At 43.3% G+C, this 133,375-nt stretch overlaps 1 long non-coding RNA gene across 1 annotated transcript; it reads right to left on the bottom strand.

Moving 5' to 3' along the window:
- Positions 1-11,910: 11,910 nt before the first annotated feature.
- LOC128351258 (uncharacterized) lies at positions 11,911-86,171 on the bottom strand. The gene is made up of 6 exons (XR_008319671.1): positions 86,056-86,171; positions 83,881-84,115; positions 49,684-49,810; positions 48,313-48,420; positions 12,718-12,827; positions 11,911-12,414 (listed from the first exon to the last, which is right to left on the bottom strand). It is a non-coding gene; the product is annotated as an uncharacterized LOC128351258 (long non-coding RNA).
- Between the last annotated feature and the right edge of the window lie 47,204 nt (positions 86,172-133,375).

Genomic DNA, 133,375 nt, shown 5'->3' with positions numbered 1-133,375 from the left:
TCCTGGGAGCAAAGCTTCTCTGGTCTGAGCCTTGTATTCAAGATCAGCAACCAAACTGACTCTCCTCAGGAATGCAACCCCTCCCACAAGCTGGAATGTCACTCACCTGGAATGAATCCCCCACTCAGGCTCCTCTGACAAACACACACTAAACAGTAAACATGCACTAAACACTAAACACCTCCCCCACTCTTTTCAATAGACCAAGTGATTGGCAAAATGTCTTGCACATGGGACACAATGAGGTGGGGGTAAAATAATCTATTTCCAGACTCTGGTGATCTCAGACATTAAGAGGCAACCTCGCTCCCTTCTTCAATCCAGGGTTCTCCTGTTTTTTGGCCACACTGATGTGCAACAGAAACTTGGTGGAAGAATGGGACAGAATGTTGGGAACTGGCTTTTATATAGAGAGAGATTTAGTGTTTTCTACCTTTTCTATCATGTAGTAAATGGTGAAGCATTAATGTGTCTCTGAAGAGCGATGAGAAAGCTATGCTGATGGAGATGCAACATGGCTATGCAGATGGCCCCTGGACCAGGCAGCTTGAGTAAAGTGCCTTTGCACTACCAATTAACTATCAAATGACTATGCTGATGGCTCTGCTGTATTGGAAGCCTTCTGTTCTCAAATGGGTTTATGAGTTGTTTATTCACAAACAATGCCTGGATATTTGGCTGGCCTCAAAACAACACTCAGCAAAGTAGAGGAGAAAAAGTATCTAAAATTAAGCAGAGCTTTGTCCTCCCTCCCTCATTTGTTAGATGTAACCCCCTTTTCAGGGTGGGTCTCCCAAGCAGCAGCAGAATCTTTTCAGGTCCACAATGGCATGACCAGAGACCAAACAGAACAAGAAAACTGGCAATGGAATATGAGTTTTGACAGCAGCATCTCTCTATCCTATTGACTATCAATAATAAAAGGCCTGAACCAAGTCTCTGAGTAACTGACATGACTTGGAAAGACCTTCCATGAAAATTAGGTGGGTTAGGTATGGATATCCTATGAAGCCTCCCGTAGAAATTCAAAAGGTGATCATCAGTAAAGAAATATCCCCATAGAGCAATCTTCCAATCCAACTGTAAAACCTATTCTCCGCTACCGATCAAATTGGACTTGAAAACCAGAGCTTCATGATTAATCTCACTGGTCAAGCATCACACCCATAGTGATATCCACATTTAGGCTATCCAGCATACCTGGGTTTTCCCTAGAAACAATAACTGGCCACTGGGAGGCACTGACACCGAGGTTACGATTCTAGAAGGTGGCTCAGACCTTTCAAGCTTGACCCCAGAATCTCAGTCTTTGGGATATTAAAAACCCTTCTTAAAAGTAATACTTTGTACAGTTCATGGATTCAGGATTTGTTGCTGCCCACCTCTCACTAACCCGACCATCCACCCCACTGAAACCCCAGAGAGGTTGAATGAGGCCTAGAGATTCCCAAGCCTGAGAATCTCTAAGCTGAAATCTCTATTTGAAATCACTATTTTGGGCCCCTCTGTTCCTTTCAAACCAAGAACCTAGCTGCCTGGAGCTTCCCCTTGCCAGGCAAATATTCACTTTCATCACTCCAGCAAAAAGCTAAGCTGCAAGACAGGAAGCTGTAGAACAGTTTCTCTCTCCCTCTTTCTTGCTCTCATTTCCTTGTGTCTGCAACTGTATGCTCTGTTCCACAGCGCTAACCTATAAATGTATATTAGGGGCAACTCTATGCCATTCTCAGAACATTAAACTCCCTAAGGGAAGATCATCACCTGCAAATATGCTGAAATACCACTGCCTTTCACTTGTATATCTTTGTTCTTTAACCCTCATTCGGATAATGTTTCTTTTATATACATGAGTAGAACTTCCTACTCCTGACTAGTCCCATTGGTTACATTTGGATGTGCGCCAACCTTTTCAGGCCACAAAACCCACAGTAATTTAACATTTCACTCCAGTGGAATGCAGTGGTGACCTCCACATTCCAAGCATGGTGCCCTGTGTGACTACATGACTCACTGAGAATGTGAGTTCTATGCTAAGAAAAAAGAAGAATTCAAACCACATACTTCAACAACTCAGTTCTCAGCATTTCAGCTGAAAGGACACACTGTGACTGACCTAAAGGCAATCTGGGAGCTCATCAAGTGCATTCTACAGGCCAGTCACACACAATCACACAAATCTCTCTCTCTCTCTCACACACACACACACACACACACACACTCGAAGAGAGAAAAAATCAACACATCTTTTCCTTGGTTTCTTGTCAGTTGTACTGGGCACACACAATACCCACATCTTCTGTCCATCCAAGCCAAACACAGTTGACAGTGCTTTCCTTTGTGAATGTGGTTGCATCTCTGGCTCGTTGTGCCTCATAGTGCTTACAAAGGTCAACCCTTACTCAGGAGAGCATCTGCCAGCTATATACTGGAGAAAAAGACCAGGAGAGCTGGTCTTGTGGTAGCAAGCATAACCTGTCCTATTAGCTAAGCAGGGTCTGCCCTAGTTGCATTTGAATGGGAGACTACCTGTGAGCACTGTAAGATATTCCCCTCAAGGGATGGAGCCGCTCTGGGAAGAGCATAAGGTTTCAAGTTCCCTCCCCGGCTTCTCCAAGATAGGGCTGAGAGAGGCTCCTGCCTGCAACCTGAAGAAGCCACTGCCAGTCTGTGTAGACAATACTGAGCTAGATAGACCAATGGTCTGACTCAGTCAGCTTCCTATATGCCATCTTCCTATGTTCCTATGTTATCCCTCACCACAGTTCTCTGAGGCCAGTTTCAGATGAACATTGCCCTGTACACATGAGAACATCAGGTCTGTGAACAAGGCTGAAGTTTCAAAAAAATCAAAAGAAGGGTTTGTTGAAGAGAGGGGTACAGAGGAAAGAAATGTGTGGTTAAAACAATTCTATTAAAGGTACGTTCAACTGCAAAGAGGCATTTTAGCTTAGAGTCCTAATAGTATGAATTCCTAGGTTGGCTAGAGAAAGAGGCTTGGAAAAGGAGGCAGCTGGATTTAAGAAAAATGAGCAGGGATAGGGAAGGGCCTCTGCGCATGCACAGTGGCCATTTGCGTGCTCAGCATGGTTGCTGAGCACATAAATGGCTACAATGCATGCATGGAGGCCAAGCGTATGCCAGTACTGCCAGAAGGCAGCTGGGGAGAGCACCACTGGCACGCTATGGTAGCTGGGGGTGGGGAGCGCACCACTTGAACAGGAAGCTGCAGTGAGTGATGGAGGAGCAGGTATGGACCTGCTCTCCTCCCCTTTGGGAGATATGGACCTGCTCCCTTTTAAAGGTGCTGGGGATGTGCTGTGAATCGCTCCTTGAATCACAACGCGTGCACATCCCTAACTTTCAAACCATACTTCTTTGGCTTGTTTGCATGTATTGCCAGAAGGAGCAGCATCCTGGAAACCTAACAATTGCTCATCACCTTCTGGTCAGACCCAGGAATATAGCTGTGCTGCAGCTTCTGTACAAACAAGGTCTAGAGATACCAGTAATGATTGCTAGCTTGGCAATCACCCTACTTTCCTGTCATGTGACTTTGTCATTGAATCGTAAATTACTTTCAAGCCATCTAAGCTGCATCATGGCACAGAAGTAGAAAGGCCCCCAACTGTACTGCCCACAGTCCTTGCAGCATTTCATGACTGTCATGGAACACACCAGCCAGGATTAGCAGGCCAAGATATGCTTTGAGTTCGGTTAGGTCAAGGTGCTTCCATCAGAACATAGGAATCTGTTGCCTACTGAGTCAGACAGTAGTCCATCTAGAGCAGCATTATCTACTCTGACTGGCAGTGACAGTCCAGCACTTCAGGCAGTATTTGGATTCCTCCTTCAGAGTTCATGATGGTCTCCTCTCTCTTTCTCAGATTGTAATGGAGGATGTTGTCTCCTCCTGCTGGACTAAGCTTCTCTTGGTCTGACCTCTCACTGGAGGACACAGACCCCTCCTCAGCACTGTGCAGTGGTAGAGTAATAGACTGGTTGTAGACCATCTTTTGCCATTTCTGCTTGTCATGTTACCCATTATATTGGTACCTTCACTGTAGGGGTGTGCACAAAACCACTTGGCCCAGTTCGGTTTGAGTTAGAACTGAACCCAAACCACACTGGGTCAGTTTGGTTTTGGCCCCCTTCAATTCCTCCCCCATTTGGTTCAGATCGGGTGGTGGGGTTTGTTGAGCATTGTTGGGATTTTGTGTTTTTTTCCCCAACTTACCACCTCCAGGGGACTTCTCCAAGGTGGCAGGGGGTCTTCAGAAGTTTCCCCTCCCCACCACCAGCCTTCCTTTTTGTAAAAATCACCTGGTTTGGGCATCTTTGGTCCTTTCTGGGCCTATTCCCCAGTGTAGTGGCAACTTTGGAGGCCACTGCACCTGCACAGTGGGACCCTGCGTGGCCTGGGTCATGAACCTGGAAGACCCCCAGAGGGGGTAAGTTAATTTTTTCCAAAAATGTTTGATGAGCACCCCAAACTGGAAGGGGGGTTTCAGTCTGAGGTCGAGCCAAACCAGGGGTGGTTCAGCTCAACCCCAAACCTTCAAAGTGAATCAGTTTGATATCAAACCAGTTCGGATTTGAATCTGTTTGTACACACCTACCTCACTGGCTGGTGAGGTTCAGCAGACGGCTCAGTGCCACACATTCCACCTCTACATCTTGTTTCTCTCTCCACCTGGAAGCAAACTCCAACACCTCCCACTCTGGGCTGTATCCCAGTAGGAGAAGACCAGAGATGTACTGCAGATGGTTGAATAACTGATGCCAGACTTACTGAAGCTCACATGTTGTGGAGGTTGCTGATGTTCTGATCCTTTTGGCTTTGTTCTGTGGGTTAAAATCCCTGCTCTGCAAAATCAGATGCTTCTGGATGCTTTACTTGTTCCAAACACTGCCATTGTGGGCGGGGCTGATTTCAACAGCCCTCTCTCAGTAGCACAGAACTATACAGTGCCTCATACTAGTTTTGAGATGTTATCAACATCTGGGGAAACAAAAATGAAGCTTCCAAAGAGAAACAGTGTGTCTTCCCTCATTCCAAAGAGCTTAAAATGGGCATGGGATAGATACCACCCCACTATAGAAAGCCCATTCATTTCTGGGATTGTTTTTTCCCCAATTGACTTATAATGGGAATGGGATAAAAACCACCACACCATAGAAAGCCCATTCTTTTTGGGATAGTTTTCCCATGTCATATTTTTTATTAATAACATAACTATCATAACTGGCGAGGGACCATACTTTTAGATATCTTGTGTACCAGAGTGGAGATAAGAGTTGGACAACAAGAACATAGCTGGAAGTGCAGTGGTTTACTTGTTTATGCACCTTTACACAGCTGGGGGTGGAAATCCACACCCAAATCTGGATGAGGGTTAATAAAACTGAGCTTTGTTTGTAAGAATCATGCCTGTACGCTACTGTGTCCTGAATACTCTAACCTGAGTGTGTCCTATCCATGGCCGGCTTTCCCTTCAATGTATAATTTGGCTGTATGCAGGTTTCCACTAAGTTGAGTTAAATTCCCCCACTTTAAGCCAAAGCATAGTCACTAAGGGTGCTAATTATCACAATTCAGAGCAAACCTGGTAATAGATTTACTGGTAGAGAATATGTGTGCAGCCATAAAACTGGTAACACATTAAAAGAGACTCTTGGGCCAGTGACATTGCTTGCTACTGGGAACGTGGACTTCCCCCCATTTCTCCATGACTTACACAGTACGGATGTAGAACAATACCATTAATAGCTAATGTCACCTCCTCTTTTTCCTTTTTGGACAGCTAGTGACTTACTTACCAGTTCATACATTCCTAAGAATAAAATGTTACTATCTTTCCTGGACAGATATTATTCTTTTAACCAGCAAAAACGATAGTGAGGCTCCTAATATTTATATTACGCCTGGTAAATCCAGTGGCTTCATTCTGCCAGGAACCAATGTATGATCTATTAACCTCTATTACTTCTGTGACAGAAGAAGATCACTGAGGTTTGTTTATGTATTTATTGTCAGATTTGTATATCACCTTTTAATGAAATGTCAGATTTGTATACCACCTTTCAACTTCCAACACACATAATCCATATTAACTAGCTAAGCTAGGATTTAGCCTCAAATCCTGAAATTAAAGCCATGTCTCCTGATTGAACGCTTCAATTCTTAGTCTCAAAATGGCTTGACTATCGGACTTTGCCATATCCTGAGAGTAATGTTGGGAAAGACAAGGCATTAATTCTTCCCCTCTTGCCTACTGGGGTAAGCAGGAATCTCATTTTGCCTTGCCTCAGGCAGGAGGGGAACTGGGCCAAGCGACTGAGGAACAGGATGTGAAAAGTTGTATTCTGGTTTGTGGCTGTGGAGTTGTTAAAGAGATAGGTAGGATTTCATGCTGTTGATGAACTTTGGGTAAAGCTTTCCCTTGAAAAAATCTGGCAGAAGTCCTATGTCTTTAGGCCTGTTCAGATAAACTAACTGATCTGGCACAGAACATCTGCGTCCCTAGTTCTCCCTGTCTCTCCCCCCGCCCAACTTCATTTCATCTTCAGCCCCAGTCCATTCTCCTCCTCCCAGTCCACTTTCTCTCACTGCCTGCCCGCTGTAGAACTGAGAAGAAAGAGTTGTGGTATGCAAGGACTTTATTTATTTATGTATTTATGCACTTATTTGATTTCTATACCGCCCTTCCAAAAATGGCTCAGAGCAGTTTGCACAGAGAATTCACAAATAAATAAGATGGACCCCTGTCCCCAAAGAGCTCACAATCTAAAAAGAAACATCAGATAGACACCAGCAACAGTCACTGGAGGTACTGTGCTGGGGGTGGATAGGGCCAGTTACTCTCCGCCTGCTAAATAAAGAGAATCACCACATTAGGAGGTGCCTCTTTGCCAAGTTAGCAGGGGTGGAGTTGAATCAGGAATATTAACGGTTTAATGAGACATATTATTTACAGAGAGGCAAATGCAGTCTGCCTTCAGTACTCTTGCTGCTGGCTCTTTGTTAGTTCCGCCTCTACTCCAGGACTAGAATAAACGTAACTAAAGCAGAATTCAAAAGCTGACCTGGATCAAGGAATGGATTAACCAAAAACATCACAAGCCCCACTGTGAATGCGCCCTCCGGTGATAGATAAGGTGAAGTCAAAATCTGAAGTCTGCAAATATTTTCTGGCAATAATTCAATACAGTTGGATTTCAGTGTTTTCTAATAAACTGCAGGTCTAGCTTCTTGCTAAATGAAGGTCTCTCCCAAGTTCATTGCACAGGTCTTTCAAGAAGCAAGGCATCCATGATCCTTGATCTGGACTTAAGGGGAAAATGGAGCCAATTAAGTGCCAGTATGCAAAGTAAATAAGAAAATCAAAATATACTAGCATAATAAGCATTGATTTGTCTACCAAAATATGTTCAGCATGCAAAAGGCAAATTATGGAAATAAAGCTCAATGCCCACTACTGTGCAAATAATTGTTGGAAATAGAATAGGCGGGTATATATTTAGAAACATTTGAATGATCCTGGGTAGATTGCCTTGAGGGGAACATTAAGGCAAATGCAGACATATGGCTTCTCATCCTTCATTTACAAGCATATATAGTATAAATGGCATTTTAAAAAGTAACCAGTATTATTATTAATAAGCCACATAGTTAGTTAGTTAGTTGTTTATTTATGATCTTAGATCAAACATAAGCCACATAGGTTTATGTAATGATCAAAGGAGATATCCCCATAATCTTCTGTGCTGTAAATGTAACATATGAGCAAATTTTTGGAAGGGGCTCGAGGTCCAGGCAGGTAAGCTGGAAAATGGGGTGTGTCCATATGTGAAAGAAGCAGGATTTCAAGGGCCATAAAACTGGTAGCTCCAGGTTAAAATTCAAAGCAGTCAGAAAATAAATAATAGACGCAACAGTTTTATTATTCAGCCAAAGTTTAGCACATGAAGTCTTATTCATTCCAGTGGCAGAGATTTAAACATGTGATTCAAGATTAGAGGAAAACCTGGGTAGAAGTGATTGTGTGGAAGTTAGGGAGGAGGGAAACCTGGGTAGCTCTTCCTCTTACCTTGCTTCCACACAATCACTTCTACCCAGGGTTTTCTCCTACTTTCCTTCCACACAACTAAAAATTGGGAGCACACACAGCTCCCAATCCTAGGAAGAACACTGCTTTTGATAGCGTGAATGACCTCACTGTCTCTACACCTTTCTTTGGATCATGCATATCTAGCATGCATGCAGGGATCATGCATGCTGAGCCCTGGAAACATGAATGAGTAGGTTCACTAAGCAACCAGGAATGAAGCAAAATATGTTCAGAATGCAAAAGACAAATTATATAAATGAAGCTCAAAGATCAGTGCTATGCAAATAATTGTTAGAAAAAAACAGATTGGCATCAAGGCTCAAGGACCAGCTGGATCAGGCTCAAGATCCATCTAGTCCAGCATCCTGTTTCACACAGGGGCCCACCAGATGCCTCCGAGAAGCCCACAGGCAGCAGGTGAGAGCTAGTCCCCTCTCCTGCCATTGTTTCCCTGCAACTGGTATTTAACAGCATCTTGCCTCTGAGGCTGGAAGTGGCCTATAGCCACCAAATTAGTAGCCATTGATAGACCTGTCCTCCATCTACTCCATCGGTCTTCCCCTAGCTCACAGTTCACTCTCTTTTACTAGTATACTATGCTACCTCAGAGAAAGGCATGCTTTTCTGGACAAGGAACAAGTATAGCATGACTCCCAAAGAGAGTTGTGGATTGGGCAAGTAATATCCCCAAACAGAAGGCAATAATGATAAAGGCCTGGTTTTTGTCTATGGGCATGACCAAACTCCACAACACTTTGATCAAGAAAGGAAAACCTACACATGTGGAACCCCATGGATGCATCTCCTGCAGTTGGGGATGTGTATTCCCATTGAGGCACACACCTCATGCAACAGAACATTGGGCCCAATGGCTAACCATATGGATATAAAAGGGTGGAATGTCCCAAACTGATGTTTTTGGCAATACTGATATTACTGATCCCTTTGTCCATTTAATGTGCTACAGATATTTATGATGGGTAAGGTATGTTTGGAGCAAGGGACTATAGATTTTAGAGACTCATAGAGGGCACACGTTTTCAATATACTGCAACAATATCTTTTCTTTATTTCTTCCCAGCAGAGAGAATGGCAGCCATTAATTTACACAGGAAAAAGTAAGCCATTCTTCCAGGACTGAACTTGCTCCCTGCCCTTGTTGAACCTAAAATCTGGCATCACAGGCCATTTTTGCCTCCTTCAACGGTGTTTCAGATGGCAGTCTGTTTATCCCCATAGCATTCAATGAAAGTCACTGAGAACATAGCCACGGCCACTCTTATGATGGTATCTTGTCCTTTTAAGATGAGAATGCTGGGAACTAGGTATTATACAGATAGCCATATAACTAGTTGGGGTGGCACCATCCCCACCCATGTGATTAGGAAGCAAATGTGCTGAGAGTGCGCCCATTGGAAGTTCTTCTACAGAAACCCTCACACCTTCCTAACATGTCTCTTTACCTCATGGTGGGCTTGTTCATCCAAATACCAAATCTTTGGACCAATACCAAATCCTTGGTTTGGAGTGTATGTAACTGAGACATTCAGATGAACAGGGTCCCCACGCAATAAAAGGACATGTGAATCAGAGGAGCTCTTGCCATGTCTCCTTCCTAATTGCATGGGTGGGGAGAATATCATCCAAACTGGCCCATTCTAGGTATGGCACCCTAGGTCATACCATCTGCAACCATATTTGGGCCTGAATAAATAGTTAGTAACAGATCAACAGGAATAATTACCTTGATTTCTCAGAGCAGAAACAGCCAAATAAAATATCTGAAGGGAGGGATGACAGTGAGATGGATAGCACTATTTAAAAATGTGAAAAAGCACTCTCTGCCTTCTATCGTCTTTGCAGAAATATTCAATAAGAAATACACATCCTGAATAAATGCAAAACATGAAGGATGAAGTCCAAAAAGAAAACAACCTTTCTGTTTAAAAGGGCTTAACCTCTTCTGCATTTCCATACAAATTTATGTATTGCACTCAAGGCTGCTAATGTCAAAACTCTAATTTTTAAACTCTAATTGATAGCAATGATTAAGGTTTCTGGGTTGGTTTTTGTTTTTTAAAAACACACATCTTAAATCCCTGTTTGTTAGTGGTGTTTTATTACACTGCATATATTATTTATACGAAGGATTAAAAAACCTATTAAAACTGAAATGGCTGCTTAATAGCTGTTGCCTTGTGAGCTCTCCCCTGCATTAGTGCAATCGATTTTCACATCATTTTCATGCACTTGCAGTAGGTCTGCCATACTTGAAATGCACAGATTCATGGTGAGGACAGAATAGTGTCTCCAGGCATGAGACAGCAAATAAATTTATGAGGACTCAGGTTCTGAAATTGGTTTTTAAAAGTGGCTGTTACTACTTGGAGTGAAGATTAAGATGAGGTGGTCTTGGGAAGGACTCAGTAAAATTTGTGGAGTGAAGGGGGTTCCCCAGGGCACCATGACTTCCCATCCTTAGCAATACCTTCAACCAAGATGGAACCACATTTCAAATCCGAGCTCAGTCACAGGTGCACACATAGTGGTTTTCTACAAGTTGCAGAAGATGACTCACACATTCTGATCTGGATACCATAGTAAGCTAACTAGCTCCTTTCTGTGACATGGAATGCTTTAAGAAAATAAGAACAGCTCTGATGAATCAGGCCCAAGGCCCATATAGTCCAGCATCCTGTTTCACACAGTGGCCCACCTAGACCAAACTCATATTTATGAATTTATTCATAAGTGATCTAGAAGTAGGGGTAAGCAGTAAGGTAGCCAAATTTGCAGATGATACCAAACTCTTTCAGGTAGTGAAATCCAAAACAGATTGTGAGGAGCTCCAAAAGGATCTCTCCAAATTAGGTGAGTGGGTGACAAAATGGCAAATGCAGTTCAATGTTGGTAAGTGTAAAGTGATGCAAATTGGGACGAAAAACCCCAATTTCAAGTATACGTTGATGGGATCTGAGCTGTCAGTGACTGGTCAGGAGAGGGATCTTTGGATCATGGTGGACAGCTTATTGAAAGTGTCGACTCAATGTGCGGCAGCTGTGAAAAAGGCCAATTCCATGCTAGGGATCATTAGGAAGGGGATTGAAAATAAAACTGCTAATATTATAATGCCCTTATACAAAACGATGGTGTGGCCACACCTGCAGTACTGCGTACCATTGTGGTCACCACATCAAAAAAGGACATTGTAGGACTGGAAAAAGAGGGCAACCAAGATGATCAGGGGCCTAGAGCACCTTTTTTTATGAGGCAAGGCTACAACACCTGGGGCTTTTTAGTTTAGAAAAAAAGACGACTGCGGGGAGACATGATAGAGGTCTATAAAATCCTGCATGGAGTGGAGAAAGTGGATAGAGAGAAATTCTCCCTCTCACATAACACTAGAACCAGGGGTCATCCCATGAAATTGATTGCCAGGAAACTTAGGACCAGCAAATGGAGGTACTTTTTCACACAACGCATAATCAACTTGTGGAATTCTCTGCCACAAGATGTGGTGACAGCGAACAACCTGGATGGCTTTAAGAGGGGTATAGATAACTTCATGGAGGAGAGGTCTACTAGTCAGCTACTAGTCAGAGGGTTAAAGGCCACCTTCAGCCTGAAAGGCCGCATGCCTCTGGGTGCCAGTTGCAGGGGAGTAAAAGCAGGAGAGAGGGCATGCCCTCAACTCCTGCCTGTAGGCTCCCAATGGCATCTTGTGGGCCAATGTGTGAAACAGGATGCTGGACTAGATAGGCCTTGAGCCTGATCCAGCAGCGCTGTTCTTATGTAGCTGATATTGAGAGGCATCATGCCTCTGAGGCTGGAGGTGGCCTGTAGCCACCAGACTAGTAGCCATGAATAGACCTGTCCATGAAATAGACCTGTCCTCCATGAAATGAGGACAGGTATATAAACACTGCCTTTAACTGGTGTTGCTGCTTTTATTTAAGTAAACTGAGTGTAACAGTTCCTATGATGCCCCTGCATATTATCCAGAAATATTTGATGGCAGACCTGCAAAACTAGTAGCTCATGGTGGCTTCCCAATCCCCAATTTTTGCTGTTCCAGGAAGGCAGTCCATAGAGCTTTAATGAGCCAGCCAACACACATGGCTGGTGGGCTGTAAGAGAGCTGTGATATGCTAGGTGGACAGACCAGTCCTATGAGTTGTTGACTTTTCATCTAGAGATGAGACTTCTCCCACAGTAACAATGCTGAGAGAAGAGAACACTGCTGAGATCCACACCTCACTGCTCTGCAGGTCACTTTTCCTGAGGTGGCAAGCAAGATTCTGCACAGCTGTGGGAGGAAAGAGAGGAGACTGGACAAAGAGTGGAAAAATGAACAACAAGGCAATAACTGCATCCTCTCTTTGTGGCCTTTTAGAGCAATGGTCAGCACCTCCAAACAAACACATGGCAATACCACCTATGCTATTTTCTTCTGTCTCCCAGTCAGACACACTCTCCCTCAAGTCCTAAATGTAGAAAGGGCGGTGAACAAAACTGACCATTATGAAATGGCAACTTATCAAGTATAACTTGATGGTCCCTAACTCAATGCCTTTAGGCATGATAGTAAAATGGATCTTCCATTCTATACCTTTAAAGGCAGTATGCCTTTAAGGACCAGGTTCTGGGGACAGATGGAGGTGGCTGGTGCCTTCAGATCCTGCCTGTGAGCTTCTCAGAGGCATCTTGATTCACCAGTTGCTGAAAAGAGAATGCAGGACTAGATTAGTCTTTTGGTCTAATTCAGCACAGATGGAGTATTATTTACATCATATTGTTTTATGTGTTTTGTTGTTGTGAACAGCCCTGAGCAGTAGTGCAGTGGAGGGGCGGGATAGAAATATCTTGAAAGAATGAACGAACATACGAGTGAATAAATAAAGTAGCAAACTAGTTGTGGTGAACCAGGGGAAGATTTCCTGCCCTGGACATCTTGCAAGGTCATTAAAATTTCTCAGTAGAGCTGCCACCAGTCTCCAATGAGACAAATAACCTTAAAAATCATTCCTGTTCTATGTAGAAACCCGGGTGAACTCAAAACATAGCAAAATGCCTCAAAAACCTCTTTAAGAGTGTGAAAGCCAGAGTGGGCACATAGGGAGACAGAACTGAGCAAGTTTCCAGCCCAGATCAAGTTTAAAACAATCAAAATCCAGTTTATTTAAGTAAATATAAAAAGCAGGACAGTTTACAGGCAAGGTAAAAAGATTAAAATGCACAAGCGAGGTACCTTACTTCCTGTCTAGTGTTAGACAGGAGGATCAGTAGATCCAGGTCTTAAGTTGCCGTTCACAAAGCAAAAGCTGGCATCATGGTGAACTCTGCACGCTTCTAGGAACCATGCAGCATGGACTCAGCTAACACAGAACATAACACTGTGGAATCAGCAACCTCAAAATCCCCTCTGATTACTACCTACACAAAAAAGTTGGTGGTTTTTTTTCCTTTATAGGGAAGAAGGTTGCAAATCTACTGTCTAGTACAGAAATAGGTACCACCCAGGTGTTAATTACAATCTTCTCCTTGGAGATAGGCAGACATCTTAGCAGAATGGGGGCGGAGGTACACCTAGGTAATTTTGGAGCCTAAAGGTCTTTGGAGGCCCCCCTCCCCTGCAAATTAAGTATCATCATGCTCCACTGGATGACCATACCACCTGGGACAGACTAAAGAGGATTTGGGGGCCCCAGATGATGTGGAGGCCCTGGACTTCGGCCTGCAAGTCCAAGGATAAGAGCACCTCTGAATGGGGGTTCAATTGCTCAAATGATTCAAAAGCTTAATGTTTCTCCCTGATCATGGTATGTTCTTAGACAATAAGAGCATCCAATTGGTATGAGGTCTAGGTACTTCACACTTTGAGTCTTTTCCTGCCATACAGAAATGCCACGGGGGCTATATGCCTCACAACGGGCAGTAGTAAATACAGAGAGAAAAAGCAAATCTTTTAGAACTGAGGGAAGTTCTGATATGAAACTTACATGAGTCTTTTGGGTTGGACAAAGGCCCATTCGGTTACTCAGTAGCTAGCAAGAGCAACATCTTGGATTCCACATACATGGTCTGGGGTTAAGGACGTTAGCCAGGCAGCAGCAAGGTAAGAAGCCATGCTGCAGCAGTCCCTCCCCTCCCCACCCATGAAGGTAACAACGGAAAGGGCCATTAGTAAATGACCATTCATATACATTGTAGGTCCCACAGTTTTATAAGAAATTTCCATCCTAGTAGTGTAACTGCTCAGCCAAAATGGGACAGAGAGATTGTTCATCAGACTATGAAATGCGTCCTCTGAATATAAAGTGATTTGGGGGTGATTTTTCTGGGGATTGTTCCAAAAGGGTTGAAAATTTTTCAAGTCTTATTATAGTGATCTCTGATTGGCTCAGATTGCAGATGTGACCAATAGAGGAAGCACCACCATCACTCTAGTGGGCTACATAGTGTTGTGATATCATAATGTTGCGATAGCATCACAGTCAGTACAATTCCTGACTGACATATTGTGCAATGTTATGCAGTGGAATGTAACATGTGCAAAGTTGCTGGTGCTGCACAAGCATGAACTTTGCACAGAGTTGCAGAACAGTGCAGCCATTATATAATATAAATGTTACATTCCACCACATGCGTAATGTTGCACAGTATGTCAGTCCCTGATTGGCTGGAGTGGAGTCACTCAAGGAAGATGAAATCGGAAAGTGGCTACCAAAGCAGCATGGGGCAGGGGGGTGGGGTGCAGTGGTTGTGAATAGCTGCACACACAAAAACAAATGCAAGATCAAGGGCTTTGGGGCAGTATTTCACACCCTCTCATCTCTAGTGTTGAGGTAAAGATTTAATCTTAAAACATTACATTCACCACAAGCCAGTGTGCTTTCAACCATACAACTATTCTCTTTCTGAATCTAAAATTCCTTTAATTTTGGGTGCAAGGACATTCATCTGGAATATGAAAGAATATTTGTTTTCTGAGCATTAGGCTTATTCATCACTCACAGAGAGTTCTGAGACTACTGACTGTACAAAATCATTTTTCCTATGTATTGGAGATGCTTTGCTTGTCACAGGGCCTTGAAACTCGTCAGTTTTCATCAACAGACCCTGACAACATGGGGGAAAAAAATGAGTCACCTGAAGGGAGCAGAGGGCATGGCATTTCAAGAGTGATCTCTGAAGACTGATTATGCCTTGTCCTTGACACCCTGCCAAGGGCTAGATACAAAGAACATTTGGGATGTAATGGAGCCTACAAATCACTGCTTGCCTAGAGTCCTGCTCAGACCACAAGAGGATGGCTTGCTTGACTTTAGCTCAGTTTTTATTACACGCTGTAAACTTCTGACTGTTCTGATATGCATTGTCATTGACTGGCGTCTGACAGGGTTGTCCAAACTGATTGCAGTCAAAAATGCTCCACTGAAGCTCACAGGAATGAATTAGAAACATGGCTATGGCGGGCCTTTATCAATCAAAAGCGGGATAGAAGTACGCCACATGGAACATGCTAGGAAACAGGACAACCATTCATGGCCTCAGTGCCCTATAAAAATTTTAAAAGCTGGTCCCACTTTAGGAGAATTGCCACAGTAATGAACTGCAAAATGGTTTGCAATAAAATATAAGCTACATGTTATGAAATTCACACTATAGCTGAGAAGAAAGAAATCCTACGACTCCCTGCTTGGAATGTAATTATTTTTGTAGCAACCAATTTAAATAATATTGTGACACAGAATGGAAATTAACAGAAGTCTAGCTATCAAACAAGAGATAAACTCAATCTCAGCTGCATGAATATTATAGATGTTCAGTTGATGGTATTCTTAAACTGGGATGCTTGATTTATATACCCCTATTTTAAAATTGTGTTGTTCATCTTGAGAACAGCAGTATAAATGAGAGAGAGAGAGAGAGAGTGCTGCTGGTGGGTGGGTGTGGGGGGAGAGCGAGAGTGAGAGCGAGAGAGAGATGTTGACTCAAAATCCTGGATGAATTGCTGGATTCTGACCATAATAAAAATTGACTGACTGATTGGTCCTGGATTAACTTTCTGATTTAACTTTCTCTCTAATAGATACTTTTCCTCTGAGAGAAATTGCAACACTGTGTTAGCCACACTAGATCCATGCTAAAATAGGAGAAAGCTAGTGGGGCTTTGCAATCTAACCAGTGATACTTTTATTCTATGCATATTTATCCTATGCATATCCTATGCAGGACTGGGGACCACGGGGGGTTACTTGGCAGTTTCCTGGACGCCATCTGCCGGAGCTTGCTGCTCAGAGCTATTTAGGGTGCTGCCAGTGGCCCACCAGAAGCCTGCAGGAGAGGCAAGAAGGAGGAACATCTGCCCTCAGGCAGACCACAGGGTGAGGGACTGGGTGCCTGCCTGTCTGCTTCTGCCCCCCCCCCCACTTACTATCTGCCCCTCCTGGACAGGCTGCTGGACTGTGGTGAGGCTTTGCAGGACTGGGGCCCACAGGGGGTGACTTGGCAAATTCCTGGACTCCATTTGCCAGAGCTTGCTGCTCAGAGCTATTTAGGGTGCTGCCAGTGGCAGTGGGTCCACCACTGGCGGGGTTGCCCCTTTGGGAGAGCCACTTCTGGGGACAGTGAGGGTGAGGGCCAGGCCTACTGGCCCAGGTATTTGTATGTGGGAGAGGGCATTTAATAGTGGGGCATTTAGTCCTGGGTGAGACTTCTTGTCTTTCATATCTTTCAATTTACTAGCATCCGATCTAATCCTGGCGATTTTATTTTCTAATCTAATCTTCCATTTAGGTGATGTACTACTTGCTTTTTTTACAGGTCCACTGATCTTATATCTGAGCTCTTGTTTTGTTTTTGTTGCTGCACTGTGCATTAGTTCATTTGTTTCTTGCAAATTATTGGTTGTTATTTCCGCAAGTGCAGCACTGACATCTTTTAATGCCTGAGCAAGTTGTTTTTTGGCAACTGTTTTTAGAGCTGGAAGTCGAACCCTGGTGGTTGTTTGGTTCATCTGCTCAGTTATTTTTTTGCTTTAGTTTTTGTTGCTTTTCTGTTAAATGGCATTCAGGTTTTTGAGGTGAAGGCAAAGGGGAGGTTGCCTGGTTTTGATTTTGAAACAGTTCAGCAACAGTGGCATCCTCTATTTCCAACACCTCCTCCACCTGCGCCTGAGCAGCTTCTTCAGTTGGTGGTAATTCTTCTTCCATATCTTGAGCATGTGTTGCTCTTTGCAATTCTTCCAGCTCAACTTCTGTGAATACTTTATTTCTTATTATGAATCTTCTCTGGTCTGCTAGTCTTTGTTCTGTTATTTCTATATTTGGATGCTTCTCTTTCAAAATTTGGTACATTCTTTTTAAATAACCTCTTCTAGTTGGACTAGACTTGTCATAGCAGATCATTATTTCCTTGTTGTCATTTTTCGTATATATATTTTCGGTTAAGCGACGTTTCTTCCAGTAACCCTGCAGTCTCCAGCCCTGGTTGCTCAACTGAAGATCCTGAGTCCTGTAGCCCACTTGCCACCAGATGTTCAGGGACTCCAGAACCTGGCATGGTCCTTTTTGACCCGGGCGACAACCGATCCGGTATAGATTTATTAAACTTACGTCTCACCTCATTGTTGATGGAGAGGCACTCTTCGTCTGGCTCCTCTGGTGAGACCTGTGCACTATGGTTGGGCCTCTGGCATAGCTCTCACCTTCCTCAGAGCATGCAAGCCCCACAACCACGCCAAGGTAGCGCCTCACTGGGGGATGATGATGATGATGGTGATCATTATCATTATTATTATTTTACATTTTATTTCCTGCTCTTCCTCCATGGAGCCCAGAGCGGTGTACTACATACTTAAGTTTCACCTCAGAACAACCCTGTGAAGTAGGTTAGGCTGAGAGAGAAGTGACTGGCCCAGAGTCACCCAGCAAGTATGGCCGAATGGGGAGTTGAACTCGGGTGTCCCTGGTCCTAGTCCAGCACTCTAACCACTACACCATGCTTTAAGCTTGGGGAGCAGTGCCGACCACCCTTTGAACCTCACCTTGCTCCTCTGTAATGCCAGCTCAGTCCAGAACAAATCAGAAACCATCCATCGTTTGATTCTGGATGAAGGCACCGACCTGGTATGTATTACAGAGACCTAGTTGGGGGAGGCTGGTGGCCCGGTCTGGTCCCAGCTTCTCCCTCCAGGATACTCTGTTGAGGAGTGGCTGAGGGACCATGGGCGGGGAGGTGGAGTGGCTATGATCTATATGAACAATATCTCCCTGACCAGGATCCCTGTTGAGGTGTCGGACCATATCAAATGTGTGTACTTAAGTTTGGGGACCAGGGATAGACTGGGACTTTCTGTTGGTGTACCGATCGCCCCACTGCTCAAACAAGTCCCTAACTGAGCTGATGGACTTGATGTCAGGATTGGTGTTGTGGTCCCCAAGGCTTGTGGTGCTGGGGGACTTCAATGTTCATTTTGGGACCAAATTGTCCGGGGCAGCCCAGGAGTTCAAAGTGGCCATGATGACTATAGGCTCTATGTCGTAATCTGTTGGATTCGAGTCGAGTCTTTCTCCACTTGCACTCCAGTCATCTACCTCGCTGCTTAAGCCCCTGTAGTTCTTCCGTATACCAAGGGGCCAATTTTGAAGTGGATCAGGGAGGATGCTTAGGAGTGATCTTGTCTACTTCTCTGGTGAGTTTGCTGTTCCAATTTTCCACCAGGGCATCGACAGGATCACCAGCAGAGCCAAATCCCTCCAAGACTTCTTGAAATCCTATTGGATCCAATAACCTTCTTGGGTGGACCATCCTAATAGGTCCCTCACCCCTGCAAAGGTGGGAAGTGACTGTAAGTCCAACCTTAACCAGATGGTGGTCCATCTATGACAATGGGGAAATCACAGGAGTCCCCATCCACAGTACACCACCCTGATCAGAGTGAAAGACCAAATCAAGCGTGTGACCTGCAATGTGCGTCGGTCCTGAGACCACTTGGGATAGGCCTATCCAAAGGTTCCAGATTCTATGTTACAGCATAGAGCACATTTGAAGATCTATGCTCAGGCGATACGTGTGGCAAAGAAGCAATTCTTTTCTGCCCATATTGCATCTGCAAGTTCACATCCAGCAGAGCTGTTTAGGATTGTGAGAGGGCAAGTATGTGCCCCTCCTCCATTGAATCAGAATTTGGAACCTTTGATTACCCACTGTGACGTGTTTAATGAATTCTTTGTGGGGGAAATATCTCGTATTCAGGCCAACTTATATTCCTTCTCCACAATTACTTCAGTGTCTGATGTGGAGGTGTCCAGCGACTCCTCTTATGTGGTTAAGTTGGATTAGTTCCACTTTGTGACTCCTGAGGATGTGGATGAGCTGATTGGAATGGTACAACCTACCACCTGTTCTCCTGACCCTTGCTCGACATGGCTTATACTATCTGGCAGGGGGGTTGCGGTAGAAGGCCTGGTAGAGATTATAAATGCATCTTTGAGGGAAGGCAGGATGCTTCCTTGTTTTAAGGAGGCAATTATTTTTATTTATTATTTCTCTGTGTAAACCGCCCTGAGCCATTTTTGGAAGGGCGGTATAGAAATCGAATAACTAACTAACTAACTATTAGAAATGCTTAAATGCCTGCTGAAATAAAAACCTCCTCATCTCTGACAACTTTTTAAAAGTCTTTAAAGACGCACCTATTCACCCAGGCTTTTAATTAAATATTGTTTTAACAGTTTTAGGGTTGTTTTAAAATGTTGTCTTAAAAATTTAAATTGTAATGTTTTAATTTTTGCTATGTCATTTATTTTGCTTTAACTACTGTTTTAAGTTTTTTGTTGTCATTTATTTTAACTAATGTTCTAGCTTTTTGTTTGTTTGTTGTAAACTGCCCAGAGATGTGAGTTTTGGGTGGTATAGAAGTGTGTTAAATAAAGTGAAATGAAATAAAATAAAATAAAATAAATAAATTTACCTGGAAGTTAACTTCCCCTGAGTTTCATAAGAACCAGTCCCAAATAAGTATGCATAGGAATATATATAAATCTTAGTAGAATGAGACATAGGCTGCAATCCCATATACACTTACTTTGAGTAAACCCCAATGAAATAAGAAATCATTACTTCTGAGTAAACATGCATATATGTGCATTTTGGGGCTATATTCAGGAAGGTACAATCTCAAATGGACATTAAAGATGTCTGGATGGATCTCTGAAAACTGAATGAATGGGCGACAACACAAAAGTGCCCTCTATAAGTGTAAAGTGATGTACTGTATCTGCACCTGCACCTGCACCTGCATCATCATCATCATCATCATCATCATCATCAAATCACAAATTTTCTGAGGGGATCTGAACTGGCTGTGACTATACCACACAAAACAAGAGATAGAGCAAAATCTGTCTCAAAATAGTATTGATTTATGACATTTTCTTTTCACATTTGCTTCAAGGAGCTCAGGGAGGCATCCATTGGTGCAGGAGATTTGGTGCAGTGGTGCAGAGTGTTATCAGTATGCTGATGACACCCAAATCTATATCTCATTGTCAACATCATCAGGTGAAGGCATAGCCTTCCTAAATGCCTGCCTGGAGGCAGTGATGGGCTGGATGAGGGATAACAAATTGAGAATGAATCCAAATAAGACAGAGGTACTTATTGTGCAGGGTCAGAATTCACAAGGGTCAGAATTCACAAGGGTCAGAATTCACAAGACAATTGTTATCTGCCAGTTCTGGATGGGGTCACACTTCCCCAGAAGGATAAGGTGCAGCGTCTGGGAGTGCTTCTGGATCCAAACCTATCCCTGGTATCTCAGGTTGAGGTGGTGACCAGAGGATCTGTCTGTCAGCTTCGGCTGATGCCCCAGCTGCATCTGTTTCTTGGGATAAATCACCTCAGAACAGGGGTACATATGCTGGTAACCGCCAGATTTGACTACTGCAATGCGCTCTATGTTGGGCTGCTTCTGTACATAGTCCAAAAACTGCAGTAGGTACAGAATGCAGCAACCAGGTCTCTTTTGTGTAGAGACCATATTACTCCTATACTAAAAAGAACTGCACTGGCTAACAATAGGTTTTTGGGCAAAATACAAGGTGCTGGTTATAACCAATAAGGTCTCAAACAGCTTAGGCCTTGAGTATTTAAGAGAACATATTCTTTACCCTGAGCCCCATCACCCATTGAGATAATCCAGAAAGGTTTGACTGAAATTGCCACCAGCTCATCTGGTGGTTACGCAGGAGTGGGCCTTCTCTGCTGCTGCCCCACAACTCTGGAATGGTCTCTCTGTAGAAATTTATTTATTTATTTGATTTGATTTGATTTGATTTGATTTTTATACCACCCTTCCAAAAGTGGCTCAGGGCAGTTTACACAGAGAAATAATAAATAAATAAGATAAGATGGATCCCTGTCCCCAAAGGGCTCACAATCTAAAAAGAAACATAAGATAGACACCAGCAACATTCACTGGAGGTACTGTGCTGGGTTGAGTAGGGCCAGTTACTCTCCCCCTCCTCCTCCTTTCAAAACCTTCCCTCCACATTGGAAACTAGCATGTTAGCAGTGACAGCCTCTATAGGCATGTGTAGAACCAGTTCGAATCAAACCCAGTTCAATTCGAACTAGCCCAATTTGACCAGTTAGACCTTGAACCAGAGAGGCCCTCCCCTAAAGGGGGGCCTATCTGAGTGCGTACTGGGCCCAGTTTGGATTGAACTGGTTTAGTCCTGCTTGTAAAGTGGGGTCCATTTCCACATTACAAGCAAAGAGGGATTCCCTGCCTAAAATGGTGTTCCTGGGATGGGCAGGGGTGGGTGGGTGAGAGGACACCTTACCAGCTGTGGCAGCGGCAGCAGCCCCTCTTGGCCCCACCAGCCCTTCACCCCGTACAACAGGTCGGTGTGCAGGGGCGGGGGTTGCGCTGGCAGGGCCTCCAGGGAGCTGTCCCCGTCACTGCTGCTAAAGTGCCCTCTTGCCCACCCCTGCCTATCCCTCGAATACCATTTCAGGTAGGGAATCCCTCTTGGCTTGTGAAGGGGAATCCTTACCAGATTCCCCTTTACAAGCAAGGCACCAATCGACCCAGGTTGACTCAGTTCAACAGCACAAACCCAACTGCTGGCCGGTTCTAACAAACTGGTTTGTAGACTGGCAGCTTGGTTTGAATTTGGTTCGAATTTGAACCCAATAGCTGCTGGTGGTTCCATGCACACCCCTAAGCCTTTGTGTACCTGGGAAAGGGCATCCAATATACCCTGCAAAGTACACACCCTCCCACCCCTCTTCCTCTATATTTATCAAGTGGATGCAGCAGCAATTGCTGCTTTTTGTGTGGAGGAATGTTCAGTCTTACAAACCTCCACCTGACTCTGAAGTGGCACAGCCCAAACACACGTCTGCCACCGAAGTGAGAAACAGGCCCTAATTTCCAAGCCATACTAATAAGTTCATGAGATTCAAGCTGTTGAGACTCACAAAGTCTTCTAAATCCAACCAATGGAATCAGCAGGGACTTAAATGCCGTTTCCCCTCTATATATTTAAAGTTAGAAGACCACCCCCACTCTCCCAAGTTCAAAGTTATTATTGTAAGACCTATAAAAATTGGGTATGCAACTTTTTTTATTTCAGGCTTTTGACAGCAGAACTAAAGCTCTTTCAACACATTCTATAACCTCTGTAACATCACTGCTATTAAGCCAAACTACCATTTAGGAGGAAACAGCCTGTTATTTATCTAAATAATGTTTACAAATCTTTGCAAGCAGCCCAATATTTATAGCTTTTTTACTGAACAGAGACAAGTACTTTGTTCTAGCACATAAGAAGGGAAGTAATATTTCACAGATTAAAATATAACCCTTTAAAAACTCAGATTTTTCTTGATGCCTTCTAAAACAGCTGATATTTTTAACGTCAGTTACTGATGTATGCTACTATAGTCAATTTGCCTTCCCCCACCCCCAGAGTGAAATTGTTTTCTATCACCCTCCCAAGCTTACAAAGAATAAAATACAAGAGAGCCAAATAATAGTCATGCTGCAATGAAATGAATAAATGAATAATTGGTCACCTGCTACAATCCTGGCAGCCATGTTGGAGTCATTCATGGGATGGATGCACAGGTTTTTATTCCAAATAAATGGATCAATTTTAAATAAAACTCTGTGCTCTGTGTTCTCACACCTCAACACAAATTAGAATTAGGATTTGATACTGAAAACTGCACTGAACCGCTCCACCAGTTCAAATTAACAAAACAGGTATTTACAACTTGTTATCCACCAAGTGAAACACAGACGATGAGACATTTACAGACATTTACATTTACAGTGGTCTGCCCGGCGTTCAACAGCAGCAACAATAACCACATCACCTTCCCATTTTTGTGGTCCTAACCTATGGTGCAAAAAAGGAAGGTTCATAGCCAAATAACGGTTGCCATGCATGGCTGGCATGTGGGCTGCCATGCAAGTCCTGTCTCTCAGGACATGATTAGCTTATCCCCAATAGGAAATGTGAATTGCAGCAGCAGCAGAATTCCATACCCCAGTGTGCCATGTGTTACCCACCATAATGCACTGTTCTACACAGCTGTTAAAGGTACAGAAGCCCTGGATTCCTTAGTTTGTGATCACTCTATTTACCATTACTGAACTACCTATGCTTGTTGTGTGTTATGTCAGCTTGGAAGCACACTCTTTCCCCCAGAGATTGGATTCCACTGGTAACTGGCTGGTCCACATGGACTCCTGATGCTAAATCTAGTGAAATTCTCTTTCTGCTTCTTACCTATTCTCATTCTTTAGGTTGCCTTGAGTAGCTGGAACTTTTATAACTGAAGCATGAAGAGAATATCCAGCTCCAGAATTTTTAACAGTCACCTCTCCCTACTCAGAAAGTTGAATCACACAGATAAAAGCTGCCCCCCCAGGGGGGAGGAAGATGAAAACAGAACATTATTTCTCCTCTCTTGAAAATTTGTTTTGATAAATTTGCTGGTCAATTACCGAATAAACTTATAACTAACTTTGTTTTGATAAATGCAAGCATATTCTAATATTTTCAGCGAACGTCTGTTGCAATGCTACTGAAATCTTCCTTGCTTCAGCATAAAGCCTTTTCATGAAGTGAGGCCAAACATTTCTTTTCAAAATATTTATTTGTGGACCCTTGGAATAACTAAAAAGAAAGGACATACAGACCGTCAAACAACTCAATTGCCCTGAGTAATATGGTTGTCTATAATACCCTTTTATGTGGTAAAGGAGGGTCATACACACACCACAGGTAGCAAATTCTGAGAGTTCTGTGCAAGAATATCCTACCACACATGTAGAGATTACGAGTGATAAAATTATTTTTTCTCAATAGATAACCAACCTTTCTCTAAGTAAGAAAATTCACCCCATGACAGTTATCTGTGTGAGCTCATAGAATCTAAGGTCAAATTCATAACGATATTCTAAACAGGTCTACATATAAAGAGGACCCAAACTGAGATGTATTGAACCAATGTGATTCAAGCCTTTTCATACTATTTTTCATTGGGCACAACCCAATGAAAAATTCCTCTGATAAAAAGATACAATCATGAGGCAGTTGTCACATGCAGCCTAACCCAGGCTAGGGAAGCCCAGCCTGGGTTAGGCTGTGTGTAAGAACTGCTGGGATTGGGCCTGATCCCAGCAGGGCAGCACAACCTAGCCTGGCTTTTTAGCCCGGCTATTGGCCAAAGTCAAGGGAGCTAGTGCTCCCTTAACCTGGGCTTACTGCTTCTGTACAAGCCATGCTGCTTCCAGCCTGGCCGCACACAGAGACGGGTGCCTAGAACCCTGCAATCGGTGCATTGTGTGATTCCTAGGGGCTGGGATATATTGTCCCGGCATGCGGAGCTCCCTGCCGCAGCACAAATTGTTTGGGAGAATGCTCCATGCTCCCAGAAACAACCAGCACTCATCTGGTGGGAAGGGGAATACAACCAGCGTTCCTCCCTGCCACCCTTGTTTGGCCACATGTGCGTCTCCATGGAATTTCACTCTCATGAGACAGTGGTCCTTGGGAGAAAGGCTATCATCGCCCATTATTAGCGATTCTGCCCCATCCCTGTGTACCCCAGGATGATTCTTCTCTTGAGAAGTGCATGGGTATCTTCATGGCCTTTCTCTCTCATGAGAGACAAGTCCTGGGAGAAGGGGCATCGTCACACATTATTGATCTTGCACCCAAGGAATTGGGGCTGGCCCTCCCTTCCCAAACTTCACTGTACAAAAAAATAGACATTTAAGAATTCCTGAGTGGGGATACCTTTTAAAGCCTTATTAACCCTTTTAAACCAGGCTTGCCTGGTTTGTGGTGCCACTGTGACTGCATGTGCTTGTGAACATACTGTTTTATCGATTTGTTTTTGGTGACCAACACACATACTTGCCCATCCTTCCATCCCTCCCCCTTTCTCTTCTGGTTTGCAGGGGGGAACAAGAGACCCAGTCGAAAGTGGGCATCCTCCAATGTCACTTTCCCCTTTGACAAGCTTACAAGCTGGGGATGAGACAAGACAGTGAGCCTGTTGCCAGGCAATGGCTTGAGGAGCACAGAGACAGGGAGTGGAGGAAGTGCTTGGAGAGGTGGCCAGTGAGAAGCACAGCAGGCATGGAGCGGGCACCTTCCTGGGTGGGTCTAGACTCCTCTCTCTATTATTTCGATTCCAGAAACAACACAAAACCGTGGTTATGGTGGCATCTGTGCTCGGACGTAATGCTGTCACCTTCAAACCTCGGGTTGGAGCAGTGAAACTCACTAAAAAACCAAAGGTTTAAATTGGAGTTTGAGGAGGGAAACCACAGGTCACTTTTACTGTGAATCCGTGGTTTCACGCATTCAGATGCACACAAATTCCAACCAATGCCCCATTCAAATGCAGTTTGGCATTACATGTGAATGGGGTCCCCCATGTCTCTCTCTCCATCAGGTCAGGCAGGCCCATGCCACCGCCACCAGTCTGCTCTCTGCTGCTGCAGTCTCTGATCCTTCCTCTTCTTCTGAAGTATCCTCTTCAAGGGCTATATAAACACGATAAAAACTATAAGGGCTCTCTTGCCTACCAGTCCATTTAAATACATTTTGAAACTCCCTCCATTAAGCTCCCCCTCCCTCCTCCTAGCCAGTGTGGGCACAGTTGCCTATGATAACACTTGATTTGTATGATAACAAGCCAACCAAGAAACAAGGAGATCGCAAGCCAATTGGAAGCCAGTTTCGAGTCAAAATGTTTTGATGTCAAAATATTTTGCACATCCCTAATAACAACATGCAGGAATTGGAGAATTTGAAATGTGCAAATTGTATCATCAGACTGAAGTCAAAAGTAAAAAACAGCACATGAAAAGTTGGGTAGAAATGAAAGACACCCTAGAAAATAATGTAAGTTCAGTGAGAATTTGAGAATCCAGCTAGCACATTTTAATTTGAAGTATCATGTTTTTAATAACTATTCAACGCTTTTCTTATTTTTGTCTTTGCACGCTCCGCTTCGTCACAGCACATTTTTCAGGGTGTTCTGCATTTATCACTAATATGGAAAGCAATAATGTTATGATCACACTCCTGCACTAGCGGAAAACAGACACTTGGAAACATTGCCCCTCCCTTTGGATTCCTTGCCTAGCCTGCCTGCTGAGCCTTACCATCAACAGGCTGGCTTAAAATTACATTTGCTTTGGTTGGGAAAGGTACGCAGTGCTGAGATCAGGTCTGTGTCTGAAGCCCAGAGCACCAGAGCAGCAAGGTATCACTGTGAAGTGATTGCAGATTAAATAAAGGACAGATTTGTAAACAGGCTGCTGTCCCAGCTTTTTATTCACCTGTGGTGAAAGAATTCCTTCTAACAAAAGCCAAGAAGGTAAATCAACCTGCCATGAGCATGCCAAGTTCTAATGAATATCCGCATCAAAAAAAAAAAAAGGGGGGGGGGAGAATTTGCTACACATCTGTGTTTAAAAAGAATTCAACTTCTGTTCTCCCCACCACCCGCCTGCCAGTGTCCTGTTGGGCAAAGTCACAAGTACTGAAGAGCTATTGTTAATATGAGGCCTTAAATAAACAGAATGTAGTTTAGAGGCTCATAAAGGTGACTCAGAATAAAAATACTATTTTGTTCAAGGGTGAACAGCTTTCCCAACCAATTGATAGTCAATTAAAAGTAATTAAAATGTGAAGTAATTGCAAAAACAAACAAACCACACAACACCCTCCAAACCCTGTCATTTATTACAAACCAGCTAAATGCCTGCCACTACAACAGCAGTGGTGCGTTTGGCGGGAAGGCCAATATTCTGGAAAGTCCTAGGGTGGGAGAAGGATTTGTATGTGACGCTGTGCATCCTACACAGATAAACACATTGCCTCCACACTGGGATTGGTGTAGGTTGGGCTGCCCACTGAGAGGAGTGGAGGATAGGTTTGAACCTGCTTCAGTATTGTCTGTCTGTCTGTGTAGTGTTTTTATTTCCCCAAGAAGTGAATGTGAACTCAGGGAATCAAACAGAATCTGAACCCGAACCCCCAAAATGGTTCAGAGATCATTTTTTTCCCCAATGACCACATTCACATGTAATACCAAACCAGAGGTCCCTTAACTGTATGTCTGAATGAGGGCAACCACAGCTACAGCTAAAAATGAACCCATGGTTTCCCTTCCCAAACTCACCAAACTCACCTTTGGTTATCTCTACGTTTTGTGGCCACCACCTCCAGTTTGACAGTGCCAGCATTATGTCCAAACGCTGGCACCACTGCTAGCCTTCTCTGAAGCTGGAGTTGAGGGAGGAAGCTCCTCCCTCGCTCCAGCCGATATCAGCTGTGTGGGCTGTCTTGCATGGGGAAAAAAAAGGAAGCCCGCACAGCCAGCTCCACCAATCTTGCTGACTGCAGAGAGGGCACTCTCCAGTATGTCCAAATGTGGATGGGAGAGTGGGGGAATGGTGGTGGGGGTGGGGGGCAGAACAGTTCCACGTTATGTCTGAAGGTGACCAGTGAGTCAATTAAGCCTGAACCTAAGATCACTTGGTTGCCTTCAAATGGGATCTGAATCAGAACCTCAAACACAAGAAGTGGTAACTTGCTTAAAATAAGTGGTCCAATAATCAAGCACTCTGCTTGACTGTATAATTTATGTTTGTTTTCCTGGGTGTTATTTTATTGCGGGGGGGGGGGGTTTTGCAGATTTTTTTTTAGAAAACATTAAAAAACATTTTCCCCCTCACATTAAATAATTATCACGGTATTCATTTCCCACAGTTCTGTTGCAAGCAGAAGAGTTTGATATTATTCTGCCTGAACTTCATTTAAACCAGTTCAAAGTGTCTAAACTGTTTACTGAACCACTTTTTAAAGATTTATGCCTGGCCTTTTAATCTAAAAGCTCCCAAAGACAGTTTAGAATTATACAATAAAGGAAAACTGGGAGAGCGAAGAGAGATGCTGTAACTAATGCTGCTGGCTGCTGTCCTGAGGGTCCTGTGCTGAGCTCAGAGGAAGGAGCCCCCTCCAGGAGTGAGCTGCCAAGTAGCATCAGATATAACTGTCATGCTGGCCTGAGGTCTTCTTAACACAGGCCAAGACGGAATGCAGCTCCTGGCTTGTCTTTGGTGCTGGGAGAGCTGAGAGATGCTGGGAGGCTGGGGACACAGTATTAAAGCCTTTTCCCTGCTCTCTTGATATTGCGGCCACCTCTAAGTGCTATCTTTCTAGGGCACAGGGCCAGCTGGCATGTCTGTGGTGGTGGGAAGGGCACAGGTCGATGGCATTTGTTTCCCTCTCCCTGCACTCAATGAATGAGGAGGGAGTAATGCCTCAAGAGAGCTAGAGTAATCTTTTTATCTTCACCCGTTTCTTGATGCATGGCTGAGGGGGGAAAAGAATAGTTCAGTAGCTACTCATCATAATACAAGGGGGGAAAGGTCCCATGGAAGAAAAGGATACACACGTAAACATTTTTTTTTAGAGTTAGTGTCTGAACCAAATCTGGACAGTTAACTATTTAACCAAGGGTTCAAGAACTCCCACCCCAACCCCCTGCCAGGCAGCACGACACTCTCCAGACACCAGCACCAGATGTATGAAGGCCCAGCTGGGGGGTGGGTAGCCAGCAAGTGTATCAGAGAGGTGGCTGTAGTCATTTGCCCCCTCACAGATTTAGACATCAATGCCTGAAAAGGGCTTCTAAGCTTGCATACCTAAGAAACTGACCTTAACGTTTAGCTGAAAGCTTACCAGTCACTCATGCTGAGAGTGCATATGTTTCTCCCCCATTACTTTTCTGTTAGCAGAATGAACCAGCAAAAAATGTGACTCTCAAAAGGACTTTTTGTTGTTGTTTCCTCATTCTTTTCAAGTAAGCTTTCTAACACAGATCAGTGTGATGAAGTCATCACCTGATCTATTTTGTGTACGTTGGGAGACATCACAAAATTTGCCAAGGCCCATTGTTCAACCTGGAAGTGCTCTGTGCTCATTAAGTGGCAGGTGAATTCACTTGGTGCTTGGAAAACATGAACTGGCCTCAGGCATATTCCTTCGACTAGTTGGTCAAACCATCCCTTCCCATATCCTTGAAGCAAAGACACAGTTAAGACCTGATTAAAAAGGCCACACCTGGCTTACTCCCTTCATGAAGCCCTCTTACACTTCTACATATGCACACAGAATCATCTGGGGTTATATAGGGCTGAGCCAAAAGATGTACATGGAATCCCTCCACCCAACCTCTTCCTTCTTTCCTTCCTTCCTCTTCTATCCAGCCAAATATTTCATGGCCTTGGGAGTAACCATGTTCCCAGAAGCCCCAGTGGTGCCATTTTTGTGCTGGGGTACAAAAAGTCCTGCTAATTCTGCAGTGGGTGCAAATATTCATGAAACTCCATTTCAGCTCTGTACTACAGTTACTGCTCTGCTGTGATGGTGCCTCTCCTTGTTTCCATAAAATTTTGTATGATTGTGACTCATAAGAGTCCCATTACAATCTGCGCCCAGTGCAAATGTTATCATCTTATGATCCACAGTCCATTCAAGATGAATAGAACCACTTCTTAATTTTTGTACAGCAAATAGTATAGGCTCTTTATCATCGACTTTTAATGCTTGGATTCTCTCATACATAGGTTGATATTGTTTTCTACAGCTGCATCCTTTATTATTAACTCTGCACACCCCTTTAATGTGATCTGCAAGACTACAATGGTGATCTTTTAAATCTGCAATCTCCCATTCAAATGCAAACCAGTGCAGACCCTGCTTAGCAAAGGTGAGCACTGTAAGATATTCCCCTTAGGGGATGGGGCTGCTCTGAGAAAAGCATCTGTACGCATCCATGCAGAGTGTTCCAAGTTCCCTCCCTGTCATCTCCAGATAGGGCTGAGAGAGACTCATGCCTGCAGCCTTGAAGAAGCTGCTGCCAGTCTGTGTAAACAATACTGAGCTAGATGGGCCAGTGGTCTGACTCAGTATAAGGCAGCTTCCTATGTCCCTATGTACCATTTCCTATTCAGGTAAAATGTTAGTATGTTTTCTCATGTCACCTGTGCACGATTTTTTTTCTTCCCCACTTTCCATTAACTGTGCCTGTACATCTTGTACATTTCTATCTGCTGATTCCATAGTCAGAGGCAGCCTGAAAGTGAAGCCAACAGTCATCTGCAGTTTACATAGTAGTCTCCCCTGCATTTTTCATCGTTCATTCCATATACTTGCCTGCCATTATTGGGGTAGTAAGCATGTGTTTAGGCTGTAGCGCTTGAGACTGCAGGTGAGGGCTCACATGACTGAATGCTCCTCTCTAAAAAAAGGGTTAGAACTAGGGTGAAATGTGGAGGGATTTTGTGTAAATGAAGGAGCATTCAATCATGTTCAAAGTGCATAGCTGAGATAAGTTTAGCTGCCCCAAGGGGAGAGCTAGACCAGAGCTGCATCACAAATACAATAGTGAGAAAGCTTCTTCACAAACTTTCCGACTGTCTCCCCAAATCACCTTAATCAAGAATTAACTTTAAATTGCTCTATTCTGCGAGGAGTTAAGTTAAAATAGTTCTTCCAGAGATTTACCAACTCCTCATTTGATCTACTGGCATGACTTACAGTGGCTAATAGGTATCTCATTGACTATAAGTGGAAGCTTACACACTTCTGAGTAGAACTGCTTTCTTTTTATCTCCATCTGTTACATGATTAGCAGTAAAGTAAGTTGATAAGGCTATTCACATGACTGGAGGTGGGGCGGGAGGGGGTCTGGACTGACCTTCCCCCCAGATGATCTCCTTGCCCTCCCAACTGCCTCCTGGACATGTGGCTGGGTGGTTCCTGAAGGACTGGCTTAACATCTGATCAGAGGGTAAAAAGATCTGACATGCAGCTGGTGTGTGGTCTAAGTTTTACCCACAAAGTGTGAATGGGACATGAACTCTCTCCCTCACTTTATCACCTCAGGCTCAATTGGGCAAAGAAGCTCAGCCTGAGGAGGTAAGGTGAGAGAGGGTTTCAGCACAGTTCTCATCCATGTGCAGTTTTAAAAATCAGACCCAACAACACCCCCTACCCCATACATGGATGTGGGAGACAGATGCATAGTAAGTAGTAAGTTTATTGTTATAACCACTGGTCGTAGCATAACGTAATATAAGAGAAGAACATTAAAACAAAAAACAGCGCACCATAAAGTTACTTTAGTGGTTATAGAATATTAGTAAAGCTAAAATCAAACCAAACCAAACCAAAACAAGGCATAGTAGAGGTAAATTTCTTTCGGTGTTTAAAAGAAAGCAAAGCAAAAGTGGCAACTTGATAACTGACACATGTAATCACATCCGCAAGAAGAAAGATCAAACATTCCACGTCTGAACCCTTGAATTGATCTATGAACGGCCTCAACATTCCCCGCCCCCCAATCACATCACAGAAGGGATAATATAAGATGTAGTGGATAATATCCTCCACTTGACCGGCACCACAAGGACAAAAGTGCTGTTCTACTTGAAGTTTGCAGAATCTCCCTTCAAGATATGCTGTGGGCATAGTTTGAAAGTGTAAAGTTGTAAAAGCCTTCCTGAGTGATACACAAATAAAATTTAACCTGGTACTGTGAGAAACTTCTACGTTTCTTATAATTGCAGTACCAAATTGAAATCCTTTAAAACTGTACCACAGCAGCATCTCTACAAGCATCCCATTCAAGGAGCCAATCTCTAATGTGTTCTCTGCTCCAGGATCTGTTCCCCCACTGAAGGCCAGGAGAATGTACAATATAAGCAGAAATGTAGTCCATTGATTCCCATCCATATAACAACAACAACAACATACATCCCTGCCCCTTTAGGTTGCTTAGTCATCATATCTTTGTATGACATATGTCATAACTTTATATGACATATAGAGTCATCACACTTTAGTGAGAGCTAAAGTGTGGGGTTCCACAAGGCTCCATACTGTCTCCAATGCCTTTTAATATCTACATGAAACCACTGGGAGAAATCATCAGGAAGTCTGGTCTGGGTTGCTTTCAATATGCTGATGACACCCAGATCTATTTTTCCATACCAACTTCATCAGGAACTGGCATGATCCCCCTAAGTGCCTGCCTGGAGGCGACATTGGGCTGGATGAGGAATAACAGGCTGAAGTTGAATCCATACAAGATGGAGGTACTGTCTGTAGGGAGTTGGGATCCAAGAGATGGTTTAGATCTGCTTGTTCTGGATGGGGTTACATCCCCCTTAAAAGATCAGGTTCATAGTCTGGAGTGATCCTGGATCCCCAACTCTTCCTGGTTTCTCAGGTTGAGGTGGTGGCCAGGAGTGCTTTTTATCAGCTTTGGCTGATATTTATTTATTTGTTTGTTTGTTTGTTTGGTTGGTTTATATACTGCCCTTCTAAAATGGCTCAGGGCGGTTTACAGCACGATAAAAACAATTAAAACAAGTTAACAGTTAAAATCAAACTATAAAATAAAATAAAACCAATTAAACAATTCAAACAGCTAAAAAACCCTGGAAATCAGGGCAGCAATTTAAAACAATTTAAAACAGTTTGTCAATCATTTAAAAACCCTGGAAGGCCAGGCCGAACAGATAGGTTTTAAGGGCTCTCCTGATATGACAGATACGTCCATTTCTGGAGACAAATGACCTTAAAACAGTGGTACATATGCTGGTAACCTCTAGGCTACTGTAATGCACTCTACATGGAGCTGCCTTTGTACATAGTTCGGAAACTACAATTGGTACGGAATGCGGCAGCCAGATTGGTCTCTGGGTTTGCCCAAAGGGACCATATATAACACCGATCTAAAAGAACTGCACTGGCTGCCGATATGTTTCTGAACAAAATACAAAGTGCTGGTTATTACCTATAAAGCCCTTAATGGCTTAAGCCCAGGGTACTTAAGAGAGCGCCTTCTCTGTCGTGAACCCTGTCGCCTATTAAGATCATCTGGAGAGGTCTTGTTACAGTTGCTGCCAACTCATTTGGTGGCAACTCAGGACTAGGCCTTCTCTGTGGCTGCCCCAGGGCTTTGGAACGTGTTCCCTGCTGAAATAAGAGCATATCCTTCTCTATTTTTAGGCGGTCCCTGAAGAGGTACCTATTACCCCAAGCTTTTAACTGAAATCTATTTTTTAAATTCTAATGTGTTTTTATCTATTATGACTTTTTTCTTTTTATGAATTTTAGATGTTTATATTTTGTATTATGTTTTTAATTCTGTACACTGCCTAGAGATTTTATATTAGGTGGTATATCTATTCAGTGATCGCAGTGGTGCATTCATGAATGAATGCACCACTGAGAGCACCTTAAAGGCCAAGTTGAAGACAGATCATCCTGGAGATAATCTATCTATGTGGACGCTAAGAGTCGACATCGACTTGATGGCACTTAATCAATCAATCAATCAATATCAAATGCCAACTTTGGCTAGTTTCAGCAACCTTTTAGGCAGAGGGTTGAGCCACTCCTCACTAGTCTTTTTACACAGAGGGCAGCTTGATGGCCCATCAGGGCCAGACTACATGATGATCCAGGGCAGTGATCTTCAGTTTTTTCAAATGGGGGACCACTTCAGCAGAAAAAGATTCAATGGGAGAGCTATTTCTTACAACACAAGCTTCAGCATGGTGCTACGCTTTTTCCTTAAGAGAAACAAAGCCATGCCGAGCCTCAGCACCCTCTTGGAAGGTGTGCACATCGTTCTGGGAAGTGTAGTTCTGGGAAGTTCTGGGAAGCCAACAACCTGGATGGCTCAAGAAGGGTTTGGATAACTTCATGGAGGAGAGGTCTATCAACGGCTACTAGTCAGAGGGCTAAAGGCCGCCTCCAGCCTCAAAGGCAGGATGCCTCTCAGTACCAGTTGCAGGGGACTAACAGCAGGAGAGAGGGCATGCCCTCAACTCCTGCCTGTGGCTTCCGGCGGCATCTGGTGGGCCACTGTGTGAAACAGGATGCTGGACTAGCTGGGCCTTGGGCCTGATCTAGCAGGGCTGTTCTTATGTAGCCTTTCGCAGTGTTTTTGCCATAGGGCTCTTTGGGGATAGTGCTGGGAAAGACTACACTACCTTTAAAGAAGGCTTCTGTTCCCCTTAGAGAAGTCCCACCCAGCACAGCACTACACGGTGGGAATGGTCGCCTCCATGCACTGCTGTAGATTTTGTAAGATTATTCAGCTTTGGCCAAAGATTCACACAGATCTAATAAACAATTTGTCAGGGAGCCTCATTTAGGGTTGATGGGAGCCAGCTCTGGCTCCCAGGCCTTGCAATGAAGAACACTGACCTAGGGAAAGAACAGTAATAATAATCTTGTTATAATCGTGAGGCAGGTCAGTACTATTATCTCTACATAACTGCAGGGGCGGGGGGCTGCAACTGAGAGAGAGTGGCTTGCTGATGGTCATCTTGAAAAGTTATAGTACAGGTAATCTGCAACTGAAGAAACCCAGATTCATTGCTCCATCTCTTAGTCACCATTTTACATTGGCTCAGATTATATGCAGAATCCAAGAGCATGTTTACAACAATACAAATTTTAACTAGTTCCCCCATCCACTTCACTCTTTTATGCTATATATACATTTCTGGTGCGGCAGAGGAAGACCTCCTGATTTCATTGAGCATCCATTCATATAGTAATAAGATAAGATCATCCTTGGCAAAGAGTTTCTTTTTAGTCTACCACATGGAAAACCAAAGCTTAATAGAAACTTCAAACAATAATGCCCTCACTGGGGGGCGGGGGGGGAAGCATAGTTCATGATCCAAGAGTTCTGTCCATGCATCTAAAAGCATTCCTATATGCACATGGGGATATCCCCTGCCCCGCCCCCCGCCCCCGACTGCAGCCACTTGCACTGATCCTGGAAGGTGCTCCAGAAGATTCCCTGATCCTCAGGAAAGCTTTTGCATGGGGAGGTGTGAACGGTTTGGGGTAAGTGTGTAGAGTCTTCATGTGCATGTAGACCCTATGGCAGAATTGGGTCCTAGCCAGAATTGAGTGCACTCTCCCTTAGTCCAGCTATGCATAGTACTGGGAAACACTTAGGGCTAGTTCACAGTTTTGTTCTCGCACATTCATGTGAGCGAGCGTAATGTGCAAGCACACACATCCAACATGTGCATGCATGCGGGGTACTTCCTGTCACTTCCAGTCCAACAAGGGAACGGGGTGGCAGGGAGGTACACTGCTGCCCCGCCAGACCCTTTTCAAGTGCAGCACCAGCTGGGGAAATGCGATGGAAGGGGTAAGAGCACCCTCCCCCAACCTTAAAGGTGTTCCCCCAGCCTTTGAACCAGCCAAGCTGCTGGTCATTTGAACCTGTTTGGAGGCCTGTAAAAGGGCCTCCAAACAGATGTGTGCACATCCCTAGTGTTGAGGCAACATCAGTTGTCATGAAACATCATGTAGTGTCAAATCCAAAATAGCTTATTCAAACAAGCATCTCCAAATAGTCATCAAGTCATTAACATGAATGTGTGAATCAGCTTTTTAGAAGTCTTCTTCTTAATGTATATTTTGCATTTCCAGTGACAACTCCACAGGCACACAAGTTACAAGAGGAAATATGGTTGCATTTGCTGTCAAATAGCACATTGAAGTGCCCACAGTGCACCAGTGTTTCTTTCTAAAGGCCCAAATTCTGAAACTGCTTACAATATAGACTTATAACATTGACTTTCAAGTCTAAGATTTAATTAGTTGTGAATATGGTCCTGTCAGCAGGCTGTGTGTTCTGGAACATTGTAGGCAGGCCAAAAGGTACTGGATGTTCAAGTTAAATAACAAATTTAAAGGAGGTCTCTTGAATGAAGCAGAAATATTATTAGTTATTGTCGTGATGAACTCATGGAATCCAGCAGACAAACTCACACATTTTGCTTTCACAGTTCAGCAGTCTTGCGGTATTTATTATTTCTACCGGCTGGCAAAAAGCATGTAATAAAAGAAAATGAGGAATAATGCTGCACCAGAACATTCCTTTGAATATAGAGAAAGCTTTGGTTTGAACCCAGAAAGATATAAAACTTTATTTTATTAATGCCTGTAAAGCAAACCACTACTATTGATGTAATAATGATACACAAAAGGCATTGCTTCCTACCAAGTTAATATCACATATACATTTTTTCTTAGTTTAAGATACCTTGAGAAAATGTTAGTAATAGTTCTTAACAATTCATGAGGGGATATTCTATAATAGAGTTGAACTAGTGAGTGTCAGCTTATTATAAGAAATGTTTAATCTCATACTTTTTTAAACATTTCTGATTACAAGTCCTCAATCCTAACCGGACAATATTTGTGAGGAAATGTGACAGCTTTGGGGGAGAGTGGCTTCTCACCAAATGAACAAAATTTAAGTATAAGTACCTACTCACAGATATCCTTTGTTACCAATGCCTTTGTCACCCCTGCTCTCCCTCTTCCCTTCTGCCCTGTTGATATTTAGGCATAAACTCAAAAACTGGAGGCATCACTGCCTACAGGCCAAACCAGACATAACTGCAGCAAATTCATGATTAGTTAGCTTACATTTTTTCATGAAATCAAATAGCTGTAAAGAGCAGGCTAATTGGATTAGGGCCAGGGTGCTGCAGGTGGGAGAGTTCACCCTTTCCCCAGTTGCTTCCTAAAACTGTCATTTGCACCACAAGGGCAAACTTACAAGTGTCATATGAGTACCTGTACTATTTTCCCCATGGAGGCAAGCAGATGCAAGTTGCAGGATGCAGATCAGAAAAATTGCACATGGGAAGGGTAGCATCCTCCCGACTCCAACAATGGGACCTCAATCCAATTCTGCCCCCACCCCCCAGACTGGCTACTTTGATCTCTTGGTGGTGGAGGGACCCTACATGGAATCTAATTTTGGACCTCCTGCCATTTTTTCTTAGTTTGGTCATCATATAGTACCAGGAGTTTGGGGGAACTAGCAGGCCCCCTCCCCCACAATGCTTTCTTGCAGGGTGGCAGCAGCTCCTCCTCCTTGTCTCCTCACTTATTCAGGGATTAAATGAATGTGAGCAAGACAGCATATGGTGGTGATGATAATAATAATGGAGGAGGAAGAGCAGCCTAGTCCAGAAGAAGACAGATGAGCAAGTGGTGGATGCTGTCCTCTGTGTCATTACTATTTGCTTATGAAAGTAGGCAGGTAAGTGGCAATAGTGGTGAAGGACAAGAAAGAAGTCAGAGGGCATGTGGTATCCATTCCAGCATTGGTCCAATTTCCAAGAGGGGCAATGTTGCAGCTCCAGCTCCAGATGACATCAACCTTTTGCACCAGTAACCCTAATGACCACTAGGGGCATTGGGAGTAGAGACAGATAAGGTCTCCTTCACTTTCCTGTCTATCTCGGCCTCTATGACCCCTCTATTGATAGAATGTACTCAGGAACTTTATGGGAGTGACCTCCTCCTCCTCCTCCTCCTCCTCCTTCTTCCCAGAATGCTTCTAGCTCTCTCTCTGAGCACCATGCTTCTATAGGTAGGTGCATGTCTGACCAACATGTAGCCAGAAGTTAGATATAGGTCTTCCTCTACCATCATGTACTTCTGAATAAAGTAGATTAGTTTAACCTGACATGAATCTCCATGCTTATCATTCGCAAGCTCTTGCCTCTGGGACCTTGTTAACTTCTGCTTTAATGTGAGTGAGTTAGCTCCTGAAATACTCTTGCTATATAAGTAATTACCCCAAACAGCTGGCACATGAAGGAGCAACAGAGGCTATTCTGATGATCAGCTGAAATCGGGCTAGGAGAGCCTAGCCCAATTTCAGCTGACCATGTGAGCTACCAGGCTCGCAGGCAGTTAACCCGCCTAAGTACCCCTCCCCTTAAACCGGGTTTGCGGAGCGAGCACTCCGCAAACCCGGTTTTTGAAATCGTGAGTAGCTGTGGTACAGCTCCATGGCATGGCTCCGCGGCGTGGCTTGTCATTCATTCATTCAAAGTTTATTACGGTCTATGAGGTGTGGCTTGTCATGAGGAGACCCCCAGAGGAGAGGTGAAAAGCCGCCTCCCGGCTCCGGGGGTCTCTCCAGCCCCCGACAGCTCCGTCACGGAGCTAGCAATCATATGGGTGGCCGATCTGTCCACCACCAGGGCTCCTGCCCTGCTCATCTGTGGAGAGAGCGGGCTTAGCCCCCTCTCCCTGCTTGCCTTTGCAAACCAGGTCTCACTGATCGTGAGACCCAGCAGACAGTGTGGGCTTCACCCACAACAAATGCAGCTAGTTAATTTTTGATTTGGTGGGCTGTTGTGGAAGAGCGTGTGCACTATGCATGGTTACTTGCATGCATAGGGTGTCCTAGTACATCTATCCATTATTCTTGTGCCTGTACTTGCTTTTAGATACCCCCTCCCCTTTTTTTCTCCAATGAAAAAGAAGTTAGTAATCCCAGTCATCGCTACCCCACTTCAGAGACTACATCTGCCAAATACTACCTGCATTAGCTTTATCTGGGACTTTTCAGACAGGAAATTGTTTCTCCTCAAGTGATGCTCTTAAGGTCTGGGGCTGAGAAAGAACAGAACTCATGGAAACTGCCCATAGGAGGCAAGGATTCTTATCACACAATCTGCAAATTCCCCTCAATCAATCACTTTATCATCTCCAGTATGAAAGAGGTACAGCAGTGAGAACAAAGTTATTGGTTAGCAGAATTACTGTACTCATTAACTCCACTCCACTCCTTAGAAAAAGGAGTTAGAAAAAAAGGATATCACAGAAAAGGGGGGGCAAAACGTTTTCTTAGTGCAGTGACTATTATAACACAAGACTCATGATGGCAAGCCTCCAATGCACCTCATACTTTTGATATTATCAAGTGCCCTGGCAAGGATTCGCACGGTAGCAGGTTCTATCCAATGACTGTTGGAAAGGAGTCTTAGACTGTAAACCCTTGCATGTGGACCTCAACAATAGACCTGCTGGATCAGACCCAAGGCCCATCTAGTCCAGCATCCTGTTTCACACAGTAGCCTACCAGATGCTTCCAAGAAGCCTGCAGGCAGAGGGTGAGGGCACAGGCAGGGGGTGAGGACTTCAAATATATATAACAAAACCCTAGATAGCTTTGTTTCTTGGATTACATTGCTCTGTGATGCTTATATTGATAATGCTATATACTACTTCAGCATCATCTGAGATTTTTTCTTTAGTATGTGTATGCAGCAATATGGGAGGAAACTTTAATATTTTCAGATGTAAAAGGAGAAGAAAGCCTATTGAGATTTCATTTACCCAACTAAAATGCTACCACCCTTCTCCTGCCAGCATGCTTACAATGGGAAACATTGCTCCCCAGTCATCTTCACATTTTTGTTCCCTTACCTGAGACAGTAGCAGATGGTGCTACATAGTCTCAGGTTAATCACTGTGTGAGAGACCTGGGCTGGATGCCAGCCCCTCTTCACAATCCACTGCGAGAACAAGAGAAGCTGAACCTTACATAAGATTCACAAGCAGTGTTTTTGCATTTTAAGCAGACATCTGTTAGGACATTGCAAATTTGCCTGTTATCAGAATTCGGACTAAGCTGCTCGCATGGCAGCGTGCCATGTTTCCCTCCTCTGGTGGGCCTATCAGTTTCCACAGAATTTAAACTTGCATGAGGAACACAACATCTCTAGTTGTAAAGCAATTGTTCTAATCCTGTACCAAGTCTTCAGAGGAACTGACTGATAGCTAATTCTTATTCTCCTTCTCTGCTGTGTTGCATTATCTTGGAAAGCTCTAAACACAAGCCCCAGGACAATTCAGCACTAAACATACATGTGTCTCTCTACCCTACCCTGTACAGCTGCTACACTGTGTTGGACTTGGACATGGAATTACATCCAAAGTCACCTGGAGAGCTTCATGGATTAGGAAGAAGTCAAAACTTCCACAGCCAAACTGAACATTCTACCTCAATACAGCTGCTCCTGGCGGACAGTTTAAAATGTTGTGGTGGTGCGACCTAATGGTGTGTGTGTGTGTGTGTGTGTGTGTGTGTGTGTGTGTGTGTGTGTGTGTATAGTGTGCATGCCACAAGGCAACAAGGAGCTGAATCAATTTAAATCCAGATGATCAAATCAGTTAAAATCAAAGGCAAATGTTAATAGGTTTTAATTTAATCTTAAGTAAGTTCCAAATGTTCAGGAATCTCAACATCCAGAAAAATAATGTAGACCAGGCAATTTTTAAAACACAAAATAGCAATAGAAGCCTGCAGATGTAGGAGACACTTTATGAAGAGGAATCAGGTAAAAGACATGGTGCATTTTGCGCATGGGCCTTTCATCAGGGGACAGAAAGCACTAACACGAATTATGATAGTTTCTTCCAATACTTGGTTCCAAAGTCTCCATTTGGAGCCAGATTTTGTGGGGGGATGGGACTATATTCTTACTCAGACATTTTGTTGTATGTACATATAGGTGTACCTGTGCATGTTTTTGTGTTAATGAATGCTATTGAATGCCATCTGATCTATGTTATCTTTCCATGAAATAAGAATTCTGTTATTACTGAGCTCAGGTAGTGTTGTCCACAAACAGGATAGGTGTATAATCCACCTGAGAAATTTCACTAGTCTTATAAAAACTCTTTTGGTTTTCTTCCAATATTTTGACTGAAGGAACAAATTCAAATTGTTTTGAATTTCTCTTTAGGAAAAATGGATAACTACCTAGGGAGTATGTAGAACCCTCTTATTAAATGTTGGTAGTCTCCTGAAACTAATTTGGCTTATCTAGAAAGAAGGTTTTCCTGAGGAGGAATGTCCAAATTCCCTTTTAATGTCATTTACATCGGAATTTTGGTGGTAGCTTGAATCCCAGGTAAAATGAAGGAAACCATCAAGCATAGTAATGAACAATTCACTGAATAAGAACATGCTAAAATAATCAATATTCTTTCTCTTCCTCAGTCTGAAAACTGAAAAGGCGGAGATGCCATAAAGCTATAATCAAATTAGAAGACTAAATGTGTAATGATTCACCAGAGTCCTTCTTTTATTGCCAGTAGGAGAAAGTTTACCATTACACCAGCTAATCACAGCTCAATGTAGCTTTAGCCTTTTGTATTGGCTCTTATTGCAGATACATATCACTATAACATAGTGCTTTCATTTAGAACCCATCATGGTGCTTTTAACAGTTCGCCAGCAACACACGTAAAATTAAAGAAAGGAAGAACTGCATAGAAGGTTTGTAGTTACAGCTTCTGCAACTTCAGCTTCAACATTTTTATCGTTTGCTTATGTTTTCATTGCATACCATAGGAGACTGAATTTCCAGTGCATGTATTGTTTTAGGTTGTCCCCAGAGTTCTGAAATGTGTTCTTTTCCCACCCCCACCCCAGTGTTTGGCATTTATCTTGCTCTCTTTATGGTAGTAATTCTAATGGAATTATTGACTTTACAGCAGTAAAACTCTATGGCCAATACTAGTTTTGCTACTGACTTCAGACAATATATTATTTCATCCCATGCTGGTACTTAGCAAATCAGAAAATACTGGAAGGGAGTGAAATGGGATTGGCTATGAAGTTTTATAACAGGAATTCATAAGAGCACATATTTTAACAATGTAAACACATCAGGAGTTCAAAGCATTTCAGAGTTACTTTATGTAGTTGATGTAGCCACCTAATGGCTCAGGGGGGAAATAACTTGCCTAGGCAGCAAGAGGTTGCCGGTTCGAATCCCTGCTGGTATGTTTCCCAGATGATTGGAAACACTTATATCGGGCAGCAACAATATAAGAAGATGGTGAAAGGCATCATCTCATACTGTGCAGGAGATGGGAATGGTAAACCGCTCCTGTATTCTACCAAAGAAAACCACAGGGCTCTGTGGTCGCCAGGAGTCAACACCGACTCAAGGACACAACTTTACAGTCCTCTTTACATTTAAATACTCCTTGGTGTCATTCTTTCTTCACACACTGAGGTTTCCTAAATTTGACTCTTAACTAAATGCATGTGTCCGCGGGACTGTACTACTTCAGAACACAGCTTATAAACTCCCTGTATGTGGAAGCCATATTAGAGAAGTTTCTAGTCTGTCCTGATTCCTGATATGCTGGTTATCATGTTCAGTCTTGGCCATCTAAAGGACAATGCATTTGGAAATGCATTGCCTTCTTCCAATGGTAAGTCACAGTCCTAGGAGAAATAGCAGCAGGCAATGCTATGTAAATGTCCCTTTCTTCTTTGGTCTCATTTGCAAGTACAGGAGAATCTCCAGATTCACAGACTCCATATCCACAGTTCCGCGTATCTGTGGTCGGGGAATTGGCACGTGGAATGACCGTGGTATACGTGGAGAAAACGGGCAACTAAGGGGTTAAATTTTGTGTATCTGTGGGTCGGGGGTGGCCGGAAACAACCCTGGAGGTCATTTCCAGCCACGATTTTGTGTTTGGGAGCCTCAAAATAGCTCTGTTTTTATAAAATAATAAACAAAACCCATGATTTTGGGCAAATTTTAGGCCATTTGGAGACACAGCTCAACTCAAGGGGACCAGTGAATAATGATAGGCAGCCCCCCAACCCCCGCGCATCTCTCCTCCAAAATTTGGCCGGTTTTTGATGATTTTCCTGACCTCCAGGAATCCCATTGCCCCAATGCCTTCAAATTCCTTCCGCAGGCTCCATATTCCCCAGGCTCACAGGAGATGAAAGAAGCATGCTGACCTGGCTGTGAGACTTGGACAATGACAGTGCCACTGTGGAGGAATAAGATGAAAAGGAGGTGATGGCGTTGGGGTTGTTGCTGCTGTCTGTACCTCTGCCTCCTTTTCACTCCCCTCTGTTTGCAGCACGCATCAGCTGGGTCACACCTTGCTCCAAACCAACAGACACCCCACCCCCGAGCCCACTCCCCCCCCCCGGCTGCCCATTGGCTCCACTAGCTGCTGCTCAGTAGCAAACTCCACCCCCTACTTCCTTCCTCAGCTCCCCGCCAACCCCAACTAACCGCAGCAACAGCTAGGAGAAAGGGTTGTCCTTAGAGGAGGGAACACGATGGGGCCCATAGTTCTCTGCACCCTTGAACAGTGCCACTTGGGCCACTGCCCTAAGCCAGTCTTGAGAACCAACAATTTTTGTGTCAGCTTGATGGAATGTCCATGAAGTAGGTCAGAAAAAACCTCTAAAACAGAAACTGTTCATGTGTACCTTACTCTCAAACCAAAACATGCTTGCTAAAAAAATTTCAGCTTCAGGGTTGCAGTGAAAAAGAGGCAATTTTAGTAATGCAGAAAATGCAGAATAATAGCAGTTACCTCAGGGCTGATATTTAGTTCTGCAAATTGCAAACTATATTATATCCTTATGCATCAGAAGTTAATGGTGGGCCTTCATATTCCCATGTCCATGTCTTGGCTACTTATTTGAGTTGACAATACTTTTTACTATTCATCTTTGAATTTAATTAGGCTAGGCTGTCTCATGCTTGACAAGCTGCCAGCACTTTCTTCCTCATTCTCTTCCCCACTCCTTTTTTCCCTTTTAAATAGCTAACACAATATGAAAGTCAGTAACAAAGAGATTTTCATGTCAAATTACAAGGAGGGAAATCTGATTTGCCTAATAGGATTTTAATTCTTTATCATCTTGGTGACTTTCTGTAAGTAGTAATAGTTCAAAAGAAAGGCTTAGCTGACGTTTTCTTCAAATACTCCTCACTCGCTGTACATTTTCTTACAACCTCTACCATGTCTATACAGATTTTACAAGACTGTGGCACTACAGTACTATGCACCTCATAAAAGTTCTTGGTTTTGCTGGATTTAGGACTGTTTCCTGTATCACATTCTAAGACCCAGAAATGTTCCTGCAAATCACTCCTGGGAAAACCTGATATAGAAAGAAAAATCTAAGATTGCTTGGGAAAGTGCATTATTTGTGTGCCATGAGAAGAGTTCAACAATGAAGCACTATGCTGGAACTGCAACTATCACTCTGTCTGTGTTGAAGGGAGGTCCTATAAAGCATTGATCCCCCTCCCTCGGCCAACATATGGGCAGTGACATCCCAAAGGATGCCCTGAGATTCCTCAATCTAGCCCACACTTCAGCTGATCAGTAGAGGGGAAACCCAGAAGTATCACAGTGGCCTAGAAACCACAATTGAATGCCTGAGCCCTGAGTGCCTAGGCAGGATGCCAGGAGGTAATATAGTATTAACGGGAAAATGCCAGAATTGCAAGGAAGATATCTGCCCTGGGAGGAGACAAAGTATAGGGGTATATTTTTAAATGAAAGAGTGAAGTGTGTCTTTAATCTAGGGAAAAAAGATCTTCCGTAAGTATCAACACCAGTGGTGCACCTAAGTAATTTTGGCGCCCAAACAGCACCCACCATGAGGCCCCCTCCCCCGACCGCCATGAGGCCCCCGCTGCTGCGACTGCCACCGTGAGGCCGAACCACTAATTTTTCAATAATTCTAGCTGCCAGGGTGGGTGGGGGGTGAGCTTAGCATGCCTCCCCGGCCTCCCCCCATGGTGGTGGCAGCGGTAGTGGGTGGAGCGGTAGCAGCTGCTGGGCTTGACCATCCAGCCTAGTGGACCCTGAGAACTGTGAGGCGCTCCAGCACGCCTTAACAGTTGGAATAGATCGTTGGGATGCTCTATTATAACTGTGCAGGTGCACTGGAGCACCTCGCAGTTCTCAGGGGCTGCTGGGCTGGATGGTCAGGCCCAGAGGCTGCTCCCACTCTACCCGCTGCTGCCGCCACCACGGGAGGAGGCAGGGGAGACCCGCTCGACTCATCTCCTGGCAGCTAGAGTTGGCGGTTCAGCCTCACGGTGGGGCAGTGGTGGTGGGTGCTGGGTGGTGGCAGGAGGCTCCCCCAAGCCTTTGGAGGCCCTCCCAGACCTTGGAGGCCATGGGCCAGGGCCCCATGGTCCGGGGGTAAGAGTGCCTCTGATCAACACTGTTGGAAACTCTTCTACTTATTTCCTAGCAAAATCATAAAAGAAGAGATAAGGCAGGAAATTTTTTCGTTCAGGCCAGGCCATCAACCATTAGCACCACATAAGAGTCCCCAAATTCATCACGTTGTTCTTCATGCGTATGAATGTCAACAATTTATTTTTATGCTAAAATACTATTGGGTAAATTTCCTCCGCTGGCAATCAAGGTTTCTCCTATTTGCAAAGCCACACCCCTTTCATTGTATAGCTCCGTCCTATGTTCTTTTTCTTGTTGATGTTAGGACTAGTTTGGGCAGTGAGAGTTATTGTCTTATTGTTTCTCTAGCTATAGGGACTAGACGCTTGCTTTTTAAACAAAATGAAAGCAAAGACTCCAAGAAACTGAATTCTGCATCCAGTTCTTTGCTGGTCAAATGACCGTAACAATAAAGATTTGAGATTTGCATCCAGTTCCATATTCTGTATTTGTTCTATGCTCTAATTAAAATCATGGCATACACACAACTTTGCTCTTTGGCCACTTGTTCTCGTACTTACTTTATGTTTTCTAATGCAGGAGTAAATCACAAGGGTATTCTTTGCATCATTAAATCATCAAGTGGCAGGTGGCCCTGAGCATCTCATCAAATACACCTACAAAACTTGTGCATGTAAACAACTATTCCTGTTTGATTCAGACTGAAAGCAATTTTTAGCACTTACTGTGGAGATATATAAATTTTGCCAGTCTTAGCTCTGAAGAGCAGGGATTGAAAGCAAGCACCATTTAATATATTTTTAAAGATGTTAATGAAATGGACTGATCCGTATCATGGGGGGGGGGAATTATGTAGAGTTGCCACCCCTTTGATGAATTTTTGATGAAAACTGAATTAATCCCTGCCCATATACCTCTCATCTAAATCAAATGTCTCATACAAATTCCCTCCCCACGGCGCTAGGTGGAGAGGATTTCATTTCTAGACTCAAAAAATGACAGAAACTTATGCAAGTTTCAGAATGATTATAGGAAACACAGACAATTCATAAACCGCAGGTAAAAGTTCTCCTTTGAAACACAAATAGTTATATATGTAATTTTTGATTTGGATGATGTGTGTGTGGAGTGCCTGGACTTAAACCCACCAAATGTTACACTTTTCAAAGTAAACCATGGAGCAAACTTTTCAGCAGTAGCATAATGAGAGTGAGGCATTAAGGGCACTTGCTCTGGGCACAACCTTGGCAGAGGAAGGCATAAAAGGTCATATAATGTACATTATATGTACATTAGAGATGTACATATAGGGCGGTATAGAAAATATGATAAATAAATAAATAATATAATATAATAGATTGACAGTTATATTACATGCTGCAAGGGTCCCCATCGCTCCCCCCACCCCGCTCCCCACACACCAGCTTGGAATAACCAGGTATGTTGTCATGGTGGAAGATCAAAAGCCCAATACTCGTTTGTTCAGAGGCTTTTAGTGAAAGCAGTGCAGCAGGCAGAATGGCACTGTGGCAGCTTTTTATTGGTTCTTTGATCACAGCCTAACACAGTAAAGCACATTCAGCCACTGAATAATGTTGGTGGGGAATGGTGGGGGGGGGGAGGAATCAGATTTGCAATTCTAGCCAACTGCTTCTGAGCTGAACCACCATATTTTTACCAATTGCTCACCACAGGGATCAGCCTAGGGGTAACTCAGCCGAACTTTCTGTTCCTTCCATATGACAGGTTTGAACAGCAGTGGCTAGGCCGCAGGCATTTTAGCAATAGCCCCCAACCTTTGAAACCTCTGTCCAGAAGGGATTAGGCAGAGATCAGCACAGTTGTCTTTTCAGAGAAAGCTGTAGAATCTTCCTGCCTTGCAAGGCTTTAAAGTTAGGATATACATTTTCTGTGCCAGCTTGGTCTTGTATATGATATTGTATTATAGTTCATGTTTTTCAATATAAACCACCTTGAACTTTATGGGAAAATTGTAAACATGCTTTAATAAACATAACAAACTTCTGTTGTATACTTTTTACTTCTTTACTCTGTGTGTGTGTGTGTGTGTGTGTGTGATATGAAAAATTAAATTTGTGGGGCAGTTGTCTTAGAGAGATGTAGCTGAGATCCTGCCCGTGGCACAGAAATGACTAATTACCATACCACTTAGGAGAAGCAGAAGACAATTTGGTATATCTCATTGATTCAGCCTTAGTTCCTGTGAAGCTCACCTGATCCAGAATGGAGATTGGGTCAGTTAGATTTACTGAATGCATCTCCCACTTCCCATAGGTCATCCCTGTGGCTTATTTGAAAGCAGTAGAAATGGCAGGTATGCCTTCATGTACTGCTAAAGCTTGCCTTTCAGCATATGTTGTTCTGTGTATTTGCCAAGCATGCTGAAAACTGAATCCTACATCTGGCAGCGGGTATATATTGCTACCTTGCCTACTAGCTGGAGGCCATAACACACAGGCTTTTCAAATAGTTACCATACTACAGTACTACTATAACAAATATTTATACTCACAGAACTGTTTTACACATTATATTCAGTAGTAGATTTTCCATCCCCTGGATATGCCATTCAGTGGAACTCACTGCATGTGTCAGGGCTCTCCTGTGGTGAGTGTTCCAACCCACAATACACATCAATAGCCCCCAACTAAATTAGTTTTCGACTCGATGATACAACTGGGGAGGGAGGAAAATCAGCACAGGGATGCCAGCTATCAAAATCATACCTCAGATGACTCCAAAGACAGACCTTTAATCAGCCATCTAATGTGTTCCTCCAAAAGTTCAGTTCACGGAAATCCCAGCAAGAAAGGTTTGGAAGAGTAAATGGTCAGCTGCATAAATCATTCAACAATAAATTAGTAATGTAGAATATACATGTGTTTTTCCAGTAATGCCAATATAAGAAAATGGACAGGAAACACTTCTCAGAGCTAGAACGCTTTATAAACTGCAAAGGGGAAAAGAACCAGCTGAACATATAGATTTTTTAAAAAATATATAATAATTGCCTATAGCATAATTTCCTTTTATTTAGTAGCCCTATTCCTGTTCATGGCTGTTAGAAATATCCAATCAATTATCTATTATTTTATTAATAAGAATAATGTTTCACACAAATAATTAGCTTGTGCAAACAAGCACTTGCTAACTTGGTAAAGAAGTACCTTTTAATGTGGCAATTCTCTTTCTTTAGCAGGGGGAGAGTAACTGGCACTTATCCACCCCAGCACAGCATCCCTCCAGTGACTGTTGCTGGTGTCTGTCTTATGTTTCTTTTTAGATTGTGAGCCCTTTGGGGACAGGGATCCATCTTATTTATTTATTTTGTCTCTGTGTAAACTGCCCTGAGCCATTTTTGGAAGGGCGGTATAGAAATGAATGAATGAATGAATGAATGAAGCACTTGTTATTGCTGCAATGGGTTTGTGCCGAAGAAATGACATGATTATACCATGCTGTGGCCGGCAAAGGGAGGCAAGCCAGTGGCAATGGCGGTGGTCTAATCTAAATGACATGTTTTTTCTCGTATGTCACTTTATTTTATGACCAGTGGTGATAACAATCAACTTATTACTTACTTACTAATCTAAATGACAGTGGCCCCCTCTGTTTTTAAACTTTGAAAAAGATATAGGAGACCTGACTGTGGCTCTTCCATGTCTCATCTAGTTTGGTCCTAAAAACAAGGCTTCTGTTTCCCAACAGCAGTTTATCCAGTGAAAGATTGTACCTGATCTAATTTTTATTCACAATAAAAGCAGGGAAACAGATATAATTGGGGGCGGGGACAATGTGTGAGATTGGAGAAAGGGAGAGAATCAGTATACTGATCTCAAAGGAAAAGTGAACTTATTTCAAAGGACTCTAATATATATTATTTCCTAAGATACAGAACTTCAAAGGATTCGCAAGAACATGCAGATAAATAGATTATGCTTCTGAGGCGATTCATCATTTCAACAATACTTATGGTGTGTTTTTTTGGACTTCCACCAGAAATTATTTGAGTTCTGCCTTCTGAAGGAGATGTTCCTTTTATCTCTGTTATTTTTATCTTCTCAAAGAAGAGAAAAAGATACTTCCTAATAACCTACCTACTGTACATTGTTTGATGTCATCTTTAGGCCACTCAGCAAATACAGCAAGATTATTATGGTTGATGAAACCCTGATGATAGTCCCTACAGTGCTTTATCCGTATCCAGAAGACAAAAACGGACAGCTGAATTAAAGGGAAAAGCTTTGTTATAGTCCCAGAATAACATTAGAGTTTATTTATCAGTACAGCTGAAAGCCTCTTCCAGTATAGCAAATAAATACGTAGGAACACTGTATATAGAGATTAGCCAAGGGTGTACTATTTTTTAGGGCTGCTTCACCGTTTACATTCGTTTTATGAAATCTCTTTCTTGTCCCACAGAGACTTCTGACTTGGTATGGTTTTTTGCTTTCTGGTCTTCTCCTGTGTCATGCTGGGTAACTTATTCCTTATAGAAATGGAGCCAAGGCTCTATTTTAGAGCTTCTCCTTATGGAAATGGAAGACAAAACTTCATTTTAAAGCTGCCTTGCCAGATGCCAGGCACCTGAAGAATTAGAAAGCACTGGGATATGAAGATGTTTGGCATAGTTGCTGGAAGTACTTGAGGCTGTTCTCACAAGCAGCCAGGACAGGGCTAAGGCAGTCAAACCCAGGCTTGGCTGTCCATGAGAACGGCCAAGAGCCTCACAGCTCCTGGTGGCGCCTCGGCTATGAAGCCCAACTGTTAAATGCAGTTAACCTTAAACCTGTTTAATTGACCATGTGTCAGCACCGGCTACTGTCAGCTTGTGCTGAGACCCTGAGGGGCACCCACCTGTTGCGGGCAGGGTGGAGATACTGTGGGAATTCATAGGACAAATCTGAATCAATTCGAATAGAATCTGGCGTGATTCGATTTGTACCCGAATCTAGCCAATGGATCACAGGGGCAATTTGTTCTTTCTCCAAACCATCCGAATCAACTAGATTTGGGTACAAATCATTTTGTACCAGAATTGATTTGCACATCTCTACTGTTAATAACTGTGGTGATATCTCTTTTATCTTAATCTTCTAGAGGTGCCATAAAGATGGCCTTACTTCGCAGGGACCTAGTGAGACAAAGTAAAATCCAAAGCTATTTCAAAAAGCACTGTGTGGAAATAAATTATGTCATAGTAATACTTTGTATTCATATGTATGTGGTGCAACCTTTCCTTGTGTGTAATGATTTTCTACATAAAGGAGATTTTTAATAATCTAGAATGTACTTTCTAAATTGCCTTATGATCCACAAAATCTTTCCAGTATACATATCTTTCTCAGATACGGTAAGGAGAAATATTAGCAGCAGCTTTCAAAAGCACTATAAATGCACTAGAAAACAGCACCCCCCTCCCCACAACACAGAGTTGACAATCTCATAAAAATCAGTTTATTCTGTGAGAAATGTTATCCTTAAATTCACTTTTAAGAAGAAAGGGAAAAGAAATCCTTACAATGGTAACTTCATACTCAACTCTTTCTATAAGAAAGTGTAAAACAAAAAGAGGTATTATGAATTGCCATAAGAGAAAATCTTTTTATCTGAAAAAAGATAAAATGAACAATATTTAGATAGATAGATAGATAGATAGATAGATAGATAGATAGATAGATAGATAGATAGAACATCTCCTCAAAAATTCACTTCACTTTAGCATTCAATAGTGTGTGTGGGGGGGAAACTCCATTAACTCCATTACTATTCACAATATTAGCCAAGTTGATATTTACAGTGAGTGCAATAGAGTGCATTTTAGATCTGTATCTTGCACCTTACATGCAATCTGATTTTCTTGGCTGTTTTGCCTTCTGCAACCTTTTTCTTGCCTCCATTTTTCCTCCCCCCCTCTCCCCCCTATTATTCTCTCTTGCTCAGTTTTTATATCGCCTTTCATAAGGCACCCCAAGGTGTTATACAAAAGTTAAAATATCTAATCCAATTCACGATCTTAGACCAACATAAAAAATACAATTCATAAAACAGTTTAAGTTAGATACAATCCCGTTTTTGCTATGGAAATGTTCTTCTTGTGGCAACATGAGGAAGGTCATACAAGGATAAAACCTGACATTAATTTAAATGTGTCTGATCCATTTTTAGCCTACTTTCCAGTAGTCTTATGAGATCACCCTGCATTCCATGTGTCCGTGTGCGTATGTATGTGTGTGTGTGTGTGTGTCCCCACATCAACTTCACAATGCCTGAACCAATATGAACCAAATCGGGCACAGTTGCAGGGACACATAGGGACACCTCTATGGCATAGTTTGTGACGATGTCATCCACCCCAATTCAAGATGGCGGATGCATACACTTTTGAGGCACAAGTGGGCTAACTTGTGAACCACTACAGTTGTAGGGGCACATGGGGACACCTCAATGACATTGTTCATGATGATGTCATCCATTCCGATTCAAGATGGCAGATGTGTAAACGTTTGAGGCACAATTGGGCTAACTTGTGAACTGCCAAACTGATTTGAACCAAATTTGCTACAGCTGTAGGGGCACATGGGTAAACTTAAAGTAGTTTGTGATGATGTCATCCACGCCTATCCAAGATGGCAGAAGTGTGAACTTTTGAGGCACAAGTGCACTAACTTGTGGACTTTCTAACCAATTTGAACCAAATGAGGTACAGTTGTAGTGAGTGCCACACAGGGACACCTCAGTGGTATAGTTTGTAATGATGTCATCCACCCCGATCCAAGACGTTTGAGGTGCAAGAGTTGAGGTGTGAACATTTGAGGTGCAAGAGATCTATCTTTTGGACCTTGATTTGAACCAAATTTAATCCAGTTGTAGATATAGTGAAAGGAAAGTAGGCAGATTAATTCTTACTAGAACAACTTGTTTTAAAATAAACACACGAACGGGACACATGATCTGGACTGAAAGTGTAGGGGAGTTTAATACTTTGTCCTCAATCCTAATTGCATCCCTGCATGTGCTATTTCCCTTGAGTAAAAATTTTTAATTGGCGCCAGTGGAAGCGTGTGGTGTGTGTGATTTGGAATGGGTTCATGGCAGGGGCAATGTGTTAACCCTCCACCTTTTTATGATTTGGTTTGGGTACCCCCTGCATGTGTGATTTACAAGTAAAAAGGAAAACTGTAGAGTCAGCAGATGTATATCAAAACAGTGCCTAGTTTGACCATAATTGTGCACTAGTGCAGGGTTTCTTAACCTTGGGCCCCCAGATGTTGTTGGACTACAACTCCCATCATTCTCTGCCACAAAGGCCATATCTGGGGATGATGGGAGTTGTAGTCCAACAACATCTGGGGGCCCAAGGTTAAGAAACCCTGCACTAGAGCTATAATCCGAATATAGATGGCTTGGCTTCTGCTCTTCACTAGTGACCAAGCAGCTTTGTGCAAACTGAACCAATAAGGGGGCTAGAATTTGAACAGAACCTCTCCCCCCACCCTAAGAAAAACAAACAAGCAGCATCCATCTGTTGAATTTGTTTTGTTTTGTTTTTACTGCTGTAAGTTACCTTGAGAATGTATCAGTAGGCCAAAAGGGCAGGTTAGAATTCTTGAAAAACATAATGAAGATTAAAACAACTGTTTTCTTCACCATCCTTCCCCTTCGCTGTTTTGAGTGTTAGCAACATGTGTGCAAGCAACGTTATTTGTAGAGATTAGGGCAGCCTCGGAACTGAACTAGCTCATAGCATCTGGCAGTTGTCCCCCATAAGACCCTTCTCTAGCTTAGCACAGCTACAACATGGTGTACTTTGGCCTTTAAGCTCCCATGCCATTTCTTTGCCCCGAGTACAGCCCTAAAACAACTTGCTGCTTTAGAAATGGCACAGACGGTAGCTTAGGAATGAATAATTGGCTATATTTTATTTCATTTTTTATTAAATCAGGAATTAGACTAGGAGTTATATACCAACTGGCATAGCCTAACAACAACTGCTAGCAAATGCAACGACTAAAGGTAGCAGACATCATGACATTGGGCCTGAAGGGGGATGATGCACAGTTTGGATTATTGGTGTACTTTATAAGTGTACTAAATTCTTAATTGAACCAGATAGTTAACAATATTCAGTGACATCATGAATTGACAGCAGAACTGAAGATATTGTCAGGGCCTTGCAATTTCACTATGTTAAATGCATGTGGTCTTTTTAGTGAGAGTATATAAAACAGGCTTTCAAAAACCACTATAGAAATTGGGATACCAAGGCATGTAGTAAAAGCAGATATATATAATGATCCTGCCAACATTAATCATTTGAACAACGATTTTCAGTGGGAGCATGTGCTTATTCATTTCCAGCTGAACTTAATGGGACTTGAAAATACCTGGATTGGCCCCATACTGTTTAAACATGAGAAAAAGATAGACAGGAAGTTCATCCAGAACATTATGAGATATCGAGCTCTTTCCTGGTCTCTGAAGAAGGTACTGAGAATTGTTTGGTTGGGCGGGGGGGAATAGCTTTATTCAGATTCACACAAAGCCAGACTACTACTAATTTTCCACTCTAGATCACTTGCAAAACCTGGTCTGGAATAGCCTCATACACAAATTAGTTATAACTGCAACAAAAACATGAACTGGATTTCTAAACACTACAAACATGGACATACGTTTTTGGTGAGGTAAGTAATTACATTACTCTGCGGAGTGTAAACTTTAAGATGCATATTTCAGAATAAAAAGGGTTTCAAAGTATGCTTGATCTTACAAGCAATGAAAAAATAGCCAGACCATGGTATGGGAAAAGAAATACCCATATACATTCTTGGATAGTGATAGCAACTCCAACTGTGAGGCTACATCTATGTTGCAATTGCTATGTATTTTTCCAAACCAGACTATCATATCTGCCAGCCTTGGAAACATGGTTCGCTGAAGGAGCTAAGGGTCTTAAACAAACATCTCTCAGTACTCTTGTAATTCCTAGAGTGCTTTAGAGAAAACCATGCCAGTTTAACTTGCTTCATTGCAGTTTGAATTTGTAATGATGTTACTATATCATTTCAACTGGCTGGCCTACTACTATTAGCTTCTCACTGAAGCTATAGTCACGAGCAGCCAAAACTGGGCTAAAGAAGCCCAGTCCGGTTTCGCCTGCATGTGAGAACCTCCGGGAACCATTCAGCTTCTGGTGGCAGCGCAGCGACAAACCACCTCCAGAACTCAGCGTCAAAATGAGGTTAAGGGAGCAAGTGCTCATTTTCCTGATCATCTGCCGGGGCTGGAAAACTACGGAGCTCCTGGCCGGCATCGGGGTATCCCCATAATGCACCATGCACTTGCGCGGTGCATTATGGGAGTTCCAGGGGCCTCCCGGCCCCCAAACCTCTCTGCTGCCAGCTGAATCTGGCAATCATCTGGGCAGTTATCAAAGTGCCAAAGATAATCTGCAGGGAGGTAAGCATTTTAAAGTGTTCTCCAAGCTCTCCCTCAAGCTTTTTCTCTGCAATTCTGAGGAATGGCTCTTAGGCTAATAATATTTATTTATTTATTCATTCATTCATTCATTCATTCCACTTTTATACCGCCCCAAACTCGTGTCTCTGGGCGGATAATGTAGGCCTGCTTCACACAGTTGTTTGAATCTAGGAGGCTATTCACAGGCATGTGCAAAACTGAAGGGAGCCCAGCCCGTTTTTGAACGTGCTTGTGAACTGCTGGGATCGCACTTGTGCGAGGCATTATTGGCGCTCCGGGGGGTGGGGTGGCATGGGGCGGCACATCCCAGCAGCCTGACCCTCAGAGCTCCCAGCAGGAGCCAGTGCTCATCTGGGCGGGAGAGCCACCCGCCCAGGAATGGCAGGGCGATAGTCTGCGGAGAGGTAAGCGCTTCCAGGCTCCCTCTCTGCAAACCGGGTAGAGCCTTCTCACTGCACATGAGAAAGGGTTCTAGATTTAATGTGGGTCACCAACATTAATATGATTGTGTGAACCCATACCGTGTTGGGAATCTCAGATTCATCTTAGGCCAGTTGATTTCCCTGACAACCTATCAGTTTTAGCAGCAGCTCACCACCATTGCGGGAACCAGCACTTAAGAAATTGGGCAAGGCTTCTTTTAAAAAAACCAAAGCCTTTGCTCAGGAAGGAGTGGGAACAATTCACTTTGCCTAGGCAGAAGCTACAAAAACCAGCAGTCTCCAGCAAAAAGCTGCTGGAGCACCATTTCTTCTGTGTTGCAGTGCCCAGCTCTTGTTTCCCTGCTTATTGCTGGCCTAGGAAATACTGCTGATAGACTATTTTTAATGAAACTTTAAAAAAAGAAAGAAAGACACATGCAAACTAATCATCACAGGCAATATAAATGAATATTTAATTGGACTATTGACAGAAGATGTCACTCATACTTCCTTTTACCATGTTTCAGTATTGCATTTGAATGCATATTCTCCTCTCCCCACACATCGGGATATATGAGGAGAAAAGTATCTCTCTCAGGAGACATGTGGTAAGTGAAAGCATGAAATACCTCACACTTCCACTCTGCATTATGTCCAAAGCCATCCAGAGAGTGTTGGTTACTCTGAATCCAGTGCTGAAACATGCATAGGACAATATGTTTATAATAGTAATGGGAGATAAATAGTTTGCAGTAAAAGGGTATAGGTAGGAGCTGCAGAGAGCCAATGGTCACGTGAAAAATAATATGTGGTCTTTCATCACAACAGATAGGTAGACACCTCTGAATTATTATATATAGCACATGCCTGCATTTGGCTCTCTATCATACTGAAAATAATGGTTAATCCAGCCTTTAATGTAGGGTAATCCAAATCATACTTTCTTCATCTGGAGCTACCAACACTTCTATCAAATTCAAATTTTGAAATTTCTTTTGTATTCTGTAATATTACTTTATATTTAGACATCATATCAGAAACTGCTTTGAAGATTCAGGAAAACAAATAATGACAATAAGATGTTGTGCCTAACACTAAAATGGAGCAAGCTAGTTATGACAAAATCTGTAGATAAAAGTCTGTTTTCCCTTTTAAAATTTAACCAGAAAAATTGCTGATGTTTTCAGTAATGGTGAAAACAACTCTCAGTGATCACAGTTGCACTGTTGTTGTTGTTTTAAATTGTTATGATGAGACTCAGAAATGATGATAAGAAACCTGTAAAAATGTAGTAGTTGTTTCTGGAGCTTGTTAATGTATGAAAACTTGTTAGAAGCATGAAAAGTTTCACTGGAGTGGGTATTTGAGACAGAAGACTTTGGCCCTTCCACTTTCCCATTATCCTCCTGCCCCTTCCCACCTCGCTTCTCTTGATTCAGCACTTATCCCTTTCCTGCTCCTTATTTCCCCACCCTATAACATCTCCAACCATTAATTCACCACCACCTCCACCACCACCAAAGTTTCTTCATGTTGATAAGCAAAGCGAGTCTGGAGAAACAGGACAAGATTGGACCTGGAAGCCCCGGAGGCCCTGCCCCTTCCTCCATATGCAGCGACAATCTCAGCAGTGAATGGACTCATCTTCCACCTTCTATCTACCACCATGGCCATCTTCATTAGCAAATAATGGGGGGGGGGGTGCCAAGCCTGTTTGTAGAGATCTTGTCTCCCCTGCAAGCTTTCTGAAGCAACAATCCACCATAGAGTCTTGTCTGCAGGGCACCAGGAAAGCCTTTATTGAAACAGGACAACCTCTGTGGCTTAAACTCTTTAGGGAAACAGGGAAACAGGCTAGAGATAGGGGGACAGACTAGGTGGTTCAGTAGCAGTGCTGGAAAAGAGAGATATCTATCTTCTCTCTGCATAGTGATCCTAGACTGAAAGTGAGATGATTGGAGACCCACTTAGCAAAGGGGAGCTCCATGTGGTTAGGATGAAGCTTGTGAAGCTAAAAAGTATGGAAGTAGCTCTTTAGATCAGCCAGACCTGTCCTGTGCAGCCAAGGGTCTCTGGGAACAAAATTGCATATGTTCTCTCTCTGGGCTGGCAAGACTTACTCACAGTATGTCACAGGTGACAGACTTACTCACTTGGGCTGCTTTGCTCAAACTGCTGGCTTTCCAGTTAGGTAGTAATATCCCAAACTGAATCACAAAAGATTTCTAGAGCTTTAGTCACTAGTTCTTTCGGAGGGGAGGGAGTATGAGGAAATGAAAACAAAAGATTTCCTCTTCTGATTGGTCTATGCAAATACGATAATTCCATTACTGGGAAGGTTCTTTTGTTTTGGAAATCAGAGAGACATGTACTAAGATACTCTCTTTGCAGTCCCGAAGTAGAATCTGGACTTCAGAACAATGATCTTAGGCAGCATGCCTAGTGATATGCCTGTAAGTTAGCTAGAAGTGAATTTAAAATGGAGATCTCATGGTCCCATCTTGAGCAACACTAGTGGGCACTACATTCCGGTAGTCCCAAAACTAGGTAGAGGGGTGCTCCGGGGAGCCCCCAAAAGGCTTTCATTTTTCAGTCTTAGCAAATGTTTGAATTATTTTCATAACTTTCTTTTCTTACAGAATTTCCTTTTTTACTGAGTATAGAAAGTTATTTTTAAAAACAGCATGAGAGCATGAATAGCTTTCAAGATCAAAAAGAAAACATTTTAACAGGAAGCACATGGTTAAGAACTTGGATGGAGTTCAAGCTGAAGGCCATTTGGGATTTAACTGATAGGCATTCAATATAACTCCATCGCTTGTTTAGCAAACAACAGCAAAAGTGTGTGACCAAATTAATAAGTGTGTGCATTGGGACTGGGCTATAAATATATTTTTCTAATGAATAGCTAACTATCGTTGTGAAATCAACCTTTGAGTGTTCTTCATGTCTGTATAGGTTTCCTGCCTCCCTTGATTATAGCTATTCTCAGTTTGTAATTTTTTTATTAAAAAGAAGCACACAAAAGGGAACAGGAGAAACAATTTTTCTAAAAAAACCAAAACACTGTGTTTTTCCCTAAACACAAAAGTTATGCTTATGCAAGTGGCATGGGGACAAACTTGGTGGAACTGCAAATAAAAATTTTGGAGATAGAAAGAAGCTGAGAGGGGCAGAGCTCAGCTGGAGGGCACTCACTCTACATGCAGGTGGGCCACTGTGTGAAACAGGATGCTGGACTAGATGGGCCTTGGGCCTGTTCCAGCAGGGCTGTTCTTATGTTCTTAAGTAGTCTCTGGTTCAGCCCTCAGTCTCTCTAGTTAAAAGGCTCTCTGACAAAAGGGCTGGAATACATAGGTGGGGACAAGGACAGCAGGTGCCCCCCCCCCATAAGCCCCTTGCCACCTTTCCATAGCTGCACTTCTGTGGCAATTTGAAGGAAAGGCACTTTTTACATACCCCAAAGCTGAGAAGCTGCTTTTATGTATTATTTCTGCTAACTTGGGAGCTTGCATTCCAGTGCAACTGTGTTTTGGCCCTCTTCCTCAGTCCGTATATGTTGCAGGAAATGATGCAAATCTACCTGCTATCCTTGTTGCATAAGTGGACCAAGCCTGCAAGGGATTGAGCACCTACTCATTGAAGCTATTCACACAATGCTCGAAACCGGACTGGGCTCCTCTAGCCCGGTTTTGAGCAATCGTGAGAACTACTGGGCTCACGGACGAGCCCAGTGGTTCTCTGGCGTCTCCATTAATGGAGTGAGTGCTCCATTAACCTTGTTTATTTGATCGTGTGTCAACCACGGCTGCTTGCAGCCATGGTTGCCACACTGGGGTGGGGGTGAGAGCGGGGCGGGGGGGGGGGTGTTGGGAGGCCAGGGAGCCGTGTGGCAGCACACCCCTTCCCCGACCCCTGGAGCTCCTGATGGAGACATGGGAGTGCCCAACTGGAGCAGCTGCTCGTCTGGGCAGCCAATGTGGCAACCCAGCAACGAGCAACTGCTCGTGTGCAGGGAGACTGGGCTAAATCTGCTCTCCTCACACAAGCCCCATCTGGCACTTCACACCAATTGTGTGAAGCACCTCATTGCCTTCTTAAGTGGGCATGTCTTTGTTTGTTGCACTAGTGCAACATTCATCTGGATGTCGGGCACTATTATTTCTTTCACAAATCTAACCTATGGGAAAAAATTCACACTCCCACTCCAGAAATGCACTTGGTCCCTCATGTTACTTTACATCATTTTCTAGTGCTGCAGCTTCTTGAAATGTATTTTGCTGAGATCTTCGGGATCCACTTCTGCTCAGAGCAAAATACCAGGCTGGTTTAACTTCCATGTCATGGTTAGTTTGACTAGGAAAGTTATGACTCAGTAGATTCTCTGACCCCTGCCCCCCCCCTCGGTGGTTCAAGAACACAGGTGTGCTACAAACACAAATATGTATCAGAAATCAATGAACTATGAATCCATACATTATCTTAAAACTCAAATTAAGGCTTCTGTATTATAAATTAAGCCACCAGGATTAATTTAGCCAACTGAACTTCAGTAATGAAAACAAATTATTAGAGGGGAATTTTGAATCTAGACTCAATACAATTCAAACACATGCAGCTAATTAATTCATTTTGAATGTTCATTTCTGCTATGATGATGTATAACAGCACATAGGATTTTTTTTTGGTGCAGATTTCATTTTCCCCAGTAAAACATGGGCCCTGATCCAACTCTAGACAGTTTGTTGTGTGTTTGACCAGGACCCATGGGGGAATAGAGATGCAAACATTTCTCTCAAGTGCCTCCATGTGCATCTAATAAAAATACATAGTAATTACATAGTAATAACAAATCTATGGATATGTGATTTTACATCTACCCTCCCCCCGCCCACAAAGTATTTAAGCCAATTTTAGTAGGAGGGTAAAACATTATTTGATAGGATGGCTAAAAGCTTTTAGTCCAATGCAATGTTAAAAAGGTGATGTGTTAATAACTTAAAAATCCATGTTTGTAATAAACAAGTTAACAGGCTCTTACCTGTTTTGCTAGCATATGTTGTCTAAATATGGTGTCTAAATATTAATATTTAATAAACTTGAAAGACACTTTTGAGAATAGAACCGAAAATATTAGATTTGGATATTCATCATTTATGTGCTATAAGGATGTGCATGGAATGGCATGTGTGTTCCATTACGAGCTCGGAACAGAACAAAAATGCCCAGATCATTCCAATGGAAAAACTGGTCAAGCTGGTTGTTCCAACAGAATGAGCTGGAAACATTCAAAACATCCGGAGTGCTGTTTTGGACTCCAAAATGGCACTCTTTTGGTCTCTGCACATGTGTGGCAGCCATTTGTGTGGTGGTGCTGACAAAATTGCAATACAGCAACAACTTTATTTGTTGGCTACCCCATAACAAATTATTCTCCAGGTTCCATATTGGCATCTTCTGCATTCAGATAGCAGTCAAAGTGGGATATCTACCACAAGGTGATTCCCCCACTGGAAAGGTGATAGTTTATCGGCTAGTTCAGGCAAGCCACCCACTGGTACATGAGATAAGAATGGGGTCACACCAAGTGTGTGTACTCTGTGACTTCAGTGGAGGACATCCCAACATGCTCACAGCACGTCTCTTTATCATGTGAGGGGACTGTTCATCTGAATTCCCCTAAACATGTTCCAAATACTTATTTAACTAGGTATTAGGAGTGTGTGTAGAGGGCCAATTAAGATGAAAAGATCCCTCCCTTCATCACATAATAAAGAGATGTGCCAAATGTGCAAATGTTGCAAATATATTTGCAACAACCACAGAATTAAAATCGTTGAAATGGGAGGTCCTTTTGACATGAAAATTAGTATGAAATGAGAAGAAACAGTTTTGAATCAGTCCTATTGGATATTTCTATTTTGAGATTGTTCTGGTACAGTAGATTCCCTCAAGTACTCTTTATACATCAACCAGTTTTTACTTTCCCGCATCTTTTCCATGATGCTTTCCCTCACTCCTGACCAAAATGCTTTTAGCACAAAAAGTTTTGCAGGACCTAGGGATTCAAACAGACTCTTGTGCAATAAACTAGGATAACTTTTTTCCCTCCTTTCCAGAGATTTCATTGGTCAGTGAAACCATAAAAGTAAACTGACATACCATTCTGTAGCATTGCCTGCCTAGCTGTCAGAGCACAACAAAACAAGAATGATGTATGATCAAAGGGAAATTGCAAAATCTAGCAAAATATGGGCTAAATCTTCTGCCTGCAATTGTCTCTGTGGGTATGGTTCATGGAGATGACTAACGTTCTGAACCTTATTACCTTTTAATACTACGAGTTTATTAAAGGGACTGGGGTGGCTTCTTGATTATTAATATCTGTGAATCAAAAGCCAGCATAGACCGAAATTCTTACTCAGTGAAGCTATTCTCATGAGTGAGTAAAACTGGGCTAAGGGAGCCCAGCCCATTTTTGTTTGTTCACGAGAACTGCCAGGCTCGAGGGTGAGCCCGATGGCTCCACAGCAGCAAGCCCGCATGTAGCCACCCCCTTAAACGAGGTTAACAGAAATGCTGTTTCTGGATTGTGTATCAGCTGCAGGTGCTTGAGGTTGCAGCAAACACACTTGGGGGAGGGAGGGGGATCCCAGGAATGCACCATCCACTCATGCAGTGCATTACTGGGGCTCTGGGGGACGGGGTGCCACATGGCGGTGCTTTCCTTCGCCTGACCCCTAGAACTGCTGGGCAAGGCAAGGCGAGTCATGGGCAGCCCGCAAAAGAGCTGCCGTTCATCTGGGCAGACAATCCACACACCCTGCAATGGGTAAGTGAGGAGAGCTGGTCTTGTGGTAGCAAGCATGACTTGTCCCCATAGCTAAGCAGGGTCTGCCCTGGTTGCATATGAATGAGAGAATAGAAGTGTGAGCACTGCAAGATATTCCCCTCAAGGGATGAAGCCGCTCTGGGAAGAGCAGAAGGTTGCAAGTTCCCTCCCTGGCTTCTCCAAGATAGGGCTGAGAGAGGCTCCTGCCTGCAACTTTGGAGAAGCCGCTGCCAGAGAAGACAATACTGAGCTAGATAGACCAATGGCCTGACTCAGTACAGTGGTCCCTCGACTTACGAACTACTAGACATCCGAATTTTTCGACTTACGAAAGGAAAACTGCCTCTTTGCCCCCGCCAGAGACCATATTTTACAGAATAATGGGGCGCTGGAAACCAGCCGCCACCCCCCCGCCGCTTTCTCCTTGCCCACACCATGCTTGCTGCAACTGCCACTGCCCTCAGAGAGGGATGGCAAAATTTGCTACTCCTTAAATTTTGCCACCGTAGGCAAATGCCTACTCTGCCTCTCTGTTAATCCACCACTGCTCATCTCAACACTGTAATTTTTCACATTCGTCCTTAACAACTTCTTTGATTTCGTTCCACAGTTCATCTGGTCCCCTATCAATGAGGTTTAGAACTTCAAAGCGGTTCCTGATGTTCTCCTTGAAAATGGTGGGTACATTCCCAGGGTCATATCATGGAAACTGGATAGCTTTGTGTTTCTGCTTTAGCTTGACTTGGAACTTGCACATGAGCAGTTCATGATCTGTTCCACAATCGGCCCCTGGCCACTTCTTTGCTGTTATAATTGAGCTCTTCCACCTCCTTGCACCAGTAATCAGTTTGATTTCTGTGTACTCCATCTGGTGATTTTTAAATTTTACATTTTATATCCCGCTCTTCCTCCAAGGAGCCCAGAGTGGTGTACTACATACATAAGTTTCTCCTCACAACAACCCTGTGAAGTAGGTTAGGCTGAGAGAGAAGTGACTGGCCCAGAGTCACCCAGCAAGTATCATGGCTGAATGGGGATTTAAACTCGGGTTTCCCCGGTCCTAGTCCTGCACTCTAACCACTACACCACACTGGCTGTCATCTGGTGATGTCCATGAGTATAGGCGCCGCTTTGGTTGTTTGAAGAATGTGTTAGCAATGAAGAGATCATTGGCTTGGCAGAAACTAATAAGTCATTCTCCTGCTTCATTTCTGTTTCCTAGGCCATACAGTCTGACTGTGTTTTCCAACTTATCTTTTCCGACTTTGGCATTCCAGTCTCCAACCACCACCAGCACATCTTGCTTGCATCTTCTGTCAATTTCAGACTGAACTTGAGCATAAAACTCAGCTTCCTCTTCTTCTGTTTCAGTCCTTGGGGTATAGACTTGAAAGACTGTCATGTTAAAGGATTGCCCATGAAATATAATTGATATTAGTCAGTCACTGACCACATTGTACCCAAGTACTGTCATTGCTATATCCTCCTTGACTATGAAAGCAACATCATTCCTTCTTTGTTTTTCATGTCCTGAGTAGTAAATGGTATGATTTTCTGACTGAAATTGTCCTATTCCAGTCCTTTTTAATTCTCTGATGCCCAAGATGTCAATCTGTAGTCAATTCATTTCATCTTTCACTGTGTCGAGCATTCCCATATTCATGCTTCTTATGTTCCACATTCCCATTGTAATTCTGTCTTTCTGTCTGTTGGGTTTTCTTTTCCTGCATGACAGCATCAGCTGCTAGACGTCCAAAAGGCTTTAATCTTAATATGCTTACATTTAGTTAAATAATACCCAATTTGCTTTTAATACACTAATGAATGGATTTTATTATTTCACATTAAACTAGAAACCTGATCTTATGAATGTTTACTCAGATCCACAGAGTTTGGTGTAAGTTACTACTAAGTAAGTGTGTTGCAATCCCAAGCATACTTATGCAGAAATAAACCCCATTATAATCAATGGGACTTAGTTGGTGTATGGTTATGATTGGTTGGAAAGCTGTCAGTGGGACTCAGTAGTTCTTCCAAGTCAAGATAGTTAAATCAGACTGTCGATCAAACTGAATTAAGAAAACTTATTGATACATATCAGAGATAAAGTTCTCAGAAATCCTCAAATACTTTTGTCTGTAAGTCAAGGATTTTCAGATTGTGTTAGTGAATGAAAAAGCAACTCATTAATGAGGACCCATCCATCAGCCCTGATGGGGAGTAAAGTAATACAAAGTCTGCAGCGAGTTTAAGGCAATGAAAATTCATGAAATGCAATACACCATTTTGAGTCCAGCATCTGGCCATCAGTGCTACCATAGTGCGCCAGTGAGGTGATATTCAGTGACATAATGCCATCTGCAGAACCCCAGCACATTTGGTCTATCATATTATGGTGATGATTTTCTTCCCATAACTCATAGTTCAGGTGTCATAGTCCCCAGACGCCAGGGGTCTTTAAGCAGTGTGACAGCAAGTGCAGGATGCCAAAATGTTATAAAGGCAATGTCAGCCCGATTAAATAGAGGTGCTTTCAGACTCGGAGCAGCTCTCATTCTGTCACCACCCTGCATTCACTTGTCGTTCTGCAGATTGGGGAAACAGCAATATAGAAACAATATAGGGATAATTTGAAAATATCTTGGGATTGAGTGGTTGCTCATAGACCTATGTGGTAGAAATGTTCCCATCTCAGGTGGGGTTTATGCATTGTGTGGCAATTTCTTCTCTCCTAAAATATAAGCACATGGACATATTGAAATCCAAATGCAGAGTGGGTCTAATTTAAAATATCACCTGGGGGAAAGGCTGATATACAGCAGGCAGACAGTTTTTAAAAACACACACACACACACACACACACACACACACCTGCCTCTAGCTCTTTTTCAGTAAGATCCTGCTTTCTGACTCTCACTTGCAATGCATGAACGTATTATTGGAGACCAAATATTCTTTTTGCAGCTGTATTGACTTGACTATATTAAATTTATATTGAATTGATATGAAAATTAATGACTCAATGATCCTGTTTGTTTAGTGCCACACTGAAGGGTTAAAAATAAGTTGTCAAATATTTAAGACAAGCTAATTTGTTACTTTGTTGCTTTGACTGGTTAATCAATGCAGCAGTTAAAAAGAAAATCAATATTAAATCTCTCTAGCCCCCTAAAGGAGTTCTCTTATGGTGATACCAATGGTAACTTAGCTCAGTATTGTTAATCCTGACTGGTAATGATTCTCTGAGGTCTCAGGCAGGTGCAGAAACCTCCAGAGAAATTTCACTAATATTGAAACTCTTTTAGCTTCCCATGAAACTCTTTGAGAATACCTGCACCCTGGTTCATGTAAGTTTTGTTTTAAATCATATTCAATATCCGACATCCTGACCAATGAAGCATGAGTGCTATGTGAGAAGTTTTGCTCTTGATGGGTTCAACTAATGCAGCACCAGCCCACAAATGTGGGAGAGTGAGTGGAATTTTGACAACCTCGCCCTTCACCTGGAAGTGTTCTGTACCACAGAAAAATATGTCTCTGAATATTGTGCAGCCTTCAGGACTTCTTTTGGTGACACAGAGGTAGGACTACTATACAGTTACACCCTTATCTCTCGGGGGCGGGGGAGGAATGTCCTTGAGGAAAAGCAATCTGTCCGTTTATTTGCCCAACCCCACATGCAAGTTACCTGGTAGACCCCCCAACCCACTTTGAGTCAGTGGTCAAGTCTAACAGTACCCAGAGGTCAGGGCATTTCATTTGTAATGAACCAAACATGAACGAATTCATCAAATTGTTTATCAAATGAGGATCATTTTCAGAACTTCATCTGTTAGCGATTCATTATACATTTAACATTTGGGTGAGGGCTTACCTTGGTATACCAGAACCCCTTTTTGTCTCCTGGTGGCCTCCATTACAGTATGTTTTCCTACAGTGCCTCAATATTTTTCCCCAACACTGCTAAGGCAATGATAGCACAGAGAATTGGGGGGAAATAAAATGGCAGCTACAACAATACATGGTGGTCCCACAGGCTTCTGCCATTTCATCCTCCAAACAGCCCTCTTCAGATATATCATGGTTCTAGTACTGAAAGCGAATAGGAAGTCCCACCCAGTGCCATCACTCAGCTCCTGGACCTCACCTTTCACGGCTACAGTGATATTTGTGTGAAAAAGGAAGCACCGTAACTATGATGGTTGTTGGTGCTGTAACTGTGAGCACTTCATGGCGAGTAACATCTGAAGAGGACTAATGTTCTACACTGATGCTACACCTGGGTACTGTGAGGAAAAAAAAATGCCAGTCATCACTGGTGGTGCTGAAAACCAGTATAAAGACAGAAAACTGAGGGGAGAAAACAGCTAGAGTTCAGGCACAGAGTATGAAGCTTTGTTACTTTATTGGGCTTTTGAACTTGGCATGGTCAGTTATTCTATTGTCTGTGTTGTATTTTGGTTGTTGCATAGGATAGTGTTTTTAAAAGACATTTTATCACCTTGGGTGCTTTTCTAGGCAGAAGGGCAACAAATGCATTTTCCAAAAAAGCGAGCAACCAGCTGTTCCTACCAGGAAGGGTTCATGCCTGTTTCCCCAACAGAATTCACATATGTAGCTCTGCCTCCCCAAATCCTCCCTGCAAATGCCCTTGCACTTGTGTTAGTCCATATTTGCTATGTAGGAAGTAACTTGTGAACCAGACTGAGAAATGCATGCATACCTAGATTCCAGAGAACACAGCAGCCCTCTTTTGGAGTCCTTTTTCTTCTTTGCTTGCTTGTTAAATTTTTAAAATAATAGGAAAAAAGATGAAGCAAATATTATTCGTAAAGCCTGTCAGAGGTTGAAATCTGCCAGATCTGAAGCAAGAAATGACAATGGCATCAGTCATTGACGCAAAACAGCTGCCAGGACTCTTTATATGCAAGTCATTCCATGCAATAACAAAATGGAAAGAATAGAATACTCGTGCCATCATTTCTTGTAGAATTAATGCCCAGGTGAGAACTCCTGAAATACCACAGTTGTATCTGAGCAAAAACAAGAAGCAATAAAGCATCATACTCATTAGGATCCAATTTGCCATAGCAGCAGCCAAGTGCTTCAGTTTACTCCCAGTGGCAATTGGAAGTGAGGGTTGGAGACTAAAGAAACTTAAATTAAATTCATAGTACCATGCACATTTGGAATTCAATATTGACAGCTCTAATTATACAGCCCTTTCCAACATACGTTCATTAAGTCCAAGCAAGAGAGGCCAGGAACAGCAGGAGCAAAGTGAAAACAAATGCAATATTCCATAGCAACTGACCTTTCCTCCTTGGTCTGAAATATGTTGCATGCCACATTCCTTTATTTATTGGTAATTAAGAGAAAAGGCAGAGGGTCTTTTTTCAGCCACTATTGAATATGTACTGGAACTATATAGAAAAAGAGAACAAAGGTCCAAAACATGAACAAAAATTATCCTAGAGCAGAGGTTGCTCAATAAGATCTGCACATAATTTCACACCTATCCTCAATATTTTCAAAATTAAGTCTCACCAAGAAGTTCACAGCTAGAAAAAAATGGCATGGCCATCTACCCAGTTTTTTCAATCATGACAACTTATTATTGTCTTCTGCAAGACAATACCTGTTTTCTCGGGCTTTTATCTGAAATTAATTTTAAACTGGTTGTTTTTATCCTATAAGTTTTATCCTATAACTTTTTATTCCATGGAATTGGTTTGTTTTTACTATGTTTTATATTTGTGGTGTTTTAAATTGTGTACACTGCCTAGAGATGCACATAGGCAGTATATAAATATGATAGATAGATAGATAGATAGATAGATAGATAGATAGATAGATAGATAGATAGATAGATAGATAGATAGATAGATAATCATAATTTCTAGTACCAAGGTCCACTAAACCAGGATTTTGTTTTGAACAACAGCCATCCAGATGTCCCTGGAAGCATACAAGCAGGGCCTGAAGGCTATCTTGTTTTCCCCAGGCCCCAGAGATTGAGTTACACTGCCTCTGAACATGGAGCTTTCATTTAGGTATCATGGCTAATTGCTGTTGAGTTATTTGTATCCAGTGCTTCCTCAAAAGGACAGACATATCCTTCATGAATTTATTTGATTCTTCTTTAAAAGCTATTTAAACTAGTGGTAATTGACAACTATGGTGGTAGTCAACTCTATTTCATACTAGACTATTCCAGCCTAATAGACTTGACAGACCAGATTACGGCAATGCTATCTTGTTTTATAATTGCTTCCCTTGTAAACTTCTTGAATATTATGCTAGTTTAAGAGGAAGCCACTATAAGAGGAAGCCACTTCCACTTCTCAGTTGAAATTGCTGGCTTTGTCCTATAGATCAGTTTACTCAGGGACGACTTTGCAACTGCCAGTACCTTGAGATTGGCCTCAGAGGTCCTACTTGTGGGCCCACAGGAGAAGTTCGGGGCAGCTGGCACTAGAAACAAAGCCATTGTAGTCACTAGTGGAGCCAGACCAAAGGCAACCAAGTGTCCCGTCACCCTGCCCCCTATGTCTGATGTCAGACACGGGTGGTGGTGGTGGTCTGGCTCCCAAATGGGGCCACGCAGCCCCGTTCGGGAGTTAGATCCAGGCCAGCGCTGCGTTCGCAGCACGGCCAGAAGTATCTCTCCCTGCCTTTAAGGCAGGGAAGAGCCTCTCCTGGGCGCACTGTGAATGCAGCGCTGGCCATTTAACTCCCAAATAGGGCCACGCAGCACCACTCACATCTGACATCAGGTGTGTCTGGTGTTTGACCAGCACCCCCCGCATCTGACATGGGGGCATGTTGGGGCTGCAAGGCACTGCCCCTAAGGGGTGGCAGCCTGGGTTCTTTGAACCCGGTCGCCCAATAGTGGCTATGCCCCTGATTGTAGTGGTGATTACATATTTTGGAACTCCATCCATAAAGAAATGTACCTGGCTCCCTCTTTTTCCATTTTTATCTAGAAGCTTAAAATGTTATTGTTTGGCCTTTTAAATGACCCTTTATGGGTTTTTTGTATTGTGCATCAATTTATGTTTTGTATTAATTGTGAGCCATACTAGGGTGATTTCAATTAGGAAAGGCAGGGTATGCATTCCTTAAATAAATAAATAAATATGGATATTGGCAAGCAGACATTTTGAACAGTAGCAAGAAGCAGCAGTTTAAGGAAACGAATATTCGTGGGTGAAGGATGAATTTATTCATCTCCATGGCACTCTAGCCGCAATGCTTGGCAACATCTAATTTTTAGGGATTTGCTATTACAGTGTTAAATGAGAGATTTTAACATGCACTACATTCTGAGTGAAACACAAATCCGTACAAAATAGCTAAGAGTCTTATGGAACCTTCAAAACATTTGTTGTGGCAAAAGTTACTAGGGCTGTGTATCAGAACTGATCATTAGATTGTATTGGATCCATTCTGATTCCAGTTTGAATGTTTTGGTTTGCCAATGCACATTGGCAGCCTGCTTTAAATTGATCCAATAGTGCCCCCACTATTGGATCAATTTAAAGCCAGCTGCCAATGTGCATTGGCAAACCAAAGCATTCAAACTGGAATCAGAATGAATTCCAATGGAACCATCAGATTGATTCGATATATTTGGCCAGGTAAGTTGAAGGCCTAACATAACAGAAGCACAGTATTTTTAGCTTACTTCCCTTAAGGAACAGCTGTGTGTGTACCTCCCTATCAACTTTGCAATGCCTGGATTGATTTGGACCAAATTGGACCAGTTGTAGTGCTATATAGGGACACTCAGTAGCATAGTTTGTGATGATGCCATCCACCCCAATTCAATATGGTGTGTGTGAATATTTGAGGCTCAAGTGGTCTAACTTGTGAACTGCCTAATCAATTTGAACCAAATTTGGTACAGTTATAAGGACATATAGTGACACCTCAATGGCACAGTTTGTGATCGAACCAAATTTAGTACAGTTTTAGGGACACTTCAGTGGCATAGTTTGTGATGATGTCACCCACCCCAATTCAAGATGGGTGTGTGAACTTTTGTGGCAGAAGTGGGCTAACTTGTGAAGATGGTAATTCTCAATTAAGATTGTAGTGAAAGGAAAGTAGGCAGATTAGTTCTTACCAGAATATCTTATCCTTTCTGTTATTGAAGAAAAGCTACTGCCTCTGTGGGCAACAGCAGCATAGTTTAAAAGTGTTGTTTTCTCGCCAGCAGCCTCCCCATAATGTCCTGAGGAAAAAGCAACATCATGCAATTCTCTGACCTCCCAAGTAGAATGCAGCCATGTACGATGGCCCAACAAAGACAGAGAAATTTGTTTTTGCTGCTTGGCTAGAACGATAAAAGCCAAGGGAGGGTTTGTCAAGAACCCATCAGGCTCTGGTAGACTGCATTTGTCTTTGTGATTGTCATGTTTTTAACTGACCTCAAACTCTTTTTCATGATGACTCAATCTGGCTTGAACTGAGTGCATGACTTGGCATGAGCTGACCTTTTCCCATGGCTGCCACAGGCCAAGAGATGCATGTAAATAGGTCTTCCATTACCCCAGCTTGCAAAATCCTTTGCAGTTACTATTCTGGTTCACTCTAATTGCTGTGTTTATTTGTCCTAATTCAGTGTAGCCTTCATTATGAAGCACATTCTCTGAGTTGGTGCTTTATCACTCAGAATGCCAAAAGCAATTGGGTTGAGCTAGTTGTGTGTGTGTGTGTGTGTGTGTGTGTGTGTGTGTGTGTGTTTTAAAAAAATTATTATTTTTTTAATCTAAAAGATTGGACAGTGCTTGTATTCCATGAGTTATTTCTTTGCAGTTGATCCTGTTTCTTGCCAGTCACATACATCTAGCCTGACAAGGGACATCGAAACAATAGCCATCAATTACATGTCAAAGTAGATTCTCTAGGCTTCTGTTTTTATCTTCTTTTTCAGGGACAGAATGCGTCTGTATGTAAATGTGTGTAGGTTAAGACCCATTGAGATATTGGCACTACTTGCAAATGGGCTATCTATCTATAGCCATTTTTTAAAAAAATAGTGTGTCAGGAACCTGAGGCTTATTTGCACAACATTTCCAATCGTATATGTATATACAGTCTACAGTCAAAGACAAATAGTACACTCACTAGCTTCAGTACCATGCAGCATTCTGATTGTTTTGCTTGAAGAAGTGGAGCAAAGTGAAATGATTAAGGATATAAAGGTGTTAGGCAACCTTAATGTCAGGACTGGTAGCTTCCCAGATGGAATCCCAATGCATCCCAGAAGGATTGTTCTACTTAACATATGAGGTGTGGCTGTCATATTACAAATATTTTGCATATAGGAGGGTTTAAATTCATTCTTCATTAGCTTTAGTTAAAATGAGATTGGGAAACAGCTCTACCCAAGAGCTTGGAATATTGCTACCAATCAGAATAGAGCATGATGGGCTAAGTGGACAGATGCCCTTACTTACCTATGTTGCAGGGTGTAGGAGTCACATCCACATGATACATTGGGATCTAAAGGATCAAGCCAAATTAGAATTGCCACTATGTTTGGCCTGAACTAAAAATTGAGGCATTATGAACACACTCCAAAATTCTGCTTTCTTGCTGAAAGACAATTGGAACGGAACCAAAAGCATTGCAGAACAGTGGGAAAAATGACAGAGCAGAACTGGGGGATCATCCCAGCGCCACCCCTCCCCACTGCTGCCAGAACATTCACTGAGGAATGTTGTGCTACTAACTGAACTCATTCCAGTTGCTGGAGAAGTATATGTGTGCTTGTGTGTGTGTGTGTGTGTGTTTCCCATCACTAGTTAGATACTGGAAAAATTAGACATGTATGTTCCAGCCATTTTTGAATGGTTAAGGAAACTACTAGACATAACTGAAAAGGTGGGGGGGGGGACCCAAAAGTATCTATAAAGAGACAGAAGAGTTATATATATCCCAGGATTTAACAAGCAAATGACAAATTATTGGACCCATAACAATTGAAACTTGTATTGCCAAGAGATTACTTTATCATATTTTTATTCTGCAATGGCTTCAATTGCATACATTGTTTTTACCTGAAATTATGATGGCCAACATGACAGAAAGCCCTCTGTTGACCTTAGGGACCTGCCAAGTTTGCTGCAGAACTTGAAAGGCAGCCAAAACAGTGTAGTGTAACAGAGCTGCTTCAGAACTACTTCAAACTGCTTCTGGGCAGTCATGCAGCACTCCTTCCTTTGTTTCCATTGGAAGGAGCACTATGCTACTGCCCAGGAGTGGTTTAAAGTCATTCCATAGCAGCCTGTATGGTAAACCGCTGGGACTGCCTTTCAAGCTGCAAATCAGCTCCACCAGGTCCCTAATGTTAACATAGGGCTGTCTATCATGTCAGCCAATATTTTTAATCCACTATCACCCTCTTCCTATGTCTTTATTTATTTATTTTATATCCCACTCTTCCTCCAAAGAGCCCAGAGCGGTGTACTACATACTTAAGTTTCTCCTCACAACAACCCTGTGAAGTAGTTTAGGCTGAGAGAGAAGTAACTGGCCCAGAGTCACCCAGCAAGTATCATGGCTGAAGGCAGTTTGAACTCGGGGCTCCCCGGTCACCATGCTGGCTCGTGTGGTGTATTATTATTTATTATTATTATTATTATCATCATCATCAATAAATATTATTATTTTATTATTTAAACATAATAAAAATAGTATGCACAAAATGATTGCCTCCCTGTATTCCAACGTGCTCTAAGACCTTCAAAAAAAGTCCCCCTTTTATGTTCTCTATACATTGGCAGGAGATTATAAAAATCAAGGCCTTCTCAGGTGTGGCCCCTGCTTTGTGCAATCTCACTTATCAGGAAAACTCAGCAGGACCTAAGCAAGATGACCCATTTAAGCCTCGTGCCTGATCTGGCAGGGCATATAGTTCCTATGTGCAAGGATTAGTGGTTGGGGTGTTTTCATGTGGGTAGACTTAGACATTTCCCTTCCAGATATGTCCTGATGCTGATAGGTTGAGAAACAATGATGGGGGCTTGGTTTGGAATGGAAAAAGAGTGGAAAGGCTTAAATAGTCCTCTGAATGAGCACTGTTCCTCAACTTAAAACTGCATCCTCCAGAGGCTGCTTTTTATTGTTGTTTAAACTGTAGGGCTTTGTTCCATGCGTTTTGCACATGAGGTTTAGTTTGATGCTTAATTTAACCAACAAGAGAAACCATTTGAAATTTTTGTCTGGATAAAAACAGTCTTGGATGTGCTGCTGTTTTGTGTGGGACAGAAGATACTTTATAACTAATACAACCTGTCTATGGGCCTGTTTTCTCCTTCCTGCTTTGTCTACATATTTGTAAATAAATAGATTTTTTTTTCTTACAGAAACACAAAATGTCTCCACTATTCCTCTCTCTTCACACAGGAGCCAATCCTATAATTGTTTCCAGAGAACTTCCTACCACTTGTGGAAGTGGAGTACACGGAATTTTCTTGAATCTAGGTTGACTAAATAGGTGTTTTATAAGCACACTTTATAACACTGAACTAAGTTGCAGAAAGAGATTAAGTAGCCCCATTACATTTCATGTCCAGTTGAAATCATTCCATGTTTTTATTGTGCAGCCTCATGCAGTATGCTAAAATCTCTCTTTTCTAGCAAAGGTCTGACCTTCTCTTAACCCAAGTCCCTTTTCTCCATAGCATGAATCTGTCTTGAGATTGTGGCAGGTCATATGGCTCTCTCTGAAGATACCGTTCTTATTGATCCATCTATCATCTGTCAAGGGGGTGTAGTATGAATAGAAAAAATCAAGTGCCTTGTTCCTCTTCCCATTAGATCAAGGTCAACACCTCCATGATATGCTTAGTCTCCAGGAGGGAGTCCCTGAGTTTTCCATCAGCTTTCCTTGTGAGTTGGCTGCCGACTCCACCACTTCCCTGTTGCAAGAAAGTTTGATGAATTTTCTAACTTACCTCTAAACTGGGAGTTGCCCCTGCCCTCTTATTGAAACACTTGGTGCAAACTTCCTCAATCTGATTCTCATGTTGATATTTAACTCTGTTTCCCCCAAAATCTGCAGTGTCAGATTTTTCACTCACCCTCTCTAAAGGTCAATTTGATAAGCTCATTATTAGAGAAAAAAATGAAGCAACACCAGTTACAGACCACTGTATAGCCATGATTCACTGTAAAGTAGGCTGCACCCATGTGCGTCATTTTGCTTACTTTTCTTATTTTAAGTGCATGCTTTCATAAACTAAATTGTACATGATGTACCCTTTTCACAATAATATTCCCAGGTGCAAATTAAGATAAAGTTAACTAATTAGGTATGTGCCTATTTTCATGAAAGTAATTAACCATCATTATGTATTTTCCTAATAATAGAAAAATGAGTGCTTTCATGTGGCATTTACACAGAACTTTATCACTGTAGAAATAATTTTGATGTAAATTGTAAAAGGAAAAAAAGAAATCTCATATTAGAAAGTTGTTTCTTTCTATGTTGAAAACTATAACAAACTATGGAGAACAGCTGGTGGGGGGGCATCCAATGGTTCTTAGAAATATTTACTCAGCACTTTATCCCAATTCCAACATTATGCCTGATTGGAAGGGGGCAAATGGAAGTACACCAGCTAGGCAGGTGCTCTCTCTATCTCTCTCTCTCACACACACTTTAGATGGGTGCAGTTTTCTCATGCATTTAGTGCTTGTCTGAAGAGGCCAGTGCTGAATGCATGGAAGGTTCCTCCATGCAGTGTGGAACCTAGAGGTTCCACATCATGTTGAAAAATCCTCCACTCATTTAGCACTGTCCACTGCAGCCAAGTGGCAAATGTGGGGAGAGCATAACCATGTCCTCACCACACTGAACACAGCCTACCACATAAGTGTTATGGACTACAAATTTCTTGATAACTCTGTGTCGGGACATGATGGGCATGGGGCGGTTAAACGTGACAAAACTTAGCCTGGTACAGGGAAGAGCCCAGCCATCATGTTGCTTGCTCTGTATAGCTGCCTGGTTTGATGGCCGTAGCCAGGGGCCTAGAGGCAATACTAGAACATATGGGTTGGTTTGTTTTTTAGTTTAGAATAGTTTAGCTTAGAAAAAGGCAGCTAAATGAAAACATGATAGAAGTCTATCATGATGTGGAGAGAATGGATAGAGAACCATTTTTCCTCCTCTCTCACAGCACAAGAACCAGGGGTCATCCCATGAAACTGAAGGAAACCCCATGAAACTGAAGGAAAAAAAGTAGGACCAACAAAAAGGAGTACTTTCCCACATAGTGCATAATTAACCTATGGAATTCTCTTCCACGCGGTACCTGGTGATGGCCACCAGCTTGGATGGCTTTAAAAGGGGCTTAGACTAATTCCTGGAGGACAGGTCTATCAGTGGCTACTAGGTTTGGTGACTAGAGGAGCATAACGGAGTATTCCATTATGAGTCTGCATCTGCAACCTTAACCAAGTAAAGTTGAGCTACAGGTTTATCGCTTAAGTGAAAAACTAGGCCTCTGTGAACAATCAACACATATAAACCAAGATCTAAAGAACTATTTTAGACCTGCCAAGGTGGATTGACTTTCTTTTGCAGAAGATTCCTGTGTGATACATTTTACACACTTCGTGTAATTTTCCTTCTATTGAACTTGCAAAACTAGTTGTACTAAGGTTTTTGGTCCTAAAATTAGAGGGTGTTTTTTCTTTCTTTGTGAAGTTAGTTTTAAAAAATCACGTTTTACCTGAACATTGAATCCTGTGAAAACAGTACACTGAATATATTCCTGGATCACCCAGTATTTCTGCTAACCCCTGCTAACTTGGCAAAGAGGCACCTTTTAACGTGGTGATTCTCTTTATTTAGCAGGGGGAGAGTAACTGGCCCTATCCACCCCCAGCACAGTACCTCCAGTGACTGTTGCTGGTATCTATCTTGTGTTTCTTTTTAGATTGTGAGCCCTTTGGGGACAGGGATCCATCTTATTTATTATTTCTCTGTGTAAACTGCCCTGAACCATTTTTGGAAGGGCGGTACAGAAAGGGAATTAATAATAATAATAATAATAATAATTAAATAATTTAAAAAATAATATTCTGAACATATTTCTGGATTCTGGCTAAAAAAGAAATTTGAATAAATAAATGATAGACATACATTACTGAAATCACAGGGTTTTCTTTAAAAAAGGAATGCATCATGTCATAAATCATTCACAAATAACTCAACCCACATGTGAGTTAACTAGTTTGACTTCTGTGCTGAGCACTGAATTTAAGCAAATAGGCAGCACAGTCCTATGCATGTTTACTCAAGAGTAAGTCTCACTGTAATCAGTGGCCTTACTCTCAGCCAATTGTGCAAAGGACTGCAGTCCTAGTCCTGATGCAGTCAACAGGATTAACCTGATTTACCTCAAGGTATTCCAGATTAATTGCTTTGTGGATTTCATCCTTGAAGAAACATGCAATTCTAATAAAAATTGCCAAGTGTTCCAATGATAGGGCTTTCTCCAAAAGCTGCTATATACAGTTCTGCAGCTGAAAACCCTTGATATCAATTAAGTTCCAATAACATCTGTGATTTCTTTAGGGAAGACGTAAATCAGTTTCTTCTGACATGGCACTAGGATCTCAATTCTAATTGATCACTGCTGCCCCAGAATTGGCCAGTAGGGAGCCTGAGCAAATTATTTGATCAGTGCCTCTGAACTTTATAGCTTCACAGACTCATCAGGGGTCTCCTGAAGCTAGCAAAATACCTTTTTATTAGGGCAAATTATCCGACCATAGACTGGAAAAGCCTTCAAAGATCAGTAGCCCCAAACCCTTGAATAGCAGGATTCTATGGACTCAAACTTCCTGAATTGTGCCTATCCAGTCAGGGGCATAGTGATAATTGAAGGGGGGGGGTATGTGTGTGTGCCTAGGTCCCTGCATGTGTGTGTGTGTTTGTGTAAAATTGTCTGCATGTCTTGGGAGTGTGTTATGAGTATTTGCATAGGACAAGAAAGGATGTGCTGAGAATGCTGCATGCCCTTACAGTTCTTCAGCAAGTATCCAGGGGAGGGGAAGGTGTTGCTGGGCTCACTCCAGCTTTGCTACACCCCTACATTAAGTTTATTATTTACAACAATAATAGGAAGGAGACCTCACAGTTTGCTGGGTATTCCGTTTTAGAACAAGAAAACACAGTTTGCTGGGTATTCAGTTTTAGAATTACTCCACCCCACCCCCACCCCCACCCCCACCCCCAATATCTTCCGGCAGCGTTGAATATTACCTCAATTCTTGGTGATCTCCTTGAGAAATGATTGCTTTTTCATTGACATTGTTATTACTTACCCTCACTCTCAATTGCCTTGGCTTGCTATCAGTTGAATTCTCTGACATCACCCCATACAGCACCAGCTCAGGGACTTTTACAGCTGGAGGTAATGCCAAGAGGTCATTGCCCATGCCCCTAATACTGGCCCAGCCCACTGATGCTAACGCCTACAACATGGGGTAGAACCAGCTCCACCTCTTGCTCATACCTCCCTTACCCATTTCCAGGCAGACTTACCTTCTAGGCATGCCAGGATTTTAAAATGCAGGTCAGCAGTGGAGGTGTGAATGGAGTTTCTAGCATGGAGCAGTGGCCTCAGCACATTGCCACCACTTTGCTAGCTGGATCACTTTCCCTCGTGCTTTCTTTCCCCTCTGCCTTCCACCAATAGGCCTGTGTGCTGAAATTTGCTCCCAAAATGGAGAAGACAAAGCACACAAGTTCATTGGGGAAAGGTGCAGGGGAAGAGAGTGAGAGAAAAAGCAATCCAGCCAATGAAGTGGTGGCAAGAAGCAAAGGACACTGCTTTATGCTCCATCCTCACCTCCCTCACTGTTGCCTCTGCCTGACCTGAAATTTGAAACCCTGGTGTGCCCAGAAAGTAAGAGAGCTGGGACCACATGCCCAACTGCTTCACCACCTTCACTGCAGTTGCCCGCCGATGCTACCTCTGCTGCTCATCCGGCTGGCTTCACCAACACTGCTTTTAAAAAATTGCGTATGAAAAATGCCTGTTTTGCACTTACCTGTTTTGTACTGGCACAGCCTGATGATGTCACAAGCTACATGGATGCCAATGAGAACAGGACTGCCTTGAACGGGCTGTCTGTTCTTGCTTAGATTGGGCCTGCTCCAGGAGCGGAGCTATAATTGGACAGATGGGTTCAAAGAACCTGAGCCCCCCAGCTTCTGATAGCCAACTGGCTTGCCCCTCACTATTTTCTTAATATTGTGATTTTTTTTGTCAAAAAGTCAAAACTAGGCAATATAATGGCACTGATTTCATTATATGAGTTAGCTCAAAGGCATCATTTTCATTTCTAAATCAAAAATGTTCTTTCCCCCTCTTCCATTAGTTTTACATAATAAAACTTAATTTTTTTCTACATTATAATATATAATGTTGCATATTAATATGTTCTATAGCACATGCATACACCATGACCAATAATGACTAATGAAAATTCTGCAGCTTCTGCACTGGAGCACATGCATAAATTAACAATCAGAAAACAGAAATTTAGTCTTTTAGACTCATGTTGTAAGTGGACTCTGGATGATTATTTAATTGAGTAAAAATAGTGAAGATTCCTCTTTTCCTTTATACAAACTGGGTCACAATCTTTCACAGACTAAAGCACATCCTCTAATGATCTTTCAAAGTAGCATAGCTGCTCATAGATGGCCCACAGAGAAAGCAAGGCTGCCTCTGATAACTGGCCCACAATGCACTAGGGTTGTGCATTTTTGGTTTTTTCTGTTTTGTTTTTGGCCCGAATCCGAAACACCCCCATTTTGTTCTTTGTTCAAAATCAGCCAATCTGAAACACCGCAGTTTTGTTCTTTGTTCGAAATTGCAAAATCCGAATCCAAAATGTTTTGGATTTTTAAAGATGGCCCTGGGGCAAAACTAGTGGGTGGGGGTGGTAATTGGGCAAAGGGCTGATTTTTGGTGGATTTTTGATTTTAAGGTTTTTCCCATAGGGAAGAATGGAGGTTTCAACAAATGTATAGCTTCATATCGGGGAAAGGGGTGACCCAGAGCAGAGTAGGGTGTGTGGTAGTGCCCAGTGGGGGCAAGGAAGCTGCCAGAATTATTTCAAAGGAATTGGGCAGAGGGCTGATTTTTAAAGATTTAATGGAGTTTACGTGTCTTTAAAGTTCTTCCCCATAGGGAATTATGGAGATTTCAGCAGCCCCATAACTGCACTTGGGGGGCACCAGGGTGGCCCAGAGAGAGTGGTTGTGTAGAGCACATAGGGTGCCAACCACCCTCATGGGTTGCTAATCCATGGGGTACTGGTTTCTGAGATGTTTTGAGTGTAGATTCTCTGATAGCATATGAGAGTGGATTCATTGTTTGTTGTAGAAAATCTCATATGCTACCAGAGAACCTACACTCAGAACACCTCAGAAACAACAGAACGCTATGTGCACCTCAAAAACAACAGAACCCTAGTGGCACGCTATGTGCACTACACCACCACTCGCTCCTGACCACCTCAGTGCCCCCCAGGTGGAGTTATGGGTCTGCTGAAACCTCCATTATTCCCTATGGGGAAAAACCTTAAAGATGCATAAACTTCAACAATTCCTAAGAAATCAGCCCTTTACCCTATTCTTTTGGAATCTGGGTTGTGGCAGGCACCCCTTGGGGCACTGCCACCCAAGCTTCTGTTTTGCCCCTCAGGCCCCCTTTCTTCCCCAAATCTGCCCCAAAGACATGTCAACTTCAGAAATTCTTTCAAAATCAGCCTTTTTTCCAATTCCTTTGCATCTGGGTGGCACCCGGCACCCATTGGGGCACTACCACCTGACCCGCTCTTCTGCCCCCAAAGCCCCCTTTCTGCCCCAAATTCACCCCAAATAACCAACATCACACATCAACAAGAGCTTTGCAAAGAACCAGGCAGATATCCAAAGGTTGTGCACATCCACATTCCCCCCAAGAAATGCAATTGATCTACACACAACAGTGTGAAACAACAACAATGAAATGCACACTGCCCACTGGCCAATGAGGGTAAATGCACACTGCCCCACTGGCCAATGAGGGTAAATTTTACCCTCATATTTCCTTAAAAGGAATAAGGAGGCAATTGCCAGCAGATCAGCCAATGCTTTCGCTGGCCAATCTGCAGGCTGGAAGAGCTCGAAATTCAAACAGATATCAACACTCAAAATGGAGACCAAAGGAGAAAGACTTTTCGCGATTGCAAAATGGAGTTCCAAAACAGCCGAAACAGCAAAACGTTTTGTATCCGAAACAGGTTTTGGCTACAAAATTTTCTGTTTTGAGCATTGAGTGTTTTGTTTTGGCTACAAAACAGCCAAAATGGCCTATTTTGTGCACAAAACATTTTGTATCCAAAACAAAACGCACATCCCTACAATGCACTACCTGAAGTTGGCGGCTTCAGCCTGCTCTTTGATAGGTCTAGCCAAAAGTTGAATACTGTATGTATTTGCTTGCAAATAGATTCCACTGTGTTTTGGGATTAACTCCCTAGTTAGTGTTAAACACACTAACTAGGGAGTAGACCCCCAAACATAGTGGATTTTTGTTCCAAGCAAATATCCACAGGAGTGTGGCTTTAGTCTGGAATAGTTGTATTTGCCATGCTCTTCTTCCATTTGAGATGTGTCCTTATGTGTCCCTACAACAGTACCAAATTTGCTCCAAATGGGTTCCCACTTGCACTTCAAACATCCATGTGTACACCATCTTGAAATGGGGTGGATGACACAAACCATGCTGCTGAGGTGTCCCTGTGTGTTGACACACACTACATACTACAGCTGTACCAAATTTGGTTCAAAACAGTTAGGCTGTTCACAAGTTAGCCCAATTGCACCTCAAATGCTCATGTGTCCACCATCTTGAATTGGGGTGGATTTTAATTTCACATTAAAATTAATTGTGTTAATGTTTGCCCTGGTTCTCCAGGGTTTTTAGCTGTTTGAATGTTTAATTGGTTTTATTCTGTTTTTATAGTTTTGATTTTAATTGTTAATTGGTTTTACTTGTTTTTATTCTGTTGTAAACCGCCCTGAGCCATTTTGGAAGAGTGGTATATAAATCGAATGAATGAATGAATGAATGAATGAATGAACTACACCACTGAGGCATCTCTATTAGGGGTGTGCAATTCGGGATTTCGGGTGATTCGGCTCGGACCCGAACCGAATCACCCCTGTTCTGTTTTGTGCCCGAATCTGGGTCACCCGAATCACCCTTGATTCGGTTCGGATTCGGATTTAATCCGAATCCGAATCCGAATCGATTCGGGGGGTAAAAAGGGGCCCAGGGGCAAAATTTTGGGGTGGGGTGGTAGTTCCCAATGGGTAGAGTCTACCACCCCAATTTCGGGGGGATTGGGCAAAATCCTGATTTTTGGTGAATTTTTAAAGTTTTAGTGACTTTGGGGCAGTTCGGGGGCATAGCATGGGATCTGGGCAAAAGGAGTGGGGTGGGGTGGTAGTGCCTAATGGGTGCAGGCTACCACCCCAATTTCAGGGGGATTGGGCAAAGGGCTGATTTTTGGTAAATTTCTGAAAATTTCATGTCTTTGGGGCAGATTGGGGCATATTGGGGCAGAAAGTGGGGCCTGGGGCAGAATAGTGGGGTGGGGTGGTAGTGTCTAATGGGTGGAGGCTACCACCCCAATTTCAGGGGGTTTGGACAAAGGGGTGATTTTTTGAGAATTTTTGAAGTTTTAGTGACTTTGGGGCAGTTTGGGGGCAGAAAGTGGATCTGCCCCAAAATAGTGGGGGTGGGGTGGTAGTGCCTCATGGGTGGAGGCTAACACCCCCATTTCAGGGGGATTGGGCAGAGGGCTGATTTTTTGAGAATTTTTGAAGTTTGGGTGTCTTTGGGGCAGATTGGGGGCAGAAAGTGGATCTGCCCCAAAGGAGTGGGGTGGGCTGGTAGATAGTGCCTAATGGGTGGAGGCTACCACCCATCCCCAATTTAAGAGTGATTGGGCAGAGGGGTGAATTCTGGTGAATTTATTTGTATGAGGTTTGTCTTCATAAGGTGAAGTGTGCTAAATTGATTACTTCCTCATATTATTCATAGTAAAGGAAAGTGTGAAAAAGTGAAAGTGGGGTCATGAGAGTTGTTTAATTGAAAAAAATCTCATTTGCTATGATAGAATGAGAATTCACACCTCAGAAAAAACTTCTGAGGTGTGAATTCTCATTCTATCATAGCAAATGAGATTTTTTTCAATTAAACAACTCTCATGACCCCACTTTCACTTTTTCACACTTACTATGAATATGAGGAAGTAATCAATTTAGCACACTTCACCTTATGAAGACAAACCTCATAAAAATAAATTCACCAGAATTCCCCCCTCTGCCCAATCACTCTTAAATTGGGGATGGGTGGTAGCCTCCACCCATTAGGCACTATCTACCAGCCCACCCCACTCCTTTGGGGCAGATCCACTTTCTGCCCCCAATCTGCCCCAAAGACACCCAAACTTCAAAAATTCTCAAAAAATCAGCCCTCTGCCCAATCCCCCTGAAATGGGGGTGGTAGCCTCCACCCATGAGGCACTACCACCCCACCCCACTATTTTGGGGCAGATCCACTTTCTGCCCCCAAACTGCCCCAAAGTCACTAAAACTTCAAAAATTCTCAAAAAATCAGCCCTTTGTCCAAACCCCCTGAAATTGGGGTGGTAGCCTCCACCCATTAGGCACTACCACTCCACCCCACTATTCTGCCCCAGGCCCCACTTTTTGCCCCAATATGCCCCAATATGCCCCAAAGACATGAAATTTTCAGAAATTTACCAAAAATCAGCCCTTGGCCCAATCCCCCTGAAATTGGGGTGGTAGCCTGCACCCATTAGGCACTACCACCCCACCCCACTCCTTTTGCCCAGATCCCATGCTATGCCCCCGAACTGCCCCAAAGTCACTAAAACTTTAAAAATTCACCAAAAATCAACCGTGAACCGAATCACCCGAATTTTTCATGCCCGAAATTCGGGTGAATCGGCTCGTGCCCGAAAAATATCGGGGGACATCGGGGGTGATTCGGTTCGGCCCCGAATCACCCGAAATTGTTCATTTCGGGCACAGATCGTTCTGTGCCCGAAATTTTTTGCACATCCCTAATCTCTATGTGTCCTTACAGCTGTAGGAAATTTAGTTCAGATCTGTTAGGCAGTTCACAAGTTAGCTCACATGCCTCAAACATTTATGCATCCACCATCTTGAACTGGGATGGATGACATCATCACAGACTATGCTGTTGAGGTGTCCTTATGTGTTCCTACAACTGCACCCAATTTGGTTCATATTGGTTAAAGCATTGTGAAGTTGATGCAGGGGGAGTGAACACACATGGACAGACACACACACACACACACGGAATGCCGGGTGATATCATACGTAAGCCTGCTGGAAAGTAGGCTAAAAATACCTCTCTGAAAGTTTTTCTGTTCATATTAAAATTCTCAAGTACAGTTTTACTGCTTTTTATGGAGTTTACCTGCTCTTTCCTGGAGGTAGTCTCTTCTACCTGCTATATTTCTTCCCATCAGTATCTCAATTGACTAAACAGCAGGTACTCGGGAAAAGTAAAGTTAGCTTCCGTGCCACATGTTCTGTTTTTCTCTAAGGCTGTGTTTCTCTTTGAGCATACATCTTCCTATCTGGCGTGCCTGTGGACTTACGGCCTGAGTGGATCTCTGCTGCTTTATCAGAGCCTTTGGTGGGTTTAATCTCTGTTTTTTTTTAAAAAAAAATCAGAACCTCAATGTATTGTTTGGCAGAATCTTGATATTTTCTTCCCCACAGTGATAAAAACACCTCCGTCTATAAGTAGAAGTAAAAATAAAGCCTTATAAAATGATTCAGAGTTTTCCTTCTTTGGACACCATCTGCCTGCCTCTGGCGATAAAGCTGGTGTGTCAGTGGGGGCTCAGACTTGCCAACAGTTGTTTCATTTTTCATCTGTAGGTACTACAAAAATCTTTTTAGCTTATCTCTGCTGATTACGAAGGCTATTCCAATAAGGGGCAGCTGTGAGTCTTGCAAGTCTTGGTGTTGAGGCAAACTTTTGGCCACCTTGGATGAAGCTTTTAAGAAATCATTCTACTGTAAAAGCTCATGATTAAGACTGCAATCCCATGCAAATTGACTGGCCATAAGTATCACCAGAGCATGGCCTAGGCTGCAGAAGTAAGGCTGAGGGAACTTGAATTAGATTTCTAGAACCTGATGGAATAGAACCTGGACCAGCTATGCCATTATATGAAGAAGAGGAAGAAGGAGGGGAGTGGAGATAGTGGCAGTGACTGGAATTACACATGAGTCTGTTTTAAGAAGTTATTGTCTCAGTATCCCCATCATATTTACCTGCATTAATAAGGAACTAGCTGACCCCGCACAGAGGATCTGTGCAGTTATGCACTGAACCTGTGTCATCCCCCCCACAGCTCCCTCCCTTCCTCGCTCCCCCCCACAGCTCCCTCCCTCCCTCGCTCTCCCCCCACAGCTCCGCCTCCCTCGCTCTCCCCCTGCAGATCCACCTTCACTTGCTCCGCCCCCGCAGCTCCCCCCTCACTCACTTTAACCCCGCAGCTCCCCCCTCGCTTGCTCTACTCCCACAGATCCCCCTCCCTTGCTCTCCCCCGCAGCTCCCTTGCTCTCCCCCACACAGCTCCCTTGCTCGTTCGCTCTCCCCCACAGCTTCCTCGCTCGCTCGCTTTCCCCCTGCATCTCCCTCGCTCGCTCGATCTCCCCCCTCAGCTCCCTCGCTCACTCACTCTCTCCCCCCCAGCTCCCTCACTCGCTCTCCCCCCCAGCTCTCTCCCCCTGCAGCTCTCCCCATTGGGCAAGCCAGGGCCAGGCCATCATTCCGCCTCCTCCTCCTCCTGGCTTGTAGGGCTTTGCCCACCGTCTGCCCATCTCCTCGCCACCGCCATTATTTCTCCCCGCCACCGCCTCCTCTTCCTGGCTGTCGGGGCTTTGCTCGCCGTCCACCCACCTCTTCTGGGTGGAAGGGCTTCTCCTGCCGGCCCTCCAACTCTGCATCCTGACCGCCGCCATTATTTATCTCCACTTCAATTCTGGAACTCTTGCACACTCTAGAGCATCTGCGCATTAGTACTTAATTGCTCCCCTCACCTCAGAGATCTCTCCGCCCTCACCTGAACTGCACCCCTGCTCCTCCTCCATCCCATTGCTTCCATCCCCATCACCCTTCTTGGTCATGGCTGCAGCATTGCTGCCGCCTATTGGCCAAGCTGCAGCCTCCTATCCCCAGAGACCTCCCCACCCTCACATGAACCCCACTCCTGCTCCTCCCTCCAGGAACAGCAGCAGTGGTTGACCGGGTAGTTCCTCGCTGCTACCACCACCATGGCTGCTTGTTCCCCTCAGGCCGCTGACAGGCCCAGGCCCATCCCTTGCCTGCCTGCCTGCCTCCTTGTGACAATGGCCTTGGTAGCCCCAAATTGCAGCAGTGGTTGACTGGGCCCTTTCTTGCTGCTAGTGCTGCCATGGCCACTCATTCCCCTCAGGCTGCTGACAGGCTCAGGCCCATCCCCTGCCCTTCATTCTGTCTTTCTTCCCTCTCCCTTCTTTCTCTCTCTCCTCCACTCACTCTTCCCCACTCTTTCCCCCCCTTCCCTTCATGTTTTTTCTCTCTCTCCCTCCGTACCTGAGTTAACAGATTTTGTTCATCTTGTTTCCTCATTTAATTCACACAACAGCAGCCTCCTTCTCCTGAAGGAGCTCTTTCCTCCCTCAAGACCCGTCTTTTTGCAGACCCCTGCCTGCTATCCATATATATATTCCTCTCTACAATCAAGAACATCTTCCAACCAGTAACAGTTGCATTCAAACTGACCTTAACCATCACAGGCTCCTCCTCCTTATCTGCATAGGGAATTCCCACTGCCCACATTGCCACAGGCTCTTCCTCCCTATCTGCATATAGAATCCCCACTGCCCAATCACCATGGTGCTTCTGCTCTCACAGGCTCCTTCTCCCTATCTGCATATTGAATCCCCACTGCCCAGTCAGGTGCTTCTGCTTGCAAACTCTGTCAGCCAATCGCCTCCTTTCTAACATGTCCCCACGTCTTGGAGAAATACTAATATAGAACATGTGCCTTGGACTGCTGTTTCTAAGAGCTTAAGCTTTGCTCTCCAGGAAAGGCCTATTGGGACTTAAGATTTCAAAGAATGTCAGCGTAATAGCTGACACAGTTGAGTGGTCCGTGGTGCATTGTTCAGAACTTGTATCCTTCTATGGTGCACTCTTCCATTTATGGGAAGCAAACGGGGGAATTATTGAAAAATTTCTGAATGTGTATAGCCAGGTTGGACAATCCATCTAAAATTGTACATCTTTTAGATAACCATGAGAAAGATTTTACTTATGAAGTTAGATATGTGGCGGCGGCAGCAACACAGAAGCTATGGAGAGATTATCTAAAAATGCATGCTGTAAACTATCAAGAGATTCAGTTGTGCTATCTTTTCTATGCCTAATGTTTCCCTGTACGAAGCTATATAATTGATGCATGGCAACCTCTCGCAAGAGTGGCGGCACCACTTGTGAGAGTTCATGAGGGAGCTGTTCCTATTGTCAGAGATACATAATGGTGGTGGCAGCAGGTCCAGCCCAGCCGTCGGAGTGAGGAGGAGGAGGAGGCGTCAGAGGGCCCTGGCCTGGCCACCAGTCGGCCGGAGGAGGCGGCAGCAGGCCAGCCTGGCCTGGCCTTATGGAAGAAGAGGCGGGAGGCGGCAGTGGGGTGGCCTAGACCTGGCCCACCCCACCCAACCACCAGGGTGAGGACAAGCCAGCGGCGGGGGGCCCTGTATGGTTTCTTTCACTCATTCTCCTCAAATACCTAACATTGCAAGCTCTAATTTTATCTCGTACCCTTCAACAGATGTGGGGAAGAGAGTGGATGAAGGGATGGGTAGAGGAATGGGGTGAGAGGTATATCCTGCTTTAGCACTTTTAAAGCTATAGGCAGATCCTCTGGGTTGAGAGCTGGCAACCCTGTTGTGATTTTAAACCCAGAGGAGAGAGAAAAATACACCATCTTGTCTCACTTTCTTTTTTGGATTTTTAGAACTTCTGGTGCTTCTTCCACATGAGGTTCTGATGGTCTTCCTTAGCAGTATGAATAATTTCACTGTAGTTGCAGCGGTTGAATCAGTGTGGCAGTGTACTGTACATATGTTTTTAATGGGAATCTTATGCTATCCTAATAAGCCAATGGGGCTCTATGCACGATCCATGTGTAGAGCCTATCTGGGCTCTGTGGGGAGAGCGGGCTTAGCCCACTCTCCTCACAGATGTGCAGGGAGCTTGCTCTGGGCAGCTGGATCGGCTGCCCACACAGCTACCAGCAATGTCACAGAGTTGGTAAGGGCAGTGGGGATTGGGGGCCACCTGGCCCCCGGAAGTCCCAGAACACCCCACAAAAGTGTGGGGGTCATTCTGGGGAGACCCCCCGAGGCCAGGAGGTTTGTTGGAGCCTCCCAGTTGGGGTTCTTCTCATGAGTCGCCATGGCACTTGGGTGGGGGGGAATTAAGCGGGCTAACTGCCGGGAGCCACTTGGCTCCTGGCGGTTCTCACAGTCGCTCAAAAGTGGGCTGGGCGCCCTTAGTCTACTTTCAAGCGGTTGTGTGAATTTTTATTTTTCTTTAGTGTTAAATTTATACCCCGCCTTTCATTAAGAAAATCCCAAGGCGGCTCACAATAAAATTTAAAAACACGATTATAAAAAAAGACACATTAAAATATTGAGCTGAGAGCCCGGTGGTTCCTGAGCGAGTAAACCGCTCAAGTAACCCACCCCTTAAACCGGGTTTGCGGAGCGAGCGCTCCGCAAACCCAATTTTTTGGATCGTGAGTAGCCGCAGCGTGGCTCTGTGCCACGGCTACTCACGAGGAGACCCCCAAATGGGAGGCTTAAAGCTCAGGGGTCTCTCCAGTATGCCCTGCGCACTCGCACAGGGCATACTGGAGCATCCGGGTGCCACATGGCCCCCGATCCTCCCAGCCCCCACCGGCTCCATCACGGAGCTGGCAGTCGTGTGCTGCCCTGCTCATCTGCGGGGAGAGCGGGCTTAGCCCACAAACCCAGACAAAGTGGGTCTCACTGATCATGAGACCCGCCTCTAGGTTTTTAAACCAAATCAGGTATGCCAAGATACCCTGACTTTCCACTAAAGCTGTGTGTGTGTATTTTACAGACATTGACTTACACATCCTGCAGCATAAGGCTGGCATTGCAGAACTGCTTGCACTGCTCTGGGTCTCTAACACATGCATTACAGTGCCACACAAGAGGTCAGTATAGGAACAACTGGCCTCTTTTGGAATCACACATTGCTTGTGACTTCCATTGGGGATATTGGAAGTCAAGCATGGCATGATTACATGAGGCCAGTAGCTCTGGAACTGCCCTCTTGTGTAGCACCATCACTGTATTTGTTAGAGCCCCAGAGTAGCACAAGTGGTTCTGCAATGCTCACATTAAGCTGCAGGATGTTGATTGTTAGTGTGCAAAGCAGTACTGGCTAGGGATATGAGAGCTGGCTTGCATGGAGCTCGGCTTGACAGCAAGCTGCCCTGATTCAGTTTGAAGAACCAGCTTGTGGGCCGTTCGGAGGTAATACCTGTAAAGAGGAATCCCACTAAGATTCCCCTTTACAAGTAAACCAGAGAGAGTTTTGGATGCAGGAGCACTCCCAAGCTACATACCTGATTTTTCAGGGGAGTGTAACCTCATCCAGAACAGGAAGATCTAAACCATCTCTCAGGTCTTGACCGCCCCCCTGCCTAGTCAGTACCTCCATCTAGTAATCTCCAGACATGAGTACAGACTTGAGTACAGTCTAAGTGGGGCTGCTTTTGTATGTAGTCTAGAAACTACAATTGGTACAGAATGTGATAGCCAGACTGTTGCCTATTAAGATCATCTGGAGAGGTCCAGTTAGGGTTGCCACTGGCTTGTTTGGTGGCAACTTGGGACAGACATTCTCTGTGGCTGCCCCAGGGCTTTGGAATATGCTCCTTATCAAAATAAGAGCATCTCCATCTCTGTTTGCTTTTAGGAAGACCCTCAAGACACACCTGTTCTCTCAGGCTTAACTGAAACTAATTTTAAACTGTTTATTTTTATCCCATGAAATTATTTTAACACTTTAATTATGTCAAACTGTTTTGATTATTTTTACTCTGCCTGATAGCTGTAGAGATACACATATCAGGTTGTATAGAGTTATGATAAATAAATCAATATTGTGCATGGAAAATCACTTTTCTTTTCCCTGCCAGTTTCATGTGTGTAGAAATTATCTGCATGACCAAATACACACCCTAGAATTAGTTATATCATCTAGTTTCCTAGATATATCATCCATCATTTGACTACCAAATGATGAGTTTGATGAGTCACAGCTGCCTGTGTTAATGGATCCCATTCAAACCGATTGCTTTTGAGCTCATGTGATGTGATATAATCCTCATTCTCTGTGGTTTTAATTACTCATTCACAAGCTGTTTCAGATTTCAAAGAGAGGCGAGGTGGAAGGTTTAGCAAGTCCAAAGGCCTGCTGTTGGATATATTCGAGACTGAGCAGAACCATAACTGAGCTGGCTGGAGATGCTGAGGAAGATGTGATTTGAAACATGGGCAAGGGGATGCTTACCCTTCCAGCTGTTCCTAAGAGGCACCCTGCTAATTTGTAATTCAAGTCACTCATGGATGTTGTAGCAGTTATCAACATATTCACAAGCAGTGTTGTAAACACCATTGGACAAAGTAGGACAAATGCTGTTATGCCCACAGAGCAACCCCTTGCAACCCCCACACCCAGCTGGCGAACAAAGCACTTGCTGGCTGGGAGAGATGGATGTGTGGGCCCTCACCCTCTCCCAGCTGGCCAGGACTTGGTTCATTGGCTGGGTGCCTCCATTCTTTTCCTCCCTCTGAGTAAGGGAGATGAAAGAAGCACCCAACCAGCAAACAAAGGGCAGCTGGGAGAGGGTGAGGGGCTCAAGCATAGTCATATGAGCCAGCATGGTATAGTGGTTAGAGTGCTGGACTAGGACCAGGGAGACCCGAGTTCAAATCCCCTTTCAGCCATGATACTAGCTGTGTGACTCTGGGTGACACTTCTCTCTCAGCCTAACCTACTTCACAGGGTTGTTGTGAAAGAGAAACTCAAGTATGTAGTACACTGCTCTGGGCTCCTTGGAGGAAGAGCGGGATATAAATGTAATAATAACAACAATAATAATATGCCCAGTGTCAGCCATATCTCCTTTGTTGGTGTGCCTCTAATGCTGGCACAAGGGGCATGGCATGCGCAAGCACGCATCACATGGCACACCGCAGAGGCAGGTAGTAGCCTGTCCCAGGCCCACTTCCACCCTTTCTACACCAGTGTGCCCAAGCATCTGCCAAACACCCCTAGACAGGCAGCTAATGGGTTTTACAATGGACCACATTTCATTCAACAATGCAGAGCAATCCTCAGTTGCCAAGCTCTACAGCTCAAACCTATTAAACCATACTAATAATGTACAACTGCCCATAAGGCTCCTTAAAAATAAGAAAAACCCCTTGCCTTTTTTATTGGCTGCTTGGATTGTGATGCAGGGATCTTTACAGGGGTCTTTGACCACCATCTGGCAGACCACAATACATGGGCTGCATTTGGTTTCCTGAGTCAGAAGTTGTGAAGGCCTGCTCTGTGGGCATAACTGAAAATATGCTACTTGCAATATGAAGAGAAGTATTCAAGTGAGAATTGCCCACCAATAACACTTGGTCACCTTTTTATTGTCAATATATTTCAAAGTATTTGGGACATCCTTGCTGTGTCAGGCGAAAAAAGCTCCCCTATTAAAATGATGACCTCTAATTTAGGAGTAAACATCGCTTTAGACTGCAGACTGTAGAGCTCCATGCATTGCTATCTGTGTAGCTAAAGTAAATGATGCCCTTTGGGAGCTGTATAATGTACATGGTAACTGTATTTTTAACTTGGTTATATAGTCCTTTTATGGATTCTTATGGGAGATGACAGACACGATTGCCTTATATTTATGACAAAATGTTCATGCCACCACTCAGGGCTATACTTAAAAATTGCCTGTCACCAATGACCTGAATTCCTCTCTTAAAGGTATTACAAGTAAGATGAGCCATATTTGTTATGGAGTTTTGCTACAATGAAGGTGTCATGTGACAGATTTGCACATGCAAAAACTGAACTGCCTTTTAAGTACTTCCATGAACAATTTGTTAGACAGCTATTTGAAAGTTTCCATAGGTCTAATATAAATTTCAAATGAAGTTTGGTAAAAACAGTACAGGTAGGTGAACATCAATGCATTTTAAATTGGATTAGTTCAGTTTTCTGCATGCAGCATGTGTGTGTTCTTGGAAACTGAACAAGAACACAAGATCTTCACTTCACCACTTTTGTTTTTCATTCTCTGTAAAACAGCAATATAAATAATAACAAAATGGCAATAACAACCACATCCACCTTCAGCAGCAGAGAAATACGCATCAACAGTTGCCACCTTTTATTTGCAAAAATGTTGGCATCTCAACTGTTGTGTCTCTGATCATGTGCCAAGCTCCTTGTCCCCCAGAGGAAATGATAAAAAGAAAGAATACAAGAACAAAATGCTTCTGAGTATTATGCAGACTGCTTTTCCTTTTGGGAAAACAATTATTCTAATAAATTGGGCTGCAGAACCTGGTGGTCCTGTGCCTCACCATTGGTTTGTTACCAGAACTGCCCCGGAGTGATTGGCTAATCACACCAGCTATGCTTTTAGGCTAAAGTGGGGAAATGAGCTCAGAGCAGTTCTGTCACAGTACCAATTTAGTAGTCTTGGTGAATTGGAAAAGATGAGGAGACAAAGGTACAGTTTCATGGCTTTATTAAGGGTAGAAATGGGGAATTACAGACGGCAAAAAGAGAGTTATGCTAGGCAATTCAATAATTTGGCTAAGGTTCTAAATGAGAGTCTTGGTTAGAGGCTTGCAATAATTTGGCTAAAATTTTGAATAAGAGTCTACATAGAGCCTGGAAAGTGGGGAAGGAAGCAGAAGGAGAGCTTAGGGAAAGGTGAGATGTTAGTATTACTGATCCTTCCAAGGTGCGTCAGTTGCACGATGGTCAGGTCAGGTGCCTCCTCACAAGTAAAGCATATAGTAGAAGCAGGGATGAAGACTGAGGGGCAGCAGCCATAGGTCACCTGTGTGAGAATCTGTAGGCTGGTGAAATTTAGGTAAAGACCCACCAAACAGAATCTGAGGCCATTGTGACCTGGCTAGGGTACTCATACCTGAAAACGTGTCCCGAGGCAACTATTGACATAATCAGGTGGCTTCTCCCTCCCTAGAGTTCCATGCAAAACAACAAGGTCCATTGAAACATGGAATTAGTCACTTTAGGTGGGTCCTTCTGGACATAAGCCAAGAGCCAGCTATGCAAAGGTGGCTGTATGAGGATAATAAGGCAATGTCTGCTTACAATCTCAAGATGGCAGTGTCTCCAAGTGTAAAGATACACACTTTTTGTCTATGAGTGTCCTCCTGGGGACAAGCAGAATTATGCCAGCTAGACACATGCTGTCCATGGCTATGAAGTCTGTATTATACTGAAAGAGAGAGAGCAAGAGAGCTGGGAAAGCCTATTTTTTCTTGTTTCAACTACAGCAGCAGGCTTGGAGCCTTTCTGATGACATCATAAAGCCCACCCCCTAGAAAGGAGATTGATCCTTTATACTAAACCCTCCACTCACCATGTGGTCAGTACTTGTTTCCCGAGATATATATGAACAAATGAAACTGTCTTATCGTGAGTCACACCATCAGGGGCAGCTCTTTCCTGAGGCAAGGTGAGGCAATTGCCTCATGCAGCAGATTATTGGGGTGGCAGCAGGGCAGCAGGATGACCCGATCATCAGAGCAGCAATTTGGGACCAATATGGCCCTTGCAAACTTTGCAAGGAGCACCTCCGCACACATTCCTTGCAAAACTTTGAAGAAGCATGAGGAGAGGAGGCTGCTAGCGATCTCTTGTCCTCCCTTCTCCCCACATACTTTCAAAACTTGCAAGGACTGGCTTTCAAAGGGGCCTGGCTCCCACCAGGCACATGGGGCATGGTCTCATTGGGTAAGGCTAGCAGCCTTCTCTCCTCATTTTGCACCACTGCAGACCATGGACTAACTGGTTGAACTGGGCCGGTGTTCTAACACAGTACTTTTTGCTCTGATATTCAGTAGCTTGAAAGGTCTTCTTAACCTTTCTACCCGAGATCCTTCAAACTGCAAATACTGGGGGTTGAACCTAAAATCTTTTGCATGCGAAGCATTTGCTCTGTCATTAGACTATCATTGAGCTGCAGCCCATCCACCCCCTGCTTTTCTCAATGATTTGTTTCTAGGGGTGTGCAAAACCAGTTTGAAACCAGTCTGCCCCCTGCAAAGGGGGCCAGTCTGAGTTTGAACAGGGCCCAGTTTGACTGGTTCAGCTATGCTTGTAAAGGGGGATCCAGTTGTTTTACAAGCAAAGGGGATTCCCTACCTATAACGGGGTTCAAGGGGCAGGCATGGTGGTGGGTGAGAGGGCATATTATCAGTGGCGCCACTGGCAGTGGTGGCTGTCCCAGTGCTCCCCCTGCATTGTGGACTGGTGGGTGGCCCATGGTGCAGTGGGGAGCACCAGCGGGTCCAAGAGGGGCTGCTGCCAAGGAGCTGCCACTGCCAGTAAGGTGCCCTCTTGCCCAAAACCCCACCTGCCCCAAGAATACCTATATATGTAGGGAATCCCTTTTGCTGTATCCTTACTAAATTCCCTTTTACAAGCAAGGCACTTGACCTGGGCCAGACAGGTTCAACCTTGTTCGACACCACGAACCAAACCGCTGGCCAGTTTTAACGAACAAATTGTGGCTAGGGATGATTAGAGTTGTAATTCAACATCTGGAGAGCCAAGGTTGCCTATCGCTGCCTTAGACTGTCAGAGAAGTGGTACCTTAGTTCAGCTCTTTCCTCCCTTGCCTATTCTCTGATATAAATTCCTCTCCCCAAACTGCTGTTTGCTGTGGGTGGTGAAGGGTGGCTGGTGGAAGACAAGTATGGATCATGTCGCTTCTAGTTTGGCCCTAAGTGCTTATGTTTTTTAAGCTTTTTTTTTTTTTTAATGAGAAACTGAAGACTCATGAAATTGTACATATTAAGGCTGGGCGGCCATTGCAACAACCTCTGGGGGAAAAAACACAATTCCCAAAATAGCCTGCAGAACTTCTCAGAACTTCTCGGGGGTGGGGTGGGGCTTCCAGGGGTGTCTTGTTCAAAGTCAAGCCATGAAACAACTTCTACTTCAGATTTGAACTAAAAGGGAAATAAAGTCAAAATAATTGCTGCCCGTGCTTTCTAAATGGTATAGGGATCAGGGGAGTGGTGAAGCATTGGTCCCAAACTTTAGCTGCTTTAAGCTGGGCCAATGGAAACTGGGAACTTCCTGAAATACCAAATCAAATATCTTTGCAGGCTGTCATGCTCTCCCTTTCATTGGTTAAACTGGGAACTTAAACTGTGTTTGACTTGAGAAGCTGAAATGAATCAGTATAAGAAGCAGCAGTCTGGTTCTGTAGGTTAACATCTCCTCTGGTTAGTCTGTGGCAGATCACAATTCTTCATAGGTTGTATAATGTCTTTTTTAAAATGCCATGGCATTCAATAATGGATAGGGTTGTCTTTCTGCAATCAAATGAGTCTGTTTTCCAGCCTTTTGCTCTCCATCCTTTAATCTGTTTGTAGATAGCAAAGATAATCTCAGACTACAACTGGTATCAGATTTCACCCATTTTTCAAAGGTTGGCATCCTTCTCTGCCATCACCAGGCCCTACTTCAGAAATCTTGGGGTTTTGGATGCATCCGTCCCAGCAACCCTCGTAAAGGAGCAAGGGCAAAATAATAATAATAAATAATAATAGAATTTGTGCTTATCATGAGCTGAAGATAAATCTCTGTCATTTCTTTAGACCAGGGATTCTCAAACTTGGGTCCTCAGGTGTTATTGGACTTCAGCTCCCATAATCCCCAGCCTCAGTGGCCTTTGGTTGGGGATTATGGGAGTTGAAGTCCAATAACACCTGAGGACCCAAGTTTGAGAATCACTGCTTTAGACTGTTTGTTTTAGAAAGTGTGAAACTTAGAACACCCACTTCATTATTATGCCCACTGTGAAGAAAGCTCTCTTTGGACATTAAAATGCCAACATGTCCCTATTTTCCCATTCTTAACAGGGACGTGTTGGCAGGTATGAAATGATCTCATGAAGCATTGCTTTGTATTGGCCATAAGGCTTGCTAATCTCAGTAAAATATTGGGTTGATGCAGTGCTAACTCAACATTGCTGAAAAATTCTGGGTTCTCACGATTGGAAATTGGCAGCACACATGGCAAGGCTAAACACCACCAGGACACCTTGACATTGAGGCAAGACTGTTTTCAGGCAAGGCTGTCTTATATCCCTACTGTTTAGGAAGTGAGCCAATGACTGGCCTCCCTGGGTGGGGCCAGGCTAAAACTTTAAGGACTCTAGTGCTGCTGCAGCTACACTACCTCTGAACTTTTGGGGTGTGTTCTGCAAAGCAGCAATGGTGGTGTTGTTGAGGTAGTTAAACCCTTTGCCAGTCTTGGATACACAGCAAATGCTCAATCTCAGCATGTTCTGGAGACAGGCCTACACTAGAAACAATGCATCTCCTCTCCAGCTGCATTCCAAAGACTTTTATAGACATTCGGGGATGGGTCAGAAGGGTGAACAATGACAATTAGCACAACTCACACTAATAAAATTCTTAAAGGGCATCCTCAACATCTTTCCAAAAGGCAAAAATAGGGACAATGATTTACCAGGGACAGGTACAAGAGGAGATATACCAGCAGTGGTCCAGGTTCAGCCTGCCACCACAGCCCTAGTACCTCCCCCCGACGCCAGAAACTTCTGATGTCAGACACAGGGTGCATGGTTAAGCCACGCCCCCTGCATCTGACATCAGATGCAGGGAGCATTATTTCGCTCAAAAATGAGGCTGTGTGGCCCTGTTTGCAAAATCTGGCCAGTGCCACATTTGCAGTGTGGTCGGAGAGGCTCTCCCTGACTTTTAAAGGCAGGGAGAGTTGCTCCCAGCCATGCTGCGAACACAGAGCTGGTTTATCTCAGAAACAGGGCTTAACGGCCCCATTTATGAGCAAAATACAGCCAGTGCCACGTTTGCAGTGTGGCCGGGGGCAACTCTCCCTGCCTTTGAGAGAGCTGCTCTGGCCACGCTGCGAATGCAGCACTGGACGGGTTTTGCTAATAAACAGGACCACTCAGCCCAATCCACGAGTGAAATAATGCCCCTGCACCTGACATCAGACTCAGGGGTGAGGCTGGGATGTGACACGTGGCCCCATGAGGGGCGGCGGCCCTGGTTCTTTGAACCCATTTGCACAATGGTGGCCCCGCCCCTGCTAGGGACTGTCTCTGGGGAATAGAGACATATGCTGTCCCTTAAGCAGAACCTCAGGATCCTCCCATATAGCAGATGCTGACAAAGAACTAATTCTATGTCACACAAACATGTTTTGACATTTATATTCCATGGTTTCCTCAAGAAGTGCTAGGCAGTCTACATAGGTGCCTTAAAAACTTTTAAGGTATTCTAGATTCAGAGACAGTGTCTTGTCTAAAGCTGCACAGTGAGCTTCATGGCTGAGCAGGTTTTAAAAGCAAATCTCAGTGATCCAGCCACGACACTACATTGGCTTTAGCATTGTTACACATTTGTATAATAATATTTAAAGAGCTGACTTCATTCTACCCTTACCTTGAATGGAGGTTTCCAGCTTTTTGGAGTGGGAATTTATACAGTGCCCAGCGAAGAGTTGGTACTTCCAAAATAAACAGTGCCAAATCTCTCAGTCATCCACATTTTTCTGAATATGGTTTACAAGAGCTATTTTGCTTTAAACAGCATGCTGTCTGAAAGCTCCATAAATGCAAACACAATGGATGCATCTGAGGCATTTTCCTTTGTAAAACCTTGCAAAAGCAGTAAAATGTTTTAGTAATTCCCTCACTGTCCCTGAATATTGGACAAGTCTTAACATTAGGCAACACTCCCATCTCCACACCCTTTCTCATTTCATAGGGACGATCTGCATTTTGAATGAACTGACAGATTGGATACGTTTGATCAGAGTTTAACACATATCCTTCTTATCTGAAATAATGTGAAAAATGTTATTTGGATTATAATCAAAGCTTTCATTTGTACAGCCGGTGGCTGTCTGTGTCATAAATATGCACATCTCACTGTCTCAGCAAGACTTTTCTGAGCACATTTCATGGTACTTTTCATTCATTGGAAGCGGATTGGATTTGTTTTAGGGCATAATATAAATTTTGTGGTACGATACAGGATTAAAAATGTGCTTTTAAGAAAGCTGGTCCAGTTACAAGGCTGTCTTCATCTCATGAAGCCTCAAGTTTGTATTAACTGTCTAAATAACTTGTTATCATTATTGTTTATGCGCTGAGCAACCCATTGGGTTCTGACTACTGTATCTGCCTTCCTTTGCTATATCTCCCACTCCATGTGTTTGCCCTCAGTTACTATTGTGAATTTTTCTAGCAGATAATGACAATGTTTCGCATTCATAGCCACGAGCCACGCTACACGCCACAGAATACAAATGTGCGGAAGGTGGTGGTTTCATTATCTTAGGGTCAGTAGAATTTCAAGAGCTCTGAAATTACCTCTATCAGTGATGCAAGTGTCAACTTAGTTTTAATAAATCTTTTGAAACAGCCACAAGTTACTTCTAGGACATCTTCTTTCCGGAAATACATCATTCAGCTGCCAAAACTCACTATCAGTAGGTAGCAAATAGAATTTCATCCATTAAATGCAAAGCCCCACTTCGGCTTCAGCATGCCATCCCACTGTGATAGCTAGAAGTGTGATTAACTTGGGTGTTTAGCTGATATCAATCCCAATGTATGCTATTCCACTTAAATTGGAGCAAGTTTCTGGAAAACTGACAGTTCCGCAGAATATGTATAAAATATACTGCATTTGCCACTCCTATGATTAACTCTGGCATTTGAACTTTGGATTCCATTAATGTTGTGAAAATAGTCTTTGAGTAGGAGGGCAGGGTGGTGTATTAACACAAAGGGGACCTGGGTTGTGTGATACCAGTTAGTTTTGCAGTCATGTGCAAATCCTGGATCTTGGTTTAACACCCTGCCCTAAACACATTACTTGGAAGTCAATCCTATTAAAATCGACAGTAGTTAATTCCAAATAAATGGGCTAACAACATGGATGAAAGAATGCCAGTAGCATTCGTTCAGAGGAATGCAGAAGTGTGTGCAACAATATTTTTTCCAGTTTATTTCATTATATTTACTGAGTCTTCGAATGACTTTTGGCAGTGACTAAGTGAAATGACTGTTCTAACGTCATCCACAATTACTGCAGAATTGCACAAGAAACAAAACATAAGACTGCTGTTGAGAACAGCTACCCCATCTGGAGTTCTCTTCCCTCTCCTCTGTAACTTCCTGCACAATTTACCCCATGTTCGGATATATTTCCTGTGATGTAGAGTGGGGATGGGCTAATGTGAAACATCATGATGGAATGCAGCATAAACACACAATAAAAACATTGGTGAGGGAGGGGGGCAAATACTTCAAGATCCCTCCAGGAAGGCAATTCCATCATTGCCTCCTATTAGGATTCTCAGCTGCCTCAGGAGAATTGTGGTGCAGGAACAGCCTTCACCCCCTGACTCCAGCCTTACCAGCTACGTCTCCCCTGCATCTGATTGGGGTGGGTGCTTCCAGGAAGGGGCTTCTTTTTGCCCTTTCGCCAAGCTCAAGACAGTTATCACTTAACTTGATGTAAACATTTTCCAGGCCCCCTTATGCAGCATAAAATGCTTTGAGACTCTCACATTGCACCCCCATTTTTTAAAAAGCCCCTTAATTTGAACTTTGCATTTTCACAGTCAGATTAAAATCAAATTCAAACAGCTGTACAATAATATTTTCATGGATTTCTCCCACAGCAGTATTGTGTTACTACAATAAATAGGGACTGGAAAGCTGGAGTGGGCAAGGCATGATAGAAGAAAGCAAGACCTAGAGGGGATTACAAGGCCCATCCACAGGCCCTGTTGAAGGACCAAACAATCCTCTTTAATAAAGAGCCAGGGTGTGCGCCGTGTCTCTGCTCCCGTGTCTTCCTCGGACGTTCTGGGCATGCGTGGAGCGCATGCCCAGAACGTCCGAGGAAGATATGGCCGCAGGCACCAGGCGGCCAAGTTGAGGAGAGCGGCAGGCCGAGAACGGCCTATGGGGAAAGACAAGGAGGCACCGGAAGGGACCGGCCCAGCCGCAGGGAGGGGAGAAACGGCGGCGCTGGGTCCGGCCTGACCGCAGGAGAAGGAAAGGCGGCGGCGGGTTCGGCACGGTGGCAGGAGCAGGTCTGGCCCGGCTGCAGGGAAGGGAGAGGCAGCGCCAGTGGGTCGGCCCAGCTACAGAAAAGGAAGAGGCGGCGGCGGCGGGGCCAGACCCGACACGGTGTCGCAAGGAGAACACACGGGGCAGCAACCAGCCAATCAGATCGGGTGCGGGAAAACTCGCCGGCAAGAGATTGAACCTTCCAGGGGCGGGAGAGAGCTCGCTCGCCCGCCAATGCACAAAGAGAGAGAGAAGATCCCCACCAAGTTGCGCACACAGTACACCTTGACCCCAGCATTGCAGCTGCAGTGCTGTCAGGGCCTCCGGCTCAGACCCGATGGGCGGGGAGAGAAAGGAGGCTTTGTTTCCAAGCCTCCAGGAGACCACAGACGGTTTTGATTTCTACTTTCCCATCCCCGGTGTCATTGACCCAAACCTCTCCTTCTCCCTCCCTTTCTATTTCCCAGGTGCGGACAGCTCGCCTGGGAGAAAACAAATAGTTTTTTCCTTTTCTCTGAGTCCTGCCCGGAAAAATGTGGGAGGGGATTTCCGGCTTGGATCAGCCTCTTTGCTCTCTCCACTGACTCATTCTGCCCTCCCTGGAAGTAAAAAAATAACAACATGAACTTTCTGACGACTGGCCGTTCTCCGCATAGCCGCAATCCACGCAGTGCCTTTCTTTCGGCTCTACTAAGTAGAGTCTATTTCCTGTTTTGCACCCTAGGGGCGTGCGTCGCGTGCACATGGGGTTCCTTTCCCTGCTCCAAATTTCACGTGATCCTGCACCGCGAAAAGGCTTGCCGTAGGTCTTGCTGCCCCAAGACAAATCCACTGCCCCCTACTAGCGCCCGTTATTTTAACGGGCTTAAAAATACTAGTTACATGTAAGAAAACCGTAGACGTGTGTGTGTGTGTGTGTGTGTGTGTGTGTGTGTGTGTGTGTGTGTGTATCCCTTTCCTCACCTGCCACTTTCCTGATTGAGACTTTCTTTCCTCCCTTCTTACAGGGCTTCTATCATCAACATTATTCAAAGTGTGGTGAGGATGTAAATGTGTATGCTGTAAATCAGGCCTGCACAACATAAGGCCTGGGGGCTGGATTTGGCCTGCAGTGATGATTTTACTGGCCCCCCAGGTATCCTGCAGCAATACAGGAGCTGGAAACAGCCTTATAGCACCATCCTGTGCATGCTTTCTCAGAAATATGCTCCATTGGTGTGCCCAGTGAGGCTTACTCCCATGGAAGCATACCTAGCATTGCAGCCTGAAAGCAACAACAATTTAGGGAGAGGAGAGCACTTGCCATTTGTTTGGGGCTGGCATGCACTCTAGTGGCCCCACTGATTGAGCAGGGTGGCCACTAACCTTGGTTGAAACCATGGGTCCATTGACAGGGGGAATAGATCCACAAGTAACTAATAATATTTTTAATTTCAATGTTATAATGTGCTAAAAATTGATCTCGGCCCCTGCATGCCAAGTTGTGGATGGTTCCAGCCCACCAGGGCATTTGAGTTGTGCAACCTTGCTGTAAATCCTTGACCTGCTGTTTACTGTGGTGCTAAACCTGTGTATGGCCTCTATCACCTCAGAGTGCAGCTGGGAACTTGCATGCTTCAATACTCTTCATCTAAAACATTCCTTCCAGTTAGAATACTGATACAGTTATGTCAGGGAGAAGGGTTCTAATCTACCCTTTTCCCCTGACATGGTAAATTTCTATGTTCAGGGTTGTTGTTTTATAATGGAAGAACAGTCAGTTTTCAATTATGTGAGCCTCCACAGCCCAGGCACACATTTTTCACCTCAGTGAGAACTAGGCCCTTTCCAAAGCATGAACAGGATGACATAATGTTTTAATTTTTATTGCAGGTTTCTATGCTACCCTTCATAAAAAAGACACCAGGGAGGTGTACAAAGGGTTGCGGCGGGGAGAACAAAATGCAATCAAATGTTTAAACAGCAGAGAAACAACAATAAAATCAAACAGCAGCAATTAAAATATCAGGCCAACGGCAGTATCTAGAACACTAAAAACATTCAACAGCAACTAAATATGAGAAGCATGTCGTTATCTTGTAATAATCATCAAAGGATTCATACCAAGAATTGGATTTTGGCTTCTGATATATTAATTAATTTCTGCAGATCTTCTAGTTCAGATTAGATTAGATTTAAGATTATATCTTAAATTATATAAGAAATTAGCCTGATTTACATGTTATGTTCAACACTCGTACAATGAGTGTACAATATACATGAGGGATGTGCAAAACGTTTCAACGTTGAAACATTTTGACTCAAAATGGGCTGTTTAGAGTGTTTTGTGCTTGAGATAGCAGGCCTGTTTCCGGCTTGGAACAAAACAACCCCATTCCAATTCAAAATGTTCCATTTTCTGAGGCCTATTTTTCCCTTGCTGATTTTTTTTCTGGCACTGGCTTCTGATCCTATGCGGGGTTTGGGGAAACGTTAAAAAGTGTTTAAAATTTCCTGTTTTCACTTTGGGGGGGGCAGGTTGGGTAGTAGGTACCACTCATCATGCCCTATCACCCAACCCACTTTAGTGTCCTTAAAAGCTACCCATGGGGAACAATGTGGTGTTTCAAGTTTGCCCATTGTTCCCTATGGCTGAAACACTTGAAACGTTTAAAGTTTTGTTCCATCAAAACAACCGGGTCGACCATTGTTTCAACCTTCTGCATCTTGTTTCAAGCTCTGAACAAAATGCAAAATCCATTTAATGCACAGGCCTAATATAGACTGGTAAAATCTGGACACAGGTACAGTTATTCACATATTATGTTGAACACAAGTACAACAGTACACTTCCTTTCTGTATCATGAATTTTGAGGAACCTGTGCCCAGATCCGCTTTGTAAATATACAACATAATCTCTGAACATGGCTACTGAGGTCCCTATTCAGATCCCTATACTGAGTTGTAGTGTTCAATAGAACATGGTCACCTAAGGAGACCTAGGACTTCTAAGACTAGGACCTCAAGCCTAAAAGTAATTTCTTGCCAGTTCCTTAAATATTTCCTCCTTGAATCTCTCTTTCTTTGTATGAACCTGGCATATTCCACATCCTGATTTGAAAATGTTACCATCATAAATTGTACAGCAAGTCACTTTTTTCATTTGATGTTTTTTCATCTGCTTTTCATCCGCTGCCATCGAAAGTGATCTTCAGTTAATTTACATTTGCAATTGATGTTAGGACTCAACAAATTTTGAGGATATCCAAGACATTACTTTTGGGGGACAATTTATATTTTGGAATGCAAACCCTTGCAGCCCAATCTTATGCATATTTACCTTGAAGTAAATCTCACTAATTTCAGTGGGACTTACTCCCAAGAAAATGTGCATAATATTGGAGTGTTGAGTCTTTGCATTAATATTTATTGGCTCTAGGTCCACTTGTTCTGTGTTGCCCATCTCCTGGCAGGAGGAAACAAAATTATTTGAACACAAGTGAGTAAAAATACATATATATTAGAACAAAAATACAAAAATTGCAGTTTTGCAATGTGAGTGGCAGAGTGTTGCCAGAGTGCTGTAATTCTTATGCACTGAAGGAGGTCTGGTCTTTTCCAAATCCCAACGGTACTTGACTGAATTGATGAAATGACCAGGAAAGCCTAATTAAAGCTGTTCAACTCAAATGTATTGATGTATTACATCTATTATGGCTTGGTTCAATAGGTCCACCCTACAAGTGCTGCCACAGCCTGTAAAGCAAACTAAACAGGCTGAATAAGTAATGCCAAAAGGAAAAGAGCTGCCTATGAAATCAAAGGTGTAGGACACAAAAATGCAACAGGATAGCTTGTGAATTTCTTATCGCATAATCCTAAACAGCTAAATTATGTATTGCTCTAAGGATGCAGGTGGCAGAATTAAAAATGCGTATCTATTTTGTGAATGCAAAAATATGAATTGTATTCCAGTATAAATATGTGTTTGCTCACTGGTGTTTAGATCATGATGTTTCCTGCTGCCAGGAGGTAGGCAACATCAAACCAGTGGACCCAAAGACAATGTTACGTAGCTCTTTCCTAATTTCTAGAAGTATCAGTTCTCCTGGCATTAGAGAGAAGGTTACATGCTGGCAGTAACACTGAAAGCCTCATGGACCAGAAGGCAAGTAATACAAAGCTAACATTTACAATGTATTCCATTGACCTCACATAGAGTGGAACTTATCACCTTATGCTTCTCTAAGTGTCTCTCCTGCAGGAGGCCATTTAGGGAGAGCAGAGGAGCCGCCCCCACACTGTGTTTTAGAGCACATGCTATTATTCCTCTGAAGCACCTATATGTCTAGTTATTAGAAGGTATAAAGAAATAACTGCAGCAAATGTTCTTAAAATACACTCGGCTCTTTTGCTGTTGAATCTTGGATATATCAAAGTGGAAGCCTTTGAACCTTGCTTTGAACTTTGGGTCTTTTCAATATTTGTCTTCTTGTGAGTGTTAGTAGGTAAGCCACAGAAATGAGTTAAACTTGTAATGTAGCCTTGTATACTCAGAAGTTGATGCAACTGTTTTTCTGGGTTAAGATCATCTAGTGTAGCTCCCAGGTGGTTTTTGCCATTTTTGTAATGGTGAGCTTATGGTGAACTGTAGGCAATTTTCAGTATTCCAAAAATTACTTTATATTGTTTTATTTCATGTCGTTATAAACTGCCCAAGGCCTGTATCTGCAAAAGGTGGTATAGAAATATATAAATAATGAGTACCTTGTTAATGCCGCACTGGCTACATGGAGCATAGCCAGTGCCTCTGGTTCTAAGTGGGTGGAGAAATTTTGCTCAAACAGAGCTATTACAGCAGAAATTCCACGTGATGTATCTTCTGTGGGTTTGCACCATTTTACACTGCAGGTGTGATATTGTGTGTTAGAATCTCCCCCCAGATGTCGCATACTCTTGCACATACAAAACTAGCAAGTCAGGGAGGAGGTTCTAGATTAGCTCCTTTCTGATATTCATACTGTGTGTGTGTTGCTAATACTACATGTGGGAGGGAACATTCAGCTATTTGATTCCCCACCAACAGAGTGAAATTGTATAATCCAGCAACTGATACATAAAATGGGGTTTCTGCTCCTCTATTTTGTTCTAGGGCCATCATCACAGTTTGGGTTAGGGAGGAATCTTTATCAAAATCAGCATGTTTAAATAACGTCCAAGCTAAGTACTCTGACAGTATAGAAAATTTTATTCACTGTCAGTTGCACAAATAGTGCTATTGGAAGGCCAGAAATGAAGAAGCTCATAAAAGGAGGTTAGCAATAAACCCCCAGTTTATGCCCTACAGTAGGGATAAGTGTTAGTTTAGATTTAACTTAACAACTGCATTAATTATCTGGCAACAGCAGTAAAAAGGAAGTTAATGGGATAATGAAATTCACAGGTGTCATTACGTTTGGAAAGAGCTGTAAACACCAGTCAGGTCAGAGCAGTAAAAAGAAATGAAGACACACAGAGGTCATTGTTAGATAAGGGATTACAACGAAATATGGGCTCTGTACAAAAATAATAATTTCACGTCACAGGCCTGGTGTACACAGAGAGCAGAATGAAGTTTAGAATGGACTGCAAGTGGCAGATACCATTTTTGAATGCTATGTTAAAAACTGGCTGCAAATAGAAAACCAACATCAGAGGCAAAAGACAGGTTAGGGCCATTTTCCCGGATGTACTAATTTTCTATTTGCAGAGAGGGAATTTGTTGTGTTTTATATACAGGAGTATTGGAAAGTAACATCTTTCATCTTTAGCCTGAAGTGGTACACTCTGCCACCCCCTTCTACTGCATGCAAGCTGCAGATACTAATCACAACAGAACAAGTATGAAGCTATTATTACTGGAATATTTGGAGGTCATGGCTAGGATCCAAAGAACCACATGATTTTATAATTACAATGCTGAATATTAAATTGCATTTGTGAATGTGAGTAGGGGTGTTCATGAACCAGAAATTGTGGGTTGGCTTTAATTTGAATCGAATTTGAGCCGAACCGTGTGCTGCTGTACCGGTTCGCTTGAACTGACCGGCTGGTTTAGTCCATTTGATCAAACCGGTTCAGCCTGTTTGACTGAACTGGTTCAGCAGTTCAGGCAGCTCATACTTGTAGATGGGAATCCGGTGAGGATTCTCCTTTGCAAGCAAAGGGTTGGGGTTCCAGGGAATGTTCAGCGATGGCTGGGCAGGGGCAGTGTGGCCATGCCAATGCTATCTGCACATATACAGAGGCCAGAACAGTGCTGCTGCCGCATGGGCAACTTCCTAAATGGAGCTTTGTGTGCACTTGGGGCCATGCCGGGGTGTGTGTGTGTGTGTGTGTGAGTGGCAGTGCCGGCAGCCATGCTGGCTGGTTAACAACCTTTTTATCTCCTTTGCTACCCCGGGGCAGCCGCCCCTTAACCACCAAACTGGTTCGCCTGAACTGGGCTTGGTCCAGCTTGATCACAAACCAAACCTCCTATAGTTCTGTTCACAGTCAAGTTACCAAACCGGCCCAGTTCAAGGTGAACTGGTTTGGCAGTGAACGGTTCATGCACACCCCTAGTTGTGAGCCAGTTTGTGGGGTTTTTAGTTGTGAGCAGAATGGACATTTAAAAAATAACTAGCTGGCCTGGGCACAGAGCATCTGCACCTCTAGTTTGCTTCTCATTCTCGCCCCCCCCATTCATGGCCCTCCCCCTTCTTTTCCCTGTTCCTTCCCTCTCAGCTCCTCCCCCCATTCCCAGCCCATTTCAGGCCGCCTGCCTAACTGCTGATTTCTCTCCCCCTGCCACCACTTTCTCTCCCCGCCTCTCCCCCCTGCCACCCCCCCCCCCACAGCTATCCCCACCACCTCTTTCTCTCACCTGTCCATCCACATTTGGCCCTAGTGCGGGCCGTCCTTACATTTGGCTGGCAGGCGGGGTGGAGAGGGAGGCTAGACCGCCCTCTCCGCCACCTGCTTGGCCATTCTCTTGCACAGCAGTTTCTTCCTCCCCACCACACCCATCCCCACTGTGTTCTGCCCATCCCCACCGCTATCTTGCAGATGCTCATGAACTCTCGTGAAAGCTGTCACGCATGGGATTAGTGATGGGTACATCATATATATATATATATATATATATATATATATATATATATATATATATATAAAACACATAAACTAATTACATATGTTCAGGGGACCTTCTTAAACAAGAGCCCTCTATGCCACATAACAAACCAATTCTGGAACCATGGGGATGTTATAAAGCAGTTTGTAATATGGCTTAGCAGTCTGCTGTTCAAAGAAATACGTTCAAAACTCCCACAGTGATTTTTGAGCAGATTGCTAAATCACGATTGACACTGAAGCCAGGAGCAAAGTGAGCTCAATTCCAACTTGAATATCTTGGTGGCTAACTTACTTGGAAAGCAACCCACAGTTGATTTTGATGTGGTAAGGAGTCTATGACATTATTAGAGCGTACCAATAGAGTACTTCATTTGCATAACTAAGCAGAGACTCTATCTAGGTTAACTAGGCTTATTGAATTGCCCATGGCAAGATGTATCTAGGCAAAAGCAAATATCATATATTTAGAAGGATTCAATAAGTAATTTTAAAGGGTAAAGCATTAGGAAGAAAATTCCATTTCTAGTCAGAACTGCTCTCACTCTAGGACCTGGAAACAGGAGAGAATGTGTATGTGTGATGTATAAAATATGAGCAAGGCCATCAAGAATTCTACAGAATCACCACCCCAGAATTTTGGAGTGTTTTTCTCTCTGAGAATGCTAGTGCAGTAGCAAGTTCTGCCTCAGATGTGGTATTTTCTAGATGTCAGGAGTCACTGACTGACATCCAGACTAATGCTGCACTAGTGGAACATTACTACGGCATCTAGTGGACAGTGTCTTTAGGATCAGATCTAGGATCAGATCTAGGATCAGATCCTACCACTGCAGTTGACGTGGGTAGGGATATCTTGAGACAGCCCCTATTTCCGACCCAACCTCATCTGTAATACATGAAACTGAGCTATGTCACAGGGTTATGATCAGAAGTAACATAATGGATTACACAGGCTTCCTGTCACGCTAGTTTCTTAGCATGAGAGCTACTGCAGCTCTCCACACGAGCATTGTGGAGAGCTGAGGTAGGTTAAGCGGAGAGAATGGGCTTAGCCCGTTCTCCTCGCACATGAACAAGCAGGAAGCCCTGGGTGGCCACATCGGATGCTCACATGATTGCCAGCTCCCTCACAGAGCCGGAGGAGGCTGAGGGGATTGGGGGCCGCTTGTCCCTCGAAGGTCCCATGATGCTCCATGTGAGTGTGTGGGGCATCCTGGAGAGACCACCGGGACTGGGAGGTTTGTTTCAGCCTCCCAGCAGGGGTCTCCTCATGTGTCGTCGTGGCGTGGAGCCGCACCGCAGTGGCACATGACCAGATAGCCTGGGTTAGTGGAGCACTCTCTCTGCTTCTTTGGAGAGCTATCCACCAGAGAACCACCAGGCTCGCCCACAAACCTGGTGGTTCTCACGTTGAATGAAAACTGGCCTAAAGGAGCCCAGCCCGGTTTTAATCCATTGTGAGAATAGCCTCACTGAGGCAAGGGTCTTTCCCTCCTCATGAAAGTCACACCAGATGCTCCACATCATCTAGATGGAGCCCGCACAGGCTTCTGCTCACTCCAGTGTCATCCTCCTGGAAACAGTCTAGCGGTGGCATGGGGCCCTCCCTTATGGCCCGAGTCTTCCACCATTTCCTGCACAGGATGAGAGTTCCATGCCATGAAGGTAACATGAAAAAGTGCTATACAAGCAGTGTAAAACTGGGCTGATTAAAAAAAAACACACTAACGAACATCACGTGGAATTAAAACTTGACTTGAATATTTAAGCATATTATTTTCAGTCCTACCTCCATTATTGACCAAAAGAGCCATCATTATTGCCCATTGGCTGCACATGCACCTGTATATTATAACCATGTTGTCTAAAGAAATTGTGCTTCATATTGACAGTGATTTTGGTACTGATTTTGAAACAGAACTCAACCTTGTTTTGACACTGGATTTCACATTCGCTTTTTGGGTCGAGAACTGAATGATATCTGTCAAACTGGATCTAGTCACATCAGGGTAAACAATGATTGCCTTTTGTCAGGCTTTGCTTGACAATATTTTCATACAAGAAGCATTGGTAGCAAATGACCCATTAACTGCTTCCACCCACACTGTTCTTGGATAATTATCCATCTCTCTATTTCCTGGAGGGGAAAAATAGAATGATAATTTGTTATGCTTTGTGTTTCAGGTCTCTTCCAGTCTAAGGACGGTTAGGGCATGTGCTAAGATGAGGTTTCCCTAACTAGGCATATGATCACATATGAGCTTGAGGCAGGGCAGGCAGGGGAGGGGGATACTTTAATCCTCAATGGCATTCCATTGAGTTTTATGGAACAAAGGAACGGGGCTGCTATCTGGTATATGTTGAAGAAGAAGAAGATGAGAATCTGGTATATTATGAGGAAGAATACTATGAAGAATTCAAACCCTGTTTATTGGCCTTTATTGTCACTAAGAGTAGGTTTGGTTTCATGCAGAAGAATGTGAGAATGTGGTGACAAAATAGTTTGTATCAATTCAGACTGCTGGTAGGGAATCTCATTTCTGCCCTACATAAACATGTCTCTGTAAAAGAAAAGAAAAGAAAAAAGAAAAGAAAAACAACTAGTAAACGTCGGGCCCTTATAAAGGGGAACAATGCTGGGGGCAGGAGGAGAGGAGCGGAGATCTGGTCTTATTTATTTATTTATTTATTTATTTATTTGATTTCTATACCACCCTACCAGAAATGGCTCAGGGAACACACAGAAATAATAAATGAATAGGATGGCTCCCTGTCCCCAAAGGGCTAACAATCTAAAAAGAAACATAAGACAGACACCAGCAATAGTCACTGGAGGTACTGTGCTGGGAGTGGATAGGGCCAGTCACTCTCCCCCTGCTAAATAAAGAGAATCACCACATTAAAAAGGTGCCTCTTTGCCAAATTAGCAGGGGTTACTGTGGTAGCAAGCATGACTTGTCCCCTTAGCTAAGCAGGGTTGACCCTGGTTGCATATGAATGGGAGACTAGAAGTGTGAGCACTGTAAGATATTCCCTTCAGGGGATGGAGCCATTCTGGGAAGAGCAGAAGGTTTCAAGTTCCCTCCCTGAGGCAAGTCTCATGATCAGTGAGAGTCGCCTTTAGGGGGTTTCCAGGGAAAGTGGGCTTAGCCCACTCTCCCTGAAGATGATTACCCGCGGAGCCCTGGGCAGCCGGATCAGCCACCCACATGACTGCCGGCTCCATCACAGAGCTGGCGGGGGCTGCAGGGATCAGGGGCCGTGCGGGCCCCAGACATTCCAGGATGCCCCACATGAGCACGCAGGGCATCCTGGAGAAACCCACAGGGCCAGGAGGCTGATTTCAGCCTCCCGCCGGCGGTCTCCTCATGTGTTGCTGTGCCGCAGAGCTGCGCCATGGCAATACTTGATCAAATAGATGGGGTTAGCGGAGCGCTCACTCCACTAACCTCATCTAAAGGGAGGGGGAATTAGGAGGGTTTGCTGCTGGGAGCTGCATGGTTCCTGTGGCAGCACACGGTTGGGCAAAAGCGAACTAGGCCCCCTTAGCCCGCTTTTGCCCGATCATGAGAATCTCCTCCCTGGGTTCTCCAGGGTAGGGCTTAGAGTGATCCTGCCTGCAACCCTGGAGAAGCCGCTGCCAGTCAGTGAAGACAATACTGTGCTAGATAGCCCAATGGTCTGACTCAATATACGGCAGCTTCCTATGTGTGCTATGTTCTAACAAAGAGAAGGTCCAGGTACTGCAAAATCAATAGCAGGTTGCTAGCTCTGTAATGAGGGAATGGGGGAGAGGGCAAGATTATATGCCCAGCAGGAGATCACTACAGGTTTTCAAGCAGCTTTTCTTTCTCTCTTTGCTGACTAATGATGTCCTTGCATTCCAACAGCAGTGCAGCAGAATAACTGGAGTGTTCGAGGGTCTTTTTTTCAGCTATGTAAAAATTCCCATTTACATTGCTGCGCTCAAGAGCACGGAGCAGCCATTTAACAACAGAATTGCTCATCAGGGCACTCTGCATGGTGATGGCTTCATATTTGGGTAACAGCATTGAAAATCAGTGTTGTGTTTCCTTGCTCCCTCATCTTGCTCCCGCTCCTAGCCATGCAATGTCCAGTCGGCCCTGTGGCTGGGCTCTAATAACAAACAAGCCCTTGGCAACATGCTTTCCTCTGTTATTAGGGGTGTGCATTTTGGAATTTTCTTGTTTCGATTTGTATCTGAATCGAAACACCCCCGTTTTGTTTTGTACCCAAATTTTCAGAATCCGAATCAGCCCTGTTTTGTTTTGTAGCCAAATTTTCTGAATCCGAATCTATTTGGATTTTTAAAAAGGGTCCCAGGGCAAAAAGAGTGGGTGGTGGTAGTGTCCAATGGGTGGAAGCTACCACCCAAATTTCAAAAGAATTAGTCAAAGGGCTGATTTTTTTGTGAATTTTTAAAGTTTACACATCTTTAAGAAATTTCCCATAGGGAATAATGGGGATTCCAGCAAATGTATCGCTTCAAATCAAGGGGAAAGGGATGACCTAGAGCGGAGTGTGGTGGGTGGTAGTGCCCAATGGGGGCAAGGAAACTTCCAGAATTATCTCAAAAGGATTAGGAACATAGGAAACTGCCATATACTGAGTCAGACCATTGGTCTATCTAGCTCAGTATTGTCTTCACAGACTGGCAGCGGCTTCTCCAAGGTTGCAGGCAGGAATCTCTCTCAGCCCTATCTTGGAGAAGCCAGGGAGGGAACTTGAAACCTTCTGCTCTTCCCAGAGCAGCTTCATCCCCTGAGGGGAATATCTTGCAGTGCTCACACATCAAGTCTCCCATTCATATGCAACCAGGGCAGATCCTGCTTAGCTATGGAGACAAGTCATGCTCAGCCACAAGACCAGTTCTCCTCTACATTGGGCAAAGGGCTGATCTTTTGTGAATTGTTGAAGTTTACGTGCCTTTTAAGATTTCTCCCATAGGGAATAATGGAGGTTTCAGCAGCCCCAAAATTCCACTTGGGGGGCACTGGGGTTGCCCAGAGCGAGGGGTTGTGTAGTGCACATAGGGTGCCAACCACCTCCATACCCACAAGCCCTTGGGGTACTGGGTTTTGTGTTTCTGAGGTGTTCATTGTAGATTCTCTGTTAGCATATGAGATTTTCAGTGAAAAACAAGAATCCACTCTCATATGCTACCAGAGAATCTACACTCAGAACACCACAGACACAACAGAACCCAGCACCCCATGGGTTAGCAACCCTTCCCCTGGCCAATGTGGGGTCAGTAAAGAGTGGCAAGAAGCAAAAGAGCCAATGGGGAACAAGGAGGGAATTGTCAGCAGGTCAGCCCATGATTTAGGTCACCGATCAGAAGTCTGGAAGGGTGGGAAATTCAAAGAGATGTCAAACACAAAATGGAGACTGACTCAGAGATCACTACAAAATGGAGGTCCGAAACAACAAAACGTTTTGTAGCCGAAACAGGGACGTTTTGTTTTGTATACAAAACTTTTGGATCTGGAAAATGGGTGTTTTGTTTTGTCTACACAACACCTGAAACAGGCTGTTTTGGGTACAAAATGTTTTGTATCCGAAACATTTCTCACATCCCTATTTGTTATTCCAATCTCATCCTGTTCCCATGAGTAACAAGTGATTGTTTGTTTAATGGGGAACTTCAAGGAGAGCAGGAGGTGAAAGTGAAGTGGAGGGAAATCAAAGAATGGTTTTTCAGAAGTTCATAAAAGTTCATCTGAAGTAGCAGTGGGGGGAGGGGTGCAGGAAGAGAGGAGAGGAGACCTTTTATTTTTGTTCATTTGCCAAAGTGTAGTTGTGCACAGGCACTGCAGTAAGAGAACAACTTTGAACTTCCCTGCCTTGAAATATGAAGCTGATCCGCTTGCTGCAGTGTTGTTGCACAATTACACCTTGGCAAACAAACAAATGAAAGCTTAAGCAAACAATACTCCCAGCTCCTACTATCTGTACTCATTCAAAAGACAAAAGAGGTGAAGCCATTCTTAGCTTCCCTGGTTACCATTTAAATGTGAATAGCCATTTACCTAAATAGATATCATCCTCCCTGCTGGGAGGAGAAAGCCCTCACTTATTCTAAGTGGTACTTACTTAAGAATCATTACAAGGAGCAGTTTGGTAGATCTTAAACAAAAAACATCCCATTATTGTTAAACAAATTGTAAATAAAAAATAAAAGGCAAATCAAAGTAGAGTATTGGATTTGTATGGCATGAGTTGCACTGAGTGCTTCAAGACTGTTGCTGGAGCAGCAGATTGACTTAGTGCACTGTTGTAGTTTTTATGTCTATCTATCTATCTATCTATCTATCTATCTATCTATCTATCTATCTATCTATCTATCTGACTGCCCTGAACATCCATCTCTGGGCAGTTTACAACAACATAAAACAAGTTAAGACAAAAATGTAAACCTTAAAACAATTTAAAAGCACAATCAAGTTAAGTTTGGGGGAAATAAGTCTTCAAGTACTTTTTAAAAGCTATCAGAGACGGGGAGGCTCTTCTTTCAGCAGGGAGCACATTCCAGAGTCTTGGGGCGGCAACAGAGAAGGCTTGTCCCTGTGTAGCCACCAGATGAGCTGGTGGCAACTGCAGACAAACCTCTCCAGATAATCTCAATGGCCAGTGGGGCTCATGGTGAAGAAGAGGTTCTCTTAAGTACCCAGGGCCTAAGCTGTTTAGGGCTTTATAGTTATAACAAACACCTTGTATTTTGCCTGTTGGCAGCCAGTGTAATTATTTTAGTATAGGAGTAATATGTTCTCTATGAGATGACCCAGAGATCTATCTGGCTGCTGCATGCTGTACCAACTGCTAGTTTCTGAACAATGTACAAAGGCAGCCTGACATATAGCGTGTTGCAATAATCAAGTCTGGACGTTACCAGCATACTTGCCACTGTTCTGAGCCCATTCAAGTCAAGAAACATATGTAGCTGTCATATCAGCTGAAGCTGACAGAAAGCACCTCTGGCCACTGCCTCAACCTGGGATATCAGAAAGAGGTTTGGATCAGGAAGCATTCCCAGACTGTGTACCTGTTCCTTCTGGGGAAGTGTGACCCCATCCAGAATTGGCAGATCAAAACTGACTCTGGAGTTCCAACTCTGCACAATAAGTACCTCCGTCTTATTTGGATTCAGTCTCAATTTGTTATCCCTCATCCAACCCATTACCACCTCTAGGCAGGCATTTAGGGATGTTATGACTTCACCTCATGATGTTGACATGGAGAAATAGATTTGGGTATCAGCATAATTATAATACCCCGCACCAAATCTCCTGATGATATCTCCCAGTGGTTTCATGTAGATGTTAAAAAGATGTTGGAGACAGTATGGGGACCTGAGAGACGCCATATAAAAGTTCACATTTTGAAGAGCAACAGTCTCCAAAGGACAGCATCTGGGATCTGCCCGAAAGTTAGGAGAAGAACTACTGGAGTTTGAGATTGAAATCTGATTTCAACATTAGTTTGAGAAAGTTGTGATGCTTAATAACCTCACTTCCACTTTAACAGAAGGAAAATCATATTTTTGAATGCTTAGATCCATAGTTTTTCCACAGGTAGAGGATGTGTGACCTGTCATTCACCTTATTTACCACAGTGTTAATGTATTTTCAGCTATGAGAAAACACTGCAGTACACTTGGGGGAGGGATATGGTTCATTAAAGACACTGCAGGAGCAAGCATAACGATCAAATTTAATTCTACAAGGGCAAATTTAAAATAATACACTTAGGGAAAAAACTAAAATAATTGTAGAAGTATAAGATAGAAAATATTCCTGGCTAGTCAGAACTGCTAAGAAAAGTTTAATGTGAGTGTAGATAACAGTGCCATTCAGATTGTGTTAAGGCTCAATAAAGGTAAATTGTGCTGTCAAGTCGATTTGGACTCCTGGTGCCCACAGAGCCCTGTGGTTTTCTTTGGTAGAATACAGGAGGGGATTACCATTGCCTCCTGCAGCGCAGTATGAGATGATGCCTTTCAGCATCTTCCTATATTGCTGCTGCCCAATATAGTACCAGTGGGGATTTGAACTGGCAACTGTCTGCTTGTTAGTCAAGCATTTCCCCACCGCACCACTTAAGGCCCAATTGGACAAGTATTTTGAGGCATCTATGCTGTGTGTCTCTCTCTGTGTGTATATTAACCTGAAGCACCCTGGATAACATTCAGCTTTTCCCCTTTGTCATTTTTCAGCTCAAAATTGCACTGTGCAGGCTGATTGTTCACTCATGGGGGAAAGATATTGGGAAAATGTAGATAACACATATCTTTATATCTGTGAGCAAAAAAGGAGGATGAGGACTGAGGAGGAGGATTTTAACCTGGAAAAGGAGCAGAGAGAAAGCAGAAACCTCTCTTCAAGTTCACCGATCTCTAGGGCATTCAGGACTGCTGATAATATTACTTTTAAGTAACTACATGAATTTAAAGATCTATTATGCTTAAGATGTATTTCAATGGCATTTTTGAATGTTTAGTTTCATGTACTAACAACTACTAAAGGTAAATAGCATCATTCCTGATTGTGATGCCACTATACCTTATCCCGGTTTGGAATGTTGGCAATGTTACCAACCAGCAACATCCTAATAAAGTGAATACTACCAACCCACAAAATATGGGAATTTAGGATTGTGCAAAGATCATGATCTACCATCAAAGCAGAGGTCAGGAGTATAAGAACATAAGAACAGCCCTGCTGGATCAGGCCCAAGGCCCATCTAATCCAGCATCCTGTTTTGCACAGTGGCCCACCAGATGCCACTGGAAGCCACAGGCAGGAGTTGAGGGCGTGCCCTCTCTCCTGTCATTGCTCCCCTGCAACTGGTACTCAGAGGCACACCCTTGAGGCTGGAGGTGGCCCACAGCCCTCTGACTAGTAGCCATTGATAGACCTCTCCTCCATGAAGTCATCCAAACCCCTCTTAAAGCCATCCAGGTTGTTGGCGGTCACCACATCCTGTGGCAGAGAGTTCCACAAGTGGATCACGCGTTGTGTGAAAAAGTACTTCCGTTTGTTGGTCCTAGACCTCCTGGCAATCAATTTCATGGAGTGACCCCTGGTTCTAGTGTTGTGTGAGAGGGAAAAGAATCTCTCTCTCTCCACTTTCTCCACGCCATGCATGATTTTATAGACCTCTATCATGTCTCCCCGCAGTCGTCTTTTTTCTAAACTAAATGAAGTGAGGTCATGGCTACATGAGGTGCTGGAGTCTCAAGAGTGCCAAAGCTGCATTAAGGAAAAGCTAGTTTTCCAGTACTGGGGTGCCTGGTTTGGGCTTCTCAAGTGGGGTACTTCAGCTGTGTTTGCTCTTTGACTAGTCTCCCTGTGCTGTATTTGCTCACAGTAGTGAACATTGTCTAACTCCTGGACTCTCCTTGGGGCAGGCAAGTCCAGACTGTCTGCCTATTTAAGGGCACGGTGGAGTGGGGCATACAGGGTCCCAATTCTGGATCTCCTAACAAACATACAAGGCTGGGTGTCTTTCACAATTATGTGGAATGTGGGGAAAGCAGAATGCTATACTTGCCATAGAATTCCGCTGTACACAACACAGCCCTGTAGATAAACAGGATATACCTTGTAGATATACCTTGCATCTTCTGTCCAGTCATATTCCTGGTATCTGCTGGAAATACCTTTTCTGCCTCTCACTGTCAAGACTGTTAACTCAGAGTTATATGGCAAAACTTAAACGTATCTAAATTATTTATCAAGGTGGCTTCTTCTGTTTTCAGACTAATATCCATGGCTGCCACTGCAAATTTCTCTTCCCTGAGTGCACAGCTTGTTGGAGTATGTGATGGGGAAATCAGACCTTTGCATTATTTTGGAGATGTGGCTTGGCTTGTTATAATAAAATTAATAATAAAATAAAATAATGTAATAAAGAATTTAGTCCGTTTAGTGACACAGATTCCGTTTCACAAATTCTGGGCATGAGGGGTAACAGTGTCTCCATTTCACTGCATATGCAACACATTTTGGATTTCCAGCTCTTGGGAAAGTACGCCAACAATTTTCATACCCAACTAAGTTATTGAGTAGTTGACTCATTCATTAATTCCGTGAAGCTTAGGCCATTGCTATCATTTATGCAGTTATTTATACTGTATATTCTGCCTTTTATTTAGAAACTATTTCTGAAGTCTTACATGAGTCACATATAGTGAATCCTGGCCCATGGGGTGACTTGTGATGTTAGGCACCCCTTATCACCTTCTTTAAAATGCAATAAGTGCCTATAAGTGCCTTATATAGTCCAGTTGATTGCAACATTAAATACCCACCCTTGGTCAGCTCAGTTGCCAAGGAGCTTGTGTGGGAGACAATTGGGTTTCTGTTTCAAAAGGCCTCAGGTATGCTTCATTCTTAATTACTGTGAGTGGCAGAAAGCCATTGGCTCTCTTGGTATGCTCTTGTTTCTAAAATGAATGGTTCAGAATGAACAGCCAGTACTTGGAGTTCTGACCAGTGGCAGCACCAGCAACAGCAGAATGGGCCTTTTGTGGCTTTGTTTTTGCTGGTAGCAACCAGTCTGGGTAAAATTCCGCTGTCAAGCATTACAAAGCCCTTTTGGCTTCCTTACAACAGAATGTGGCCCGGAAGAAATCAGCTGACAGAAGGTGGAATCATCTGTCGAAATAACAAGGTCATTCTGAGTTACTTCTGCTTAATTACTTGGGAAGTGAAGGGAGAAGGGTCATTTTCTTTGTGACCCTTTAGTCTTCCCAGCAATGCAAACCACAGCCACTGTAATTTACTTTATGATTGCATCTTTTCAGAAAATACAGACAGACTCCTCTTATCAACCATAGTCTGAGAACTTCAGAAGGCCTCGGCTGGATCAGGCCAAACTAGAATTCTGTTTCCAGCAATGGCCATCCAGATGCCACAGTGGCCATCCAGATGCTGTTGAGAAGCTTACAAGCAGGGCATGAATGCAACAGTCCTTCCTGTTAAGTAGTATAAAGGTAAAGTGTGCCTTCGAGTCGGTGTCGACTCCTGGCACACACAGAGCCTTGTGGTTTTCTTTGGTAGAATACAGGAGAGGTTTACCTGCCTCCTCCACGCAGTATGAGACGATGCCTTTCAGCATCTTCCTATATTGCTGCTGCCTGATATAGGTGTTTCCTATAGTATGGAAAACATACCCACGGGGATTCGAACCAGCAACCCACTGCACCATTAGGTGACTGTTACGTAGTATACAGCATCTAAATATGGATATTCCATTCAGTTGTTATCACTAACAGGGACGGAGCCACCATTGGGTGAAAGGGTTCAAAGAACCCAGGCCGCCAATGGGGAAAGGCCGTGGCTCGGGCTCCATAGGAGCCCAGAGAGAACTCCCCCCTCCCACGCCCGGGCTGCTGAGAGCCTGGGCGAACCCTTTGTTGGTTATTTCAGGCAGCTCCGACTGCCCAATAGAACGTATTTCCCTTCCTCTCCCTCTCTGGAGGGAGAGAAAAGGGAAGACGTCCTGTTAGGCAGCCGACCCTGCCTGAAATGAAGAGCTGAGAGCCCGTTCCGGCTCTCGGCAGCCCAGGCCATGCCCCCTTGTCATGTGCCTTGTCATGCACATGACATAACGCACACGGGCATATTGGGGCTGTCGAGCGGGGCTGGATGCAGGCCGCCGCTCGGCTGGCTCCGCTCCTGATCACTAATGTTAACATTATGGTGTTGACAGACACCACAAAATGGTCTAATTCTTTGAAAAGGACTATTTAAGCTAATGGGCATTACTATTTATTACAATTATCAGTTCCATGTAGTTCCTACCACATCCTGTGGTAGGGTGCTCTTGGACTTTTCTGACCCATAAGGCACATCCTTTTTAATGAAAAATTAAATGAAAGCATGTGAACACATGCAGAGGAGGCTACCTTCCATGCTCTTGCTAACTCTGCAGTTGAAATCTATCCTGCAATAAAAAGCTTTGACATTCAGATGTTCATGATGGCTTATAGGGCTGTGCTATTGGGAGTATCAGAAGTCCCGATAGTGCCATTCCCTCCCTCCACCACAGGGAGGCAGCTAGTCATGGGATTGCCCCAGATAGTAGAGTGGTGGTGGTGGTGGTTCGTTAAAGCCCAACCCAGCACTGTCACATGAAAGGCCAAGTGGTTGGGGAGAATTCTGGGAGCATCCATAGAGAGGATGGGGAATCACACAGGGGAGGCTGGGGGGAAGCGCAGGGATGCCGAGGGACCTTAGTTCCTCCCAGAGCTTCTCCCATGAGAAGTGATAAGAGTGAGAAGGACTGCATAATGACCAACTTAAGGTTTCAGGGGTCCCTTGACAAATTGGCCTCTATGGCCCTACCTCCTACCTAGGTGGACCCTGAGATGGTCACTCTGCTGCCACTACCACACAAAAGCTAGGCGCATAGGAACATAGGAAGTTGCCATATACTGAATCAGACCATAGGTCCATCTAACTCGGTATTGTCTACAGAGACTGGCAGTGGCTTCTCCAAGGTTTCAAGCAGGAATCTCTCTCAGCCCTATCTTGGAGATGCCAGGGAGGGAACTTTGAACCTTCTGCTCTTCCCAGAGTGGCTCCATCCCCTAAGGGTGCTCACACATCGTCTCCCATTCATATGCCACCAGGGTGGACCCTGCTAAGCTAAGGGAACAAATCATGCATGCTACCACAAGACCAGCTCTCCAGCACAGAAGGGTTCTCAGGGATGAGCAGGGGCCCTTGGCAGCTCCCAGTGATGCTCCACTATAGGTATTTTAATGTATGGAGCTGCTGTTCTAAGTAGAAGTTTGTCTTTTAAATGAGAAGGTCACATTTTAACATGTCCAAGAAGAAAAAAATAATAATTCCAAAGGAAAGGAGTTCTTGTTTGGGGGTGTTTTATGTATTGCTTATTCCACTTTGCCAAAACACAATCATACCAGAGTTGTCAAACATATCATTATTTTATGAGTTCAGGTTAGAGGAGTGTTTCTCAGAGTTCCTAGGCGGGAGGCAAACTTTCAGCACTGTTTCCTGGGCTGATATATTTTATGTATGCAAACTCTGATACAGATGCCAGAAAATAAAATTTGTGTGCCTAAACAAATTGGTGGTTTGAAAATATTTTCATCTCATATTTTCCTTCCCATATAAAACAACCAATTAGTTTGGGATATGTGTTCTCATTATTTAATTGTAGAGGAAAATGAAATTCAATAAAGCTAATTCTGTTGCTTTTTTTAAAAAAAGGAAAATAAATTAAGGAAACCTACGTATATTGCCTGAAGGAGAAGTCAGATAACTTGCACAGTATGTTCAATGAGCTCCCCCCCCCTTTTTTAAACAGGTTTTTACATTCAGAAATATTCAGTAGACAGCAAGAATGATACTACTGCAAAAGAGTCCTGGGTCATTGTGCAATTGATATGACCTATTTTCCAATCGTTTCTAGAAGTGATGTTTAAAAATGCTCAGGAGTTTTGTGTGGCTGCTAAACGTGGCCTTTATTTCTGCAGTTTATCATGATCTTGATGTCTATGGAAACTCTGTGAAGTCTATTGGAAATACTTTCTTTTAGGAATTGTGTTTGGAAATTGTATGCATTCCCAAATGTTCATCTGAATGCAGATGCTGTTTTCAATGTGATGTGCATTCAGATGTACATCCAGCTGTAGATGCTGACCATTATTTTAATGGCTTAGACATCTGGATGCACATCCCAACACACATTCAAACATGGAGGCTGTCATTTGCTTTCAGGGTGTTGTGCGTTTTTAACCACCTGACTAATTTACAGAACAGTTTGATTAACAAGCCCCAAAAAGTTTTATTTTTCTGATGGAGAAAAAATCCAGTCAACTAAACTGAAAGTGGGTACGGGATAACCACTGGATTGTAGACTAGCAGAACTAGGAGAGGAGAGCTGGTCTTGTGGCTGAGCATGACTTGTCTCCATAGCTAAGCAGGATCTGCCCTGGTTGCATATGAATGGGAGACTTGATGTGTGAGCACTGCAAGATATTCCCCTCAGGGGATGAAGCCGCTCTGGGAAGAGCAGAAGGTTTCAAGTTCCCTCTCTGGCTTCTCCAAGATAGGGCTGAGAGAGATTCCTGCCTGCAACCTTGGAGAAGCCGCTGCCAGTCTGTGAAGACAATACTGAGCTAGATAGACCAATGGTCTGACTCAGTATATGGCAGTTTCCTATGTTTCCTATGTTCCTAACTACAAATATCCCCTTTGTAAATAGAACCTGCTGGATTCTTGTCCCTGCTGAACACTGATCATATCAAATATTCGCATCTGTCTTGTTGACTACAACTGTTATTAGCTGGGCTTGCCCTAGCACCTGACAGACTTTGTACATCTTTACATGGCTTCCAATGAAAATGTTTTTAGTTTCCCCATTGTTCCCTATGGCCAGAACAAGCTGCACTCACAGAATGCACTGCATAGAAGTTTTGCATTGCAATTTGCAATGCATTTTGCAACCCTGCCTTGAAAAATATGGCAGAAGTACAAAGTAAAAGGGAATCTGTCCCTCCCAACACATTTCAAACACAGTCCAAAAATGGCCAAAAAATAATCACTGAACCAGAATCCATTGACAGCCACAGTGCCTGGGCTACAGTATCATCATTGTCACAAGTTGCTCTCTCACATACAATTATGACTCCATTGCAACAGCTGCCACAACAGCACCCTTAGCAGCAAGCATAGCCATATGCTCAACTAGAGCAACTTCAGCCACATTTTGACTGAGTACTCCTTGCCATGCAGATTGCAGAGCAGACCAGAGTCGTGAGTGAAACACAATTTAGTATTAAGGCTCATCATGAAGCTCATCACAGCAGTCACCATAATATTACACAGAGAGAGCAAGAGAGAGCTGTCACTGTCCATTTCTCACCACAACACTATCTCACAAACAAACCAAACTACATCTCAAGGAAGGAAGGCACCCAAGGTCTGCCTTTGTCAATTTGAAATCCAGCAAAACCAGATAGTTATAGCAGCAATAGCACAGGATATTATACTCAGTGCTGAGAAAAGAAAACTACAAAATCAAACCTTCCTTCCTTCTCTCCTGAGGTATTCTCTTCTTCAAGAGTGGCACAGTATAAGGGCTCTCTCTGCCTCCCAATCCCTTTGAAATTCCCTCATTCTGTGTTCCCCCCTCCCTCCACCTTCCCCTGAGCAAGTTTGGGGCACAGTTGCCCATGACAACACTTGATTAGTATGATGACAAGCCAACCAAGAAGCAGAAGCCAGTGCCAGTGCCAGACAACTAATCAGCAGGGGAGAAACAGGCCTCCAAATGGCACTTGAAACATTTAAATATTTAGATTGAAATGGGGTTGTTTTGTTCCAAGCTCAAAACAGGCCCTTTATTCAAAGGGTGTTTTGTTTCAAGCTCAAAACACTCATAATGGCCTGTTTTGAGTCAAAATGTTTCAACATCAAAACATTCTGCACATCCCTAGTAAGGAACCCCAATAAACTGTATGTATCTGCTGTTTTATTTATTTAGTTAAAATATTTTATAAACAGTTACCTGAAACATTTAGTTTCATGCTATGTAGGCTTCATGTTGTTTATGAAGTAGAGCTGAAGCAATTTTTCTTTACATTTACAAATCAATGAAATACAGTACTTTCTTGGCTACAATGGTAACACATTCCTCCACAGACCCTGGGAGAAGAAATTTAGCTTATGTTAACTGAGGCCTCTTCACATGACCACTTCAAAGTATTGTGGCCAGGACAGGAAGAAGCTAAGCTGATTTGTCACCACATATACTCCCACAATGTGCTGTGGTAGTTGTAGGGTAGTGGTGTGCACAATGTTTCGTGCTTGAAACGTTCCAACTTGAAACTGGTTGTTTTGAGTGTTTCTAGCTTGAAACAGAACACCCTTCGAATTAAGGGCCTGTTTCGAGCTTGGAACAGAACAACCCTGTTCTGAATTGGAATGTTTTGAGTGTTCTGAGCAAGGGGAAAACAGCCCTCCAAAATGGCACTAAGAATACTTAAAACATTCCAAGCTCACTCTGTTGGAACATTCTGGGCGTTCTGAGATTGGAACGGAACCCAAACTCCATTCTATGCACATCCCTCTTTTAGGGGTATGTGGAACAAACAGCCTCTCTTCAAAATACCTCAAATATCTTGTAGGGCACTGCATAACAGGAATTGGATACAGCCCCTATCTGCAGCATTTTGCATCATATCATTTTCAAAGTAAAATTGCTAATATTGGCACTGCCTTATACAATATTTTCTGTATTGGAGTGAGCAGTACTGAACTCCATCTGATGATTGGATAGCTACTTACATGCTTTTTTCTGTTGCTGATGGTGTCACAATACTTGCTTGTTGTCAAATTTGGTGATGTACCATATAGGGAAAATGCCGAGCAGCGGAGAACAGACTTGCAGTTGTTCCAAGCATGCTGAAATGGGTTCATCTCCCTTACAGTCACAGTGCTTGGGAGGAGGAGAAACAGAATTGTATATTACAAGGTGTCTGAGCCACTCTTCTGTTAGCAACTCTTTAGAGGAGCATTGGGAAGGTATTGCTTGTCATGCAAGACTGAACCTGTTTATTGTTGACCTCATCTGAATGTATATATTCAAAGCAAAAGTGTGAAAGGGAGAGGTTTGCCTGCTTCTCTGAAACGCTGGCAATTCTGCCTGCAATAGGGGTATCAAGCTTTAAGAAGAGTCCACTATTGATTCTAAAAGAGGTCTACCATGTCTGAACATTTTATCCAAATAATATTTGGATAATTTCCCATTATTTCCTGTGTGCCATTATATCCTTTGCAATGTTGCATTAAAGGATTTGATTCAGGCCGATACAATTATTGGATTCACAACTTTATAATTGCTTGCATAGAACTGGAATCAGATCTGATCCGATAATTTTATACATGCACAGCCCTAATACCTTGCCTAAACAGAAGCCTCCAGATTATCTCAAAATCTCATTTTGGGTAAAATTGAGTGGCAACTTCACTTTTTACAAACCAGGAACCGATTAACTTCCATCAATATTCTGCAGATTGTTCATTCCAGCACCTTCCTAAAGGTAAAGTGTGCCATCAAGTCAATTTTGACTCCTGGCAACCCACAGAGTCCTGTGGTTTTCTTTGGAAGAGTACAGGAGGGGTTTACCATTGCCTCCTCCCATGCAGTATGAGATGATACTTTTCAGCATCATCCTATATCACTGCTGCCCAATATAGTACCAGCAGGGATTCGAACCAGCAACTTTCTGCTTGTTAGTCAAGCATTTCCCTAGAAACCTACAAATTCACCTTAGAATTTTACTATAGATGCTATTCAGCAGCAGCTTTAGATGGTTGCATGTATTGAATTTAGCATTTGCCACAACACTGCTATTCTGAATTTGGGGTAGAGAGGAGTTGTGGTGGAGGAGTTGTTTCCCACGGCTACTGAGTACTGAAGTGGCTGTAAAAATCAGTTCTTGGGCACTTATTCTCTCTAACAGGGTACCTTGAAACTAACCTTTCTTTGAACTTGTGTTATTCACTGGTGAAATTATGCCTTCCTCCTCATATTAGGAGGGAGCACCAGTAGTATGAGAAAGCTGTCTGTCCAACTAGCTAGCTCTTCATTTAGTCAGATAGCTTGGATCATTTAAAAAAAAAAAAAACCCCAAAAACCTCTGATACGTAGGGTTGCCTATTTACTGATGTCTTGTGGTCATGGAGCTGTGAAAATTCACTTGGCCTTGTGATAAGGAATGTCTTTCAAATAGTCTGTGGTGTTTAATGGAATCCACCGTATAGAGCAACAAATCTCAGCAGACCATTGGATTTTGGTTCCAGGTCAGTAATCCTTTATTTCAAAAGAGGCTTTGGTCGATGAGGCACCATAAACAGAACTCTCCATGCATGGAAAGCTTACATAAACTCTCTCAATTGTTTCCATGGCTCTCCAGCTTGTCTATCCTACTATATCATACCATTGGCTTTGCCATCTAAGCCCCTGCCAGGTGGCTACCATTTCTAAACTATCCATCCTTTTTGGTGTGAAAGTCATTTTACCCAAACAAATGTCATAATAAGTACAAGGGCACCAGCCATTACATTCATATTTGTTTAATGTAATCTCCTGTCTTACAAATATGTGTGTGTGTGTGTGTGTATAAGCATGCACATATGCTTAAATAGATTGATGCTCAGTTCCGAAGAGGAGTTGTTCAGAGACATAGTGAGGTCATATACACAATCACCTGGGGGGTGGTTTGGGGGAGGGAAAAGCCCACAGCTGGTTCCCAACACATGAATAGATGCTCTGCGTATCTCTGCTAACTCACCCCACAGATAATTGAGGATCCCAGCACTCTGGGAAGGGAAACTAAAGCTGCATCTGCCATCAGTCACAGAGTCCTGAAGCTAGAGTACAACAGCAGATCTCCTTTGCCTGGCCTCTCTAGCCTCAGGACTCTATGACAAAAATGGCTGACAGCTGCCGGGAAGAAGTTTAACATAGCAATTGCAACACACACTCAAACTCCAAAGTAGGACAGTGGCTATTTTCATCCTACTTTGGGGAAAATCTAGGTTTAAAAGTCGGCCTACCCATATTTGAATGGGCTGAGTTGGAGGGCTTCCTGTGAGTTTTCATGAGCAGAAAAATCTGGGTTTGCTGCCTCCTACTTTGAGCTTATTGGTTGTGAGAATGAGCCCAGTGCTTATTTATACTTAGGAGGTATTTGCATTGGGCTACATGTTATGATTTTATTAAGACCAAAATATCTTCAGAATCCTTATTACCCTGATTAATTATATACCCTGATTAATGAAGCACCAGTGCAATCGGAGAAACGCTGGTGCTTCTGAAAAGTCGAACCACTCAGCTTCACTGCTGGCTCAGTGGCGGGGGCAAATTTTGATGACCCTTCCCCAGGAAGTTTTCTATGCTTCCTAAAAATACATCCCTGATAGTCCTCTGAGGTGTTTTTTTGGTGACATGGAAGGTTTCCAGGGGAAGGGGAGGTCGTTGAAATTCACACCCAGAGACTAATGCAGTGTTAGTCTGCAACTCTTGTGAATAACTGGTGCTACACCAGTGCTACTCCTGTTGCACAGTACTTCATTAGTCAGGATATTAGCCAGTATATCTATCCATCAAATTATTCTGAAATATGAATGGGGGTTCTGAAGGAAAATTATATGTAAGCACAGTTCCTGTTCTGTCTTCTAAGTGACTGAAGATAAGATATAGTAAGAGTGTAGAGTTACTATATGCTTCTCGTGATATGCGTCTAAGAATGTAGAGTTACTGCCAAAATCTACAAGTGTGAAAATTTGTGGTAAAACCCAAAATTATAGATTTTTTTGAGAGCTCTGGAGGATAGAACTCTGCATTTACAAATAATTCTTTCAAATCATGTAAGAAATCCCATCCTAGAGAGCTCAACAGCACAAGCAAAACCTACCAGGGTCAAGTCATACTATAGAGAAAATTCATAGGAACCACTACCTTCCAACCAAACACACACACACACAGCAAGAGAAAGGGAAAATTCCTTTAAACAATAACACCACACACACAATTATTTCGTGGGTGGGTACACAGGTGTGGGGGGAGGCAGGAATGAACCTACCTTCCCCCAGATGACCCTTGAAGTTCCCTTCGGCATGCTGGTGTGCGCCCACACAACCCACACTGCATGGAGCTGCACGGATTTCTGGAGGCTGGGACTCGTTTCCCTGACCTCCAGGAATTTCCTATTGAACCTGAGCATACACATGGCCTCAGTGCCGGGGTTAAGATCATGCTTGTGCCCTTAACCTTGGCTAAAGGTCGGAAATAGGGTTAGCCGAGGTGGCAGCGACAGGATTGGCCTTGATCCTGGCACTGCACATGAGCAGCCTAACCCAGGCTGGGCTGTCCTAGCCTGGGTTAGGCTGCTTGTGAGCAAAACCTTATCGTGTGATGTTTATTGCTTTTGCCTTGTGCATGAGTGTGTGACTGGCATATTTTGCTTTTGCTGTGCCCAAAGATGGGTTAAAATACACATTACGGGAAGCATACAGACTGGATTACTGCAATGCACTCTATGTGGGGCTGCGCTTGTATGTAGTCCAGAAACTACAGTTGCTCCAGAATGCGGCAGCCAGGTTGGTCTCTGGGTCATCTCAGAGAGACAATATTACTCCCTTATTTAAAGAGCTACACTGGCTGCCGATATGTTTCTGGGGAAAATACAAGGTGCTGGTTATAACCTACAAAGCCCTAAATGGCTTGGGCCCTGAGTATCTAAGAGAACGTCTTCTTCATCATGAACCACACCTCCCATTGAGATCATCAGGAGAGGTCTGTCTGCATTTGCCACCAGCTCGTCTGGTGGCTACTCAGGGACGGGCTTTCTCCGTTGCTGCCCCGAGGCTTTGGAATGAGCTCCCTAGTGAAATAAGAGCCTCCCCATCTCTGACAGCTTTTAAAAAGTCTTAAAAGACACATCTGTTCATCCAGGCTTTTAATTAAATATTGTTTTAATAGTTTTAATATTGTTTTAAAATATTATTTTAAAAATTTTAAATTGTTGTAACATTTTAACTTTTTTGTTGTTCTTTTGTTTTAACTAATGTTTTACTTTTTCTGTTTTGTTGTAAACCACCCAGAGATGTAAGTTTTGGGCAGTATAAAAATATGTTAAACAAATAAATACAAATTAGCATTTGCCAACTGCTTGCCATGAGCTGGGGAAATGATGCCACATTTACCATTAGTCAAGAGAGAGGAGGTGCAGTGCAGTTTTAGTGATGACAACATTCTCTCATCCTCACTCCCACAGTGGCATGGAGGCCATAAAGAGTTAGGAAGGTGCTGTAGCAGTCCTACAAGGCTTACACTGTACAGCTATTTTTTATTGCAAATTACTGTAAAATTGGGAAATTTGAAAATTCATAAAATTTAAATTTTCCATACAGTACAGATGTGATGTTGAGAGTCTGGTCTTGGTGGGGAAACATGGATGATGAAATTCAAATCTTCACATCAGCATTTGAAATGTGTGTATATAAAGTGTATATAAAGGAAGTATATAAAGGAAGTGTGTATATAAAGGAAGACATGAACAATTAAAGGCAAATCTCTTTTTTCTTTTAAAAAAGAGTTGAACTGCTGAAATAAAAAGAGAAAGTGCAACGAATGTCCTAATGGTTTTATTTACTGGTCAATAACTGAAATAAACTTATCTATCCTAATGGTTTTACATTAGGAGAATTCTCCTGTGAAAATAAAGTACTTTCATATCAAAATGAAATCAAACATCCCCATTATCAATGTCACTAAAAGTACTATAACTAAATTAACTATGGCCAAGATCAGCATCACAAAATCAACCAAAGTAAAGAATGCATGTGTTTAATAGAACTGATATTATAAAATAGTTTGGTTTTTTTTGAATACTGAATAAAATGTGTGCATGGTTAGCACAGTGCTTTTTATCAAAATAATCCTAATTCATAGCATTTCTGTTTTCCAAAGCAGAACATTCTTGACAACAAATGAAGTTGTTTGTCTTTCAACAAACCGTGAGGCTGGAACACTGGCATTAAATTGTAATCTTCATGAGGGGAAAAAAGCCAGCATCTTTGGTAGCCATCAGAGACTTTAAAGTTTAATTAAATGCATAAACTAAAAATAGTGCTATAAAAGTAAAGTTGAAGATACCTGTAGGATACCCAGAGGCTTTATCCCAATTTCCACCAACGACCCTACCTACATCCTGTGTGGCATGGTACATACATCTCATCTGAGAATATAAACCATTTTACAAGTTAGCCTCCTGTGTTCATTGAACCAGCCAGGTACCTAGATTAAGCTGAAGAACTCCTCTTGAATTCAGTGCTGTCCTCTTCAGCAAGTGCTAAACAGCGGTTGCCCAGAAGAGGTAGCCAGCAGGTGTGTTGGTGTGGAGGCATAACTCGCTGGTGTGCCTCCACTTCCCTTTCCACATAGTCAATGAACACAGGAAGGTAACTTGTGATTCAGGCTATATAGGAGCCATAGGGTGATGGAACACAGGTGAGTGGATAAAGGCTGTCAAGAGTGGGGAGAGAAGGTGGAATGAGAAGCAATGAATTCACCTAAGTTCCTAGCAGTAGGGGTATGCACAAACAGTGCATTGCCGAACCGGTTCACCTTGAACCAGGCCAGTTCAGAGAGTTGATTGTGGATCAAACCGGTGGTGGTTTGGTCTGTGAACTAAATGAACCAGGCTCAGTTCAGCTGAACCAGTTTGGCAGTAGCCTGTCCCATCAGGAGCCAACAGAGGAAAGTATCGAGAATTTTCTTGAACAGTGCAGTTTCTCCCTACTGCTTTTACCCTGCTTCTGGCAATCTATTATTATTATTGTTTACATAGTCAGACATGTGTTATTGACTGGTTTGTTTTATCCACACATCGAGTCCTGCCCAAGGACCTGGGATGGCTGAATTTAATTGTCAATTGTTATAGATGTAATAGATGTTATAGATTGTCAATTGTTATAGACCCCTGCTAACTTGGCAAAGAGGCACCTTTTAATGTGGTGATTCTCTTTATTTAGCAGGGGGAGAGTAACTGGCCCTATCCACCCCCAGCACAGTACTTCCAGTGACTGTTGCTGGTGTCTATCCTATAATTCATTTTAGATTGTGAGCCCTCTGGGGACAGGTATCCATCTTATTTGTTTATTATTACTCTGTGTAAACCGCCCTGAGCCATTTTTGGAAGGGCAGTATAGAAATCGAATAAAAAAATAAAATAAATAAATAAACAGATATTGTCGCAGAATATAGGCTGTTCCCAGTAAAGCTGCTTTTTGTGATTGGCGGATGGTGATTTCTGTGACCCCTATGGTACTGAGGTGCTCTTCAAGGTCTTTTGGAACTGCACCCAGGGCGCCAATTACGACTGGGATGATTTTGGTCTTTTTCTGCCACAGCCTTTCAATTTCGATTTGTAGATCTTTGTATTTGGTGATTTTTTCATTTCTTTTTCTTCTATTCTGCTATCCCCTGGTATTGCTATGTTGATTATTTTGACTTGTTTTTCTTTCTTCTTGACTACAGTGATATCTGCTGTATTGTGTGGCAGATGTTTGTCTGTTTGTAGTCGGAAGTCCCATAATATTTTTACATCTTCATTTTCTTCAACTTTTTCAATTTTATGGTCCCACCAATGTTTGGCTGCAGGTAGCTTGTATTTTTTGCAGATGTTCCAGTGTATCATTCCTGCTACTTTGTCATGCCTTTGTTTGTAGTCAGTCTGTGCGATCTTTTTACAGCAGCTGATTAGGTGGTCTACAGTTTCATCTGCTTCTTTACAAAGGCGGCACTTGCTGTTTGTTGTGGATTTTTTGACTTTTGCTCTTATTGCATTTGTTCTTAGTGCCTGTTCTTGCGCAGCCAGTATTAAAGCCTCTGTTTCTTTCTTCAAGTTGCCATTCTTAAGCCATTGCCAGGTCTTGGTGATGTCTGATTTTCCACTTATATTGTGCAAATATTGACCATGCAGGGGCTTATTTCTCCATTTTTCTGCTCAGTTCTTGACTTGTTCTTTCTTGTAGGCCTGCTTTGTTTCATTGGTGTTGAATAGTTTCGCATTATTGACCATTTGTGTGTCAATGTGTGTTTTTATCTGTTATCTGTTGTCTTGTTTTTATGCTTGTTTTATATGTTTTTAGTTTGATGTTTTTATTGCTTGATGTTTTTATTGCTTTTATAGTATGTTTTAATTTTTGTAAACCACCTTGGGTTTTCTTTTAACGAAAGGCGGTATAGAAATGTAAAAATAAATAAATAAATTTGAAGTGCATCTTCTTCACTGTCCTTGATATATTCTTCAAGGCCTCTTTTCTCCTCCTCTACTGTTTGATGGACTTGCAGCATTCCTCTTCCACCTGAACTGTGAGGGAGGTATAGCCTATCTACATCACTGCGGGGGTGCAGAGCATGATTGATGGTCATGATTTTCCTGGTCTTACGATCCAGCGTCTCTAGCTCTGCCTGCGTCCAGTCTATTATTCCTACAGTGTATCTGATAACAGGTATAGCCCAGGTGTTTATGTCTTGTATGGTGTTCCCACCATTGAGTTTGGACTTGAGGATTTTTCAAACTCTCCTGATGTATTCACTTCCAATTTTTCTTTTAACTTCAGTGTGTGCGATGTTATCAGCCTGGAGAATGCCCAAGTATTTGTAATGTTCTTTCTCTTCCAGGTTCTTGATCTTGCTTCCATTGGGCAGTTCTATTCCTTCTGTTTTTGTGATTTTTCCTCTGTTCATTATTAATGCAGCACACTTGTCTAGTCCAAACTCCATTGTTATATCGCTACTGAATATACGGACAGTGTTTAGCAGTGATTCGATTTCTGACTGGGACTTTCCATACAACTTCAGATCGTCCATGTACAGCAGATGGTTGATTTTACTGGATGTTTTAGATGTTTGGTATCCGAGGCCTGTTTTGTTTAGTATTTGTGAAAGTGGGGTCATGGCAATTACAAACAACAGAGGGGATAGTGAGTCCCCTTGGAACATACCTCTTCTAATGCTAACCTGTCCAAGTGTCTCACCATTGATTGTTAACTGTGTACTCCACATGCTCATTGCTTTTTAAATAAATATCTGAATGTTTTTGCTGACACCAGTTGTTTCTAAACATTTTAGTATCCATGTGTGAGGCAATGAATAGAAGGCTTTCTTGTAGTCAATCCATGCAACACTTAGATTGGTTTTTCTTCTCTTGCAATTTTCTAAAACCATTTTGTCAATCAGCAGCTGGTCTGTTGTGCCTCTGGTGTTCAGACAATTTCCTTTCTGTTCAACTGGAAGCTGTTTGTTAGTTAACAAGTGTTACATCACTTTTTAAGTCAAAAGCCATGCAGTTCATCGTTGCCTGGAGCATTCCAATTTTTAATTTTCTTTGCTCTTTCACTTATTAATTCTGGTGTTATTATTAGATCTTGCATTTGTTGGTTACATTTTTTGACCTCTTTCATCCAGCCTGCTTTTTTATTATAATCTATTGGATTGTCCCATAATTTCCCCCAGAATTGCACTGTTTCTTCTTTATTTGGTGTTTCTACGTTTCTTGCAGTTTCTCTTTCTATGCTTTGGTAGAAACGTCTCTGATTCGACTAGAATTGGAGATTCTGCCTTTGTTGTGTAGTTCTGGCTTCATATCTGCTAATCTTCTTTGACACTGCTGTTATTTGCTCCTTTATTATTTCCAGGACTTCTCTAATTTTCCTTGAATCTAGGTGGTATTTTTGGATCAGATACTGTTTGGTGTTTTCACTCTTCAGCTTCTTGTCTTTCATATCTTTCAATTTACTAGCATCTGATCGAAGCCTGGAGATTTTATTTTCTAATCTAATCTTCCATTTAGGTGATGTACTACTTTCTTTTTTTACAAGTCCACTGATCTTATATCCGAGCTCTTGTGTTGTTATTGTTGCTGCACTGTACATTAGTTGGTTTGTTTCTTGCAAATTCTTGGTTGTTATTTCTGCAAGTGCAGCATTGACATCTTTTAATACCTGAGCAAGTTGTTTTTTGGCAACTGTTTTTAGAGCTGGAAGTCAAACCCTGGTGGTTGCTTGGTTCATGTGCTCAGTTATTTTTTGCTTTAGTTCTTGTTGCTTTTCTGTTAAATGGCATTTGGGTTTTTGAGGTGAAGGCAAAGGGGCGGTTGCCTGGTTTTGATTTTGAAACAGTTCAGCAACGGTGGTATCCTCTATTTCCAACACCTCCTACACCTGCGCCTGAGCAACTGCTTCAGTTGGTGGTAATTCTTCTTCCATATCTTGAGCCTGTGTTGCTCTTTGCAGTTCTTCCAGCTCAACTCCTGTGAATACTTTATTTCTTATTATGAATCTTCTCTGGTCTGCTAGCCTTTGTTCTGTGATTTCTGTATCTGGATGCTTCTCTTTCCAAATTTGGCACATTCTTTTTAAATAACCTCTTCTAGTTGGACTAGACTTGTAATAGCAGATCATTATTTCCTTGTTGGCATTTTCCGTATATTTTGTCGGTTAAGCGACGTTTCTTCCAGTAACTTTGCTGTCTTCAGCCCTGGTTGCTCAACTGAAGATCCTGAGTCCTGTTGCCCACTTGCCACCAGATGTCCAGGGACTCCAGCACCTGGCATGGTCCTTGTTGACCCGGGCGACGACCGATCCGGTATAGCTTTATTAAAGTTACGTCTCACCATATTGTTGATGGGAGAGGCACTCTTTGTCTGGCTCCTCTGGTGAGACCTGTCCAGTATGGTTGGACCTCTGGCATAG

This window comes from Hemicordylus capensis, chromosome 3, assembly GCF_027244095.1.
Source record: "Hemicordylus capensis ecotype Gifberg chromosome 3, rHemCap1.1.pri, whole genome shotgun sequence".
In the NCBI taxonomy this organism is placed as follows: Eukaryota; Metazoa; Chordata; class Lepidosauria; order Squamata; family Cordylidae; genus Hemicordylus; species Hemicordylus capensis.
This window is presented reverse-complemented; position numbering and strand designations above follow the sequence as displayed.